The sequence below is a fragment of the Juglans microcarpa x Juglans regia genome, chromosome 6D (assembly GCF_004785595.1).
Source record: "Juglans microcarpa x Juglans regia isolate MS1-56 chromosome 6D, Jm3101_v1.0, whole genome shotgun sequence".
Lineage (NCBI taxonomy): Eukaryota > Viridiplantae > Streptophyta > Magnoliopsida > Fagales > Juglandaceae > Juglans > Juglans microcarpa x Juglans regia.
The window spans coordinates 11,898,342-12,042,520 of NC_054604.1; the positions used below are offsets into that span (position 1 = coordinate 11,898,342).

General features: G+C 37.7%; 4 protein-coding genes across 4 annotated transcripts; 2 read left to right on the forward strand and 2 right to left on the reverse strand.

The window, feature by feature from the left end:
- Window positions 1-21,538: 21,538 nt before the first annotated feature.
- Window positions 21,539-73,140, reverse strand: LOC121234118. Its single transcript, XM_041129938.1, has 17 exons — window positions 72,620-73,140; window positions 60,271-60,469; window positions 52,117-52,410; window positions 51,931-52,020; window positions 49,431-49,913; window positions 49,196-49,303; window positions 45,679-45,809; window positions 45,449-45,581; window positions 44,682-45,045; window positions 44,065-44,585; window positions 43,773-43,952; window positions 43,536-43,694; window positions 43,028-43,102; window positions 38,539-38,722; window positions 35,380-35,531; window positions 22,482-22,697; window positions 21,539-22,266 (listed from the first exon to the last, which is right to left on the reverse strand). The coding sequence occupies exons 1-17, from the start codon at window positions 72,841-72,843 to the stop codon at window positions 21,616-21,618; spliced, it is 4,164 nt and encodes a 1,387-aa protein (XP_040985872.1). The 5' UTR covers window positions 72,844-73,140; the 3' UTR covers window positions 21,539-21,615.
- Window positions 73,141-117,657: 44,517 nt separating this feature from the next.
- Window positions 117,658-120,706, reverse strand: LOC121234033 (transcription factor MYB10). Its single transcript, XM_041129833.1, has 3 exons — window positions 120,449-120,706; window positions 119,152-119,281; window positions 117,658-118,774 (listed from the first exon to the last, which is right to left on the reverse strand). The coding sequence occupies exons 1-3, from the start codon at window positions 120,585-120,587 to the stop codon at window positions 117,868-117,870; spliced, it is 1,176 nt and encodes a 391-aa protein (XP_040985767.1). The 5' UTR covers window positions 120,588-120,706; the 3' UTR covers window positions 117,658-117,867.
- Window positions 120,707-138,510: 17,804 nt separating this feature from the next.
- LOC121235381 lies at window positions 138,511-139,935 on the forward strand. Its single transcript, XM_041131730.1, has 3 exons — window positions 138,511-139,294; window positions 139,401-139,471; window positions 139,678-139,935. Exons 1-3 carry the CDS (start codon window positions 138,511-138,513, stop codon window positions 139,933-139,935), a joined length of 1,113 nt encoding a protein of 370 aa, XP_040987664.1.
- A 3,162-nt stretch (window positions 139,936-143,097) lies between these two features.
- LOC121235382 lies at window positions 143,098-143,749 on the forward strand. Its single transcript, XM_041131731.1, has 2 exons — window positions 143,098-143,381; window positions 143,518-143,749. Exons 1-2 carry the CDS (start codon window positions 143,098-143,100, stop codon window positions 143,747-143,749), a joined length of 516 nt encoding a protein of 171 aa, XP_040987665.1.
- Window positions 143,750-144,179: the final 430 nt, after the last annotated feature.

The following is a 144,179-nucleotide window of genomic DNA, read 5'->3' on the forward strand; positions in this document are numbered from 1 at the left end:
GTTGTAGCTGCTCCCTTAAGTGTTGGGCCTCATGAGAAGGCCTAAAATGTCTGAACAATAGCCATGAACACTATCCAACAACTAAAGTTCGATCCCGTAGGGATTCCTCTACCTCCAATAGGGCAGACTCCATCTCCTCCCTAGACTCTCGCAGTTCCTTATAAGCATACTCCAACTGCTCCTGAACGGCCTCCAACTTCGCTTCTCGAGTAACCAACTCTGTTCGGAAGTTTGGCGAGCCTCTTTACCGACGTCAACTGAAGGATGTCTCGGTCGACATCGCACAATAAACCGTTAAGGGTATTCTTGTTCTCTTTACACCTTGTTGCGACCGCCTCTAGGTGCTGGTTTTGTTCCTTCACATACACTACCTCGTTGATCAGCTCCTTCCGCTCAGTCTTGAGATCCTTTATTCTTCGAGCCACCTGCTTCATCTTGAAATATCCAAAGTGTGACAAGGTCTCAAACTCCTAGTTGGCCTCCTTTAGCTCTCCCCAGTCCCTCACCAATTGTCGTGGCAAACTGGTTTGCGACCTGTAAAAAAATTATATATAAGTAAGAAGCAAAAGGTTGGAGAAGGCTCGGCAGAATACGTCAAATGAAGAAGAGCCGACCTGGATGAAAATGGGTCATAATATCTGGCCCACACCCTCGGTGGTAACAGCACAAGCCTTGTCCAGGGTCGAGGCTAGGGCCTTCGTCCCTTCTGCCCCAGAGGAAGATGAGGGGACAGTGACCACTAGCTAACAAGAAAAATCTGAAAGAGATCCCCAGGTCTCGCTGCATGGCCCGGGCGCCATGGGAGATAAAGCTTCAGAGTCGTCATCATCACTCAGATCTATGACAATGGGAGGATCTTGGAGATCTGGGCCGCGATCGGTCCCGCTCGGCCTGGTAGATGAAGGGGGAACAACCCTTACGATCGGAGAGGTAGGTCTGGCAGCTTCATCCGAGCTCCGGGTTGCAGCAGGAAGAGCTTTGGGTCTCAACCCTTCTCCTTCTCCACCGTCTCCTTCTCCTTCTTCTTCATGTTCTTCTTCCTTGTCTTGGAAGACGAATTATGCCCCCATCCCTTCTTGGCTTTTGGCACAGTAGGGGCTTGGCTTTGCCTCCCACGACCCATGCCCCGGGGCCGTCTCGTCTTCATTGACCTCAACTTCTCCATGGCTTGTGTTGTGGGAAGGAGTTTGCTTTACGTCTCGGATCCCGATCGTTAAACCAACTTGGGGGACCTTGCAGACCATCTCATCCCGAAGCGTATCCTCGAAAGAAGTGAAGGGCTCGAACGAGCTAGGCCCACGAGGCAAGGGTGCGCCAGAGAGTCAAAAAATGCAACAACCGAGAAGGAGATGCTTGCTGTGGTGTTTGCTTGTGACAAATTTCGGTCTTACCTCATTGGTACAAAGGTGATAGTGTTCACTGATCATGCAGCACTTCGTTATTTTTTTGGCAAGAAGGATGCTAGGCCTAGGCTAATTTGTTGGATCCTACTTCTTCAAGAGTTTGATTTGGAGGTTCAAGATAAGAAAAGAAGCGAAAATTCAGTTGTTGATCACCTCTCGTGGTTGGAGCAAGGGGAAGTAAGACCAGATTCAGTGATTCAAGAAGCATTCCCTGATGAGCAGTTATTTGCATGTGAGATCAAACTTCCTTGGTATGTTGATATTGTAAACTACCTAGGTTGTAAAGTATTGCCACCATATCTCACTTACCACCAACATAAGAAGTTTCTGCATGATGTGAAATATTATCTTTGGGATGAGCCCTTACTATTCAAAAGATGCCCTGATCAAATCATCCGAAAATGTGTGCCAAAAGAAAAGATGCAAGCCATTCTCCATCATTGCTATTCCTTATCATATGGAGGACGCTTTGGAGCAATACGAACAACAACTAAGGTACTTTAAAGTGGTTTCTTTTGGCCTTCTATTTTTTGTGATAATTATACTTTGGTGAAAATTTGTGATCGGTGCCAACGTATGAGAAATATTTCAAGGCGTCAAGAGTTACCATTGAAAAACATATTGAAGGTTGAGTTATTTGATGTTTGGAGAATTGATTTTATGGGTCCTTTTCCTCCTTTTGGCTTTGTTTATATCTTGTTAGCAGTTGATTATGTATCAAAATGCATAGAAGCAATTGCTATAACAACAAATGATGCAAAGGTAGTGCTCAAATTTCTACATAAGAATATATTCACATGATTTGGCACTCCACGAGCTATTATTAGAGACGAAGGGACCCACTTTTGCAACAAGTTGTTTGACAATCTTCTTTCTAAATATGGTGTGAAGCACAAGATAGCACTTGCCTACCATCCTCAAACTAATGGCCAATCTAAAATTTCAAATCGAGAAATCAAGAATATCCTTGAGAAGAAGGTCAACACCAATAGAAATGATTGGGCAAAGAAGCTTGATGATGCTTTGTGGGCATTTCATACAGCTTTTAAAACACCTATCGGGATGTCTCCTTACCGATTAGTGTTTGGAAAGGCATGTCATCTCCCTGTTGAGTTGGAGCATAATGATTATTGGGCTGTAAAAAGTTTAATTTTGATTTGAAGGTAGCAGGAGAAAAGTGACTTCTTCAATTGAATGAGATGGATGAATTCCAGAACGATGCTTATGAAAATGCAAAGATCTACAAAGAACAGATGATGAAGTGGCATGGCAAGTAGATTCTCATGCATCAGTTTGCACTAGGACAACAGGTTTGACTCTTCAATTCACGACTCAAACTTTTTCCTGGTAAGTTAAAATCAAGATGGACAGGTCCCTATACAATTGACAAAGTTTCCTCTTTTGGAGCAATAGACTAGAAAGACAAGACAGGGAATATATTCACGGTCAGAGATTGAAGCACTATTATGGAGAGCAAGTGGAGAGGAACTGTGCATTTATTCTTCTTGGAGATCCTAATTGATGAAGATTGAAAAGTTAGGTTGTAAACTTCAAAACAAGCGCTTATAGGAGGCAGCACATATAACTTTCTTTTATTATTTTATTTTTATTTTTTTTAACAATTTAGATTTTGATGCAAGTATATTTAGCATGAATAAAGAGTTGAAAATTATAAATTACGACTGATTCACCATGAAACCAGGGAAGTTCCCTTCATCTCTTCAATCTTTCTCACTTTTGAATTAAAATGAGGAGATTGTTTAGTTTAAGTTTGGGTGTGTAAACTCTTATAGTCATTTTGTCTTATTGTTTGCTATTTATTTTATTTTACTTGTGATTCTAGATGTCTTAAGTTGTTGAATTCTCTGACCAATCATGCATTTGAGTATAATTGAATTCTCTATTACTCTGAAATTTGTGATTGAGGATGGGATTGAGAGAAATTTTCAAAAATTTCTTTTATGTCAAGCTGAGTTTTGTTGGTACTTTGATTTACATCTTTGTCCTTGAACATAATTGAGCACGTAGTCAATTTTTTTTCTATTCCATTTTACTTATGAAGTGAAGAAGTTGAATTAACTGGGCTAGGGATGTTCAATCTTGCTTTGCTCTAGAATCCATTGATGGATCCTTGATGCGAAATCCTAGTTGATACCAAATATTAGAGAAATGATCTAGGCAATTTTGTTTTTTTGTCATAACCAAAGAGCTTTCCCAACCCTCCTGATTATCATGCCATCATTACATGGTGTATTTCCATAGTCAACTCCCTTGAGCCTTATTTTACATAAGCCTTTATTTGTTCTTTTAACTCCATAAATCATTCTCGTTCTAAGTCTGAAAAATCATAATTTACCTTTTACAATTTGAGAAAATACTTTGGTGGAAATCTACATTTAAAGAGAAAGTTAGTTCAAAGGAAATTACCCACATTATGGTTGGTCTGATTGATCAAAGTGTGAAAAGAAAGAAAAAAAAAGGTTGAAGTGGTTGAAGATTTGAAAAGGCTACAAGAATTGAGGTAGCTGAACAATAAACGTGGGACGCTGAAAAAAAGAAGTTTTATTGCTGAGTTTCAGAGGTGATTTATTCATCATGGGATAGAAAAAAGTTCAATAAATAGAGTGCAAATCACTTCAGATTTTGTTGAAGGTGTACTTGGTACTACTTCATTGATTACAACAACAATATTATCACAAGTATGAGCATATAGGCGAGGAAGAGTTATGGTTTGAATCATGTGGATATATATCTTTTATTATCCTTTCAACCAAGTATTTTTTCAGTTTGCTTTGATTTCTCATATTCATTTCTTTCTTAGCCCTCACCCTGTGGCCTGTCATTATAACTTGATTAAAGACCTTTTGATCTCTGATTTTGGTGTTTGATTACATTAGTGGAGATGATTTCTAAAAATTGGACTTGTGGGGTTAAGTTTTGAAAGAATTGTTCTGATTTCAGTTGTTCTACTTTTATCTGAGCTTGCTGGTGGTTTGGAGTTAAATTGACTATTCACACATACTCAAAGTCTTAGCTTTAGGTTGAAGTAACCTCTTAACTCTTGCTTGACAAATTGCTAAATTTTTTTATTGATTTTCCTTCTATCTTTGATGTTAAAAGAGTAAGACACTAGTGATGATATCTAATTCAGATCATGGCTTGGTGAGTGATAAAACTTCTCAATGGGGTCTAGTTGATAGTCTATAGTGGTCTCTTATTTTATTCTCTTTTCTTTTTGTTTGATGACAAACAAAGTTTTAAGTTTGGGGGTGTTTAATGACTTGCATAATTTCTTATTTTTTATCACTTTTTAACTTTAAACTTTAGTCTAATTTTATTTATTTTTGTTGATTTTAAGCTTTATTGTCATCATTTAAATTTATTTCAGATTTGAAGAAAATAAAGACCAAATTTTATAAGTCTATCGTCTAGGAACTCTCTAGTTTAAACGAAGAGTTTGGCACTTTGAAAAATAAAACCCAAAGAGAGTTTTACGTAAAGGCTGGAACAGCTAGAGTTTTTCATGTGTGGGGCTTTTGGTTTTGACTTGGTCGTCACAGAGTTGGACGCGAGACATAGCTGCTTTGAATGGCTATACGAAAACTTGATTTTTTGGCACGCATGAAACGGTTTTGGCAAGCTGACAAAAAGGGAGCAATTGGCATGCGTGGGATAGCTGGACTCTTGGCTTCTGCAAGCACGGGAAAAAAAACTGGAGAGAGACGTCTGTAGAACGAGGTAAAACAAAATGAAAAAAAAAAGGAAAGAAATGTAACAGAGCGAAAAAAGAAAAGAAAAGAAGAAGACGATGAGACTTGGAGAAGAAGACTGCGGACTGAGAGGCTTGGACGACGTGAGTATTTTTTAGTGTTCATTTTCTTCCATTCTTCTCAGAAAAAAATTATGGTGAATTCGTTTATGTTGAATTTAATTTTTAGCACGAACTAAATTCTCTTTATTCTAGGAAAATGATGTAATCTAGTTCTGAACTATTTTCTATGCTAATTTGAAGTAATTCTCTTTCCTATTTGTCTGATTTATTCTAAGCTTATCGCTTCTAATTAACTGGTCATTAATTAGATGATTTTGATCTTATGATTTGCTATCAATAAGAGAGAATTATGGGACAGATCTTGAATATTTCGGCATAGTTAAATATAGAGATCGAAAGACTTGAATAAACCTATGTAGTATTAAAATCATTGGTCTTAATGCTTTCTTGTTTTATTAATTTGCATACTCTTGTGTAAAAAGATGAATAAGAATATTTCCAACTGACTATCGAAAGAGGCATTTGGATGACTTGGAGATTTGTTAACAAATAGAGAGAATTAAATTCAATTAGTTAGATGAGTAAAGATAGTGAGGGATTAGGTGAAATCGATTTCCTAGAAGTTTTCTTTCCCATTGATTTGATCTTTGAACAACATCCTTATTTTCCTTTAAGTATTTTCTTTGAATTAATTTTATTTTAAATTGCAATTACAAAAATCTTAATGACTTTTCTAAATAAAGTCGAGATTAGTATAATTTCAATATTTGTCAAAAGTAAGTTACCAATCCCTAAAAACGATACTCTTCTCATCACTTTACTATAAAACTACGATATTGTGCACTTGCAATTTTGTACTGATTAAGTTTTTGGCATGGTTACCGGAGATTGATTTCTTCTTATTTTTGCCACTATTGATATAAGGAAGTATTTGGAGATGGGTGACCTACCCCCAGCTCGGGAAGGGGCAAGGAAGTTAAAAAGCAAGGCGACTAGGTTTACTATGGTAGACGGGGTGCTTTACAGGCGGGATTCTTCAAACCCATTGTTAAGATGTGTAACAAAGGAAGAGGCATAATATGTAATGAAGGAAATACATGAGGGGATATGCGGGAGTCATTCAGGAGGACGATCACTCGCCGTAAAAATTGTAAGGGTAGGATATTATTGGCCAAACACGCTCAAGGATGCGAAGGAGTTCACAAAAAGGTGTGTCCAATGCCAAATTCATGTGCCAATTCCAAATGTAGCTCCCGAGGAGTTACGATCTATAAACCATCATGGGGATATTGAAAAAGAAGATGGACGGCAGAAAGGGGTTGTGGGCCGATGAGCTCCCAGAGATTCTATGGGCTTATAGAACAACACCAAAAACCTCAATGGGCAAACACCTTTCGCCCTAGCATATGGAAGTGAGGCAATGACACCGGTGGAAGTCGGGTTAACAAGCTACAGGAGAAAAAACTTTGATACAGAAACAAACGTAGCAGGGTAAGAAGAAAGCCTAGGTTTATTGGAAGAGATAAGGACAGATGCAGAAGTAAGAGTTGCAACTTCTATAAAGAAGGCAGAGCAATACTTCAACAAGCGAGTGAGGCCCAAATCTTTCAAAGCAGGTGACATAGTGTTGAAGGAAACCAATGTCACCACGAGAGAAGAAGGGAAGTTAGGCCGTTGATGGGAAGGCCCTTATGTTGTAGTAGCAAGCCACAGACCGAGAGCTTACCACCTCAAAGATGCCGTAGGGCGCGAGCTACCCCACCCATGGAATGCAGAGCATTTACGAAAGTACTATGTCTAAGGGAAATATATGTAGCTTTTTTTTTAAAATTTATTTCTCGGTTTACTTATTGATATCATTTTTCAATAACTACCTACACATTTTTCCACCTTTTCTTTGGTTTTTTGACAAACTCAAAAATATGGCCAAGACCTAAAGAAAAAAGGTGAATTGGTCGAGAGATCTCTTACTAGCCTAATAATTCAAGGTAAAACGGTCGAGAGATCTCCCGTTAATCCATTCTCACCAAAAAGGTGACGTAATCGAGGGATCTCCCGTTAACACATTTTCACCAAAAAGATGAAGTGGTCGAGGGATCTCCCACTAGCCTAATAACTAAAGGTAAAATGGTCGACAGATCTCCCGTTAACCCCTTTCTTGCCAAAAAGGTAACGTGGTCGAGGGATCTCCCACTAGCCTAAAAACTAAAGGTAAAACGGTCAAGGGATCTCCTGTGAACACCTTCTCGCCAAAAGGGTGAAGTGGTTGAGGGATCTCTCACTAGCCTAATAATTAAAGGTAAAACGGTCGAGGGATCTCCCGTTAATACCTTCTTGCCAAAAGGGTAAAGTGGTTGAGGGATCTCACACTAGCCTAATAATTAAAGGTAAAATGGTCGATGTATCTCCCGTTAACACCTTCTCGCCAAAAGGGTGAAGTGGTCGAGGGATCTCACACTAGCCTAATAATTAAAGGTAAAACGGTTGAGGGATCTCTCGTTAACACTTTCTCTCCAAAATGGTAAAGTGGTCGAGGGATCTCCCACTAGCCTAATAATTAAAGGTAAAATGGTCGAAGGATCTCCCGTTAATACATTCTCGCCAAAAGGTGACGTGGTCGAGGAATCTCCCACCAGCCTAATAATTCAACGTAAAATGGTCGAAGGATCTCCCGTTAACAACTTCTAGCCAAAAAAAGGCGACGTGGCCGAGGAACTCACCCACTAGCCTAACACTTAAGGTATGAACAATTTTGCCTAATACTTAAAGTATGAACAACATCATATCTATATCTATGCGCAGATTACCAAGAAACAGCAAAGAGTCCTTATTATCCGATAAACAAAGTCCAAAAGGGAACAAGACATTAATAAAGATGTTTGCAAAGTCTCATTAATAAGGAAGTCTCATCACATGCAAAACTTTACAAAAGTCAAACAAATCCCTTGCAAGGTACAAAACTTTCAAAATAATCAGGTCTTATGAGGGGTGAGGAAAAGCGTCTAGCATTTCAGTGATTCCTCCAAGGCAAGAGTTAGCTCAGATACTTGTTTCTCAAAAATAGAGATATTCCTTTTGGCATAATTGACAACTGCGCTAAGTTGAAGATACTCGTTATCACTATTTTTGAGATTTTTCTTCACCTCAGTCAAAGCTTTTTTAGCCTCTACTTTCACGCCTTCTGCCATACCCAATTTTATAAGTATCTCTCGTCGCCCATCCTCTAGGGAAGCTAAGGGAGAGGCGTAGTCAGACTTGGCCACCTTTGCCTCTTCAAGCTTCGCCTTTATCCGGTCATGGCTCGCAATCAAATCATCTCGCTCTTTCAAAGTAAGCTCCGCCCGAGTGGCCAATTCGTTTCTTTCTTTGTCAAAGGTCTCAACCTGGGCGGCAAGGTCATCCCTCTCCTACACGACCACTTCTGCTTGATGAAGGCGAGTGGCCAAATCATTCCTTTCCTGTGCAACCATCTCAGCCTGGTGAAGACGAGCAGCAAAGTCATCTCGCTCCTGCTCAATGTTCTTTGTTTGGTTTAGGTGGGTAGTAAGATCATCTTGCTCCTTCCCGAGTACAACCACTTCTTGGCGATAGTCGACATCCACAGCAAAACTCGCCAACTCTCCCCGAAGTGACTCAACCTGGACATAGAGAGCAACCAATTCATCGCCAGCCATGTGGGAGTGAGCTTCAGCAGGGCCAACTCATTGGCCATTTGATCATTTTCCTCCTCCAGATGTAATCTTTCTTCCACCAAGTCGGCAGCAAGGTGATCGACCCCCTAAAAGAAAATAAAAAAAATAAAAAAATAAAAAATGTGTGTGTTGAATGTTAATATCTTTTCAAGAAATAACGAGAAAAGCACACAGAAAGGGGGAAGATTACCGGCGCAAAAATACTCCGAAGATGTTGAACGGATGTGTTGAATGCCTCTTCACGATGAGCATGTGAGGAAGGCGAGGAACCCGACAAATGAGAGGTAGAAGGTCTCCTCGGGTTAGAGGCCTGAACAGGGTATTAGCAAAAAGCCCCCAAGGAGAAGCTCCGTCGACCTGACCAGGCGGGAGACTAGCAGGTGCCTCAATATATGGACCCAAACACACTCCAACCTCATCCTGGTGAGATGGTCCCTGAGTAACTCAAAAAATCTTCCTCAGGAACAATCAGGGGCTGCTCACCCTCTCCCCTAAGAGAAACACTAAAGGGGGGAGAAGGGATTGAAACCTTACTCCCACTCTCGAGAGAAAGGGCTAGGAAAACAAAAGTTAAGTTAGGAGTAGCTCCACCAGATATCGTCGAAGCAAGTGGCAAGCCAGAACCTGCTGTTGCTTCCTCAACATATTCCTCCTCAACATGTTCCCCCTCAACATTTTCCTTCTCAACATTTTCCACCTGAGAAGGTTCCATAGGAACATCAAGGGACCAAACAGTGGAAGGCGGAGACAAAGGCGATGCAGGCATAGGAGCCTCGAAGGATTGGAAGTCCATTTGAGTAGATGGAGGCACCAACAAGTCAAAATTTAGAAGGATCATGTCATCCTCCTCCAGAGGGTTATCATTGCCTTTATTTGTAAAAACATCCCCCGATGTGTTTAAGGTCTGAACAGAGGCTGCAGCTTCAGCTTCAGCTTCAGCCATAATAATGGCCTTAAGATCCTCTTCGGCTAGAGACATCACATCATCCAAGGAAAGAGTTGATGGCGCCACAAAAGTAGATAGTTTGCTCAGTTTCTCTCGAGGTGCCACCTTCGTGCTCCCACTCGTCTGGGAGGTCTTTCCAATCGGTTTAGACCAAGGGGGAGACAATTTAATATCACCTCCACTTGCCTAGGGTGTCAATTCGCTTGGTTGCTCCCGAAGAGGAGCCAACTTAGTGCCTTCACTCGACACAAGGGAGAGCAAGGAGTCACGCTTCGATGAGATAGACTCATCTAAATGAGGCAAGATACGATACCTTTTGAGTTTTCTCTTTTTTGATCCATCTGCACCAGGGTGTTTCTTTTTTCTAAAGTCACTCGCCAGCGAGGGGGCACCCAAAAACTCACATCCTAATATATGGACCCGATTGGGAACCATTAGGAACTTCTCAATGTTGCCAGGGGTCAGAAGCACATCCGAAAAACATAAGTTAGGATGATCCTGAGCCCAAGAATCAACCAGCCTCACACAGGCCTCCTCGCGTGGGGAAAGAATAACCTCAAAGTCATCCCCATCGGGAACAGGAGACCAGCATGCCCTAATAGGAAACTCCCAATTAAAAGTTTCATCGGCGGGAAATTCCCAACCGGAGCTAGTAAGCAGGAAAAATTTATTGGTTCAATCTTTTACAAGCAAATACTTATGCTTCAAATCAACCAATGCCCTCTTGGCCGTAAAACTGCAAATATTCCCATCCAAATGCCTAAACCCATAAAGGGACCAAAACTCAAGAGCCATTAAGTTTGGGTACTGATCGCCCAGGGGTTCCAATACCCTTCGCAACAAAGCGCAGCAAGCCATCGAAATTCTCCAAGCGTTAGGCACCAACTGAGCAGGGGTGAGCCCTAGGATGTCTAACACGTTGCGAACTGGTTGCACAAATGGCAATCGAAGCCCCATTGTAAACATAGCAAAGTAAAGGGCAACAGAAACAACTATACATTTGGCGTCGATAGCTTTCTGGTTTGGAGTAGGGGCCCTCAAATTGACAAAGCCGAGAATGTTGAATTTGTTTTTAGCATTCTCCAGTTCGCGAGAAGTGATGGTTGAAGACCAGTGAGAGCCTTCAAATATAGACACCAGAGAGCAACGACAACTTGGGGAGAGCAGTCGGGTGGTGAAGGGTCAGAAGCAGAAACCATACCCTTACCTTTTGAAGAAGAAGAAGCCATGGAGGAATGAAAGAGAGCAAGAACTCAGAAGAAGAGCAAGAACTCGGAAAGAGAGCGAGAACTCATAAAGAGAGCAAGAACTCACAAAGAGAGCAATTTATGAGAGCAAGAAATGCGAAAGAGACAGAAGTTCAAAAGGGGATGGAAAATGAATGTCACTAAATAGGAGTGTACGTGAGATAATGGTTGACATGTCCAAGGAATGGAGATGAAAAGGCACCTTGACACCCCTCGAAAATTGAAACGGCGCTTGGATTCAAGTCCCATCACACCGGGTGTAATGAGACTTCGCGGGATAACTGGAGAGGGCATTCCTCTTGGTTAGTACAATATGGGCATGGGCCTTCGCCTATTCCTAATTTGATTCCCAATACCAAAGATGCCCATTAAATCTGAGAGGGCCCAACCCACTCCCTAAAACCGACTAGATAACCACCCAGCAGCAATACAAGATAAAAGCAGTTACAATAGAGATCCACTAAAGACTGAACCTCATCCCCAAGTTTGAATTTGAATAATAGATATATCTATTATCATTTAAGCAACATAATGGTTCAAAAGCTCTATATAAGAGAAGAATCCAATTATGTAAAAAGGATTCGATTCTTGGAGATTAAAGATTATTCTTGCAGTCAATGACTTAGGTATCGGAGGCTTCCCATCGAACCTCGAAGCCATCTAATCTTTGGTTGCAAGTGATCATGAGGTGGCGGCAGTGAAACGTCCATAATAGGCACGACTCTGAATATAGTTCGTTTGTACTATTATATGTATATGGTTGTAGATTTAATATTAACTGAATTTTAAGATAATTACTCAAAATACTAAGAAAAAATTGAGAAAAAGAACAAATTATGTGATGAAACCATTTAATAAATGCATATAAATAAGGTTAATTATATGGCAGAAAGTAGCCTTCGTTTTTCTTTATGTTTTTTTTTAATTTTTATTTTATCTTGTGTTATTTTTCCTTTTCAATAAGCATTATTATTGTCAAGCACAAGGCAACTAGCTAGGACTCAGATCCTAAGATTTTTCTTTAACACAAATTTGTTGATATGAACTTATATGTTTTATTTGAAAGGTCCAATCAAATCCAAGTTGTCTATTTCAATTGGAAGTAACCTCCTACATCCGAAAGTTTTTAGGCTGTGTTTGGTTGTTGGATTCATCTTAACTCATCTTAACCCAATATTTTTCATGGGACTCACTACTTTTTCAACTTCACATAAAAAAGTTAAACTCATCTCAACCTACTTCATACATTTAAACATATATCTCAACTTATTTACATTCAAACACATCTCAATAGGACCCACAAAACATTACTATTTACAGATCAACTCAGACATGTATAAAAAGTATAGACAGATCTGATCAACTTGTAATTCAACAGGTTTATTGTTTATGCTTTCTTTTTTGTGATATTTTTCCATGAACCCTTATATTATTTTCATTCAAAATAGTGAACATTTTGTTCAATAGGCTACTTGTCTTGTTTGAGGCCAACCTAGTTTTGAAATAAGCACATCAGCAGTTTGTTGGGATAAGAAACAAGTATAGAATTAAATCATGCTTCTTCTCATCTTGTTTTTGCCCTTTATTACTCATTCTTTAATGATATGCTTAATCAAAGTATTCATACGCTTTTAAGAGTTTGCCTCTATTGTTTGGTGTATGTTTGCTTTGTGTTGTTGGTAAGTGGCATCAATGATCCACTAGCCTTAGGCAAATATTACAAACTGTACCACTTGAGGCAAATTCCTTGTCGTTTGTGCCATACTGTAAATATTGTACACCTTGCAAGGCTACTAAAGCCCTTACCCGCGCCTTAATAGATTTGGACAAATTTGTCTATGGATTTTGTAGAAGGCTTGCCTATTTCAAACGGCTACTCAATTATCATGGTGGTTGTGGACAGATTATCGAAATACTTTCACTTTATGGCATTGAAGAACCCTTTTACAACTGCAAAGGTAGCATCTTTATTTTTTGATAACGTGTTCAAATTACATGGTATGCCTCAAAGTATAGTTTTTGATAGAGGCTCTACTTTTACAAGTTTCTTTTGGAAGGAACTATTCAATTTGCAATGAGTCACTATCTCTTACGCATCTACTTATCACCCTCAAAGTGTAGGCAGATTGAGGCTGTTAATAAATGTCTTGAGCATTTTTTTGATAAGTTTTACAAAAGATAAGCCAAAGCAGTGGTTTGAGTGGTTGACATTGGCTGAGTGGTGGTTAAATACCACTTTTCACACTTCTACCAAGATCCTTACGAGGTAGTGTATGACAGACCTCCTACAAGGTTACAACATTGTAAACCTAGGTTGACTTCTAAACAGGCAGCAGAAGAATTGTTGAAGTCCAGGGATCAGATTTTGGCAATATAGAATTGGTCAAATTGCTTATAGACTTGATCTTCCTCAGCACACCTCAATTCACTCTGTATTTCATGTTTTGTGCTTGAAATGAAATTGGGGCAACATGTTTCACCTCTTTCCACATTACCACCAGTTGATCTGCAAGGAGAATTAACACTAGGGTTGTAAAAATAAACTGGAGAAATGGCCCGGAACGGTTGGTTCGGTCTGATTCTGAACCTGTTCGGTCCAGGACTGGTTCCTCCATTTTAAAAACTAATCAAAACCGGTCTGGTCTCGATTTTACATTTTCTGGCACCGAATCGGACCAATTCGCATATATATATTATTAGTTTTTAATAATTTTTTATATTACATATAATTTTTATATATAATATATATAATTATGTATGAAATAATGTTATATTATAATTTATAACATAAAATTTTAATCTTAATCTTAAACATGAACATTTATTTGATCATATGTTTTAAATATAATATATATATATATTAATTACATTTTATGACCTAATACTAATACTATTAGTAATCCACTTTAAGTTTATATATAAATTATTATATAAATCACTATAATATTAATTATACTAATACTATAGTGATACTATAGTGATATAATAATACTAATACTATTAATATTGGTATACTAATAGTCTAATATTATCAGTAACATAGTTATACTAAATCACTATAACTAATGCTAATATATAGCTATACTAATAGTAGTACTATTATATAGTTATACTAATCATTTTCACTAAATCACTATAACTATATATAGTATTAATATCACTATTAATATTATAGTATTAGTAATAATTTAGTATCAATGTATTATTATATTCCTTAATTTATAACATATACTATTAGTATCACTATATCACTATAGTATATATATACTATATATAGTATTAACACTATAATAGTATAATATATAGTACTAGTATATATTAATATATTATAAGAGTTATAGTATAATTCTATATAAATACTATTTATAGTTATGGGGATATTAATACTAACATATTAAGTTAACTATACTATTATAAATATATTATGTTATAACTATATAATTATATACTACTATATATATAATATACTTATATAGTTATAGTTATATATATTTGTTAACTTATATTATAGTTAGATATACAACGATAATATATAATATACTTATATTTATAACTATCATATAATATCCTTATATATAATATAACTTAATATGTTAGTATTACTATCACTATAACTATATAAAGTATTAATATCACTAATGTGTTTTCCAAACTTTCTACATATTATTGCTCACCTTGCTATGGAATAGATGCACTTTGCTTGACCGTTGCCTCATCTTCCATGGCACCTTTTCCAGGTGAAGGGCTTTCCTTACTTTTGCGCAATCCTCACAGTGTCCATGGTGTGGGACCATTTTACCGAAGTGGAGGGTTGTGACCCCAACAACCCTAAAGCTAAGTATAACTATTGTGGTATCATCTATGGTTTTCACCACAAATCACAAGGCACCCGAAATGAAAACTGATGTAGAAGGCAAATAATGTAAAAAGTATGCAAACAATTTTGCCTGACCATTGATAGGTGCAAAGTTTGATCAGTGTCTTGCTACTCGTTTATAGATAGTAATTAGATATTTAAAAAAAAATTAAGTTTTGTCTAACTAACAATCACATAAGTGTGACAATTGGGAAGCTGGTGGAGTCCGAGATATTGGAGTGGGGTATGAAGTGGGTTTTGACAATTATGATGGATAATGCCTCTTCTAATAACACCGCAATTGAGTATATGAGAATGAATGTGAAAGAGGAGAATAAGAAGATATTGGGAGGTAAGTTCTTACATATGCAATATTATATACATATTCTTAATTTTATTGTGAACGACAGTTTAAAAGAAGCTTGTGAGTCAATCACAAAAGTTAAAAATGTGGTGAGATATATGAAGCATTCACTTGCTAGATTTGAGAAGTTCAAAGTTTTCATCGAGAGTAAAGGGGTTGAGAATAAAAAGATGTCAAGATAGAATTCCACTTTTCTGATGTTAGAAATGTTGAAACATTTAGAAAGACGCGCGTTTGACACCATGAAGAGCATATGAAATATGTTCATCATTTCCATGACGAAGACGAGAGTGAGAGAAGACCTTTCAGGCCATTAAGAGTTGAAGACTGGGAAAGTGTATGGTTTTGCTGCATTGTTAAGTATTTCCAACAAGTTTGTCTTTGTCAAGCAAGAATTGGACGATATATGTGTTGATCATACTGTACGTCTCATGATATTGAAACTAAAAAATGAGAACTAATGGAGAGATATGAGTAAGATTCTGCTTAGATTCAAAGATGAGTTGAGATGATTTTATATGAGTTGAATAAAATATGGTTAGAATATTATTTTTAATATTATTATTATTTTGAAAGTTGAAAGAATTGAATTGTTTATTATATTTTGTGTGAAAATTTGAAAAAATTGTAATGATGAGTTGACATGAGTCTCGAATCGAGGTCAAATGTTTTATGTTGCATGAGAAGTATTAAATTGAAAGGATTGGAAGGATCAAGCAGCTAGCGGAAGAGCAAATTAAGGTCACTCTCAACTGGTTGTATAACAAGTATAGTTCATTCCATAGGGTATTATTGGAGATATCGAGGTTCCATCATCTACTCGCACCGCTTCTCCTATTTCTTCTGGAGACACTCCGAATATCTTATCCTTGGAGAGGTAACCTATAGTACTGTGTTCGCCATCCCAATAGCTACAGTAGCCTTTGAGTTCACCTCTACCATTTGTATCCATTCAAAATTTTATTAACTCCCAACGCTTTGTATATTTTGATTTGTACTTAAAATTAGATTAAAGGAAAGCTAATTCACGTTCAAGATGCAATGGACGTTCGAGATGAAAGTGGTAAATGCTTGTGATTAAATATTATAATTTATTTTTTATTTTTTATATATATATATATATTTGTTATCGACATTTATTTTAAGTCAAGTTGCTTTTATCGTGGGGATGTCTTTCAAGAAAAAAGGGTCAACACACATTGAAAGGAATTAATTTGTTAATTCATGTTCTTATATTTTTTTTCTTAATCAAGTTTTTTTTTTTTTTTTTCAAGTTCTTATTTGTGGAGGTGTCGTACTCAAGCCTAGGAGTGATAATTTGTGTTCATAGGTCGTGTTTGTGTAATGTAGAATCATGAGAATTAGACTATATAAGTCAATCCAAACACAATTTATTTAATTAAATGGGTCAAATTCTAAAATTCTAATACGACTCATATAAATAATAGGTGACAAGACATGACCCACTTAATCTATTTAATAGTTAATTTTTTTCTTTTTGGGTTAACTTGGAAATGACCCATTTAACTCGTCCGTTTCAATTCATTTAACTTGCTTTAAATTGTTCCATATAAATGGGTTAAACTGACTAGTGAATTTATTTGTTAACTTAATTAATATAATTTCATATATAATGCAAGGACTACTATATAAATCATTTATAATTACCAGTGGATTCATCATAAAATGTTTTATTATCAATATTCAAACTGGTAATACATGAGAAAGTTATTCTTTTTTAAAAAAAAATTACATATTAACAAAAAAAAAATTGTTTAATATATCAAGAAATCAAATGTTAATATTAATATTACATTCCAGCAATAAAAAAAGGCATATAAAACTAAATATTTATAAAAAAAAAAAATTGCAAATAGAGTTTATTAGTGTTATACGGGTTGACCCACAATTGACCCGTTTATTAATTGTGTCTTATAGGGTTAACCCATTTTGACATAAATCCATTTATATGATTATTTTATTTCGTATTCATGTCGAGATTATGGGTCATATCATATATTGTTACCCATACTCATTGCCCTTGGGACCTAGTTTAAACTTGGAGTTGGTTCTTATATTGAAAGTTTAGGGGAGTAGGTTTTTATATTGAAAAACTTGTGGAGTTGGTTTGAACATTAAAGTTGGAAATTGGAAGGTGGTTTACATTTGATTTTGAAACATTTGGAAGTTGTGAATATTGTTGTTTTCTTATTACTTGATTTTGTTTGATTAACTTGTAATAGTTTTAGTTTAAGACTTTATTTAAATCAAATTATAATAGTTTTGTTTTGATACTTGATTTAGACTAATACGTTTTAGTTGAAACTTTATTTAAGTTAATATTTAATAGTTTTAATTTGAAATTTTATTTATTAGACTAAGTTCCTGAAATTGTGGAACATAAAATGAAAAATGAAAAAAAAATTAACAGTTCAAGACGAGGTGGTTGGACATGTCGAACAGATGGGGCCAGGTTTTGAAGGGGGGGACTGTACGAAATAAGTTATTCAAATTTATGACTTTTATCGTTTTATAATTGAAAAATGCTATTTTATTCGCTTAATTTGTCCTCTCATTTGACACTTCACATATTTTAATTTTTTTTTTCTTAATAGTTAAGAAAGTAATTATTAGTGTATTGAATTTTTTTTATATATATTTTTTAAAAACATTTTAAAATGATAAAAAATATGAATAAAAAATTTAAAAAAAATTAAAAAGATCAATTTGACTTAACCGTCACTTGGAGTGTTACTACTCTGCTATTTATAAATTTGTACTAAAAAACAAGTCATTCAAGTAAATGATTTGAGTCAAATTTAAATTTGACTGAACCGATCTTAAATGGCTTGTCGAGTATATTTTTTCATTTACAACCCTATAAACATTCGTGTAATCTTCCTTCCAAACGTACATGATCTGAAAGGTGCAATAACTAGACTCTTTTGCATGATGGGCAACAGGCCGAATGCATTTTCAGAGGTGGAAAGATGATAATATTGCCCTCATTTCGTGCGATCTTTAGATGTTATAAGACAATTGGACAACCAGTTGGATCAGGCTTCTTTTGAGCGCAGCTTTTCAAGTATAAGGCCCAAGAAAAAAAATAAAAATAAAATTGGAATGCTTTTATTGTCCCAAAATGTTTTATTCTCTTTTATTTTAGGTAGGCACCATGACAATAAACTTCTTGTTCAGATGGTCTTTTTAATGTGACACTATCATATAGTATTGTATGATATATTAAAAAAATATATATATTTAAAACAAAAAGATTTTCAAAAACACGTAAGAGAGAGACTTGAACCTATTTCATCTACTCATTTTGTATTTGTGTTTTCTTTTAATAAACCATGTGGTGTTACGTCAAGAGAGTTATCAGTAGAAGGCTCTTTGCTGCAAATGGTGTATAAAGCCAAATATTTCCTAAAAAGTAATCTGTTTGAGGTTGGTTTGGGAAATAACCCCTCCTATACTTGGAGGGGGATATGGGAAGCTAAGAAATGGCTAAAAGCTGGTTGTAGATAGAGGATCGGTGATGGAAAAACTGTTAAAATCTGGAAGGATCACTGGATACCTGGAAATGAAACTCTGTGTACTGAATTAGTGGAGGTGAGGGAAGAGGAGACAGTGGACCAATTGCTGAATTGTCAAACCAGGAGGTGGGATGTTGAAAAGATCAGAGCTCTATTCAATCCAAAGATAGCAAAGGACATATTGAGGATTGTGGTTTGCCCAGGTGCTCAAGCTGATAAATGGATCTGGTTTCCAGAAAAAAAAGTGGCTCTTTCAGTGTGAAGAGTGCTTACAGGCTAATTAGAGATAGAAATAAAGACAAGTCAGGGGAGTGCTCGAGTATCCCTAGACACAAAACTCTTTAGAAAGATGTATGGAAGATGCCTTTGCCAAATAAAATTAATGTGTTTGCATGGAGAGCATGCAAGGAGGGACTACCTACACAACTTAATCTTGAGAAGAGAAGTGTTAAAATAGAAGGGAGTTGCTGATTCTGCAAGGAAGTGATGGAAGATACCTCCCATGCTCTCTTTTTCTGCCTTGAAATCAGAGACTATTGGAAAAACTATGTTCCAATTGTGCAAACTTTGAATAATAAGATGTCTGTTATGGAAGTGGCAGCTACTATGAAGGAAAAGGGATATGGGGAGGCGTTAAATACTTTGTTTTTACTGGCATGGAGTTTCTGGTATAGGAGGAAGAAGATGGTGATATAAAGGAATTACTTTGATCCTAAGCAAACTATTGATTATGCTTTAATAGTGCAATCTCTGTTCAAGGGGGCCAAGGGATTTCAAAACTCAAAATGCAAGGAGCTTTGCTGCTGGAAACCACCTGTGGTGGGTTTTTTGAAGTTGAATGTTGATGGAGCCATGTTTTTTGATAGACACAAAGCAGGAATTTGGACTGTTTTGAGGGATGATAAGGGTGATGTAGTTTTAGTAGCAAGCAAAATTGAATATGAAGTAAATGAACCAGAAGACATTGAACTCTTGGCAATGTTTAGAGGACTTCAAATTTGTGCAAACATGATAATTCAGAGTTGATCTTGGAGAGTGATGGCCTGCTAATGGTAAATGAAATTAACGCAAGTGAGGCTTCTTTCTCTTTATTAGGAAATCTGATTAGGGAAGTGAAGATGCTCAAGGCTCTATTTGAGGTATGCTTGGTTCAACATGTGGATAGGGCAGGGAATGAGGTGGCACACAAGCTAGCTCGGAATGCTTGGAATGTTAAAAATTTAGATATGTGGTGGAAAAATTTACTTGAATTTGTAACTCAAGCTGTATGACTTGATAAAAACTTGTAATGTTTCCTTTTGATAAATAAAAGCGTTTTTATGATAAAGAAAAAAGAAAAAAAAAAAAAAAAGAGTTATCCGAGCAATAAGCTTCGTATGGCCCGTTAGCATTTTTCTTTATATTTAGGTTCATAAGGACCTTTTTATTGACTTGGACCGATTTGATCTCTATGAAAGGAAAATGGGTGGGAGTAAGCACTAGTGATGGAGCACAAATTGGAGGGGTCAAGGACAAGGGAAAGAGCAATACCTACATTTAACTCAATTAATTTGTCATGTTAGAGAAGAAAAACAACGCCGGAAAAAGCTGGGAATGTAGCACTTTCTGCCCACGTCACAGTATCATTCTCTTTTGAATTGATGTAGTTATCACTACTTGGATGTAGCACTTCATTGCTCGTATTGCTCTTAGACAACATTTACCTCATAATTACCAGATCCATTCTCACTCAGAATACCAAAATCAGACCATTTCTCAACCAAAAAAAATGCTATTCTTCCTTCTTTAATCCTCTGGCATGTACTCCATTCGTATTCGAAGAAGCCGCATATCTCAGGAACTTCAGCTCATACCGTGAAAAAACAATAATACAAGGATGCAAACCAACATAGACTTTTGATCCAAAGTATTTAATCCACAAGGAAGACTAGGAATATATATTTTTTTTTTTTAAAGCTGGACCCTAATCAAATGAATCTTCTTCAATTAGTCAGGAAACCTGTTTTCAAGCCACATATTCTCTTTGGTTTTCCATTAATCTCACCCTGCAAAACAATTCGACTAGTTGGGTTTGGATACACAAAATCTCTCATCTCATCTCATTATTATAACTTTTCCAAACTCCAACACAAAATATAATAAATAATTCAACTTTTTCAAATTTCAAAATAAAAATATTATTAAAAAATTATATTCTAGCAATATTTTATTTAACTTTCAACAAAACATCTCATCTTATCTGAACTGCGTAACCAAACGAGACCTAACACTTCCTGCATAACCTTCTTGTAAACATTTAAGTATAGAGAGTAAGGGAATAGGCGAGCTACTCGACACATGTTTTATGAGCACCCTCCGACCATTTGAGGGAGAACCATACTTCCAGCCAGTTCCCCATTTTAATCACCAAAGAGCAAACAAAGATGCCTTTAATCTACCTATATACAATGGTTCGCCAATAGAAAGGCGTGGTAAATGTACTTATTTAAAAACCATTGGTATTCAAAACATGTTTCCCAGCAGTGGGTGATGCCTTAACATCTTGGCCCCCACTCGCCGTAAAAAAATAAGTAATAATGATGATAAAGAAAAAAACAGAGATATATTTCGCCTTTTTAAGGAATAGCTTCGAGGATCCAAAATCCATTATGCTAAAAGCAAAATAAAAACAAAGAAAGACAGATGGAAGAAAAAATAGCGCAGACAAACAATAGGAAAGTCATTGGGATGCGCAACCGAAAATAAACTACTTGTGGTATCTTCCTGTATCTATACAGATAAACTATATACGGTAGATCACTAACTGTACATTTGGTCAATGAAAACTTGGGAATGCAGTTTCCTGAAAACAGTTTCCACAGAAGAAAAGTCAATGTCAAAACCAAAAGTCCGCCCTCCATACTGCAAATAAAGGAATTCTTTAGGAGATGAGGGCAGGGGTAGAATTCGACAAATCTGTGGCAGATCTGAGATGGGCGGTGAAGGCATATCTTCCTTTTTCATAGAGTAGTAGATATCAGCTAAAAGAAGCCATATAAGATCAGGGTCGATAGATGCAAGTCCAAGAAGGGCATTCACAGATGCATCGTAAAGCCCAGCAACCCCACTACAAGCTATGCCCACAACAATACTGCTAACCTTCTTCAAAACTACTTCCATTGCAGAAGAACTTCTTTTGTTTTTCGACAATTCAGCAATCATGTTGAGCACTGCAACTTGGACTTTCAAATTTGTGACTTCAGCAACTGGGTCATCTCGTGAAATGGAAGTACTTCTGTAGGGAAGTTGTAATGGAGCTCTTTCTTCCTTTAGATTGAGCTTCCTCTGGAAAGGGGATGTTGTTAGGATTTTCCAGATGTGGGGCCCATCAGTATGGAGGCGGCGCGAGAAGAAATCTCCACCACAGATTTGTACCACACTGCTTACTACACCTAAACATCTCCTGACAGCCTGCAGTATAGCAAAGTCATAGTCTTGTAAGAATGATAACATAAAATGGAACTTGACTTGTAATTAGTTCAGAAAAGTTCAAGGTTACTTTAACAGAAGAATTATTTAAAGGAAAATAAGATATCTATGTCATTATCCAAATCCTACTCGGTAAGATTCATTAGGCCACCACTGTGTTACTCTTCCGTGATATGGAAAAATGAAAGACCACTAACCACGGAATGTCTATTTCGGATACAAGAAACCAGGAAGGGCCATAGTTTATTCATTGCTGGAAGCAACCTGTTCTCATCAGCCCCCTCATCAGCAGCATCTAAAGTGTCCTGAATGTGATAGAATGAGCAGCATCGTATCACCTCTTCAATTGCTTCTTTAGTTGCCTTCTCATGTTTATAGGCTGCTTCTACTTTTTCTAGTGTCATAATGCCATCCTTCCAAAAAGTAACGCGTTAATCAGAAATTGACATGCATGGGAGTTCTCACTGATCTTATGATGCAATTAGATAAAAACAAGAACCATCAACATAACTATGGCGAAGAATCATTTCCAGTTTTCAATGAAACACTGGAGCTTCTGTCATTTCACTACATTGAACTATCATTTTGTTCCATTAAAACAGAAAAAAATGTTTTATCATTATGATATTCGAGTCCAGGTTATTAACTCTTTCTATGAGCTCCATACGCCTGCTGAAATACATGAAATTTAAACATATAAGTAGCATCACAACAAAAGTAAGTTCAAAGTAAGATTAGCTGTTTTTCTCCTCTCTCTCTCTCTCTCTCCATATTTTCATGCTTAATGGCTGATTCTTGTGCTTCTCACCAGAATTAACTGTTTCCTATGGTGGGGAGATGGCTGTATTCTTAGTCGATTCGAAGGTTTTTGAGTTTATAAGGGAGGGCAGAGCTACTTTGCGCACTACCATGTCAACGATATATATATGGCAGTAAATATGTATATATGTATAGGAGACCATTTTGTTAGACACTAGGCTGCTGTACAGTTTCCCTATTTAGATTGTTTCCTTACTTAGATTGTTACGTTATTTACATATTATTTGTAGGCTGTAATTAAGGGAATTCTAGGTTTTTTAATAAGAAGGAAACTCTCGATTGAGAGGAATTCAATTTCTGTTGGACAGTTGGTAGATAATAATTATGAAATTCACTTTGATTGTAATGGTTGTTGTGGGTAGGATCAAGCATCGGGGAAAGTGATCGCGAAGAGGCCTAAAGTGGGACGTTTATTTTCTCCAGTTTTCCATTTCTAGTTTTGATTCCTTTGCTTGTACTGCTGTTGCTAATAATAGTAATGTTTGGCATAAGAAATTGGGACATCCTAATTCTACTGTTTTGACTCATCTTATGAAACATAGTTATTTGGGGAATAAAGATTCAGTTTCTAATATGTCTTCTGATTGTAGTTCTAAACGTGGTAAAAGCAAATCTTTACCTTTTCCTTTACATGGCAGTTGGGCTTCCACATGTTTTGAGATTATTCATACTTGTTAGAGGGCATGGTTGTAATTAGTGTAACCTGTGAGGGTATAAATGTCAAATGTAGTATATATATATGATGGTACATCAATGAATAAAGTAAGTATTTGTCCCATGTGTTTCTACATGGTATTAGAGATCCTGTTGTCGGATGGTGGTAAGTGGTGTATGGTGGTTCATGCCGAAACCGAGTTCACTATTGTCTGAACTTGTCGGAGTGTTTTCCGGTGTAGTATCTGACTTTTGTGGCCGGAGTTAAGCTCACCAGTGTTTGCAGCTGCCAAATCCAAGTTTGCTGTCATCTTCCACGCATCCCAGTGGTTTTCTCTTCGTCATTGGTGGCCCGTAGGTGTTTGAAGTTGTTACCAGCGAGTTTCCGATGTCATCTCCGATACTGGGCACAGGGGGTGAACTTGCTGTCATTTTCTGTGATTACTGAGAAGTTTTCCGTTGTCATTGGCAGCAGGAAAGGGTCTCCGTTGCCGGAAACAGTTGAAGCCCCGGAGTGTTTGGTTGCAGGTATAATCTATCCAATCCTCGAGTGTGAATAACCAAAACCTGGAGTAAGAGTTTATTCCTATCCGGAATAACATCTGTTTGGTAATGCAGATAAGGTAATATCCAGCTTGAGGGGGGTGTTAGAGGGCATGGTTGTAATTAGTGTAACCTGTGAGGGTATAAATGTCAATTGTATGTAGTGTATATATATATGATGGTACATCAATGAATAAAGTAAGTATTTGTCCCATGCGTTTCTACAATACTGATGTATGAGGTGAGTCCCGTACTTTCTCATGCTCAGTACAAGTATTTCGTAACCTTCATTGATGACTATAATCGTTTCACTTGGATATATTTCCTTCGATCTAAAGCTGATGTGTTCTCCACTTTTCAGGCTTTTGTTGAGACCCAATTTTCTGCTTATATTAAGACACTACGTTCTGACTTTGGGGGGGTGGGAATATATGTCCAATGAGTTTCAGAATTATCTCAAAACCAAATGTATTCTCTCCCAACGATCCTGTCCTTACGCCCCCAACAAAATGGGATGGCTGAGCATAAGAGTCGTTATCTTTTAGATGTTGTTCGTACTTTGTTGATTGAATCTTCTGTGCCTCCTAGGTTTTGGGTAGAAGCCTTATCTACAGCTGTTTATTTGATTAATTGTCTACCCTCTCAAAGTTTACAATTTGACTCTCTGTATTCTCGTTTGTTTGGTGTTGCTCCTGAGTATAATTCTCTTCATATATTTGGCTATCTATTTTGTTCACTTGCCATCCACTAAATGTCACAAGCTTACTGCTCAGGCTGCTAAGTGTGCCTTCCTCGGGTATAGTAAACACATAAAGGGCTTGTGTTATGATGCGGATGCTAACAAGCTCCATGTCTCTCGAAATGTGGTTTTCTTTGAAAACCAATATTTCTTCCAGTCTTGTGTTCTTAATGATTCTGCTTCTATTAAGCTTCCTACTTTTGATGATGTGCCTTGTACTCTTGAACGCTTTAAGCCAGGGGTTGTGTACCAAAGACGTCGCCCACAGTCTCCACTACCCCTTCCTGACACTAAACCAATGTCTGATCCCATCCCACCTGAACCTCGACAATCATCTCGAATTTCAAATCTCCTAGATAGGTATGGGTTCTCACATACTGCTCATCAGGCTACTCTTGATACTACCTCTGTGCCCAAATCTTACTCTCAGGCTTCTACTCAAGCTTGCTGGTTGCAAGCTATGCAAGAAGAACTTAAGGCTCTTCAAGACAACCACACCTGGGACATCGTCCCATGTCCTGATGGAGTAAAACTCATTGGATGAAAATGGGTATATACTATCAAGCTATGGCCTAATGGCACTATAGAGAGGTATAAAGCCCGTTTGGTGGGCTCTTGGGAATTGTCAGGAGTATGTCCTTGATTATGAGGAGACCTTTACACTCGTGCACAAGATGACTATTGTACGAACTATTATGGGTATCGCTGCTTCTAAAGGATGGTCTCTTCGACAAATGGACGTAAAGAATGCATTTTTACGTAGGGATTTGAAGGAAGAAATATATATGACTCCTCCTGGTATGTTCACTCACTCCTCCATCGAGCTTTGTCGGTTGAAGCGGTCTCTGTATGGATTAAAGCAGGCACTGCGTGCATGGTTTGAGAAGTTTCGTACCACTCTTCTTAATTTTCATTTTACTCCGAGTCAGTTTGATTCTTCTCTCTTTCTTAAGAAAACTGCCACTGGACTTATTGCACTTTTAGTATATGTGGATGATATTGTTATCACAGGGTCTGACCCTCAGTTGATTGAGAAACTGTAAGGGTCCAGAGTATTGGCAACATCGAGGGGTTTGTGTGCAGCAATAGACAAGATTTGTACAGCTTTATAGGATTTATAATTTGAATATTTAGATTGGGTAGATAAGTATGGGAAACATATCTTATCCAAGATTTGAATCCCTTTAAGATAGGAAGTCAGATTTCGAATTTCTGATCTATGTAATCTATTTGTTGCTATTTAATGAATGAGAAGGAACAAGAGGAGATATTCAGCCAAAGAATATTGTTATGCTTATCCCACTATTTTCAATTTAGTGATTTCCCAAGGTAGGGAGTAGGGTTCAATGAAATTAGAGATTTTTTTCTGGTTCGATTCAATGGAAAGAATTATGCTGCGTGGTCTTTTCAGTTTCAACTATTGGTGAAAGGAAAGGAACTTTGGAGTCATATTGCTGGGAGTAGTGTGGCACCCGAGGACAAAGATCAGCAGGCTTCTTGGGAAAGCAAGGATGCCCGAGTCATGTCTTGGATTCTTGGATCTGTTGATCCCCATATTATCTTGAATTTACGCTCATTCAAGAATGCTCGTGATATGTGGAATCATCTCAAGTGGCTGTACACTCAGAATAATGCAGCTAGGAGATTTCAACTCGAACTAGAGATGTCGAATTTCTCTCAAGGAGCTCTCTCTGTGGAGGATTTTTATTCTGGTTTTTGTAACTTGTGGGCTGAGTATACAAATATTGTAAACACTTAAATTCCAGCAACAAGTTTGGCCGATATTCAAGCTGTTCATGAAGCAAGTATGCGAGCATAATTTATTATGAAACTAAGGCCTGAATTTGAATTTATTCGTGCTAATGTAATGAACCAAGATCCTGTGCCTCCACTTGATATGTGTTTGGGAGAGATATTTCGAGAGGAGCAAAGATTGATGACCCAAACAGTCATGGAACAAGCTACTCCAGCTCCTGTGGCATATGCAGCTCAAGGAAAAACCAAAGGGAGGAATTTGATCACTACTCAATGCTATAGTTGCAAAGGTTATGGGCATCTCACTGCAAATTACTCTAAGAAAACTTGAAACTATTGCAAGAAGCAAGGACATATCATCAAGGATTGCCCGATATGTCCTCCACGTCGCCAAGAAACTGCTTATTCAGCTGCTGCCGAGGCTACTAGTGCTGCCAACTCTACAATGGCCACTTCTCATGTTCCAGCTTCCACTTCTCAAAATCCCACCTCTATTACACCAGAAATGGTCCAACAAATGATCATCTCAGCTCTTTCAGCTTTTGGTATTTCAGGTAAAACCAAATCAGCCTCTAAACCTTGGTATTTTGATTCCGGTGCCACCAACCATATGACAAGTGCCTCTCACTCTCTTGTTAATGTCTCACAGTATGTTGGTCCACTTAAAATTCACACGGCAGATGGTAGTTCCCAACCTATCATTGCCGTAGGTGACATTTCTCCTTCCTTAAATAATGTTTTGGTGTCTCCTTCATTAAATACCAATCTGATTTCTATTGGACAATTAGTTGACAGCAATTGTAGAGTGTCATTCACTTCTTCTAGTTGTCTTGTACAGGATCAAGTGACCGGGAAGATGATTGCGAGGGGTCCTAAAGAGGGTCGGCTGTTTCCTTTATGTTTAGATTCAAAATCTGTTGAGTCAAAGTCTTTATCTTCGTTTTCTTGTAGTGTTGGTACTTTGAGTATGAAGGATTGGCATACATGGTTGGGCCATCCCAATTCTCACATACTTCATAAGTTGTCATCTTCCGGTTCAATTGGCAATAAAGATTCCTATTCTCTTGATCAATCAAATTTTGATTGTGATACATGCAAGTTAGCTAAAAGTAAGGTTTTGCCTTTTCCTTCAAAAGGATCTCATGCCACTCGTGCCTTTGTGATGTTATTCATAGTGATGTGTGGGTATTGCCCCGATAGAATCTCATGATCGTTATAAATATGTGTAACGTTTATTGATGATTATACTCGTTTTACGTGGATTTACTTTCTTCGCACTAAGAATAAAGTATTTCCAGTATTCAAGCGTTTCTTGGCTTATCTCACTAATCAATTCTCTGCCTCTGTTAAGGTTCTTCGCTCCGATTCAGGAGGAGAATATATATCTATTGAGTTTCAAATGTTCATTCAAGATCAAGGAATTATTTCTCAACGTTCTTGTCCATATACTCCACAACAAAATGGAGTAATTGAAAGAAAGAATCGTCATCTTCTTGATATGGTCCGGGCTCTCCTAATTGATTCACCCTCTCGTTTTTGGTGTGAAACTTTGTCTACTGCTGTGTATTTAATTAATAGATTACCTACTCCAGTATTAGACAATGTTTCTCCTTATTCTTTGCAATTTGGGCAATCCCCAGACTATTCTCAATTGCACTCATTTGGTTGTGTTTGTTTTGTGTATCTTCCATATCACAAAAGACACAAATTTTTTGCTCAAACAGTCAAATGTGCCATTTTCGGGTATAATTCTTTTCAGAAGGGTTTTATTTGTTATGATCCTCAGGCTAAACACGTTCGAGTTTCTCGCAATGTGGTGTTCTTTGACAAACAACAATTTTTTTCATACTCATCTAGACCCTATTCCTCCTAGTTTTTGTGTTTTGCCAAAATTTTCAGATGAGGATACAACTTCTACAGCAGCTTCCTCTCGGTTTAAACCTGGTTGTGTTTACACCAGGCGTAAACCATCTCATCCAGCAGATCTGACCGCTCTTTCAGCCCCTCCTGAGCATCCGCCTGTGCCTCCTGATCAATCCCTTGACACATCATATGATCCACCATCTCGTCGGCATACTTCTAGAGTCTCCAAACCCCGGATCGGTATAGTTTTTCATCTCATTCTTCTGTGTCTGCTACACTTTCTTCTATTGCTATTCCCTCATCTTATAAGCAGGCTATGGAACATAATTGTTGGAGAAATGCCATGCAAGTAGAAATGGATGCACTAGCAGCCAATGACACTTGGGATATTGTGTCTTGTCCTTCTTCTGTGACACCTATTGGTAGTAAGTGGGTGTATTCTGTGAAGCTTAGCTCAGATGGGTCCCTTGAGAGATATAAAGCTCGTTTGGTAGCTCTGGAAAATAGACAAGAATATGAGATTGATTATGACGAGACATTTGCTCCTGTTGCTAAGATGACAATTGTTCGTCTCCTTGCCATTGCCGCTTCTCAGTCTTGGCGATTGCATCAGATGGATGTGAATAATGCTTTCCTTCATGGTGATTTGAAAGAGGACATTTACATGAAACTTCCTTTTGGTATGCCCCTTTCCTCAGCTAATGACGTTTGTAAGTTGAAAAGGTCATTGTATGGTCTAAAACAAGCTCCCAGAGCTTGGTTTGAGAAGTTCTGCAATACCTTACTTGACTTTCAATTCACTCAGAGTGAGTATGATGCTTATTTGTTCCTTCATAAGAGTGATTCTGGTTTTGTTTTTTTGTTGGTGTATGTGGACGATATCATTATTATTGGATCCGATATTGAGTTTATTCAGAGGGTTCAAATGCATCTTCATAAGGTCTTTCATATGAAAGATTTGGGACTGTTGACTAATTTCTTGGGGCTGAAAGTTCATAATCAGCCACATGGGTTATTTATTAATCAACATAAATACACCCAGGACCTTGTTCAGTTGGTTGGGTTGGGGGAGACTACTTTAGTTGAGACTCCTATGGAAGTCAACGTGAAGTATCGGAAGGATGAGGGTGATTTAATTTCTGATCCTACATCATATAGGAAGCTTGTTGGGAGTCTAATCTACCTCACTATCATACGTCTGGATATCTCATATGCTGTCCATATTGTTAGTAAATTTATGGACACTCCTCGGCACTTGCATTTAGGGGTTGTTCGTCGTATTATCATATTTTTGATTGGGACTCCTAACCGTGGGTTATTTTTTCCTGTTGGCACTTATCTACAACTTATGGCTTATAGTGATGCCAATTGAGCTGGTTGCCTAGATTCTAGGCGTTCTACAACTGGTTGGTGCATCTTTCTTGGAGCTTCACTCATCTTCTGGAAATGCAAGAAGCAAGAGTGTGTTTTTCTAAATCCTATACTGAAGATGAATATAGAGCTATGCCAGCAGCTTGCTCTCGGGTGATGTGGTTGCGGGGCATTCTTCAAGAGCTTGGTTTTTCGCAAGACAAGCCAACTCCTCTTCATGGTGACAACACTAGTGCCATTCAAATTGCTGCCAATCCAGTATTTCACGAGCGTACCAAATATATTGAAGTGGATTGTCACTATATTCATCAAGCCTATGAGGCTATGTCTATTATTCTTCCTCATATCTCTATGGATCTTCAAGTAGCTAATATATTCACAAAAGCGATGACTAGAAAGTGGCATCAATTCCTAGGTAGCAAATTGATGCTAGTAGATACACCAGCATCAATCTGAAGGGGGGGGGGGGTTATTACTGGATTGTATTTATTTGAATTAATTCCTATGTTTTATCTATGTATTTCGGGTATAGACGGATTTGTACAGCTGTATAGGATTTATAATTTGAATATTTAGATTGGGTAGATAAGTATGGGAAACATATCTTATCCAAGATTTGAATCCCTTTAGGATAGGAAGTCAGATTTCGAATTTTTGATCTATGTAATCTATTGGTTGCTATTTAATGAATGAGAAGGAACAAGAGGAGATATTCAGCCAAAGAAAATTGTTATGCTTATCCCACTATTTTCAATTGAGTGATTTCCCAAGGTAGGAAGTAGGGTTTGATGAAAATAGTAGGAGAAAAACAGTTGATCATCATAATCAAATGATTATCAAAAGGAATTTACACTAAAACCTCCATTCCTTAGTTCACTAACTCTAAATTGCACTTAATCTGATCGAGTTCCCATCATTCCTAGTCAATTCTATTTAACTTGACTCAATTCTATTCTTATTTAACCCATAGGGGTTGACTCAAGTGGTAAAGGCCTTGGCCTTAGTGGTATGCTCTCTCCAAGGTCCAAGGTTCGAATCTCATTGGGTGAAAACAATCTCTAGGGGTCATCTGACTGTGGGATTTCCCGCTTGAATTATCCAAGGTGCACTTGTGGAAAATTCCTTGCCAAGGACTTGTGCACCCGAGGACTTGTGCACCCCTGGGATTAATCAAGACGTTGTTCCTGGACACCCAATGCCAATGAAAAAAAATCTATTCTAATTTATTTAGTGGAATATTAACTTCATTAGGAAGCGCATGATTGGGAGGTTGGTGTCTTTACTGAATTTTTTAACTTGCTATACTGCTTTTAAAGCTGGTGATGCAGTGGTGGATAAGATTGGTTGGACTCCTTCCAGTAAAGGAAAACTCTCTGTACACTCTTTCTATGAGGTCCTTACTACTCAAGCTAGCAGCCACTTTCCTTGGAAGAGCATTTGGAGGAGTAAAGCACAAGGTTACCTTTTTTTGTTTGGACTGCATCCTTCAGGAAGTTCCTGAAAATTGAGAACCTAAGGAAACGTGGGTTTAACCGTATAGTATTGTATGAGTAAAAATAGTGGCAAAACAGTGGATAATTTACTTCTACCTTGTGAGTTTGCCAAGGCCTCATTGATTGATTTTCTCAGCAAAGTGGGATTAGCATGGGTTATGCCTAGGTGGGTGGTTGATATGCTAGCTAGTTGGAGAGGGCTTAAGGGGGATACCCCAGATTGAAGTTGTGGAAGATGGCTCCAATTTGTTTGCTTTAGTGCATTTGGAGGGAAAGGAATGACCAAAATTTCGAGAATCGGGAGCACTCCATGGAAGATTTTTTTTTTTTTTTTATAAGTAAAAATATTATATATATATCAAAAGGAGAAACCAAGTACACTGAATGTATACAAGAAAACACATTACCCAAATGACCCAAAAAGCCCCTAAAGACCCAAAAAGCCCATGAAAAACCAACCCAAAATACACCAAACCAGAAAACCCAGTTAGATACTGTGACATCTCCAAAAAGTGTTAACTCTTGCTAATGGTTCTCTTGCTAAAGTTACAAGCATTGGATCCACTAAGCTCACTGACTCTATATCCTTATCATCTGTTCTATATGTTCCTAGTTGTCCCTTTAGTTTGTTGTCCATTAGTAAGATTACTCAAAGTCTTCAATGTTCAATGACCTTTTATCCCTCTTCATGTGTCTTTCAGGATCTCAAGACGGGAAACAAGATTGGTACAAGGCATGAAGCTAGCAATCTGTATTATCTTGATGTTAAACAATCACCCACTCGAGCTCTTACATCCTCCTCATCATCTGCTTATGAATGGCACTGTCGCCTAGGTCACCCCTCTTTCCCTTTTGAAGCGCCAGGTTAGGGATCTAGGAAATGTGTCTCCCTTTTCTTGTGAAGCATGTCAAATTAGTAAACATCATCGTGTGTCTTTTGCACCTCGGGTTGACAAACGAGCATTGAGTCCTTTTGAATTGGTTCACTCTGAAATATGGGGACCAATCAACATTGAATCAAACAAGTATCAGTATTTTGTCACATTTATTGATGACTACTCTCGTGTAACATAGGTGTTTTTGATGAAGGCAAGATCTGAACTTCTTTTCATATTCAAAGTATTTTGGAAAGAAATTAAAACCCAATTTAACAAAAGAGTTCAAGTTTTGCGTTTTGATAATACTAGAGAATATCAATCTAGTGCATTTGCTACTTACTTAAGTGACAAAGAAATTGTTCATCAAACTTCATGTTCTTATACAACCCAACAGAATGGGGTGGCTGAAAGCAAAACTCGTCATTTGTTAGATGTAACCCGAGCACTTTTACTGCACATGCATGTTCCAAAACGATTTTGGAGTGATGGTGTTATGACTGCTTGTTGCCTTATTAACCATATGCCTTCATCAATTCTCGATGGTTCCTCTCCTTTCTCCATCTTGTTTCCTTCATCTCCACTATTTACCCTTCCTCCAAAAATTTTGGGTGTGTTTGTTATGTTTATAACCTTGGCCCAGGTTTTGATAAGCTTGATCCACGTTCTACCAAGTGTTTTTTTGTTGGTTATTCTCGGACTCAAAAAGGATATCGTTGTTATAATCCTGTCCTTAGACACTACTTCACGAGTGCTGATGTTACCTTTTTTGAGTCCATACCTTATTTTTCTAACATAGCTTCGAGTGTTGAGTGTGATCCTCTACCATTATCTACTTTTACACTTTCCCCTCCTGTCGCCGGTCCTCCACCTCCACCTCCACCTCCACCCCCTCCCCCAGTTCCTTTACAGGTTTACTCGCGTCGCTCGCGGCTTCCATGCCTTCACCAACCATGTCTCCATCTTCGGATCCTGAGTTACCTAGTACTTCAGACTCTCCACCTATTGCTCTCCGCAAAGGTACTCGATCATGTGTTACTCAACATCCAATTAGTCAATTTGTCTCATATCATGCCCTATCTCCTTCATTCTCATGTTTTACCTCTCAACTTCCAACATTCTCTGTTTCTAAAATAGTTCAGGATGTTTTATCTGATCCGGGATGGAGGACAACTATGAAAGATGAAATGGATGCCCTTCACCACAATGAGACATGGGATCTTATTCCACTACCACCTAGTAAGCAACCTGTTGGCTGTATATGGGTATATACAATCAAATTTCATCTTGATGGTTTTGTGGAACGTTTGAAAGCCCATTTAGTTGCTAAGGGTTACACTCAAACCTATGGCATTGATTACGAAGAGACTTTCTCCCCGGTTGCCAAAATCTCCTATGTTCGAGTGTTGGTCTCTCTTGCTACTAATTTAGACTGACCCTTGTTTCAGTTAGATGTTAAGAATGCATTTCTGCATGGCGATTTGCATGAAAAAGTTTATATGGAGCAACCACCCGGGTTTGTTGCTCAAGGGGAGTATCGAGGTACTGTATGCAAGTTAAAAAAGACATTATATGGTTTGAAACAATCTCCTTGAGCATGGTTTGGGAAGTTTTCTGATGTTGTATTGGCATTTGGTCTCCATAGATGCCAAACAGATCATTCGGTATTTAACCTACATACTGATGCAAGTCACATTTTGTTGATTGTATTGTGGATGACATTGTACTACAGGGAGTGACTCTACTGGAATTGCTAGGCTGAAACAGTGTTTACATGATCAGTTTCAGACAAAAGACTTGGGCAAGCTTAGATATTTCCTTGGAATTGAAGTCAGTAGATATAAATAGGGTATCAACCTATCTTAAAGGAAATATGTACTTGATCTTTTGGAAGAAACCAGCATGCTGGGTGCACGACCTATTGACACCCCTATGGACCCAAATCGTAAATTCTTGAAAGAGGAAGGGAAGTTGTTTGGAGACCCAGAAAGGTATCAAAGGCTTGTTGGGAAATTGAATCGTCTCACTTTCACTAGACCAGACATCTCCTATGCAGTGAGTGTACTGAGTCAATTTTTATAAACGCCTAGGGTCTCACATAGGAATGCTATAATTCATATTCTTCGTTATCTTAAGCAAGCACTTGGCCTTGGATTACTGTATCGACCAAATGGACATCTTAGGGTTGAAGCCCTTTAAGATGCTGATTGGGAAGGATCCCCTTCAGATAGAAGATCTACTACTGGATATTGTACATTTGTAAGAGGTAACTTGGTTACATGGAAGAGTAAGAAACAAGCAGTAGTAGCTCAGTCTAGTGCAAAAGTTGAATATAGGGCAATGGCTCACACTACCAGTGAGCTGGCATGGTTGAAACACTTCCTTCAAGAGATTGGGTTTTCAGCTCTTACCCCTCTTCAGTTATTTTGTGCTAATCAAGCCGCAATGCATATTGCCTCTAATCCTATGTTCCATGAGGACTAAACATATAGAGATTGATTGTCACTTCATTCAAGATAAGATACTAAGTGGTGACATTGCTACACCATTTGTGAAGTCTGCCGATCAACTCGCAGATGTGTTTACTAAGCCTTTGTGTTGGAGTTGGTTAAAACTTATTTGTTTCAAGCTCGGTTTATATGATATATATGCTCCAGCTTGAGGGGAAGTGTTAGAGGACATGTTTGTAATTAGTATAAGTGTGTGAGGGTATAAGTGTCAATTGTGAAATGTGTAAGATCTTTCTCATGTGTTTCTACAGGGTCCATAAAAGAGCATAAAGGAATTTTCCTAAAGCATCTGCAAAAGTAGCATCAATTAATGATCAAATAGTGCAATAATCAAATTTGACGAGTTCAGAGCGTAAATAATATTCATATAAATACCATAATACGTTGCATGTTCCTACCTCAATAACATGTCATTCATCACCAGATTAGAGGAAAGAAGTTGAAAAAAAGAAAACTAATCAGGCAGAAGATACCTCAACTATATCTAGGGCGATCAAGCAGGCTTCTTGCTTCATCGAAGCTAGTAGAGGAGTTGCAGTAGTTATACACGAACTGACAATAGATCCAATTGTTCTTCTGTATCTTTTGGTTTCATTTAACTTGAACGAAATGCTCTCCCATTGCTCTATGTTCACAATATCACAAACTATGAGCCAAGACCCATAGAAAGAATAAGGAAAAAGAGTGGTAGCTAGAATACGAGTTAGCAGCCTTTCAGAATACCAAGATCTCAAAAGCCAGTCATTTTTCATTTTGTCTATAGAAATAATAAGAAAAATCACACATCACTTCATCCCCCCCCCCCCCCCCCAAAAAAAAAAAAAAAAAAAAAAAAAAAAACCAAGGTTATCACGTAGACTTCAATTTAAAACACAAGTTGCAATTTACACCCTCTTTAGATTTAACTGTTAAGATGGATCAAAAATAGATAATGTGACATGATCTTTAAAGGAGGGGACAAATTGCAAACGGTGTGGTAGTTGGAATTGTAAAGTGACAACTTTGGTGGTCATATTGCAAAAAGAGTGGTAGTTTGAGGGGATCAAATGGAATTTTTCCAAAGAAATATCAAGTCTTTTCCAACACTAAGAACAAATAGAGCATTATACATGGGAGACAAGATATCTTAAAGGCAAAGGTTTCGTATATATAAACATAGATGCATACATACATAATATAGAGTGAGAGATTGTTTAGACATTTATCTATCGATAGAATAATTTGTTGCAGACAAGTACTTCAATAGACACAGAGCCAGCAGTGGCTGGTAAAATCAAAACAAAGAGCAGATACTGAGCCACAACCTACATGGCCAAACCAATGGCTCAAATGAGCTAAAAAGCATTAGGGGAAATTTATATAGCCAACTAGTGGCAAAGCAATGGCCAATGGCTAATAGTGTCTGGAGATCATTCATGCCCACAAAGGGACCTAAGACACAGAAAAAAACCCGAAAGAAGCCCACTATCAAGTGCAAAGGGAGGTAGAAGGCCTAATGGACGCGAACTTTTGTGGTAGGAGAAAACATTGACAGCTAAGGGATACACACACGTGGCATGAAATCAGTAATGGCAACTGATGTGAGCCCCATTTAAACCAAGAAATTAAACAAATAAAAAAGAGAGCTCAATTGAGTTTTAAAAAAAGAGCTAATCAATAGAAGACACTATAAAAAAAACCATGACTGGCTGAGGTTGGTTGGATACTTCATTATTCACTACATAAAAAGAGAGAATTCTAGAAAGGAAAAATTAAATTTTCACTTTCCACATAAAAGAAAAGGTTCCACCAAGTGTAAAAAGGAAAATTGAAGGTCTAACAATAAAAGATCAGAAAAACATGAAAAGGGTACAGAACTAAAAATATAGACCCTGAGTTTATTGAAGTAATGGATGGCAAACAATTGTTCTTTCCTCATGATAAACAGTAAATGGAGGCAACACTATATGCATCACTGAAGTGTTCTGAGAAACACTACAAGTTGCATTAGTTTACAAAAGATAATTTGTTTTTCGTAAGGTCAAATTGATTCTATTGCTTCTTCCTCAATTAAATATGTTTTTTTCCTGAAAGAGAAATTTAATTAATGCTATCGTCAAGTTAACTATGACCAATAACACACCTAATAAACGATATGCAAAGTAGATGAAATTGCAGAAAGTGCCAACAAATAGATAAACCTCAAATACCAGTATCTCTATATGGCCATCATTGAATAGTGAGAAGCATATTATATGATATCTTTAAAAAAAAAAAAAAAAAAAAAAGGAGCAACTCCCCTCCCATTGGGGAGCCTGTATCCTTCAATTTAAAAAAGGGAGCATGCCATGTGCATGTAAAATAAATCCAAAGATTAGAAATGGTGCCGCGCTACCTTCTCTATTGCTCTCAAATGGGTCTACTTCTCTCTCTCTCCTCTTCATTTCCCTCCCTCTTGTGATTTTGAAGACGATAGCAAAGAGAAAAAAATCCTCACCTCTGAGAACCAAAAATTCTTCCCCAATCAGCTATGATGAAAACAAAGCAAAAGACAAATCCCTAATATGAAATTTGAAGAATCTCTGCCATTCATGAGAAACCAATTTATCCCGATTGCTTGAAAATTAATAACTCACAAATCCTAGCTCAAAATGATCCAAAAGTTGGAGGTAATTCTAGCCATAGATCAACGCTTTTTAGTCACACCTGAGCCCTAGATCTTAGGTTGGATTTTTAGAATTTAAGCTGATGGGCCTATAATTCTGGCCCAACCTTAAGATGGGCTACAAGCATAGGGATTGAGTGAAAATTTTGGGTAAATCTCTGTTTTTAGGCCCAATAAAGCCCTAGGATGTGCCCTGGCTGAACCCTAAGTGGACTAGGAATCCAAGTTCAACTAGGATAAGTCCAGAGACTCTAGACCCAGATTTCTGCTAGGACTCCTAAGCTCAATTGGAGTCCAAGATACATCAGGAAACACCTAGAAAAGTGGCTGTTACAGCCAGTAAAAATTCAAAAAAACCCCAATTCATTAGGAATTCTAATCCTAGACAGGTTAGGACCCTATCACCACATGTACAAATCCTAGAAAACGTAGGAGACTACTCAGCCATGGCCAGGATTCCCCACAACTTCTAGGAGTGCAATTCCTGCAAGAAAACAAAATCCCAGAAGCTTAGAACACCCCTCTGCCACCCCTTGTCAATCACAGCAGTCAAGTAACTGACCATGGAGGAGCTAAACTCATTCTCCATGGGCTCCAAGGATGTGAACTGTTCTTGCCATGTCTTTGGATGGATTGTCATCTCCATTGAGCACAAGGGGAGGCTTGTGGCAGCACTGACCACGCCTCCATCTGTGCCTATCGTGCCTTTGAATGTATCATCATCTCCTCCTTGTCAGTTCGATACTTTCAAGACTGGTAGAAAATCATGGTGAGAGAGAGAGAAATGGAGAGGAGATTGAGAGTAGAGACCTATTTGGGAGAGTGACAGAGAAAGTAATGCATTGCGTTTCTAACCTGATTTTTTTTCTAATACACATGGCATCCTCCCTTTTAAATTGGACAATAAAGCAGGCTCTCAAATGGGATGGCAGCCACTACCAAAGAAATACTGCTATGAAATAAAAAGAAAAATGAGTAAAGAAACCACCTAATTCCATGTGAGACATGTCATTATCATCAAAGAAAGATGTATCGGAGCCTTGCTTGGATCCTCTTCTTGCCACGTTCTCAACATCAGACGTCATTGACTTCACATGCAAAAAATAAGACTCAGCCTGAGTGGGCAACGAGCATGCCTCTTGCTTTGATGCCTTGGCAATCTCTGCTACAGCCTGAAAATATTATCAGATACTCCTTACAACATAGCATTTCAGGCTATGCAGATATAACTAAAAGGTGAGATAAGCCCATGACCTACAAGAGCTTCAAGTGCAAAATATAAAAGCAAAAATCACACAATGTAAAATGCCAATAAACATACTTTCACTGCAATTACATTTCCATCATGAGGTCATATAGATTTGGCTTACTATTTTTGTTTTTTTTTTTGTTTTTTTGAGATTTGGCTTACTATAAGGTGTAACTAGTCCACAACTAATAAAGGATTAGACAGCAACTGAAGCATACAAGTTTCACCAATTTCCTATGCTAGCATATGCTTTTTCTAAATACCCAAACAAAGTGAATTTTTTCTTTTATCAGTAAATAAGAATTTTATTAATGTGAGATAGGCATAGCCCAAAGTGAAATGAGAGTTAAACTAAACCAAAATTGTTAAAATTGTACAAGAGGAATGATACAAAAACAAATGCAACTGCTGACAAACAAAGTCAACAAGGTTATGCAGACTTCATAAGGATCTTCATTACAATGATGATGGTGATGATGATGATCATGGTTATAACAATGACAATGATGATGATTATGATGATGATGAGAAAAACTCACAAGAAACTTCTGTTCTATGTTTCTTTTATTTGGAAATCTTCTCTATTTGTTTTCTGAATTCATCTTATGTTACCTAGACACCTGTATTTCTTTCCAGGTATATAACTTCTCCACCCTCAATATTGGGCCATTTTACAATGCTCTCTTATAAAAGAAATTTACTCTAATCTTACGATGGAAATCAGCAATCTTTAATCATGTGCATGTAAATATTAACGTTAAATATAACGAAAATTAAAAAGCATGAATAATAAGTGATTTTGCCATTGACTTTAGTTCGGGTGTTGATCGCCCAGATTAAAGTTTAAGTTGGACACTGTATATAACATCATAGACTAGCATGGAAAAATTCAATTTTTTTTTTTAAAAGTAAAACTTTTTTGATAGGAATAGGCATAGCCCAAGAACACAAGAAATATACATAGAAAAGCATAAGTTCTATTAAGCACTAGTGAGGGATACAAACCAATCATGAAAACTATCCTCATTATAACTAATGACCGAAGCCCAAGAAAATAATGTATTATAAAGAATCTCTTTAGCTCATCCAAGGAATGCTCCCGGTTTTCAAAACACCTCTTATTTCTCTCAATCCACAAACACCACATAATTCAAAGGGGAATCATTTTCCACATAGCGACAATGTGAGCATTTCCCCTAATACCTTTCCAGCACCTAAGAATATCCATAACTCATCCAAGCATAACCCAGTCCGATTAAAGATCTCATTCCACAAGAATTGAGCCACCTCGCAATGTAACAAAAGATGATCCACGGATTTCCTATTTTTCTTACACAAGAAACACCAATCCATAATGATGAGACCACGTTTCCTCAAATTATCAATGGTACAAAAGATGATCCACAAATTCTCTGTTTTTCTTACACAAGAAACACCAATTCATAATGATGAGACCACGTTTTCTCAAATTATCAGTGGTGAGCACTCTCCCGAGAGAAGCAGTCCATACAAAGAAAGCAATCTTAGGACTTAGGAAAGACCTTACACTTCCAAATAGCCTTCCAAAGAAAACAATGATCATTAGAGAATCCCGAGAGAGCCTTGTAATAGGAGCGCACCGAGAACCTATTACTTCCAACAGGAACCCAAATCATCCTATCTTCCATCACATTACCGAATGACATAGCATACAAGGAATCGAAAAGCAAACATTCCAAGTTTCCAATCATGAGCCACCCTCAAAAAACTGAAATTCTAATGGAAAGAACCATTAGAACACACCAACAAATCAGCCACCATAGCCTCTTTATCGCTAGAAATCAGGTAAAGAGAAAAAAAATACTTAAGAGCCCTTGCACCACACCAAACATCATGCAAAAGTAAACACCATGACCATTTCCAACCGCCAACCTGAAAAAGTTGGAGAACCTCTCCCATCCAGAATGAATATATTTCCACAAACCCACACCATATGCCCCCCTAACTTCATTAAAACACCAACTCCCCCCCCCCCCCCCCCCCCCTTTTCAAGCTCCCATATTTTGAATTTTTTTTTTTTTTGATAAGTAAAAGAAATTTTACTAATACAAAGATAGACATAGTCCAAGTACACAGGTGGTACACAAAAGAAAGCACCTAGTTAGGAACTAGAAATAAATACAAGGAAGTCATGGAATCTGAGACCACTAAAATCTATAGCCATGGCCCACACAAATAAAGTCTTGAAAAAGAAACTTTTAAAATCTTTGAAAGAGTGCCCCCAATCCTCAAAATTCCACTCATTCATTTCTCTCCAAATGCACCGTAGGAGACAAATGGGTGCCATCTTCCACATTGCAACAATCTGTGGGATACCCTTAAGACCTCTTTAACTCTCCTGAAGATCAACCACCTTCCCAGGCATAGCTCATGGTAATCCAACCTAGCTAAAGAAATCATTAAATAAGGATCTAGCAATTTCACGGTGGAGTAAGTGATCCACTGTTTCTCTTCCTGCTCGAGTCTTTGGGTGTGTTCGTTCAAGTTCATGGTCTAACTCAGATCAGATAAAATAGATCTTAGAGCTCTTACATGTGCTTTCTTGAGATATTTTTGCTTGAGGCTATAAATGCTATCATCCTCCTTCAAGGATGAAATTGTATATATGGATGAAATTTCTATCAGAATCTTTATTTTCAAACTGTCTTCAATATATATTCCTCAAAGTATACAAGATGCATTCGGTGATGCTTAGTAGAGAGAAGCAATGCTCTTCATAAGACTTACACTAGGGATCTTTTTGAGTTAACTGAAGGGTAAAAAGGAAGTTGAATGAACATGCATGAGATATGAAGCATAATGCCGATGGTTCTCTGGAATGGTACAAAATAAAGTTGGCAGCAAAAGGCTTTACGCAAACCAATGGGATGGACTATGGGGACAAGTTTCCTCCAGGAGAAACAATGAATCCAATTGAAGCTTTCCTCCCTTTGGTAGCAAATCTAGCTTGACCATTTCAGCAATTTGGTTTAAAGAATGCATTTCTTCAGGGACTTAGATGAGAAGTGACATGGAGGTTAGTTCTGGTCTTGAATTTTCTTTGGCCAATGGTAGTGTGTAAGTTGAAGAAGTTATTACATGGACTGAAGCAGTCTCCTAGGGTATGGCTTGAAAGATTTTCCCATGTTAGTAGAGAAAAGTAGTCAGCATGAGATCAAATGTAGAAGAGTTTACAGCCATGGCATATGGAGTTCGTGTGGGATTATGAGAGAAAATATTGTCGAAAGAATATAGATATGACTAAAGATCCCATGAGGTTGTGTTGCGACAAAAAAGTGGCCATAATCCAGTATATAGGTATGGCCATATTTTGCCTATAATCCAGTGTATAGAATCATGAACATGGACATTGATAATCATTATATCAAAGGGAAATTGCATGTTGGCTTAATATGTGCACTTTATGTGAAGATAGAAGAACGACATACAGATCTCTTGACAAAGTGTACAGTAGTATCTTTCACAAAACCTTAAACAAGCTGAGGATGTAAGATATCTTCCCACAGCTCGAGGGAGAGTGTTAATGAGTCATAAAAGTTTCTAAAATTGGTTCTATTGTATTGGAAGCTATTTATATACTTATATTTGTCCTACTTCAGTGTAACTGTGTAAGTAATATGTTGATTAGGAACCCACATTCAGGTCTCTCTCTCTCTCTCTCTCAAAAGCTTCAAAGTTTAAACTATTCTTCCTTTGTTTCTCAATAATCAGGTTAAGTGGTCTATTGACTTATGAGCAGACACATATGATACATAAATAAACACATCACAGAATAGGGATTATAAACCCTGAAATTTTGATTAGATGTGATAGAAACTACAATCAACCGAAAGCATAAATTATTTCATAATCTCAAGTAAAGATAACTGAGACTTCTTAAATACTTGGCAATGTCGAGATAATCTTAACGACGGCTGTGAGTAATTAATTTTTACTCCCATCCATGTCTCGAAGCAACTACATAGTTGATAAGGTATTTAAGGACTGCAGCTCTCACCCACTTGTTCCTGTACTTGCTCTCAATATATTGGACCATGATAGTGTCCAAGTTTAAAGGCGATACAAAGGAGGGGATAAGAGTTCTGCAGCTTTTAATAAAGACTTGAAATAACAACGGAAACAACAGATAACACGAAGCAGAAAAAGTTCCATGCAACACAAAGAAATCATGCACTGTATAACTGTTGACCTTTAAAAAGGGAACTGTCAAATCAGGGTGTTGATGCCTGCCAAGAATCTCAAGTTCCAGTGAAACAGCACGCATCTGTTCAATATTACAGTGTCAGACCAAAAGCATCACTTCCAAAAGCTGCAAGTCTCATTAGAACCAGCTCTTTACTTAATAAATCTACACAAAATGAGGAACAAAACAATATGATTGAGGACAACACATCTGGGAGGAAATAAATTAGGCACAAACCCTGTATCTGCATTGCTAAAAAAGAGAACTTGCTACTTCAGCAAAAATCAAAAGCTTTCACAAATAACATCTTGAATCAAAGCATAAGAACTAACTGGGACAAACTTTGAATTACATTAAAAGACAACATTAATAACTCTCTAAGCAGAACATACTCACTGAAATAAAGAGGAGAATTATAGTAACATACAATCTTCAGGATAAATCAGAAAGATGAGCAAGTTAATTACTCTCAAGTCTCAATATAGCTATCAAAGTCAAGGATATATAGTCATACCGGTTCCTCCAATAGAGGCAGTATTTTGTGAGCTACTCCAATATAAGAAAGCATAGCAGCAAGCACATTAGGGACATGAGGATTAAGATCCAAATGACGTAATTGCCGACAAATTGAATCAATTACATAGTCTGCATTTTCAAGAACTAACTGTCCAACCTACAAGAAATATATTTAATAACAGTCATGCACTAGCAAATACTAAAAAAAGACTATGATTGAGTCATGCCTTCTTACCGTTGGATAGCCAGATGTAGCAGAAAGAACATGTAAAACAGCATCTGCGGCTCTTCTGACCTCAAAATTTGAAGAAACAAGATTCTCAAGCAACATATATAGAGATGAGTGAAGAAATCCACCGGAGGAAAAATCTCTACCAAGGCATATACTAAAAATGCCTATGCCATCAATTATAACCTGTTTGGGGGCAACAAAGCTACAATCAGTACAATGTAAATCTGCAAAGAACATGCTAAACTGATGCAAGATTCAGTGGATTATATATCAGGTGGAGGAAAATGTAAATTTCCTGTTGTAGCATAGCCGTGTCACAAAAGAAGTGTAAACTAATATCTTCAGCTTCATCGTCACGATGTAGAGAAGGTTTATGATCTATTGGAAGAGCCCACAACTCAGGGGATAAATACTCATGTAAGATTCCACCAACACAATCAGTCAAGTGACTCCTTACACCTTTATCCTGAGAAGCCTTCCAGACAGATTCATTAGGCACAGAGCATTTGAGTTTGTAATGCTGACAATTAGCAAGTCCAGCATCAAACTCCTGAACCTCTTCACTTTTTGACCTGGACTTCTGAAACATCCTCGTGCAGATGTCAACAGCTTGATCTGATAAGCCATAAATCATCTCATTTAGGATACACACAGCAGTGCTTGCCTGCCGCAGTAACTGTCCTGAACCAGTTCTATTATACCAAGACTGCCAGGTCTCAGTGCTGTACTCCTTCACACGAATCTCAGAAATCAATTTACGCAAATAAACCAGCGGAATATCAGTGATAATTGATAGATGCCCTTCACTCCTTAAGTCTAGCAACAAGCAAGATCAAAGATACACCGTGTAAGAACAAAACAGAAAAAACATAAGTCTGAACAAAGAAACAGAAGTCCATGAGTTGAAATGACCTGATATTAAAGATAGACCTACAAGCCTAAGAATTCCAGCAAGAGCCTTGTATAGTTTCGGACTACCAACATAAGCAAACCAAGGGGGCATCCGTGGAAGCTCAAAAATTTTCAGTACATTATTCAGTGTGAATTCTATGTCATTTTCCTGAATGCACATGGGCATTGAGTTTTCAGATGGGGCCTCATTCATAATAGTCAGATGATTAGCAGTCAAGTTAGTTCCAGCTTTCAACTCAGCAATAGAGGGAAGGAATCCAACTGAGGATCGCCTTATTGAAATAAGCTTGTCAAGAGAACCAGCAAACAAAGAATTCTGGCTCAGACAGACAGCAAAAACATCCAAGAATCGAGCAGCTGCAACCTAAAGTTCCACACAAAAATAAGATTACTGTCGCACACAAGTAAAAAGAATCTTATCAAAAAGAATAATAGAGGGTCACTTGAGAGAAGGGGGAGAGACTAGAGATGAGAAAGGTGAGAGAAGAGAAATAGAGGGCAGAGAGAAGAGTGAACACTGAAATTGGGAGGGTATAATTGCAAAGAATGCTTTTTATAAATTGAAGATATTGCCGACAGCGTGGTCAAAGCATTGGCGAAGCACGGGTGTTAATATAGAAAAAATAAACTCAGTCCTCAAGTTAGATATAGGCAAAAACAAAATGAGGTGGCTGATATAATTTCCCTTGAAATAATTTTGTGATAAAGCTCACTTGAAAACCAATACAAATGCTTATATGTACAACAAATGAAAATTAACAACATACGGGAGTACGTAGGAGGTGATCCACAACAATCTGAGGACCAGCATAATATATTACTACGAGCAACTGCTGAGCATGTGATATGGCTAGTGATTCTTCTCTCCCAAGCACCAGTTTCGGGAGCTTTTCAATTAGCCTGGTTTTGCAAACAAAATATAACTCTAATGATATGACTTTCAAGAGATGAATCCAATTAAAACAACACTCTGACCAGTATCGGATATAGCACAAACCTGCTAAAAATCTCAGCAACATCATATTCTGAATGAATTTTCCCACCTAACGAGAATAAATAATCAAGGAACTCTTGTGCCACTACGGACACCACCTCAGAATCATCAACAACCAAAACACACAAGCATTCCTGTATAAGTGGAATCAACTAGAGATATTAAATTCAGTATTTAGCAGTAAAAAAGTTAAAAATACAACATCTTTCATATCAACAAAATTTCACTGATAATAAGAAACAAAATCAAAATTATTAATATACCAGAAGATGAAACAGCTAAAAGCAACTCGGCTTCTTATCTTTAGATGGGGACAACAAACAAATAGAATAAGAGAACAACATCAATCTGGAGGCAGTTTAGTCCTCCAGATTGAGAACAACATCAATCTGGTAACAGAATCAACAAGGACTATATGTTGTTATAGTCCTGTTCTTAGACGCTACTTCACGAGTGCTGATGTTACCTTCTTTGAGTCCATATCCCATTTCTCGGATGCAACTTCGAGTATTGAGTGTGATCCTCTACCGTTACCTACTCTTACACTTTCTCCTTCACACTCATCCAACCTTGCCCAACCCTCCTCCATGCCTCCCCCAATTCCTTTACTGGTTTACTCGCATCGCTTGCGGCCGCAGGCTTCCATGCCTTCACCAATCGTGTCTCCATCTTCAGATCCTGAGTTACCCAGTATTTCAGACTCTCCACCTATTGCTCTCTACAAAGATACTCAATCTTGTATTACTCAACATCCGATTAGTCAATTTGTCCCATATCATGCCTTATCTCCTTCATTCTCATGTTTTACTTCTCAACTGTCAAAACTTTCTGTTCCTAAGACAGTTCAAGATGCTTTATCTGATCTGGGATGGAGGACAGCTACGAAAAATGAAATGGATGCCCTTCACCATAATGGGACATGGGATCTTGTTCCACTACCACCTCGTAAGCAACATGTTGGCTATAAATAGGTATATACAATCAAATTTCATCCTGATGGTTCGGTGGAACGTTTGAAAGCCCGCTTGGTTGCTAAGGGTTACACTCAAACATATGGCATTGATTACGAGCAGACTTTCTCCCCCGTTGGCAAAATCTCTTCTGTTTGAGTGTTGATCTCTCTCGCTACTAATCTAGATTGGCCCTTATTTCAGCTTGATGTTAAGAATGCATTTTACATGGCGACTTGCATGAAGAAGTTTATATGGAGCAACCACCTGGGTTTGTTGCTCAGGGGGAGTATCAAGGTACTGTATGCAAGTTAAAAAATATGGTTTGAAATAATCTCCTTGAACATGGTTTAGGAAGTTTTCTGATGTTGTATTGGCATTTGGTCTTCATAGATGCCAAACAAACCATTCGGTATTTCACCTACATAGTGATGCACGTCACATTTTGTTGGTTATATATATGGATGACATTGTAATTACTAGGAGTGACTCTACTGGAATTGCTAGGCTGAAACAGTGTTTACATGATCTATTCAGACAAAGGACTTGGGCAAGCTTAGATATTTCCTTGGAATTGAAGTCAGTAGATCTAAAGAGGGTATCAGCCTATCTCAGAAGAAATATGCACTTGATCTTCTAGAAGAGACCGGCATGTTGGGTGCACGACCTATTGACAGCCCTATGGACCCAAATCGTAAATTCTTGAAAGAGAAAGGGGAGTTGTTTGGAGACCTAGGTAGGTATCAAAGACTTGTTGGGAAGTTGAATTATCTCACTATCACTAGACCGGACATCTCTTATAAAGTGAGTGTATTGAGTCAATTTTTACAAACGCCTAGGGTCTCACATTGGGATGTTGTAATTCATATTCTTCGTTATCTTAAACGAGTTCCTAGCCTTAGATTATTGTATCAATCAAATGGACATCTTAGGGTTGAAGCCTTTTCAGATGCTGATTGGCCTTTAGATAAAAAATCTACTACTAGATATTGTACCTTTGTAGAATGTAACTTGGTTACATGGAAGAGTAAGAAACAAGCAGTAGTAGCTCGGTCTAGCGCATAAACTAAATACAGGGCAATGACTCATACTACTAGTGAGTTGACATGGTTGCAACACTTCTTTAAAGAGATTGGGTTTCCAGCTCCTATCCATCTCCAGTTATTTTGTGATAATCAAACCACAATACATATTGCCTCTAATCCTGTGTTCCATGAGAGGACTAAACATATAGAGATTGATTGTCACTTCATTCGAGATAAGATACTAAGTGGTGACATTTCTACACCTTTTGTGAAGTCTATTGATCAACTTGCAGATATGTTTACTAAGTTTTTGTGTGGGAGTCAATTGAAACTTATTTGTTTCAAGCTGGGTTTATATAATATATATGCTCCAGCTTGAGGGGGAGTGTTAGATGACATGGTTGTAATTAGTGTAACTTGTGAGGGTATAATCGTCAAGTGTATGTAGTATATATGTTGTTGTACATCAATGAATGAAAGTAATAAGAATAGGTTTCCTCCATAATCTTGTACAAATATCATATAAAATAGCCTATGATGAATGCTCATTCAAAATAGTTTTGTTATAAGCAATTTTCTGTCAAATAGATTAACAAAGTTACTTAGCTGTGATTTTTTGTTTGAATTTAATTGAATGTTCGATTATAAATTTTGAAGTCAAAAGAAAACCAAGAGATATAGTAAGCCAACTCATTCAAAATTTTTCAACAAGGTGTAATGAATAAAGCAATCAAAAAGGGTGTTTTCCTTTATTTAACTCCAAAAGGCAAAGATTGTTATGAGATTGACCTACTCCAACATGCTACTACACTCTTAACTACCTTAATATCGGAGTTGTAGAGGATCCAAGACTATACGTGGAAGATAGTAGCAAAAATAGAAACAGATTAAGCATGAGTTGTGTCAATATCTCAAAGACTTGATCTATAAGCCCATCTGGAGATTCCAGATTAAAAACACAAACCTCCAGATATACTAGAGTATAGTGCTGAAAATGAATAAAATTGAAAGAAAAAATATTGCAATATAGGATTTAAGAAATTGATACCTACCCTAGATATGCCAAAATTCTGCAATCAAGGCATATCTAGTCAGGAGTATCTCAATTTATATGAGCCAAGAGGCAAACTCGAATAAGGCATCAGCAGATGGTCAACCTTACAACCCAAGAAATCATTCTAAACCATCCATAAAATCTGCAATAAAGTGAACTTCTAAAATAATTTTGTCTACTGTGAAGTCCCATTCCTAATCCATTATTGTATGAATCTTATTAAACCTGACACCAAGAATCCGATCATATCAAGATATCACAAATGTGACTATTATTCTTCTCTGATGCAATGAATTTTCTTCACGGTCATTTGCTTTTATTTTGTTCTCACAAAAAAATTGCATGCACATCAAGAGCATCATGTAACATATTCCAAATGATAACTTGCATATAAAGTTATTCAATTGTATCTAATTCGGATGAATCAACGTAAGGCAATGTGTTATGAAACCCAGAACATTGGAATATACTAATTCCAATTCTCAGCTCACCAGAAGCATTAGTCTGCTCTCCTTCAGTGTGTGACTGCACTTTGATAACAGACCTTGTATTGCAGCTAGGAGTCCTTGTCTCACCTTTTTGGCTGGATGAACACATATCTGACAAACATATGAAACATTTGGTCAGAAACTAAGGAAATCAATAGTAGTTACTGTATAAGGGCTCCCAAAAATTTGCATTTTAGCCGTTAGGAATAACTACATAAAAACAAGGATAAGAACATACATGCGGAAAAGTGACACATAAAAGCCTATCCACATGTGCTGCAGTTTTCTCAATCCAATCTTTGGTGCGATTCACATGCAAAGATCCAATCCCTTTGCCAGAATCAGTGCTTCTCACCTCTTTGAATCCAGACTCATGAGTAACAATTTTTTTTGCTTTGGCACTGGAATCTTCAGCTACCAGTTTACTTTTCGCTTGGGCTTTATCCGGCAAACTGCGGAGCTCCTCCAGAAAAGATTGTGTAGATTTGTACTTAGTTGAATTAGAGTCAGTAATGATATCCATTGACACATCAAACCTAGATAAATTAGCATCATCCTGAAGGACTATCATAAGATACTCAGCTAAAGCTCGTATTGCTTGGTTAATAGCTTCAATACTTCCAGCAGCTCCACTAATCATTTTTTGCGAGGTATGCAGCACTTTGGCAAATTGACTAACAACACCAGGTAAAAAGAAGGCCAATGCATCTGCAGTACCCACCTGGAAAAAAGAGTGACATCAGATAAAACTAGCCCAGGTTTTCATGCATGAACAAGCGCATTTTTTCAAGAAACTGAAAAAAATAATCTCAGCTCAAGGACGACTAGGTGTGTGCACATGAATAACCACTCCTTTTCCACTAGAACCTATTACTTTGAAACAATTTGACCAATAATTAAGTCTTCATTCTTTTGGATAAGCTAAGTTTTATTAATGATCAATAAAATAAAGATGGGTATAACTGGTTTATACGGAGGTATTCAACATTACAATTAGTGATATAAGGAGAAAGGGGAAAGAAAATTCTGGAAAGTAAAATTAGAGATACATATATTGGCCCCATCTAATGGTATAGAGCATTAAAAACAAAGCCTTCAGGTCTCCGGTGGTCCTTGCTTCAGTCATTCCTACCCTTCATATTCTCCACATCAAACAGATCTGGATAATTTTCCACAATGTCTCACTATGCAACACCTTTCTAGAAATCATCCAACTCAGCTCAAGCCAAATGAACATAGTTTGTCGAAGTGTGCTAGCTACTTCATAATGTAGTAAAAGACGAACGGATTCCCCATTCTTGCACATACAACACCATTAGATCACCGGGATCTAACGCTTTGTTAGGTTGTCTGTGGTGAGAATCTTCCCAAGTGAAACCATTGAAGCAAAGAAAGCAGCTCTTTATGGGGGCCTTACTCCTACAAATGATCTTCCATGTGAAACTTGACCATCATGAGGGATTAGAGCATTACAAAAACACTTGGCTTGAAACACCTCTCTCTTTGATATACTCCATAGCATCTTGTCTTCCCCTCCTCGTCTTAATTGAAGAGGATAGAACCTCACATACATGGTAGAGTCAACCTCCCAATATTGTGCCACCCTAAAAATATCCACTTCCCATTGAGGATAACCATCTGATAACTGTAAGTTGTCCATCATTGATGCATTCTTCTCCCTAGCAATGTTGAATATATATGGGAAAGCCTGTTTAAGAGGCTGATCGCCCACCATATATCATCCTAGAATCGTATCTTAATTCCATTCCTTATGTCAAGTTTGATGTGCTAGGAAAATCCCTACACTCTCATAGGATTTTCTTCTATTATCCCACCATGCATCTCCCATTCACCTCATTGGAACTCCAACCACCCCACTAGCTGACACTTCATTTTTATCACCTCCCTCTAAAATTCTATCTAGCATTAGCATAATGCTAGAGCCACTTTCCTAGCAAATCTCTTTTCAATTTAACCAATCTCCTAATACCCAGGCCGCCTTCATAAATTGGGGAACACACCTAAGGCCTTCAATACATTTCGCAACACCGCCGACACATGCAGGGAGAAGTAACGACAAGTTAGTAGATTTGAGGAGGACTTTAGTCAAGGTTAATTTGCCAACTGTGGATAGGTACAACATCTTCTATCAAACCAAACAATGCTCTAGTTTCTCCAAAATACCATCCTAGATCGCCTTTCCCTAGAAATTAGCTCCCAATGATATGCTTTAGTACAACATTGGCGAAGAAGACACTTAAAAATCCATGATATAAGCCAGGCCGTCAAGATCATCCACATTTCCAACTATTAGCAACACTAACTTGGCCAAGTTAATCTTCTAACATGAAACAACTTCAAAAGAAAGGAACAAGCATCACAAAGAGTACAAGTGTTTGGCATTCTCCTTCCAAAACATTGCTTGGGAATGAGAAGTTCTTACTCTCTATAAAGTTCCAATAGGGCTCCAATTGTATCATTGACTAGTCCTTTTGGAGTATAGGTCATGTGGTTTGGGCCTTCCATTAGAGCGATACAATATCATTAGAGGTTCTCATAAATCTTGACCAAAGATATATATTTTGAATCATTCTCCCTCTCCCTCTCCCTCTCTCTCAGTATAAGCAGTTAATACTAATCAAGGTTATGAGCAGTTTGATTATGAAAGATGGGAAAGCACCACTGCATTCAATAAATATCAGCCCCTAAGTATTACGAACTGAAAGTGACAAAATAACCTTAGCAACAAGCATCCGTAAGGCTATAATGGCTTCAATGCGAATATTTGCACTGCCCCAATGTCCTCGTGCAGCCTCAGTATCTGCAGCCTTTGCATAAACAGTGTTGGAATTAGGGAACCTAAGCCAAAATGAAGTAAAGTACTCCAAACCGAATCAACAGTTGGGAACAAAAAAAAAAGGTACTTTGAGAAGAAGTGATAGCCAATGTCCAACAGCAGCTGAAGCAGTTTCAGACCGAAGAAATGCTAGCAAACATTCTGGTGATTCTGAATGACGCTCCAACTTTTCGATAGATCCACCTTCTAAAAGTGAAGGCAAACCACAAATATGTTCACATGAGCAAGACTTATCTGAGCATGGGACTAAACTTGAAAGCAAAGTCCTAAAACACTTAATTATTCCTTCACGGAACTCTTCCGAAGCCTCTGAGGGACAAAGTACAGCACCATATGTCAATTTTTTTAGCACCACAACCATCTGCAAAAGCACATCATCAAATTTCATATAAGAGGAAAGCAAAAATAACAAAACACTGAATCAGGGGACAAATTTTGCTTAAAAAAATGGGGAAAATTGCTGCAATAAATTTATGTTATCTAAGACTATCGTCACCGTCATCTTAAAAAAGATAAGACATCTAAATGATTATCTATTAACCTGAAAGTACTAGCCACACTTAAGCACAAATGCCGTCCAGAAACTAGGCACAAAGTGCAATGAGCAAGTGTGTGCCAGATAGAAGTCAAGCAAATATTTATAATGAAAAAAATCCATAAATTATAATTAAAAGAAGATTTTAAAAGCAAGATGTAAATATATTTAGCCTATTAACTAAATTTATTAGAGTATTATGGAACATGAAAATCAAGTAGTCAAGTAATTACACGATGTTTTTCAATAAGTGACCAATTAAATAAAATTTAAACATAACATTATCTTGGTGACTTTCTCTGTACAATGGGTATGAATTTTCTCTCTGTACGATTTTCATTCCTCAATACCATTTTTCACGTTCACTAATTTTTTACTGATGTTAGTGAGTTTCTTAGTGTTACTAAGGGGTGTAATCTTTTAAAGATGGGACAACAAAAACTGATCCTCCTAAAATCAAAATTTTTTTAATTATCAATGGAAGGTGGTCAATGGGTGCACATTGTAGAGAGAGACAGAAAGGTGGTGAAGGAAATAGTATTGGGCACATTTACTGTGCAATGGGTAGGGAAGACTCTAGAGGAGTGCTCCCAGTCGTATCGAGAAAGCCACTTCAGAAAATAAAGCGGAGGCTGCTATGGACGTCTTTGATTGGATGGAGACTGGTCATAGTTCAGTATATATGTTAGTGGGCTTGGACCATGCTATGTATGAACGATCTTTTATATTTCATAGGAGATTTTGGTCCTTTATTTATAGTTCTTGCATTAACCGGCCCGGAATTAGGTGTACTATATTACAAGCTCATGTTTCTACGATCTCAATCTGTATTTACTTGAATGATGCTACAAATGTCTTGAAAACCGAAGTATTGATAGGAATACAGAGAGTTTATCAGAACTTCTTGCGACAGCAGTAAACCTTCATAGCACAATGCAACTCCAATGATTACGGCAGATTTTGGCAAGTATAGAGTACGGCGGTGGTGGGAGAAGAGGCATCTTTATCATCCCTGAAGAAGTGGAAGGGAAGGGGAGGAGACAGTTGGCTTTGGAGCTGAGGGAGCTTTGTGACAGAGCACCTAACAATGTAACGAAAATTTCTGGTGTGACAAAAAGAGTAGGAAAAGATGGAAGAGCACTACATATAAGCGAAGGATTTACAAGGCGGAGTTGGAAGGTCCAACAGGGGAGCAATGTCAAAACAGGGGCAGAAATGGAAATATGGGGGAGTGGTTTTGTATCCACTAGAAAAAGCACACAACAAAACCAAAAAGGGGGCATACTTTGAATCATCTATGGTTCAGAAAAAGGGCAACTGCCGACTGTGCAGGTTGCGTGAACAGGGAATTCAACTCTCTAAAAAAGCAACTGTTGGACGTGAGAGATGCAGTGAATCGGCTTATAAGAGAGTGGATGAAGAAATGGGCCCTAGCATGAACATGGGGCAAGAGCACACTAGACTCTTTAAAGATTGGTCTTTCGTGGGCAGAGAAAAGAAAATTGAGTGGGCTGCGCTTTTCGTGGGCCGAGAAAGGGAAATCAAGTAGGCAACGTTTTTTGTGGGCCGAGAAAAAGAAAAAGAAAGCCCCTCAATGCACAAGCAGCCCAATCCGCAGCTGGCAGGTCAAACATGTTCATATCAAAACTAGGTCTTTGTCCGGATTCGTGAACAACTCCTTGACGCTGATGACTCTTAAGGAGGGGATTGCACAAAAACCTTCACCGAAACATGACGATCACTTGGCTGGCATTCTGACAGAGGTTACGACGGCAATAACACCGACGACATCCGTTACGGCTGTAGAACATGCTTCCAACGCAGGAAAAGACACTAGAGCAGTGGAAATTGACGAAAATGACAACGGAAAGACACTCGAGACACCTCTGGAAGCATCAAAACACACAAAAGGAGGGTTGAGTTTGACTAGGGCTCAAGTAGAGGAAAGGCATTGCAAAACACATGTAGTAGGGGCAAAGCATGTACCAGAAATGTTAGGGGCTATGGTCTTGTACAATATTGATGGGATTGTGGGAGAACACTGTCAAGGGCCGAGATACGACATTGACAGTGAAGGAGAAACCTAGGAGGAAATCCCCCATATGAGCTTCATAGACAATGAAGGAGAAACCTAGGAGGAAATCCATCCACTCAATTTTGTGCATCCAAGTAGAAACAACAATATCCATGCATCAGAATGGGTACTAAACATGGTAAAGGAGATCCAATATTGTGTAGGGATCATGAGTAATGGCTTCGAGGACCAATTCATGGCCCTTCTTACAGCCATCAAGGCTGGACAAATAAACTCGGAAAATGAGTTCAATTCAACAAAGAAAAGAGTTAGAGATCTAAAAAGACTCAACTAGACAGTTAATCACGAAGCTAGAGAGAGGTGTTTGTGTCATGCAAGATCAAAGGGAAGGGCAACAGATGTAGCTTTATGAAGCCAGAAATCATTTCGTGGAACATAAAGGGGCTGAATGAGATGGAAAAGCACCTCAAAATCAGAAATCAGCTTCGCAAATGGAAAGTAGACATTGTATGTTTACAAGAAATGAAATTGGAACTCATCACTTTCAACACAGAAGTTTGTGTGGATGTAGTCAAGTGGGGTGGCTTCATTTGCCATCCAATGGACCCTTGGGAGGCATCTTAGTGATGCGGGATCAAAGGGTAGTGGAGAAGATGGAAGATTGTGTGGGGGACTTCATGGTAGCTTGTTCGTTCAAGAATGTTGTGGATGGATTTCAATGGGCCTTTGCAGGTGTTTATGGCCCAAATATAGACCATGCAAGAAAGTGATTATGGGATGAGTTGGCTGGTATAAACAGCATATTCCTACCTTGGTGTATTGGAGGTGACTTCAATGTAACTCACTTTCCGAGTGAGAGATCGGGTGGCTCTAGCTCCAATTCCACAATCATAGAATTCTCAAACTCCATCTTTGAGCAAGACTTACTAGATCTTCCTCTTGCAGGTGGCTTCTACACTTGGTCAAATAACCGAGAACACCCCTCTTGGTCAAGGCTCGATCGATTCTTGGTATCAGCTGGAATCCCTACCCGAATCTTATATAGAAGAGACTATCTAGCCTTTGGTCCGACCATTTTTCCATCCCCCTTGATTGTGGAAGTATTCTTGGAGGCCCAAGGTACTTTAAGTTTGAAAATATGTGGCTGAAATTAGAGGGGTTCATTGAGAGAGTCCGACAGTGGTGGTCTTGATACCACTTTCAAGGACACCCAAGCTATGTCATGGCTAGTAAATTGAAGGCTTTGAAGAAAGATCTGAAGGGTTGGAATGAGCAAGTGTTTGGCAATGTGGAAGGCCAAAAGCATACTCTGTTTGAAGAACTCAAGGGATTGGAGGGCGTGGAGGAGGTTAGGGAAATATCCGAAGAGGAGTAAGATCGTAACGCCCAAGTGTCTACAAAACTTGAAAGAGTTTCATTATTGAAGGAAATATCTTGGAGACAAAAACTGTGAACTTTACAGTTGAAGAAGGGGGACAAATGCACCAAGTTTATCCATCAGGTGGCAAATTCGCATATGAAGAACAATACCATTGAGACATTGTTGGTGGAGGCAGTGGCTACTTCAAACCAACCAATGATCACAAATCATATTGTGAAGTACTATGAGCACTTGCTTTCAGAAGAATTTTCTTGGAGGCCAAAATTAGAAGGACTAACCTTTGATGCTCTTGAGTTGCAAGAAATAGCATGGCTTGAGGGACCCTTCAAAGAGATGGAGATCCAAAAAGTAGTAAAAAGTACGGAGGGAGGTAGGCAGATTCTTGACTCGGTACTTATCGCAAACGAATGTTTGGATAGTAGACTCAAGTTGGGAAAGCTGAGACTTTTGTGCAAACTAGACATAGAAAAGGCTCATGACAAGGTCAATTGGAGCTTTTTGCTTTACATGCTTGAACGGTGTGGCTTTGGTTCGAAATGGTGTTCATGGATTACTCATTGCATCTCAACTACTTGTTTCTCTATCTTGGTGAATGGCACCCCCATGGGATTCTTTAAAAGCTCATGTGGTTTAAGACAAAGTGATCATTTTTCTCCACTACTATTTGTTTTTGTAACGAAAGCCTTTAGCAAGATGATCTTGAAATCAGAATGATATTTCAGTATATTTTTGTACATGCTAATTATCTTTATTTAAGATACAAGAGAAATATCAAAGAAGGAGATAATTTCCTAGAATAAGAGCAAGAAATCTGCCTAACTAATTTACAATAAACCAAAACCTTCCTAAATAGAAACTTCCTAAACAATATCTACCATAAATTACTCCACTAATTACTCCACTAATTACTCCACTAATACCATGTATCGATATCTACCACTAATTACTCCATCTCCATATTTATCGAGATTTCCACAGATCTCAGGAGTTGTGATGGGCAGTTTCCTTTGTAAATTTTCAACGGGGGAGGCAAATATATCTCAAATATTATTTGCCGATGACACTCTAATATTTTGAGGCCAGAACAATCATATTCAAGCTTTGAGGGCACTTCTTCTTTACTTTGAAACTATTTCGAGATTGAAAGTGAACTTGACCAAATCGGAAGTAGTTCTGATGGGAGAGGCCACTAATTTGGAGGGCGTGGTTTCCATCTTGGGCTGCAAGATATCTCATTTGTCGATGAAATATCTTGGCCTCCCCCTTGGATGCACCATTTAAATCGAAATCAATGTGGGATGTTGTATTAGAGAAAATGGAGCAAACACTGGCTAGTCGGAAGAGGATATACCTATCCAAGGGTGGTAGGGCTACTTCAATTAAAAATACTCTATCCAACTTGCCGAGTTATTTCTTATCACTATTCTCGATTCCTACCCAGGTGGCCCAACGTATGGAGAAAATTCAGATAGATTTCTTACAATTTGTTGGGCAAATGGTTGTGGTGATACCATCAAGAATGGGGTACCTTGTAGAGAAATATAGTAGAATCGAAGTACGGTGAAGCATGGGGAGGTTGGTGTTCCAATGAGGTAAGTGGGTCATATGGTGTGGGACTTTAGAAGCACATAAGAAGAGGATGGGATGCATACTTTTGAAATACCCAATTTGAGGTAGGTGACAGACTCAAAATCAAGTTTTGGTATGACATATGGTGTGGTGACAGGACACTCAAGAAAGCTTATCCAAAAGTCTTTGGAATGGCAAAAATGAAAGAAGCCTCAATTGCAGACCTTTTGGTTACATCAAATGGTGCTCCCCAATGGAATGTCACTTTCTTTAGAAATGCATATGATTGGGAAGTCAACACAATATCGGAGTTTTTTAACTCATATATTCCACTCGCATGAGGTGGGAAGTTGATGGCAAGATTTTCTGGCATCACTCCAAGAAAGGGAAATTCACCGTTCACTCCTTCTATCAAGCCATGAACACAAATACAACAAACTCATTCCCATGAAAGAGTATTTGGAAAAAAAAGGCACCATTAAAGGCACTCTTCTTTGTTTGGACAGCTTCTTTCGGAAAGAAACTCACACTTGCCAATTTATGGAAACGTCGATTCATTGTCATGGAGTGGCATTGCAAGTGCAAAAAGAATGGGGAGTCAGTTGATCATTTATTACTTCATTGTGAGATTACCACGACCTTGTGGAATGACTTCTTCAATAGGGTGAGACTCACTTGGGTGATGCCGAGAAGGGTGATCGATCCCTTAGCTTCTTTGAGAGGCCTCCAGGGTAACTCTCATATTGCAGCGATATGGAAGATGGTCTCAATATGCTTATGGTGGTGCATTTGGAGGGAAATGAATGACAGAAGCTTCGAAGATCAAGAGCGATCAATGAAAGAGCTTAGGAAATTGTTTTCCAATATTTACTTCATTGGTCAGTTGTAATTGAGTTCAATGGAATGAGTTTTTTCATGAATTTTTTGTATCACTGAACTAGCACGCTCAGGCGACACTCTTGATATGTCCCATATACCTAGGCTTTTGCCTATTCATATGATCAATAAAATTTTGTTTAATGATAAAAAAACATAACATTATATCTAGTTCTCTTGTAGGTATTGAGTTCTATGCTAACGTAAGCAATCAAATATCAATCCATCTAGAAAGCTAACTCAGACAATTATGTCGAGTTCAAGGCATATAGATCACATTAGACAACATGCGTCATCATGACATGTAAATGATCTTCAATACCAACAATATACATAATAATATTTGCCTTAATCAGTTTTTAAGGCCTGGTTTGTTTTCACAGATGAAATAAGAAGAGTTGAGATAAAAGTTGAAAGTTGAATAAAATATTATTAGAATATATTTTTTTAATATTATTTTTGTTTTAAGATTTGAAAATGTTGAATTGTTATTTTATTTGTATGAAAATTTGAGAAAATTGTGATGATTAGATGAGATGAGATGAGTTGAGAAGTGTTGTGAAAACAAACCAGGCCTAAGTCTTGAACCAATATTTCAAAATATTTTTAAAAACAATAACAAAAGTGCACTTCTTGAACTTTAAGCTTACACAAAAAGTACTAAAAAATGGGCCAAGGTGCGTTTTTGTAGCACGCTTCACCTATGGTAAATGAAGCACTTTGACCTAGGCACTTTTCGCTTATGCGCACTTTTACCAACACTAAGAGGGAGAGTGTATAAAAGGGTAGATACCCATGTTTGGCTGAAAAGAAGAGGGAGGAGATAAGGGATAACGAATCTTCTAGCCCACAAAAACTTGTTCATCCAACATTTGGTTGATTAGGGGAGGGAGATTTCTTTTTTTTTTTATAAGTGGGGGAGGGAGATTTCTTAAGTCTATAAAATTCAATTTACCCTCTTCAAATGATTTAAATGAAGGAATAGTTGCATAATTATATCTTTATGCTCTCATTTTTCTCCTTTCCTTCTACAAAAGCATGCTAAGGAGGGTGAGGTGGAGTCCTCACACCTCCCCCTCCTTTCCCTTCTCCCCTCCCCTTCCCCTCATAGTTTCCATTCTCCGAACAGATAAAACATAAATTTAGTTTTTTTTTTTTTTTTAATAAGTAGATAAAACATAAATTTAGTTTCGTCTATTAAGAAGTAATAAAATAAGAATTATAAATTTGATAAATGACTAATCCATGGGACTCACATACTGTGTCATGAGTGTAATGTGCTACAATGTCCAAAGGGTTCAACTTACTCTAAATACCCGTATATCCAAGTGAAAAAGGAAAATTACAACATGCATATCAAATTAGGAAGTAGCATGTTGAAACCCAATAGTCTCAAAAGGTTACAAATATATTTAAGAACCTAAAACTGTATTCTAGCACATAAACCAAGCCCTCACATCACATATTCTCAGATTGCTCGAAACTATTTGAAAAGAGAAGAAGAGGAAACTAGTCTGTATAACAAAATGTAATGATAGTTGGAAAAGAAGCATAATACTGAGGCTCAAGGTTATGTTCATAGAAAGTCTAAAATTTATGTTGAGAGAGAGACCTATAGAGCTGGAAGGAATATGGAAAACCCATTTTTATCTTAGATTTATTTATTTGCACAATCCTTATTTCAAACTAAGACCATTTCCATCAAATTACAATTTTTTTTTCACAAATGAATAATTAGTTGCCTTGATAAACAGCACACCGAAGATATCAAACTTCTATTGATATTAGACAAGTCCAACTTGTATTGTTTGTAAAATCAGAGCACCTGATTCACAGATCGAAACTGACACTTCTTCAGAAGTTCTTCCAAACATTGAAGCACGCCCTCTGCCACATAATCGCTCACTTTATGAGGCATTCTTTGGACACCAGGAAACACAATTTTTTCTTCAACGTTAACCTTCTGTGGAGATCTGCATTCAATTGCCGCATCCAACAGCAGCAGCAATGGGAACAAGGTGTAGCTGAAAAAGAGAAGTACTGGCGTATCAAGACATCAAGCACAAAATACATGATAGACCCCAAGTATGGAAAATAATCAGAGATCAGAGCCATTTCTAATTTTGCTAATTCCATTAAAGGCAGCATTAGTTGAAGCATATAACTAGCTTGGAAATTACAGTGTTGATAAAAATAAAATAATAAAATAAAAGTTTTAGTCAGCATAGGTAATGTATGTACTCTTCAAAACTAAAGCAGCACATAACTAGCTTTGAAATTACAGTGTTGATAAAAAAATATAATTAAAATTTTTAGTCAACATAGGTAATGTATTTACTCTTCAAACACTATGTAAACATATTTCTCTTCCACTTTCTGCACTGTATTTCTTTTTCCTTCATATAAACTGTTTTCAGTTATCCATACTTTTTTTTCCCGAATAAGATAAATTTACTAATGATGGAAAGGGATGTCAAGGTGTTTCAAATAAAAAGCTTTTAACTCCAACATTGATCTCTGGTGGTCTCAAAGTTACTCTGATTTCTTTCCCTCCATAAGCACCATAGCATGTGCCAAGGAACCATCTTTCACATAGGAACACACTAATGGTTGCTAAATTTCCCTTTTCAACTTGTTAAAAGCTCTACCACCCAAGAAGGCATTACACAATTGATCTCCAAAATATTGAAGATCATGCTCCAAGGATGCTTGTAATCTCACAATATAAAGAGGATGACCCATCGTTACCTCACTTTTCCTACACATGAAACATAGGTTAATCACTATGATGCCACGTCTTCTCATGTTTTCTAAGGTGAGGATTTCCCCTAGTGCAACTATACACATGACAAAAGCCATATTTCTCCAAGTGCCACAGGAAAGGAGCCTTGACGTGATTACATAACCCTTTGTAGTATGACTTCACTTGAAACATGCCTCTCCTATATGGGGTCCAAACCATTTTATCATCACCATCTCGTCCCACTTTGCATGAGTATAGCCTCTCAATGAAGGATGAAAACAAATCTCCCTCCCAATTATTTGTGTCCCTGGTGAAGATGACACCCCTTTGAGTATAATCATGTCGAGGATGATAGTGACCCATTGCATAAGCTTCCTTCATGCAAGCAATTCTAAATAGAATTGAAAATGTACATCTCAAGGATTAATCACCATACCACACATCATGCCAAAAGCATATCTCTAACCCGTCACCCACCATATATCTAGTGAACCAGGAAAAGTCACCCCAACATCTTCTAATGTTCTTCCAAAGACCAACCCCAAAGACCAGTTCACCTCAAGTAAACACCAACCTCCTCCATGCTCCCATATTTTGTGTAGTTGACACACTCAAAAGGCTCTTAGATTCATAGGCATAACACCGAAGCTGTTTCCCCAGAAGGGACCCCCTAGCCCACCTTTTTCTATCAGCGAACACACCTTAGCCCATTTCACAAGATGGAACTTGGTGCCTTCCCCCATCCCTCCCCATAAAAAATTCCATTGTAACTTCTCCAAACAGTTAGCAACTCCGTTAGGATGTGGAAAATGAAACAAAATAGGTGGGCAAGTTGGAAGCATGCCTTTAATCAATGTACTCCTTCCACCCTTCAGTAGATATATCCGCTTCCATCAAACCAGATAAAAAAGTCCACTGCTATTAGCACAACATTGTAGCAAGAATGTTTCGTTTCCTTCTCACGAGTGGTCCACGAAATCTTTAACTTCTGTCATCTGTAAAAGTGCCTACACTGCAAGTATAAGCCACTATATGCTCAGTTTCCCCATAGACAACGACCGACACCCCCCCCCCCTCCCCGGGAGGAACACTCGGTGAGATTTTGTTCTTTTGATATGTAAGAAAGACACTTTTATTCATCAAATGAAATAGACAAAGCCCATGTACACAGGATATATACAAAAGAAAGCACCTAATTACATTCTAAAAGCAGAAAACGGAAACAAAAAATTATTAGCAGACCCTCCATTAAGCACAGTAGCAGAAAATCATTGAAGTAAAGAGAACGCAAAAAATTTCCAGATTTCCTCCAAAGTGAGCTCCTTATTATTGAAGCGCCGCTCATTCATTTCCCACCAAATACACCACATAAGACACAAAGGAACCATCTTCCACGCAGCAGCCACTTGAGGACAACAATAAAGCCCATTCCAACATGCACATAAATCCACTACTTTCATAGGCATCACCCAATCTAGCTCAGCTCTACTAAAAACACCATCCCACAAAGCCGTAACCACCTCGGAGTGCAGAAGTAAATGATACACAGATTTCCTATGTTTCTTACACATTAAGCACCACTCCATAACAACAAAGCCACGCTTCCTTAAATTATCGATTGTCAAAATGTTCCCAAGCGATGCTGTCCATATAAAAATAATAATAAAAAAGAAATAAAAAGACTTTGAAAGGCACATGAGACCTCCAAATACGCTTCCAAGGAAAAGGAGGGCTATGCTGAACAGTAAACACCTTATAATATGACTGAACCGAAAACTTTTTACCACCTGTAGGCTTCCATAACAATCTGTCCCTCTCATTACCTCCAATACCAAGGGAGTATAAGAAGCTGAAAAAATCAGAAACCTCATCAAGTTCCCAATCCTGCACAGCTCTAATAAAACAAACATCCCACTGCAAGGTTCCATTAGAACAGACTAACAAATCTAAAACGGATGCCTGCCGATGAGCTACCATATGAAAAATAGCCGCCAAAACTCTATAAAGGGCCCGCTCACCACACCATACATCAAATTAAAAACGGATCTTTGGACCCTCTCCAACAGCAAATTAACATGTTTAACAAAGCTCTCTCACCCCTTTCTAATAAATTTCTAAAGACACACACCATAAGCCCCCCTGGCCTCCTTAGAACACCAACCCCCCCAATCACTCTCATATTTCCGATCTATAACCTCCCTTCACAACGATTCCCCTTCTAATTGATACCTCCACAGCCACTTACCCAACAAATCCTTGTTGAAACTACTCAGATTGCTAACCCCCAAACCTCCATTTGCAATAGGAGAACAAACCCTATTCCGACTAACAAGATGGAATTTAGTCTCTTCTCCCATTCCACCCCACATAAACAAACGAAATATCTTCTCAATCCGGTTTGCCACTCCTGCAGGCAATGAAAATAAAGAAAGATAATAAGTCGGGAGGTAGGAAAGAGTACTTTTAACAAGAGTACTTCTACCCCCTTTTGATAAGTATGGCCACTTCCAAACTGCCAATCTTTTCTCAATCTTCTCAACCACCCCATCCCAAATATTCTTAGCCTTGAAAGACGACCCTAATAGAAGACCACGATATTTCATAGGTAAAGAAGCAACTTTATAGCCCAAAAGATCCGCCAAACAGTTAATATTCTGCACCTCCCTCACCGTAACCATCTCCGACTTACCCAAATTCACATTAAGTGACATGAATCACTGAACCCCATATCTGTTTCAAAAACAAACTTGGCTTATATGAACAGCCTCCTTGTCACTCACATGTCAAAGACGGGTGCTTTCAGAGCTATTACAAACAACTTCAATTATCATCTTGCATTCAGACTCATGTTTCTGAATATCTATTTCCATCAAATTATGAAAACCCAAATTATCTTCGCTGTTACTTTTTATCGAAAAGAAATAAAAACTTGTTATCGATTTTCAGTTATCAATCCCTTGCTAATGTCTTCTAATGCTTATTTATACTCATTCATTGAAGCCTCCATATACTGTATACTAAGTTTCAATGAAGCAATCAGTCTGCTATTATGTGTAGCAATAAAGGATGCTTTCACAGCTTGAACACAGAATGAAACATCTAGCTGGAACTTCATTATGACATTACTAGATTCCATCAAGTTTCCAAAACAAAAGGGGGACTGGGGACCATGAAATGGATCCTCTTAAAGTAACTCCTGATCAAAAGCTGCAGTTTTTTTGGGTAAATCCTCTTTATTTGACTAAATTCAGTCTGTCTATGTCTTTGATTAGACATTGGACATTCTCCCAAGTTCATTATGTACAAATTATAATTAACAAAAACAGTTCTAGTTAACATTTTATGTTTCAAACCCATGACTATTTGAATTCAACATGTTTTAGGACGTGCCAAACAGCATGTGAAACATTCTTAATCAGTATCATAACCAACATTCCTTTTTATCAGTTGATTAAATTTTACTTCCAGCATAAATAACCCCTAGGGGTTGGCTCAAATGGTAAAGACCTTGGTTTTGGTGGTATGCTCCCTCCAAGGTCTAAGGTTCGAATCCTCTTGGGTGCAAACAATTTCCAGGGCCCCATTGGACTAGGGGATTTTTTCCTTGAATTACCCGATGTGCACTTGCAGAAAACTCCTTGCTGAGAGCCTATGCATCCCCGGGATTAGTCGGGATGCTGTTCTCGAGCACCCGGTGCCAAAAAAAAAAAACACTTCCAGCATAAATCAAGATTTGGCACTACCACTAACTCAAGAGTATCGTAGAACTTTTCTCTTTCTAAATAGTGGATGAACACTAACTTGCTTCTAGATAGAAACACAAGACAGATTACAAAATAATATAGATTATGCAGCATGGTGGCTACAATATAAAAACAGAAAGACAACAAGAGAACACCATATTTTTTTGTAAGTAAAATAAGTATTTATTCATCCAATCAACTGTCAATTACAAAATCAGAATATGCCCTATTTATGTAGGAGCATTAGAAACTAAAAACTCATGAAAATCCATGCCATTAAAGTCCACAGCAATGGCCCAAGTACAAAGAGTCCTAAAAAATAACATTTTTAGCTCCACCATAGATCTCTCTATCTTCAAAAATCCTCTCATTGCGCTCCTGCCACAAGCACCACATAATACAGATAGGAATCATCCTCCAAACTGCTTTGATATGTTGCACACCTCGAATTGAGGTCCAGCAGGCCAAAACATCCAACATGGTTCTCGGCATAACTCACGCTATGTCCATTCTGTTAAACACCTCATCCCATATATTCCTGGCTACCTCGCAATGTAAAAGTAAATGATTCACCGACTCACCCCCTCTTTTACACATGCAACACCAGTCTGCAATGATTGTGCTTCTTTTTCTCAAATTATCCGTAGTGAGAATCTTTTCCAAAGACGCTGTCCACACAAAGAAAGAAGCTTGGGAGGAGCCTTATTGCGCCAAAGCTTTCTCCAGGGAAACTGTATCTCAGGAACTTGTGTGAGTACCTTGTAGAAAGAGCGAACAGTGAACACCCCTTTCCTTACTGGACACCACCACAGGTCATCTACATGCTGGATATTTGGGCGACAAGAATATAAGAGACTATAAAAATCTACAAAACTCCCCATCTCCCAATCCTGTGCCGCCCGATTGAAATTGACATTCCAGTGGATGTTCCTTCCTACGACTTCCATAACCTCCGCCACCATGGCATCTTTGGCATTTGCAATCAAGAAAAATGTAGGAAACAAGTCTTGTAGAGCACTATTGGTACACCAAACATCCTTCCAGAATCTGATCTTGGAACCTATACCCAATTGCAGTCTTGTGTGTCGATGGAAAACCTCCCACCCTCTTCTAATGTGTTTCCATAGCCCCATTCCAATGGACCCTCTAACTTCTCTAGTACACCAACCCTCCCCTAAACCATCATATTTGTTCTCAATCACAGTCTTCCATAAGGCTTATGGTTACTTGATATATCGCCACAACCATTTGCCAAGTAACACCCGATTGAACACCCTCAAATTTCTGATACCTAAACCACCATTAGAGATGGGACGGCACACCATCTCCCACTTGACTAAATGGAATTTAAACTCTTCGCCTAAGCACCCCCACAGAAAGTCTCTCTATAGCTTCTCAAGACGACCCGCCACACTTGCCGGTATAGGGAATAAGGATAAGAAGTAAGTGGGTAGATTAGAAAACATACTTTTAATTAGTGTAATCCAGCCCCCTTTTGACAAATACATTCTCTTCCAACCTGCCAGTCTCCTCTCTACTTTTTCAATCATTGTATTCCAAATAGAGCGCGCCCTTGAGTCTATACCCAGTGGTAATCCCAAATAACTCATGGGGAGAAACGCTATCTTACAACCCATTGTGCTAGCCAACTCCCTCATATTCTGAACTTCTCCAATAGGCACCAACTCAAATTTAACATAATTCACTTTTAAACCAGACACTGCTTCAAAACAAAGCAGCAACGCCTTCACAGCCCTCAACTGATCTGGATTAGCTTCGCACATAATAAGCATATCGTCCGCAAACAGCAAATGCGAAATGGTAGTGATACCCCTACTCGGCAATCCAATCTGGAAACCACTAATAAAACCATTAGTCACTAAAGCCGAGATCATCCTGCTTAGTGCCTCCATAACAAGAACACAAAGTAAAGGAGATAATAGATCCCCTTGTCTCAAACCACGAGAGCTCGGGAAGAAACCCTCTGGACTGCCGTTGATTAACACTGAGAATCTTACCGTGGATATACACCAGCTGATCCAAGACCTCCATCTTTCTCCAAAACCACACCTACCCAGTAGATATAGAAGAAAATCCCAATTAACATGATCATACGCCTTTCCATATCTAACTTACACATAAGCCCTGAGCTACTAGCCTTCAATCTACTGTCCAGACATTCATTAGCAATTAGAGCCACATCAAGGATCTGTCTACCATTCACAAAGGCATTTTGAGGCTTAGTAACAATCTTCCCCAAGACCCCACTTAAACAATTAGCAAGCACTTTTGCAATAATCTTGTATGTCCCATTCACTAGGCTAATAGGCCGAAAATATGTAATCTCAATGGCCCCTACCTTTTTAGGGATTAAAGCAAGAAATGTGGTATTGAGGCTTTTCTCAAAATTTCCTACCGAGAAAAACTCCTGAAACACCTTCAGAAGATCCCCTTTTATCACCTCCCAACAATTTTGGAAAAAACCCATAGAGAACCCATCAGGGCCGGGGGGGCCTTATCTTTTGCCATTTTCCTTACTACATCATAAACCTCTTCCTTTTCGAAAGCCCTCTCCATCCTAGCAACTTCCCCAGGCTCAATAGTATCAAAAACCAATCTATTCAAAGTAGGCCTCCACCCCACCTGCTCAGTGAGGAGCTCTCCAAAGAAATCAACCACTTGATCTTTTATTACCTCTTCTTCTTTGCACTCGACCCCTGCAATTTTCAGCACCTCAATGGTGTTATTTCTTCTATGAGAGTTTGCAATTTTATGGAAAAACTTTGTGCTCTGATCCCCTTCCTTTAGCCAAAGAGCTCTTGATTTCTGACACCATGGCATCTCTTCTTGTAGAATTATTCTCTCAAGATCTGCAACCAGCAAAGTTTTCTGTTCTTGCTCCTCCCCAGTAAGTGGTCTCTCTTCTTGTAGTCTTTCTAAATCTTTGTATTTCCCTCCACTTAGTATTTTTGTTTTCCTCTACATTGCCGAAAGACTGTTGATTCCACTCCTTTAACTCTCTTTTTAAAGCTTTCAGTTTATTTGCAAAAATGAAACTGGGAGTACCTTCGAAATGGTACGAAATCCACCATTGTTTGACCCTTTTCACAAAACCTTCAAACTTCAACCACATATTCTCAAATTTAAAATACCTTCTACCGCTGCAAATACCTCCACAATCAAGCAAAATAGGCCAATGATCCGAGGCTAGGCGTACCTAACGTGTTTGCCAGACGTCCAGAAAATGGTTTTCCAGCTCAGGTGAGATTAAGAAACGATCCAAGTAGGACCAGGTTTGATTATTCGACCATGTAGCTAAACCTCCTGCAAGTGGAAGGTCGATCAAATTCAAGTTAAAAATACACTCTGAGAACTCCAAACTTGCTGGCCTCAATCTTCTACTTTCAAAACATTCACTTTGAAAACGAACTACATTGAAGTTCCCCCTAATACACCAAGGGAGCTCCCACCAACTATGCACCCCTACAAGCTCATCCCACAACAATCTTCTGTCAACATCTTGATTAGGCTCATACACCCCTGCAAATGCCCATAGAAAACCATCTGATACACATTTAAATGAACATGCTATCATATATCTCCTTATGTATTCCTCCACTTTCTCCACCACTCGCCTATCCCACATCACCATAATTCCTCCCGATGCCCCTGAAGAGGCCAAGTATACCCAATCTACATACACACTGCTCCATAAACTCCGCACAATCTTTCTACTGATCATTTTCAGCTTCATCTCCTGTAAGCAACAATGTCCGCTTTCTACTCACGAATTAAATGCCGAATCCAAAGACGTTTCTCTACCTCGTTGAGACCTCGGACATTCCAAGATACAATCTTGGGTTTCATTGGGAAACATTCAACCCCTTCCCCTTTGCCCTATTCCTACTAGAGCTACGCTCCGAGTTCATCGACCACATCAATCTTTTTAATTCCCGACTTTTCTTTGATTCCCCCCTTCTTATTTTGGCGATGTCCAGCTTCCATAGCAATTAACAAAGCTATGAACTGCTCCTCATACCCATCACAAACAATCCCCACCACATGTTGAATTTCCTTTGCTTTATGTATTACCCAATCTAAGGCTTGATCTGGGAAATAATAGTTCAATGGGATAGGATTCCCCATCTTGTTATCCTGAAAACCACCCCCCACCGAATTAAATGCCGAATCCGGAGATGCTTCTCTACCTCGTTGAGACCCCGAATATTCCAAGATACAATTTTGGGTTTCATTGGGAAACATTCAGCCCCTTCCCCTTTGCCCTATTCCTACTAGAGCTACCCTCCAAGTTCATCAACCACATCAATCTTTTTAATTCCCGACTTTTCTTTGATTCCCCCCTTCTTATTTTGGCGATGTCCAGCTTCCATAGCAGTTAACAAAGCTATGAACTACTTCTCATACCCATCACAAACAATCCCCACCACATGTTGAATTTTCTTTGCTTTATGTATTACCCAATCTAAGGCTTGATCTGGGAAATAATAGTTCAATGGGATAGGATTCCCCATCTTGTTATCCTGAAAACCACCCCCCACCAAAAGCTCCTCCAACCCACAAGCCTCGGGGATGAAAAGCTCATCCTCCACTGAGTGCATCAAGTCATCCAAATCCTCCTCTTCCTTAGCCACCTCAAATTCCTCAAAATGTTTCACAGACAAGTCCGCCGAAGCCAAGAACATCCCACCTCCCTTCGTCGGCGAGTTCTGCCCCTCCTTAGGAGGATAAATCCGAGCCTCGAAATCCACCAAAGCCTATTGCGCACAAAACGCCGGCGACACCTCATCGGCGGCCTCCTCTACCACCGTCGGCGCCGTCTGTGCTACCGTCGGCTAACCCATCACTGTCAGTTGGCTGTCCGGCACAAACCCGAGGCTGTGCAGCTCGGGTGGGAAATACTGGCTAAGGCCCTCGACGGGCGTAACAGGCTGGGCTGTCCCATGCTCTTTCCTGCAACTTTGGGCCCTGGGCTAAGACGGCCCAGCCCCATTTGAGTTCTACATATTGGGCCTAGAAGGCCCAGCCCCATCAGACCGAGACAGGCTGAAATTTAAATTTTGTTTATTGGGCCGAGACGGCCCACCCTTCTTTCGCCACACAGCCCATCCCTTGCCCTTTGTAAATTTCTGATGGGCCTCATTCTTGCTAGGCCCATGACCCGTAACTTGAGATTTCCCTTTTAACTCCCCCGTGTCTTCCTTTGCCTTAATAGAACCAACAAAAGCCACTATTACAGCCATATCCCTCTACAAAACACGCAACTGCCCCTGCATTTCCAACAAGCTCCTTTTGACTTCCCACGTCTCCTGACACGCCGCAAAGACTCTGCCATGGGAGTGGCTCGACGCACCATTTGGATTCAATATGCCTTCCCGACACCACTGCCCTTGCCCTCTGTCAGTAGTTCTCACGCCACCATCACACAAGTTTGGCAATGACACAGACAAGGCCTCCTTATACGACCGAGCATGGTGTCTCAGTGCCCCATTACCACGACTCCGATAACCTCCACCAGTCAAACCACCCACCTTAGAGCCAACCTTCCCTTGCTCTAGCAGCACCACCCTTTTCTTCCTCCATCCCCATCCATTCTCTCCTTCAGGAATACATATAATATTCCTCCTCCCCCCAGGTTATACTCTGAAATTTCAAGATATCTCCCTCACCTATTTGCACAGGGTTGAGCAATAATATTGCAGAAACCATCTCGTGTTGTCGAATACACCTCATTCTTCCCCTTGCTTAGACTCTCCTCTAATAGCTTCCCGAGCCACTGTGTTGAAGAGTAACCCAACATCACCGTATGCTCTGTTTTCCAGCATCTCTTTGTGACTCGCAAACCACCAGCCCCAAGTTTTGACAAAATAAAGCATTTGGATTCAATCACCACTTCTACATATTGACCCATCATAATCATCAAAACTTCAAAACCAATCAACGTAACATTGACGAAACGTTACAGGAAGCAACGAGATGCATGTGTATAGAGAGGAAAGATCTCAACAAGAGAACACCTATACATATATAAGATTCCATAGCCTCCTACTCTACCTCTACCACTACTCACCCCCACCTCAACCCCACCCTTCCGCTCCCTAAATATTTATCTTCCTCTTTCTATTCCTTTCATACAATATTTGTATGACGACATTCCATCCACATGTATGTCGATTTAATCTCAAAATCTTGGGAGGCAGAGGGCAAGGATTTAAGGAAAATTACCCATTGGATGTGTGAGTGACCTACCAATCTAAAAATATGCAAGCGCTCAAAACATATTCAACACAAGTGAAGATAAGTTTTTGATAGGTAGCACAAGTGAAGATATGTTACAATAGTTTCATGAATAACATAGTATTCAACACCGAAATAGATCCTCTTAATAACTATTCTTGATACTTCCATTTGAGTAGACCATCTGTTTGGAAGTTTCATTTACTTACTAACTAGAATAGGAGCAAAAATATCGCAGTGAATTCTCTCTTCCTTAAGATTTGTGTCCATGGGTTTCACTCCATCAAAACACCCATAGTCAATATGGGGCTTGTGACCTTTTCTGAAGCCTATTCTTAATCAAACCTTTCAAATTCAAAGCCAGCTTCTTTAGAACTAGATACAAATAACAGTTCGAAGATAATTTCACTTATTCCATTATCTTCAGAACATTGCCACAATTTCATGGACGCTTGTCCAGTGTTTGCCAAAAATACAATCACATGACAGCAAGTAGGTATTATTATAAACCACATCAAGCAACCCCATTACTCCTTTCAACAATTCTTTTTTTATTCTTTTTATTGGTACTCCTATCAACAATTCAAGCCTTCAAAATTTTTGAACAGCTTATATTGCATTCAACAAGTGCCCAACATCAGTTTCTTAAGCATAACTAGAATAGACACGGAAGGAAATTTCTTCATGCAGTATTTAATCCATCCAAAGTTCCAGTAGTTTTGTAGCAAACCATGCAGTGAGCACAAAAACCATAATTACTTTATATGAGTACCTTTATTCAATTAACCTTACCATATCTATGAAATTTCTTATAAAGAGACAACCCCTATTTCCACCAAGAAACCACCTTCGACAGAATAATCATAGCCAAGCTTCCTCTTACACCACTCATCCCATATCAATATGGTGCCAATTAACTTCACGTCATTCAACACCTCATAGGTGCAAACAATCCTTTGAGGCCACACCCTCCAGTGAAAAGCCAGCGACTTAACTAGTTCCATGTAGGAAAACTTCCGAGAGTGTGATGCACGGGACCGGGGTTTAATCTGCAAGGATGGGTCCGAAGGGCCCTGCCTTGGAGAGGTTCCCGACATTAAAAAAAAAAAAAATCACGTCACAAAATTCACACTTATGGCCAAAACTTAAACCTTCAACCAATCAAAACCATTAAATAAGACAAAAAATTTTGTCCAAAAATGTTTCATCAAAATTTTATCACATCACAAATTTTCATTGCCAAGACAACCAAAAAAAAAAAGATTGGAAGTGCAGCTCAAGAATTTCAATTTATTTATGCAAAATAAATAACTTTGTGTTATACACCAATCATCTCAATTCCCAATAGAATTCATAAGTCTATTCTGCAAAAAGTATAATGCATTCGCATATACCCTATATATGTATGTACAAATGTGTGAAAAATTGCATACTCGAAGAAGGGCTGGAGAACAGAGGGCTGAGAAGTGCGAAGGATTTGCAGGATAGCGGGGATTGCGTAGGAATGCTTGTTGGGGTTTTGAACAAGGCCCAGAAGCTCTACGCAGTGGGGTTTTAGCTGTGAAAACATGCTGCTTGTTCTTGCCTCTTCTCCTTCTTGATCTTGAACTTCTTCTTCATCCGTGAATCCGCCGTTAATTCTATCGGTTTCGTCCATTTCGAAGGCTCAGATGAGGAAACTTGAGAATACTCTACTACCCAAACTAGTCCTAATCACGGGGAGAGAGAGAGAGAGAGAGAGAGAGAGGGACAGAGTGAGAGTTATAGAGAGAGAGAGAGTGAGAGGCACAGACGCAGAAAGAGACTCAGGCGGCGAAGGCGTGGCAGTGGGCTGGCGTACGTCGTGGAAGGGGCGGCAGAAAACTCACAGAGAAGAGAGAGAGGCTACGGGGGCGAGGGCGAGGTAACAGGCGAGGGGGTGTTATGAACTCAGAAGGCTTCGACAGAGGAGTAGTTATGTTCCGAACTGAAGTTAGAGGAGCCTTCATCAAACGGGTCTCTTTGGCGTTAAGGTAGGTTTGGGATGGGATGAGACACAAAATTTTCATCTAATCTCATCTCATCTTATTATTATATTTTTTTCAAATCTCCATATAAAATATAATAAACAATTCAATTTTTTTAAATCTCAATTCAACTTTTTCAAATCTCAACATAATAATAATACTTAAACATAATATTTTAAACACTAAAATAAAACACAAAATTCTCATTCCAGCCCCAAACCTATCCAATGTAAAGCAAACGCGGCAGTGGTAACTTGAAGCTGAAGCGCACCTTGAGGTGCACCATTTTAATTACAATCTTAGTGGAACGAGTCGTTTTAATAGTTTTTTTTTATATATATAAGAAAATATTCATATATTGCATCAAGGATTACAAAAGATTCTTATCAGCTCAAATAATTTGGGCAATAGAGATCTGATAGTTGATAATATGGTTGTATAGTGCATGGAGAAACAGGTTGTTTAAGAAAGGAAGGAGAAGAAATAGGAGGGAAAAGATACGAGGTATGGGTGAGGGAGAACCAAAGAGTAGGGAGAAAATATTTCTATAATGATACAAATATAGGGAGTGAAAAACAAAGAGGAAAAATAGAAGGGGGGAAGAAAAAAATGAGAACTTGATACAAATGGACTGGAGAGGAGTTCTGAGATGCAGAGGGATTTGGAGGAAAATGGTTCTAAAGAAAATATGATAGGTAACAGAGAAGAGGAGGACATGGAACCAATGGCAAGTTTGGAGAAAAGAGATACTGTGATAGTTGACAAGGGGCGTGCTATTAGCTTTGAGGGTGGAGAGGAAGGTCCAATGGGAGAGTAGGGCTGGTTATTAAGATGGGGGTGGATAAAAAAAGTAAGATAGAAAATAATTTAGAGAGGAAATGAGTATGGAAAAGAAAAGCTAGAGAAAAGGGAGTGAGGAGGGAAACTGAGGATGTTACTTTGAGTAGTTTAAAAAGAAGTTATGAGCTGATGGAGGGGAAGCAGAAAAGTCAAAGAAGTAAAAAAGCAAGAGAGGATGAATTGGAGATGAAATGAGAGCTTGTAAATGTTGTGGCAGAGGCTGGAAGCCAACCCCGCCAAGCCTTATAAAAATCTTAAGTTGGAACTGTTGAGAGTTGGGGAACCCTCGGACAGTTCAAGACCTCTGCAATATGGCAGAGGTGAAAAAACCCAATGTCATTTTTATTATGGAAACAAAGAGTGGTAGGGATAGTTTTGGGGGATTGAAAAGAAGACTTAAGTGTGAGGACTGTTTTATAGTGAATTCAGTAGGCACTACAAGAAAAAACGTTATTTCCGGCTATATTTATTTCCAGCGATGTAAATATCGCCACTAATATCCTATTTTACTGTTATGGTAAATTCTTTGTGTCCATTAGGAAAATCGCCGGAATACATCATTATTTCTGGCGTCCCAATTTCTACACAATAACGAAAACCTAAATTTACCCCCCACGCCTCATTTCCCTATTATTCCCCCCCACCCCCCCGCGCGAGTTTTGCCCCTCTGTCTCTCTCTCTCTCTGTGTGACTCGAGGCTTCGCATGGTTGTTTTCGGTTGCTGTCGTCGCCTAGCTGACGCCGGTGAGTTTCTCTTTCATTATTTTTGGCTCCACCAATCTCTCTCTCTCTCTCTCTCTCTCTTTCTCTCTGACTCGAGGCTTCGCACGGTTGTTTCCGGTTGCTGTCTTGCCGCCTCGCCGCCTAGCCGACGCCGGTGAGTTTCTCTTTCACTATTTTAGGCTCCACCGATCTCTCTCTCTCTCTCTCTCTCTCTCTCTCTCTCTAACGCTGCCGCTGATCGATTTCCTGGCCGGGTATAATATTGTTTTCATAGAACCGAATGACTACTGCATTTTATAACTTGAAGTACTTACCGGCCAGTCCATAGTCCGAATGACTGCATTTCATATGGAGTCCATGTATATGAAGTTCTTATCTCTGTACTTGAGCCCCAAACAAGAGAGAGAAAAAAAGAAGTCATTAAAATCTCTATCATTGTGTGGCTTTTATTTTCATCACATAAGCCTTTGTTTGACATTAAAACTGCTGTGATATTTGTCATCTGCATGCTCAACCACTACCAGACTTAGATCAGAGAGTTCATCACACTGACAAAAGTTTACTGCAAGTTTATTAATATTGTAGTTGGAGATTATCTTCCATCTAACGCTTTCTAGCTAGATGATCATGATCAGCCATTTTTAATGCAGTGCATGCTTGCCCTCACCATGAAAATATCTTCTATATATTTACCTGGAAGGACTAGTACTCTAGCTATAATATATATATATATATATAAAAATGCAGGTGAGACTCTATTCATATATATATATATATATATATATATATATATATCCTACTAATTAGCACGACTAAGGCTAGCTTGCAACTCAAAGTTCATGCCCGTATCAATCCTCCATGTTACAATTCAAACACACACACACACCCAAATGAATTATTAGATAATTTCAAAGATCAATCGACATGCATGCATGCAGTAAAATTAATATTTATATTAACAATTATATATAATAATGCAACATTTTGTGATAGTACTATGATAACTAGGATGGAAATTAACAAGCTGGCTGTTCAGTTTGCTTGTAGCACACTGAGTGATTTTATTATATTTATTCACTTATATATACGTGTATATTGTAAGTGATTTTATAGGTCAACTAATAATATAAAATGCAGTGCACGCTTGTTCCCACCATGAAAATATCTTCTATATATTTACCTGGAAGGACTAGTACTCTAGCTATATATATATATATATATATTATATATATATAATTGATCATGTCACATATAATTAATGGTGGTCGATCTAGAATCACATGGCAACAGCCTCAACTATTGTTGAGCTTAATCAAGTGGTTCTCATCTCACTCTAGTAATCATTGCCTTTTTTGCCTTAATTTGCACCTTCGCCCTTTGCCTCCAAGGGCCTTCAGTTTCTCCAAATTCCCTCTCCATGCATTTACTTCCTCTCTTCTTCTTCTTCTTCTTCTTCTTAATATGAAGGTTTGTTCTTTCCTCCAATATTAATTTTTCTCAAACTGACCATTTTAGTTTTTGCAATAATATTCCAATACGTACTCGTTTTTATAGTGAACTCCAGCTTTATGCTAATTTATAATTTCATGGAAATGATATATATCAGACCAGTCTTCTTAATTAATTAGTTATTTTAATTTTGAAACCAGACCTACGTACGTATGTACCTTAATTCTCATAAGCATTAAAGGATGAAAATTAATTGAAAAAACATATATATATATATATATATATATGCTATATAACCTACCTAGTAATTAGATAAAACTAAATTTTTTGGGTGGGTTTGAGGCTTATCATGAATTAATGACCTATTTTTCTTTCTATTTGTTAATTATTGATTATTCAGTCATATATATCTAAATGGCTGGAGTTAGCTACAGAAATTAATGTCTTTGATGTTGATGTTGAAACATTATACATATTAATTATATCAGTGATCTAGAATTGTGGGTTCACATGCATGCATGAGAAGATCGATTGAAAAAACGCATGCATTTCTTGTCTTTCACCAGGTAGCTGAGGATGTTCTGCATGAATTGCCAGTTTAATTTCTGCATATATACATAGAAAATGCTATTGAAGTAGCTAGATTATAATGTGGTTGAGAACAAAACATCTTGCCAAAAAAACTGTTTCTAATTCAACTGCACATGGAAGAATAATAGGGGGAAATTAAAAAGGCATTGAAGTTAATTAAAAAGATAAGCGGAAGAAGAAGAAGAAGATTGATAAGTAGCATTACAATAGAAGAATGGATATATATCTGCAGTGCTGGAAACAAAATCATATATATATATATGATTGGAGTTACCAACTTTACTACATACATACATAAATATTTAATAATTAGTCATTTAAATGTTAATGATCCATTCCTCTCCAATACATCATGAGCAGCTTGGATCTAATTGCACCAGTAAAAAGATGAGTTGATCAGTAGTTACAACCATGATCATTAATAATGGATAGCTAAAAGTCCCACAACTTTTATATATGTTAATAATTACCAACTTCATGGACAATTAAAAGTACATGAATTTCATTAGTCGGGTTAATCCTTTTGGTTCCTTTTAATTTTTGACGAAAAAGTACAGAATAAACCTTTTTTCACATTAATCAAGATTATCATGCATGATCAAATAAGTTTGAATCTTTGCCAAAAGCTTCTGATTAAACATTTTTATTGTGAAATCTCATGAATTGCGTGACACTACGAATTAGCCAAAAGCCACTTTTTTTCATGATTCAACAATAACATCTTTGTGATTTTGAAGTTTCCTTATGTTGGTGTTCTATATATTTCGATTGTTTGCAATGATATAATGGGCAAAGGGTTAATGGTAGTTTATTGTTTGGAAATGTTTGGAAGTTGGTTTTTAGTCCAACAAAAATCATCCAAAATGGATACCGGACATAGGCCTACTCGTGCTCTACCTTCTTCGTTCTTGGTAAGGATGGCGATGAAGATCTCCAGAGCAAGGTGGTTCTCTTTCTTAAGAAGAGTATTCCATTACCAGAATGGATCAAGATCTGATCTTAGCTCGAATCCTTTCAATTCAAGCACTTGGATGCTAATGGAATTTATAGTTTTGGTGATTCAAATAAGCATCACAACATTTACTATAGCCATTTCCAAGGAAAAGCCTGTTTGGCCAATGAGAATATGGATTGTTGATTATAATATTGGATGTGTTCTTAGTCTGTTGCTACTCTACGGCCGCTACCGGCATCATCTCAATCATGGAGATGGTTTTGGCCTTTCTGATGTGGAACAGCAGAGGGGCATTGAAGAATCTAGGTATGCTAGCTTTACATACAGTTCGCCCCTTCACCTTCTATGATTCATTTATATTTTTCTCTTAAACAAAATCATTGGTTTCCATGTATTGTACTAATAGTGACAACTCGTCTATTGGGATCATTACAAAGATTTGTGAGCTAGTTATAAAACATCATGCAACTGTTATTGAGGATAAGTATTTGATTTTGTTCTTTGGGTGGAATTATTGAGGAATTATGCAAACAACTTAGTGGTGATGAACCCTTAGTGATATGATAAAAGCCTCAAGTTATAACAAATAACTTCAAATCAATTCGATAATGGTTGGTGGTCACTATATTTTGTACTAAGCCACCTTAGAGTTTTAATCGTATTGGCAGCTATATTTAAATGATGAAAAACAAGATACAAACTCATGAATTGCCTCCTTTTAATTTTTTTCACACACAAACAAGTTTCCATAAATTTAGTGGAAGTGTTACAGAGAGTTTTTGACAACTCAAGAATCTTGATTTTGGGGCTTTTCAATTCTCAATTCGTATTTTGTTAATTACGTTCTAATCTAGTTTAATTCTTAGATTAGTTTTATGAATCTCTTAATTCAATTGCATATTAGATTGATTAAAGTTTAATTAGGTCTTAAATAATTTCAATTTTATTCTTTAATTTTCAGATTAATTAAGATTGTTCAGTTTAGTTGATTCTTTGATTGTTAATTTCAATTTGTTAGTCTTTAACATTTCATTTCGACACTCAAAAAATCCAAAAATATGAATCTAGTCCATTACTAGTGCCATTTTCATTTTTGTTGCACTCTTCCATTCATTGCACATACCATCATTTTTATTTTCTCTTTGTGAATATTTTTACCATTTTAAACCAGTTTGATTTTAAGTAACTTTTCCTGAGAAGAAGATCTAGGAATTTATTCCTAATTATTAAGCGATATTCTCCTGCACTTGGGATAGCCTTTGTGCTACTCATTTTTGAGTAAGTCACATGTCTCAACCCTTTCTTGCTATCCAAAGACATTTGATTTGTTGAATCTATAAATTTTACTTTCCTTGTTTGTAATCCTTTGACATACTTAATACTTTCACGAACTTTTGGATAGCAACATCATTCTCTTTTAACCCATCTTGTACTACCAAATTCAGAATATGAGCACAACAATGAAGATGAAAGAACTCACTATCACAAAGAATAGCTTTCTTAACGTTCAATTTAGTTCTTAACAACTCTATTGAAACATCATTAGAAGAAGCATTGTCTAAAGTCAATGCAAAAATCTTGTGTTAAATTCTCCACTTACATAGCAAATTATAAATTTTTTCAGACAAAGATATGCCATTATGTGGTGATTGCATAAAAGAAAAGTTCAAAACCCTTTTTTGCAGAACCCAATTCTTATCCAGAAAATGTACTGTAATGCACATATAACCATTAGTGGTTATAGAAGTCCACAAGTCCGATGTTAGACTAATTCTACCAGGCGAATCATTTAACATGCATTTAATCCTTTTTTTTTTCTCGATGATACATCTTAACCAAATCAGCCTTGGCAGTATTCCTAGAAATAATTGTAACATTTGGACGCAAATATTATAGTAAAGATCTCACCCCCGAATATTCAACAAATCGAAAAGGCAATTCATGCTTCACAATGACAGCTACCAAAATTTCTCTATATTGTTCAGTATCAAATTTAGGAGTGTTTACTGAAATATTTCCACTATTTTGTGATAACATCATCTGACCAATATCTCGTGAACTTCTCCTAGGGCATGTGTCAATGTGGCCCTTCATATTTCCGGTTCCATATTTGCTTGCTGCCATGTAAGTAACTCCATACATCTTGCACTTGGCTCATGGCTTGCCATCATTGATCTCAGAATCAGGAACCATTTCAAAAAAAGCCCACACGTTTGACCTTTTCCTTCTTTTCGCTTTTAACTCCTTCATTTTGAAAATTTTCTGAGTCAAACGGGTCCAAATCAATCAAATCGTCATTTTCACTTGCTGCCAAACTCATATGACAACAAACAACAAGAACAAATATAAGAGTGACATTATATATAAGAGTAGGACAATGACACTAGTCCATCAAAATGGTCACACTTAGTGTAAAACTTAATCAAAATGTATTAAAATTAAAATTTAAGCACTACAATTTATAGCAAATAATAGAAATGATGAAAGCAAGAACAATATCATTTGAATCTCTTTTTCTTCTTCTTCTTCTTCTTCTTCTTCTTCTAGTGTAAAGCTTAATAAAAATGTATTAAAATTTAAGCATTATCACGTTCAATCAAGCCTGCAATTAAAAAGGGCGATCCAATTGTGGTTGCAATTCAAAAGCTGAATGAGGATGGTTTATAGGTAAGAGTTTTAGATCATGTTCTCAATAAAAAAAGTTTCATTTTCCTTCAACTTTCAACACAATGCATTTTTACACAAAATACTTTTCCATCTATCCAAAAAAAGAAAGAAAATTATCAAACTTCTTAGTTCTTATCAATGGTCCCCACGAGTCTCACAGATAGAAACGCAAAACTGAAATGCAAATCACCACTTTTTCTCCAAATTTGCAAACATGTTCTTAGTTTTTAGGATAATCATCAAACTTCTTATCTATGTTCATCCTAGATTCCTACAGATTTATAACTCAATCAAGTTTTTTTTTTTCAATTTCTTTTTTTCAGACCTTATAGTTATAGCCCCTCTACTGCAATTTAAATGCAAATATATAATAACAAATTAACAAGTTAACAACCTAGATTAACAATACACAAAACTGGAGTCTGGAGTACACCGAGTATTCACTGAGTACAACACAGCAAATATAGAATAATAGAAATGAAAATCAAGCTAATCTTCTTACAGTGGGTGGTGCGGCGTGGGCGACGAGGAGCGGGCGGCGGGCAATGCAAATCTGTGGCTTTAAGTTTGCGTGGGCGACTTGGCGTCACCGTGAAACTAGAGGGGGGGCGGTGTCATCGTGAAGACTTTAGAAAACTTGAGGGTGGTGCCTGGTGGCGACGAGTCATCATTGTGAAGAGGAGTGGAGCCTGGAAAGGGGGAGCGGGGCGGCATGGTCACGGACTCACGATGACTTTCTGAAGAAGAAAATAAACAAAGTCTAAAACGGGGGGAGGGGGGCGGCTGGATAGAATCTGAGTTAGGGTTTTTTTACTTCTTTTTAGTTTTAACCTTTAGGTCATAAGCGTATAAGGGTAATTTTAACTTTTTTAACGGGTCATAATGGGTTGACTCGTTAGTGACCCGTTAAGCAATCGTGTCTTAACGGGTCAACCCGTTTTGACCCGAACCCGTTAACACTCAACCCTAATCCGCTTTTATTGTGTCGTATTCGTATTGGGTTAACGGGTCGTGTCACATATTGCCACCCCTAGGAGCAGACAAAGGAGAAGAGAGGGAGAAAGAGAGATTGAGGAAAAAATAGTGGCTCTCCAACAGCTTCAGGCAGTTGAGAGCAAAAATAATATTAATGAGATAAAGAAAGTGTCAGAGGAGCTCAATTTTTTACTGGAAAAGGAAGATATAAGGTGGAGACAAAGAGCTAAGGCTAATTGTTACAAGCTTCGAGATAAAAACACAAAGTATTTTCATGCTTGTGCCAATCAGAGGAGGAAGAGAAACACAATAAGGGAGGTTATTAATGAGCAGAATAGAAAAGTCAATGGAAATTTGGAGATTGAAAGAACTTTTAGTCATTACTTCGAGAATCTGTTTAGCACTACTGACCCATTCAGTGATGATTTAGAAGAATGCTTAAGGTGCATAGAGCCAAGAGTGACAAGGGAAATGAATGATACCTTGTCTAAGAGTTTCACTAGAATTGAAATTAAGGAGGCTGTGAAACAAATGTCTCCTTTGAAGTCACCTAAACCAGATGGCTTTGGTGCTTGTTTTTACCAAAGTCACTGGAATTTGATTGCAGAGGAGGTTTGTGAGGCTGTTTTATCTGCTCTTAATGGTAACTCTTGGGACTCTTCTCTAAATTACACTTTTTTAGCATTGATACCCAAGATAAAAGAGCCTGAGAAGGTGAGTGATTACAGACCAATTAGTTTGTGCAATGTCTTGTACAAAATAATTACAAAAACCATTACCAACAGATCCAAGAAGGTTTTATCTGTGATTATAGCCCTTACACAGAGTGTATTCTTACCTGGTAGATTGATTTCAGATAACATCATGGTAGGTTTCTGTGATAGGCGGGTTACTCTCATAATGAAATGTATATCCACTGTGACCTATTGAGTGTTGATCAATGGGAAGCCAGGTGAAAACATCTGTCCAACAAGGGGCCTTAGACAGGGAGACCCTTTGTCTCCCTATCTCTTTATTTTGTGTGCCGGGGGGCTGAGCTACTTGCTTAATCAGTCTGAAACAATGGGAAGCACAAGAGGTTTTCAAGTGGCAAGAGGAGGAATTTCCATAAACCATAATTTTATTTGCAGATGACTGCATATTGTTTGGGAGAGCAACATTAGAGGAGTGGAACAAGCTACAAAGGATTCTAAAGAAGTATGAGAGGGCTTCTAGACAGTTTCTCAATAAGGACAAAACTTCGATTTTCTTCAGTAGCAACACTTCAATGAAGGTTAAGAAAAGGATTTTGGAGGCTGGTAATTCAGTAGCATGTGGTAGTTATGAGAAGTATTTAGGTCTACCTACCTTTGTAGGGAGATCTAAATATAACACCTTCAGATTTCTAAAAGAAAAAATATGGAAGAAGATGAATAGCTGGAAGAATAATTTCTTATCACAGGCTTGCAAAGAAGTGTTGATAAAAGCTATGTTGTAGGCCATACCTACTTACACCATGAGTGTGTTTAAGTTGCCTATGAAGCTATGCAGTGATATTAATACCATGTTCTCTAAATTTTGGTGGGGGAAACAACAAAAGGAGGGGGGATCCAATGGAGGAAGTGGGACAAAATGGCTGGGCAGAAAGTGAAGGGTGGGATGAGATTCAGGGATTTGGGTTGTTTTAACTTAGCTCTCCTAGCCAAACAGGGATGGAGATTCATACAATTCCCTAGCTCTCTGGTTGCAAGTGTCTTTAGAGAAAAGTATTTTAAAAATGCTAGCTATATGGATGTGAAGCTAGGGTCCAAACCTTCTATGATATGAAGAAGTTTATTGAGTGCAAGATAAGTGATCAAGGAAGGTGTTAGGTGGAGGGTTGGTGATGGTAAGAAGATCCAGATATGGGGCCATAAGTGGTTGAACACGCCAACCTCTTTCTTAGTGCAATCTCCAATATCAGTACTTAGAGCAGACTCAAAGGTAGCAAATTTGTTGGTAGAAAATAAAAGAGAGTGGAATGAGGTACTAGTAAATGCCATTTTTTAGAAAGAAGAAGTAAGCCAAATTCTGAGCATACCACTCAGTAGAGGATGGAATGAAGACAAGGTAATATGGGGGCTCACAAAGAAAGGGAATTTCTCTGTAAGTAGTGCTTACTGTTTACAGCTCGATATGAAAAGGAGGTGCAAGGGAGAAACATCAGTAGACCAACAGATTGACAATGGATGGAAGAGCATCTGGAGTTTAGAAGTGCCTAATATGGTAAAGTTATTTCTTTGGAAAGTAGCAAATGAGCTTTTACCTATAAAGAAAAATTTGTTTCAGAAAAAGGTTGTTGAGGATCCTTTTTGCCCAATTTGTCTTGCGGAGGAAGAGTCTGTTTTACATGTGCTGTGGGAGTGTCCAACTGCGAATGATGTATGGGCAGATGATTTGAGTGTGTTTCAAAATGAAAAAAGGAAGGTGGGGATTTTCTGGAGTTGTGGGATAAACTTATGGGAGGTATGGAGAAGATTAAACTCGAGGAGCTAGCTGTCCAGCTCAGGAAGGTATGGCTAAGAAGAAATACTTTTGTCTTTGATAAAAGACTCACCTGCCCAAGAATGTTGTTATTAATAGCAAATGAGACACTAGAGGCATTTAAACAAGCAAACAAAGGATTAATCAATGAGGCACAACAGGTTGTAGTCCCTTTGAATAAGAACAGATGGGTTAGACCTACAGAAGGTTTTGTCAAGGTGAATTGGAATGCATCTTTGGACATAAAGAATAGGAGAATGGGGATGAGGATGATTATTAGAGATGCAGAGGGACGGGCCCTGATTGCAGTGTGTGATAGTAGGAGGAATGTTGTGTTACCTAAAGTTGCAGAATGTCAAGCTCTGTGGAAGGCTCTATAGTGGTGCAATGATCTCAACATACAGAATGCTATTTTTGAGGGGATGCAAAGGCTGTCTAATGGCAGTAAAAGGGAATGAAGAAATTTTGTCTTACTTTGGTTCTTTAATTGATGATATTAGGACTGTTTTATTTCATAGGAAGATTTGGTCTTTACAATTCGATTATAGAGAAAAGAATAATGTTGCACACAATTTGGCAAAGGCTGCCTTACACTTAGTTAAGGAAAAAGTTTGGATAGAAACAGTTCTAGGTTTTATTGTAAATAGTTTGGAATTTGATAGAAGATGTATGCAAGAAAGTCATATATGAAATACAAAGGTTTATTAAAAAAAAAATGGGCGATAGAATTAGGTACATAATTTCCCCATACAACTAAATCCTCAACATTCCATGCTAATATAGCAAGTTTGTGAGCAACTCTATTACCCATGCGATTAATAAAATGAAAAGAACAAACATCAAAATAAGACATCAGTCTTTTAACTTCCATAACTAGATTTCAAAGACTTGAAGAAGCAGCTGGTTCTTTTTGTAACTCATCAACTAATATTTTGCAATCTGATTGTATCATTCTAATAATAGATGAGTAATACCTCTTTGAAAGCACAACTATAAACCTTTTAGCATTGCCACCAATTCTATTGTTTTTGGATCTTCAATAAAATGCTCCATCTTACTTGCTGCAAGTATTACATCCCCCTCTCATCCCGAAGTACACAAACTACAATAGCATGTGCGAAATCTTCATTCTTCTGAGTATACAAACTACACTTTGGATCAATATCCACATGTTTCTGAAGCAAATTTGAATAGGTTGGTAAATAATCTCGACATACTCTCAATGCAAAGATCTTTATTTTATGTGGTAACTTCGTCTTTCAAATAGCTTTCCATAGCTTATTAAGGTTACTGCTCACAGAGCTCTCCCCTACCAAATTATCCATGCTATTTTGAGCATTTTGTATGCACTACGAACACTGAATTCACTACGACTTTCTACCAACAAGATCCACTTATCCTCATAACGCACTGGACAGACGACAATATTTAAAATTTCTACAACTATCCTTGGATTGAAGAGAGCCCTTATTTTATGAAAATCCCACCATCTTGTTTCCAAATTGATAAGAGAATCCATAGTTGCTGGTAATTCATTCTGGTTCCACAGCATGATCAAGATGCAAATTTCTGTAACTTGGAACCCATGGATCATGCCAAATATTAATAGTCGTCTCATCCCATACTCTTTTTTTACAATCCTATTTGAGATAAGCTCTTGCTTCTCATATCCCTCTCCAAACATATGAAGGACTATAGCCTAAGTTAGACTTAAAAAAATCTATTTTTGGAAAGTATCTTGCCTTAAAAACCTAATACAACAAAAATTCTTTTTCTTGAACAAGTCTCCACCCTTGTTTAGCATCATGTTAAAAAGCTTTAGATCTTTAAAACCCAACCCTCTTTAAACTTAAAGCAACACATCTTCTTCCAACTCATCCAGTAAGTCTTCTTATTACTCTCAGTTCTACCCCACCAAAATTGAGCCATCAAAATTTTCAACTCTTTACATAAATAATCAGGTAATCTAAAACAACTCATAACATATGTAGAAATCAATAGGGCCACTGCTTTAAGCAAAACCTCCTTTCCTCCTTGTGATAATTGTTTTTCCTTCCAACTTTGTAATTTTCTCCAAACTCTAGCCTTAATTTTAGAAAAAGCAGAAGACTTTTTCTTTCCTACCGTTGGAGGCAATCCTAAATATTTCTCATATTGTTGCACAATACTACCTCCCCACAAGTTCTTTAACTCATCCTGCACGTCTTCACCCACATTTCTACTGAAAACCATACTAGTCTTATCCATATTCAGTTTCTATCTAGAGGCCAACTCATACATTTTTAACAAATTTTGAATCTCAAGGTTTGTGCTCAAATCAGCTTTGCAAAAGATGACACTATCATCAGCAAACAACAAATGGTTTAAAACAGGAGCACCTCTACAAATTCTTATGACAGATACCACTAATTCAACTACTGCTTATTTTAATATATGAATAAGACCCTTCGTACATGGAAGAAGTCGATAAGGAGATAGTGAGTCCCCTTGTGTCAAACCTTTACTTGGTTTAATGCATCCTTTTGGCACCCCATTCAACAACACAGAAAATGAGACTGAAGAAGCGCATAGCATCATCAATTTAGTCCACCTTCTTGAAGCCCCAGTTTTATCTTAATCATTTTCAAAAAATCTCATTCAACCCTATCATAGGCTTTGCTCATATCTAATTTAATAGACATATAGCCTTTCTTTCCTTTTTTTTTTTGTCTTAATAATGTATAATCTCATAAGCAACTAATACATTATCAATGATTAATCTACCTGGCACAAAGGCAGTCTGTGTATCAAAGATAATACTAGGAAGAATAAGCTTCAATCTATTAGCCACCACCTTCAAAATAAGCTTATAAAGAACATTGCGCAAACTGATAGGACAAAAATTTGCCATTTTTAAAGGAGTGTGCTTCTTAGGAATAATGCAAATGAATGTGTGATTTAGGTCCTTAGGAAAGACCCTAGAATTAAGAGCCCCTAAAACTGCCTCAGTAATAGAAGTACCAACAATATTCCAATGCTTTTGATAGAAGATAGGGGACATACTATCAGGTCCTGATGCTTTTGTAGGATGCATTTGTTGAAGCGCAGTGAAAACCTCCTTAGCAGTATAAGGTTTCAACAACTCCTCATTCATTTGAGCAGTCACTTTGGACCCAGCATTTGCAACAAAATTCACACAACCTCTCCTATCAGAACTTGTAAAAAGTTGTTGAAAATACCTCACAATTAGAGCCTCCATATCCTCTCCCTCTTGCCAACAGCCTTGATCATCTTGCAATCTCTTAATAGTGTTCTTTTTCTTTCTGTAAGAAGCCTTAGAATGGAAGTACCTCGAATTTTGGTCTCCTGCCTGAATCCACATTGCTTTAGATCTCTGATGCCACATTACCTCTTCCCTCTCTAGCCACTTGAGCACCTCTTCCCTTGCTTGTAAATTAGCTTGGACATTCATACCTTTGGGATCCCTCTCTTGTAGCACCATTAATCTCTTCTTTACTTCATTAATCTTGAACTTCACATTTTTTAAACTAATTTTATTCCATTTCTTCAGTCTTTCCCCACAACCTTCAATTAGCTCCATAACCTATTGCAAGCCACCATTACCCCCTATTCCTCCAAGTATCTGCAAGTATTCTAGTACAACCTTCCTCCCCCACCCACATGGATTCAGACCTGAAAGGTTTTTGACCCATCCATCCAAAATATAATCCAGCAGTATCCACCCACAAAGGAGTATGATCAGAGTAAGCAATACTACCATGAACTACAATTGCCATAGGATTCTATAAACACCATTTTGCATTTGCAAAAGCCCTGCCTAACCTTTCACTAATGCAAAATGACCATTCCCTTCGATTGGACCAAGTATAAGGTATACCTTGAAAATCTAAGTCCCTTACTTCATAATCATTAATAACTTCTCTAAAATCATTCATCTGCCATTCTGGTCTATCACTGCCACCCCACTTCTCAAATTGAGTGATTATTTCATTAAAATCACCAATTAACAACCATCCTAATTCATTAATGCATTTCAAAGATCTCATCAAAGCCCAAGTATGATGCCTCTTAGTCACCTCAGGATAACATAAACTCCTGTCAAATACCACTGGCTTTCACTCCGATCATTATTCACTACTAAAGCATGAATGTGATTTTTGGAATAATTTAATATAGATAAATTAACATCATGCCTCCAAAATAATTCCAACCCACCACTACGACCCTCACTACTAACAGCCAAACAATTAGAAAAACCAATTCAAAACTTACACTTGTGCATTTCAAAAACTTGTAATCTTGTCTCTTGAATGAATAATATGTCAGGATCTTAAGGGTTCGAATTCCATATGGGTTCCCAAGCCCAAGTGAATTCTAGCTCAAGGTTTTCATTGTTCCCAGCTAGGCTGTGAAACAAACTCCACCGTTAACAAAATGTTTTCTTCCAACGTTTCTGATGAAAGTTTGGTAGTTCTCTTTTGAGCCTTTGCCACTTCTTCTTCATCCTCCAAAACTTTCTAGATCTTCTTTCTCTGCAACTTCCTTCACCCTTTTGTATTTGAACAACCAGAAACTGTCTTCGCACTCCCCTTCTTCCCAATCGGGATGTTGGTACTTCAATTGGAGAAAAGTCTTCCTAAAACAGGCTCAGTTGTGTAATAGATGACGGGCCCATAAGTCCCGGCCCATTAAGAGCCCCTTTTGCTTTTGGCCTCAACACTGAACTCTCATTCCTATCTATGTCAACTGTTACAACAGATTTTTGAATATCCAACACCCCTGATCTCACACAACGATCAAAACCTCCCAATTCTGCACGTTCTGCATTCTCCTCCATTGAAATTGAATGCAAAAATTTATCCACAACGTGATTGGCTCTAATAACTTCCTGATTTTTAGTTACGTCCTGATTCTCCATTACATCCTTATCCGTTGTTACTCCCTGAAACTCCGCTACAACTAATGAATGTGTTTCCTGATTTGATGGACTACTTTTTGGTATTGGCTTTATCGGCGGTGACACTGGTTCAGCCCCTCTCTTCAACTGCTTTTTCTCCCTTCCACGATCAGCAACATAACCACCTCGCAACCAAGAACTATAGGAAAATCCATCAGCTTCGTACACAGATTAATTTTGCTGCCATCGATCACACTCCCGATGTCCATGCCCTAAACGGCCACAACGATAGCAGAAATCTGGTAATTTTTCATATTGAAAACGAATCCAACATAGAAAATCCAATCCCATATTAGTTTTTTTTATGTCATCAATGGCTTCGTCACATTCATACATACACGAACACGCATAAACTCTCCCCATTCTAGCTTAAGTTCCAAATCAACTTCCTCAACTCTATCCAAAGCACTTCCAATCAAATTTCTCACTTATTGATTTCTTGCCATAAGAGGAAGATAAAAAATCCTTACCGAGAAAGAGGCCTCTGTCATACGCACTTGGTGAACCTGTTGATGTCCATCGAATTTTTTAAGTAACACAAGTTGCTTATCAAAAGACCATGGACTCTCCCGCAACACTCTCGCTTTATCTCTATCATGCTCAAATTCCACCAACACCAACACAACATCAAGATCACAAAATTTGATGATTTTACAGGCCTCCAAATCTTACGCAATGTATTCTTGAAAGCCTCCATGTTGTAGTGTGTACTTGTCAAAAGTTTAATGATCAAACATTTGGTACCCTTCTAAAGAACATCCTCGATCAGTCTGGAATCAACCTATAATTCCTCCTCTTCCTTCTCTGTTAATGATAGATGGTCATACAAAGCATTCAATTCAGCATCCATTGTGAAATTTCCCCTCAGAATAGAATCCAAACCTTCATGTAACCAAAGAACAACACCTTGATAAAACCTGTATGAAGACAGGAGTCTAGACCCCTACCTAGAGAAACCTAAGAGGGGAGCTGTTGGAACTTTTTAAATAAATTTAACATTTCGGTGCGACGAATATCTGTTTTAGTAGTATGCAATAGCATTATTTTCCTACAAAACTCTATGCACAGTCATTTTTGCATACTCATTGCGTGCTCCACTGATATAATTGACTACGTTACTTTTTTTTAATATAAACTAACTATTTTGGTCAATCACATCAGTGGAGTACGCAAAAATGATTACATGTAGCAGAACTCATTTTCCTAATTTGTTTTGTGTTATTTTTGGGGTGCCATATTGGTGTATGTTTTTGTAGTGGTTTAGTTAGAGAGGAAATATATGAGTGAAGGCAAGGAAGAAAAAGGGTATGGAACAAGTCTAGAAGAATTTGAGAATCTAGAGGTTGGGAGCCTTGAATCATCCCTCTGTAACTTTTCCTATTATCCAAAAGGGTAGTGCAATTGTGCCAGAAAAATTCTATTTGCAGTCCCCGTTCAGGGACTGCATGAGTACGCCCTACGTGGCATTTTCATTTAAATGAAGTGTAAAAGCCTCTACCTCAAGAGCGACTCTTCTAATTCTTTCATCCTTTCCTCAAAACATCTGTCTCTCTCATTCGCTGTCCCCTTCTCAAATCAAGTCTTTTTCGTTGTCATCATCGTCGTCATTGACGTCCCATTCCTCAAGAGAGGACCCACTATCCCGGAGTTAGATTGAGTTTGTCGTCGCCAAACCCAATCTAACATCTCTGCGCTAGAGTCCATCCTAGAGAGAGAGATTCAGGCTATTAGATCTTTTTGATTCTAAGGACCTCAGAGAGAGATTACTTGAAAACAGTTATGCACCGTATTTATGGGAAATTTATGGTTCACCAACCATTCATCATGAAATCAGTCAACCACATCTTCTTTCATTTTATTTTTGAGACTGAGAAGCATAATGGGGTTGCAGAGTTGCTGAAAGAAGAGTAAAAGCTCTTTCTTGTTCGAGCAGTACTTATTCCTCTTCATAAACCAAAATGCATACCAATGTACCACCAACAATTATCTTACTGCATAACCCAATTTGTGGAGAAAGACTGCAAGCTTGCTGATGCTATTATATGGGGTCTACTAAAGTATTGGACAATTACAAATAGTTCCAAGGAGGTCATGTTCTTAGGTGAGCTGGAGGAAGTTTTGGAAGCATCTCAGCCTGCTATGTTTTCAATACTCAGAATATGCGCATATTCTAGTCATTAAATTTACATATCTTTTGTTTCTTCTGATTAGGACTAAGAATTTGCATTTGATTTTGGTCAAGGTCACCATCCAGTTTTATATAGTGTTTCTCTAAACACTTTAGCTCCACATCTTTGCTTGGACCCATGCTTAGTTAAGAGCCATTTCAACAGCATTTTCATTTAATATGAGCTCTCGAGACTCTTCTTTGGAATTTCTATCAAATGAAATTTATGCATCATATTTCTCATTTGCAGTGGAGGAGGTTGGTGGAGGAGGCCGGAATGGGTAGTGGAGGAGAAGACTCCGTCGATGGTGGAGGATGTTGTCCCGTCGATGGGCACAAAGGGGGGAAAAAATTTCAACCTTAGAAGTCGCGTCTCTCTTCTAGTTTGGTTTTGGAATCGAGGACAATTTAGTCAATTTAACCAAACACACGTGTGACATGTGAAGGATTGCAAAGGAGTCCCAGTTCTGGGATTGTACGTAGCAGCTCTCATTGTGCCACCCTTGTTTGCCCGCTTTGCATGCTCCTAATGCAAATTACACTTATTTTTTGTTTTGTTCTTTAAACATCTTTAAAAGATTTAAAAAAAAAACTAAAAAACTAATAATCAATTCCTTAACCATTAAATAATTTTTTTTTTTAAGAAAGTAAAATAAAATACATGACTGGTCAAATTGAAGGGGTAAATTTATGCATCATATTATCCCTTTACTATCTAAAAAGATAAATATTTTCACTCAGTTTCTATTCCAATTAATCCTTACACTCTATTACCGTTCTATAGCATCATAACAGGGGTGAGAAATGAAATGTTAGTTATCATCCTCACACCACACATTAACATGTGATTTGTCATTTTTATTTTTCTATTTAAACACGTATATTTACAAATCGGTATGCATGTATTTAAATAGAATGAAAAAAATGACAAATCATATGTTGGTGTGTAGTGCAGAAGATAATAAGTAAAATTTTTCTTTTCAAAATGAAATGAAAGGAAACATCTTGGCAGTAAGAGAAAAAATAATAAAATATTAAGATGACTCAACTACATTTGTTCAACATATTATTGAACCACTACTCGATAGTAGTTTGTTGCCTAAATTTTAGTAAAAATATTTAACTTTTGACAAAGAAAAACCCTCTCCAAATATTTGTATGAAATATTTGGGATTTGAACTGTAGCTGCCGGCTTGGGAGTTACTGTTTATCCATAAATCATTTTTTATATTTTATCATATTGCTTTTAAAATTCAAATTTTGAATTTCAAATTTTATAATTTTCACCGTATCAATAATTGACACGTGGAGGAAGTGTAGCAAATCTGGGGTGATGGGAAGCTTCTGGCGGCAGTTTCTGTGGAGCCGTATACTTCCCGAGACCGAAGAAAGCCTCCTAATCCTTTAGTGGAAGGAAAAGGAAAGAAACCTCATACCGTAGCAGCTACGAATCAGCAGAAGCGCCCCACCCTTGCGGAGGGCCTAGCTAGTCTTCATAGGCCTCGTATTCATCGGGAGTCGTATAATCGACTTAGGGTCAACGACTTACCCCAAGTAGCTCAAATGCTCTCTTGTCTAACCAACCTTCTGCTTCATCCAGACCGATGCCCCAATCTTCTAACCCACCTACTAATCAAGAGTCAGCTAGGGTTCTTAGTTTAGAAGAAGAGGAGAAGTTTGAGATGACCTTCTCGGCCTTCCTTGAACCCGCTCCGAGGGGTCCTCGTGAGCCCGTTTTGTCGTTTGATGATGCTTCGGAGGTGGCCACTTCAATAAACGAGAAAGTCGAGGCTCACACCACCACTCCTGAGGTGACTGTAGACCCACCACTATCTCTTGTTAATGAGGCCATTGTGTCCCTTCTCCTCATTCTGCTCACCCTTTCTCGCCTGGTGGCGAGGTGCTGACTTCTTCTTTCTACCCTATAGGGATGTCTTGGGATCACCCATGCTTGTGAACCTCAATGAGGGTAGGGTCTCAATACCTTCTTCGCCCTTTAGTACTTCTCCCGAGCTCGAGGTTTCTTCATCGAAAATTTTGGAAGAGCTTACTCTTTCAACTCCTCCCGTGGGCGGCACAGAGGTGTTAAGGGGGAAACAGACCAAACTCAATGCTGCAATTACCCTAATCAAGCGAGTGGTGGAGCTGGGTATTACAAAGACATCTGGGCAGGAGCTGGTGGCGGATGTCGATGTAGTGGGGACATCCGAACTAGAGCCCACGGCCGATGGGGGCATCATGGAGATGCCTGAGTTGGAACCAGTGGTCAACATAGGTGATATGGGGACGTCTGAACTAGAGTCAGCGGCTGATGTAGGTACCTCGGGGACAAATGTTTGAGAACCAGTGGTCAAGACTGTTGGGGGTACAGCGCAAGTTCTTCTTCTCGGGTTCCTCCCTCCCCTTCTCACAGACCTGCTTTGGTAGCTAAGAGGCTTGAGGGGGCCTCTTGAGTGGGAGAGGAGTGGGAGAGGGCGACACTCTGGGAACTGAGCCTGATTTAGCAGAGCTCGAGTCAAAGCGACTAGTCGGGAAGCCGACAAACTTAGGAACTTCCTTACCTCAACAAGCTTCCATTCTTCTCTCATTTCCTTTTTTTCTTCCCATTTTTTCATTTTCACTTTTCTTCTTCTTTTTTGAAAAGGCCCGTTTGACGTTGTCAGAGAGTCGATCAACTGGCCCCCTGGATCATTGATGAGAGGGGTGATTTGGAAGAGGAGATCCAAGCACTGCACATCCTGGCTCGTATGGAGTTTCATTAAGCGAATAAGGAGAGGGATGAGGTAGAGGAAGCTTTCCTCTATGTGTATTCTTATCTCTGACATAAGAAAAGGATGGTTTCAGCTCTTCGTAAGGAGAGGACTTACCTCCGAGATGACTAATTAAAGTCCCAGGAAGAGGTAGCCCACCACCTCGAGGCTAAGCTGCTAGAGGAGGAAAGGGATACTGGGCAAGATTGCCTATCTCGCTAGGAGGTGGAACTGGAAGAGGTCAGGCAACATTGCCAAGACCATGCTGCTACGGTGGAGAGGGTCGAGAAGGCTTGTAATGACCATAGGAGTGAGAAGGACAAGCTGGTCCAACAACACGAATCGAATGTAAGGTTATACGGCTGGTTGGAAAGGACATATATGGACCTTACCAAATTTTGGAAGCACAAGAAGGAGGAGGTTAGATCATGGGATCAACGAATCAAGGCCCTAGAGTCCGAATTGGCTTCCATGAGAGGGAAGTTGCTTTCTTGGGATCCGCAGATTGAGGCCTTGGAGTCTAGGTTGGCTATTTCCAGGGAGGATTTGACTTCGTGAGACCTGCAGGCAAGGGCCTTACAGTTAGAGCTAGCTAATTCCAAGAAGGCCCTGGCCCTGCTCTCTAGCCAAATGTCGGTTGCCAAGGTAGTCCGCAATAGGGCCTGGGGCTACGGGTACGAGGAAGGCCTGGATAGGTTAAAGGATAAACTAATGGAAAATCGTTGAACCGACCTAAGGGCACTTGACTTAAGCACCCTCCAGCCTGATCTTTGCTCACTCCAGTTTGCTAACTCTTTGGGTAAAGATCTGACGTCCAATTAGGGGTGACAAATCGTGTTAACGGGTCGTATTTATGTTGTGTAAAGGTATGTATATTATACTATATGCGTTAACCTATACATGACCCGTTAAGCTTATCGTGTCAAAATTTCAAACCTTAACATGACCCATTAACATAACGGGTTGACACGACACGAGCCGTTAATAAATACTACGGAATAGGACTACGAAATAGGACGGCACGACCCATTTCAACTCGTTTATGTAAATGGGTTGAATAGACCCGAAATTAATCAGTTTGACCTAATTAAATTTAGCATAATTTTATATAAATGTTAAAATCACAATGTCTATAAAAAAATATAAATTTAACTATATAAGTCCAAAATTACAATCCAAACAATAAAAATACCGAAATTAAAATCTCAACTATACCAAAAATGATAAACATATATATTGTAAACACACAAATCCCAAATATGATAAACACACAAATATAACAAATTTAGAACTTGAAGAAGGAAGTGTAGTGTCATCCTTGCTCTTGTTGTTCTCCAACTCCATTACATCTTCAGTTAACTCGTCCAATTTGATTTATTGTGTTCCTATTAAAAAAATGGCATCAGTAAAGTTTTATGTCAAATAAAATTGTTGTATTGAAAAATTACAGTCAATTATTTAATAAAATAAAAATAATGCTACCTTGCTCACCATATAACCAATCACTTGTGCAGACTAATACTTCAATAATATCTAGTTTTAGTGTACTCCTAAACTGATCAATGATACGTCCACTAACACCAAAAGTAGATTCAAATGCAACTGTAGAAACTGGAACACTCAAAATGTCACGAGCCATACAAGCAAGATCAGGATAAGGAAATTCATTTCCTTTCCAAAAGGAAAGAACATCAAGGTATGTATTTCTATCTGCCCTAGGTTCATCCAAATAAAGCTCCAATTGACTTTTTTGTATATGGGCAACAAGATTATCATTTTCAAATGAATCAAATTCCTATACACTAACAAAAAAATGTTTCAAGGCAATATGTGATATGAAATAATAATATAATATAAATCAATAAACAAAAAATATTATCTGATTTTACTTGCAATACTTGCTATTCTATCTACTAAAAGAAGAGGACTGACTTTTCGCTCTACTAGCATTTCTTTTAGAAGTCGTGGTAGAACTTGTGGGAGCACTAGAACTATAATCCATGAAAAGAGATGCCAATTTGGTACCAACATTCAAATACTCTAAGGAACCCTTTCCATATGCTTCTTATAAGAAAGATCAACAAACTGAATCTTGTATCGGGGATTCAATATAACTACTATAACCAACAACACATTGAGCTCAAACTAATATTTCTCAAACTTAGCAAGCATTTGACAAGGCATGTGCTTCATGTAGTCATCTTCACTCTTAGAGTGCTCCTTTAATGTCAAATAAATTATAAACACTACTAGAAAGTACAAATTGGTTGTAGGATATTTGGTTATAGAACAGTCGCAAGTGATATCATAAAAAACTCCTAAGAAAGTGTTAATCTTATCCACTTTTTCTCACTCAGATGTTGATAGACAAAGCTTAAAATTAGAATTAGTCAACTCCAAATGGCAAAAAACATGATGATAGAAAAGAGCATTCTCAAGCATAAGAAAAGTAGAATTTCATCTAGTGGAGACATACTGTCTCAGTCCTTTCTTACTATCCAAAGACATTTAATTTGTTGAATCTAAAATTTTTTGTTTCCTTGTTTATGATCCTTTGACATACTTGATACTTTCACGAACTTTTTGGATAGCTCAATCAATCTCTTTTAACCCATCTTGTACTACTAAATTGAGAATATGAATACAACAACGAAGATGAAAGAACTCACCATCACAAACAAGGGCTTTCTTAATCTTCAATTGAGTTCTTAACGACTCTATTGAAACGTCATTCAAAGACGCATTCTCTAAAGTCAATGCAAAAATATTGTATTCAATTCCCCACTCACATAATGAAGATAATTTTTTTTAGACAAAGATATGTCATTTTGTGGTGGAGGCCAAAGTTCAAAACTCTTTTTTTTTTAAAGCACATTTATTATCCAGAAAATGTGTTGTAATGCACATATAACCATCAGTGGTTATAGAAATCCACAAGTCAATTGTCAGACTAATTCTACCAGGAGCAACATTTAACATGCATTTAATCATTTTTTTCTTGATGATACATATTAGCCAAATCAGCCTTAACAGTATTTCTAGAAATAATTGGAACATCTGGATGCAAATATTGTAATAAAGATCTCATCCCTGAATATTCAACAAGCAAAGGCAGTTCATGCTTCACAATTGCGCCTACCAAAATTTCTCTAAATTGTTCATAATCAAAATTAGAAGCGATTACCGAAACAAATCCACTATTTTGTGCTAACATCAACCAACCAATATCTCATGAACTTCTTATAGGGTATATTCATTAACTTACCATTGAGATGATTTCCATTTGAAATGAAAACAGAACAAAACAAAAATACCTTGTGTTTGGTACTAACAAAATATAGTTTTGGATTGCAAGTTAAAGAAAATTATTTGTGCTTGGCTAAAGTCGTGGCTAGCAAGAAATCATTCAAGACAATAGTAACTTGGATTGTGTATTATGATGTCTGTACCATATTGTATTTGTCTTGAATATGTGCATAAGTGCTCTTACGTTGATCCCCATTTGATTCACTTCCACTATTATATTCTTATCACTGTAGAAATTATACATGTCGTACGGTTTTGCTCTAATCTTGCAGGGAGCCTGGTCATTTACAAAGGAAACATACAAGTTGAAGGTACAACATTCATTTTGAAATTCTTTATGATATTGAATAACAACCAAGTACTGTACTGGTATAAAATCAAGATTGATTTGCAGTGCAGGAATCATCGATGCACTTTTATTTTTAATAAGATGACCTACAACATCTCTAATCTTACAAAGAAAAATTAAGGAGAAGAGAAGAAGTGAGATTGTGAGAGATGGCCTGGGACGCTTTGAGATGGTTGAGCGGCGAGGTTGCGACTCGTGAGGGAGGTGGCTCAAGTGGCAGCATGGGTTAGGGTTTTTTCAAAATGGGGGGAAGACTAAAGTCTAAAGATGAACATGATATTGTGAGGGAGTCTAAGTTAGAGTACAGCAAGAGTAGTATTTTTTAGTTTTTAGGTATAAGGTTAAAAATGTAAATTTAACTTTTTTAACGGGTTGACCCTTTAGTGACCCGTTAAACAATTGTGTCTTAACGGGTCAACATGTTTTGACCTGAACTCATTAAGGCTAAATCCAAACCCGATTTTATCGTATCTTGTTCGTGTTGGATTAACAGGTTGTGTCACATATTCTCACCCCTATGCCCAATGCCTTTTCGGACGTGTGTTCAAGTCCTTAAATTATAACAAGAAGAATAGTTTTCTTTCTTTCTTTCTTTTTTCTATTTCTTTTTTTTCTTTTCTTTTTTTTTTTTTGTAATCGTGACATCCTCTAATGAATTTGACTTCTTGTCTGCAATGGTTCTATGTTCTCTATGTTTTTGTGCCCTTTCTTTTTACTATTGTGGTTCTTTTGTCCTATTTTGTTTGTGCAAGGACAAAGCAATCAAAGGATTGTCATTGCCCGCTGTTTGTGGCAAGTCAAGGAACTCGGCATTGGCACGAGGGTCGAGCAGTCAATGGATTGTCACTGCCTATGGTTCGCGATGAGTTAAGAGACTCGGCTTTGGCGTGAGGGTCAGGCAGTTAAGGGAAGATCACTACCCCCTGTTTGTGGCAAGTCAAGGACCTCGACTTTGGCGGGACAGTTGAGTAGTCAAGGGACTATCACTGCTTATGGTTTACGACGAGTCAAGGGACTCAACTTTGGCACAAGGGTCGGGCAGTTAAGGGATTTTCGCAGCCCATGGTTCGCGGCGAGTCAAGGGACTGTCGTTGCCGTTGGTTCATGAAGGCTTAAGGGACTCAGCTTTAGCGCAAGGGTTGGGCAGTCAAGGGACTATCGCTGCCCGTGCTTCGTGGCAGGTCGAGGGACTCGACTTTGGATCCAAAGTCAGGCAGTCAAGGGACTGTCCCCACCAATGGTTCACTATGAGTCAAGGGACTCGACTCTGGCATGAGGGTCGGGTAGTTAAGGGACTGTCACTGCCTATGGAATTGGCTTTGAACGTGAGGGTCAAGCAGTCAAGGGACTGTCAACACCTTGTAAGAGAAAACACATAGTTTGGAAAGAAAGACAATTTCATTCATGGTTTCCAGCATTTACCAACACCTTTTCTAATACATTCAAGCAAAATATTTCTTTAGGTCCGTCGTGTTCCAAGGATGTGGTAATTCCTTTCCCAGGGTGTCCTTAAGGCGATAAGACCTTTGTTGTTGGTGATGATGACAAATGATCATTCCTAACGTGGCCCTAGCTTTCATTCCTCTTGTGTGGTCATTCTTGTTTCTCTCAGAGCCAAATCACCCACTTTGAAGGACCTGGGCTTGACCCTCCTATTGAAGTAGCACTCCACCCTTCTCTTGTTGATCGTCGTCTAAATTTCGTCTTCCTCTTTCCTTTCTTCTAGCAAGTCTAATTACTTTTCCAGCTTCTCGTCATTGGAGTTTTGGTCGAAGTACTGGACTCTCTAGGTCGGCATTCCTACTTCCACTGGAACCACCACTTCGCTCCTATAGGTGAGAGCGAAAGGGGTCTCTCTCATCGATGTTTTGACGTTGGTCTAGTATGCCCGCAACACTCCTGGGAGTTCTTTCACCAAACTTCCTATATTGTCTTTTAGCTTCTTCTTTAGCATCCCAAGCAAGGATTTGTTAATTGCCTTGACCTATTCGTTGGCCTGCAAATGACTAGGGGAGGAATATTTAAATTTGATCCCCATTCTGCACACCAATCACAGTAATGGTTTGAATAGAACTGTCATTCGTTGTTCGTGATTATGCTTCAAGGAATGTCAAACCTGCAAACGATAGCCTTTCATAAGAATCTGGTGATTTGTTTGCCATGATGGTTGCTAGAGTTTTTGCCTCCACCCACTTGGTAAAGTAGTCCACGGCGACGACCATGAACCTAACTCTCCCTTACTTGAGGGCAAAGGGTCAACCAGATCGATCCCCCATTACGCTAATGGCCAGGGTGACATGATCAATGTCAGTTCTTTTGGTGGGCATTGTGGTATTGGTGCATACAACTGACATTTTAGGCACTTTTTGACGAATTCTTTCACGCTTTGAAGGTGTGTGGACAATAGTAACATGCTTTCACAACTTTCCTGGCTAAGGCTCTTCTGCCAAGATGACTTTCACACACCCCTTCGTGTATCTTAGCCAGCACATATTGGGCTTCTTCTAATGAAACACACCTCAAGAGTGGTATTGAGAAACCCCACCTGTACAAAACCCCATCTATCAAAGTGAAATGTGTCGTCCTGTTCTCCACCTTCCTAGCCTCCCATTTTTCATCGGGGAACTCCCCGATATCTAGGTATTTTATCACATCCAAGGCCCGTTCTGGGGTCGTTGGCCTTACTTTCAAGACCTACATCGCTACGACGGGGACTTTTATAGTTATGGTGACAATGTGTTTTGGTAGGATGGATTCCTCTATCCATGGTATCTGTTGGATATGGAAATGCCAAAAATGGTTGCGTCTCTCCCACACTAGCTATAATTATTTCTTTTGTTTTTTGCCTTTTGTCGTAAATTCTCCCAAAACTTGGTTGATGACCACCTGGGAATTAGCTTTTACTTTGATCTCTGTAGCCCCTAGTACTTAGGCTACTGCAATTCGGCCAACAACACTTTGTATTATGCTTGGTTGTTTGTAGTTTTGTGCCAAGGCTTTCTTGTGGGCACATTCTTAACTTATTCAGTGACCTCGGCTATGAAGTCAGCAAGGACTTGGCCCTTTACAGCGTTCCAGGGAAGGTGCTCAATGTCGAACTTGATCATCCAATTCATCAAATGGCCTAAGGCATCCGATCTTTGTTTTAGTATTTTCTTCAGAGGAGCTTCTGTCAGGACCTTGATCAGGTGAGCTTCAAAATATGGTCGCAGTCACCTAACTACCGTCACTAGTGCGAAGGCCAACATATCCAACTGGGGATATCTCACCTCTGCTCCCCGAAACACATGACTAGTGTAGTACATAGGTTTCTGGGCATCCTTCGCCTCCCCTACTAAGGTCGCTGAGATTGCGTGAGGGGAGATCGACAGGTACAAGTTCAAGGCTTCCCCTGGCTCTACTTGGTTGAGGAGTAGTGGGTTGGCTAGATACTCTTTGAGCTTCTCGAATGCTAAGTTGCACTCATAATTTTAGGACTATGCTTTCTGCAATACTTTGATGAATGACAGACATTTGTCTGTCGACAGGGAGACGAAGCAGTTAAGTATGGATATCCATCTCGCTAGTCTCTGTACTTTATTTATATTCTGAGGTGGCACCATGTTCATTATGGCTTCAATCTTTTCCAGGTTGGCCGTTATCCCCCCTTCTGAGACCATGAAGCCCATAAACTTATTCGAGTCTATCCCGAACATGCACTTTGCTATATTCAACTTCATCTTATACAAGTGCGACTTCCTATAGGTCATCTAGGTGGGTTTGGGTTCCTTGCTTTTGACAAGCGGATCATCTACATACCTCTATGTCGTGCCCTATCTGGTCTTTAAACATGCAGTTAACCAATTGTTGGTAAGTTTCTCCTACGTTTTTAAGTCTGAAGGACATGGCTCGTAACAATACAACCCTCATCCATTATGAAGGATGTTCTCTCTTCATCGTTAGGGTTAATTCGGATCTGGTTATACCCTGAGTAGGCGTCCATGAAGCTTAGCATGCGATGGCGTCTAGGTGCCTTGCCCTCTTGAAGATGTGTTCTCTTCTTGCCTCCAGTCATGATGCCCCTTTTTAGACTTCTTTGAGGCCTTCGTGCGGCTTGGTCTATTAGAACCCTTCTCTGCTTGTTCTAACTCGACTTTCCTTGGGGCCGTTAAGGCCCTAAGAGAATCATATGCCTTGATGAAGCCATCCACCCTATCCATGAAGTCTTGCAACGTCATCGAGGTCTTTTTTGCCAACTTGGCCATGAATGGATTTCAAGGCCAAATGCCTCTCAAGAGCGTTGCCAGGGTGATTTCTCATCTTGGTTGTCTATTGTCATATGCTCTTGTTAAACTATGTTCGCATAAAATATATATCTGTAAGTGTACAAAATCATAACAAGTTGTAAAATGTTTTAAAGAAAACAGATGCCGAACCCACAGGAAATAATTATGCTATTGAGTATTGAAATTTACTAAATTAATTACTATTCGGGAGGATTTGGTGGTCAACAGATTGATTGCGGAACTTAGAAGGATCCTACTAGGTAGATGCCTGTGTGCGCTAAATATAACAGGTCTCATCGCCTACCGAGAGGAAATACTTTCGACGGGGATGATAAAACCTTCTCGCCAACCTATCGAGCGGTAAAACTGCTCGCCTTTGCTAGTTGTTGCTTACGATGTCATTTAGGTTGGTCGCTTAAGTTGGTAGTTTAGACTAGTCGTCCAATCTAGTCGCCTGAAGCCTTGCACCAAGTCTTCTCGCCCAGAAGGTAAAATATCTTGCTTATCGCCTAACTCTTGTCTCCAATTCTGGTCGCTCCTTCTGGTCACGAGTCTCCTCGCCTAAATCTCCTCGGCTCTGTTCAGAACTCCCTACCTCTCATCGATCTGGATCCATAGTCTCTTTTTTTGTACCAAAATGTTCTCATTTTGCACTAAATCTTCTCATTTCTTTAAATACAAGAAAATAAAGAAAACTATATATAAATAAAATAAAATCAATAGTATTGAAGGAAAAATGACATTTTTCATAAATAAAAGAGTAATAAAAATCACCTAAAATAACATTTATCAAACTACGTTAGGTACGATTTTAGACACTCGTTGTCCTGTTGCTTGATGGTGAGAAGGTATGTTGTAGGCCTCCTCCTCCTTCTGCTCGCCATAAACTGTGTTAAAAATAATTGGGCAAGTTCTCCAAAGCTATTGATCGAGCCCGGTGGTAAAGATCCAAACCATCCTCTCGCTGCACCTTTAAATGTCAATGGGAAAGCTCGATAGACCACTTCTCTATGGAACCCATGAAGAGTCATATGTGCCTTAAAGGTCTCCAGATGCTCGAGGGGGTCTTTGGACCCATTGTACATCTCTATTTGCAGAATTTTGAACTTTGGTGGGAGTGGTGCCGCCATCACCTTGGCAATGTAGGGTAGGTTTGTGCTATTGAGTAGCAGGCCAACCAATGACGACACTCTCATTCTCTTGGCCATCTTCTCATACTTGTCCATGATGCTACGTAGCTCGTGGTGAATCTTCCTTCTTTCTTCTTCATAGGCATCTATCCCTCCGTTACTTTACGACTCGGCACACTCGTTTTGGCTTAGTGGTCCTCTTGAGTTTTCTTGCCTTTTCTCTTTAGGATTTCATTTTCCTATCAAATATTTTCCATTCCACTGCCATCCTCTTCATGCGCTCCTTAATTTCTGCGAACCTTCCTTCCATGTTCCTCCAGGTTGCTTCCTAACTGCAGGTCGTATGAGAGCGTGTTGTAGTCGGTATGCGAAAAACACATTAATATACAAGGATCCCATGGATGGCACCACTGTTGATGACGTGTTTCATACATCGGTCCACGAGCTCAACGATCCTGCACACAAGCAATGTAGGGGCTCGATGGGTGATTAAACACCTTTGATGTCTAAGTTAGTTCTCTAGGTGATATAGAGGGTTTTTCTATATAAGAGTGCATTAGAGTCTGTTTCTGACATGGGTTAAGCTTTTATACTTCCTATCAGGGTGGGCCCCATTTCCTGTGCCAAGGGTGTCCTTCTCCTGTACAGGGTACCATGCCATGACGTTTAATGTGGTGTGGTTCTCCCGGGTCACGTTTAATGTGGCATAGTTCTCCCGAGTCATGTCTCCTGTGGCAGGTGGGTGAGTGTGGCCACTACTTGGGCATTCTATCAGGAATAGTGCCTTCTGCCAGGATCTCCTGTCTGCACTTCGTATATGCACATTTAATGCGGCGTGGCGTCCTTACAAGTCATTCTTTAGATCATGATGTAGCATGGTTGTTTGAAAATGAACAGACTCTTTACAATGAGCAGACTCTTTGAAAATCATAATATATATGCTCTTTAGATCATCTGTACGTAGCATGATTGTTGCTCATGACTTGAGCCCTGATCTGTTTCTCCAAAGTCTATGTAGATGTGAGTTGGAGTATCTTGAGCATGCATCTATTGTACGTAGTGCCTAATTCTTGATAACCAGTTTGAACCCCCAATATGTAGTTCGTGATGTTATATAGTATGTAGGCAGCCAGTATCTCATCTATTCTTAGAAGTGAAATCCTACATGTAGTCGTGGAATACTTCAATGCCTTACAGTCGCTTTGAAAAAGAGTAGGGTTTACTATTAAAAAATTATTATTTTTTCATGTGAGTTCTATATTTATTCATTTTTTTTAAAGTGATTACACGGTATTTATGCATTCACAACTATAATTATCATTTTTCTTCAAAGAATTGAGTCCCCAATAAGTAGTGGGAGCTGAGTTTTTACCTAGTCCAGACTTTGTTTATTCTCACCCGATGACTGCATTCAATAAGAATTTTACAGTCAATGACTTAATTGGTTTAATTTTACTTGATGACTTATGTCTCACTTTCACGCCAGCCACCTGAAAAAGAATGCCCCTCAAGAAGACCATCTACATGAGTTTGGTAAGATTTCCTTCAAATGATTAACTTGGCAGTTGGCACAGTTCATATATATACTTTGTTGAACCTGCTAACGTCACGTCAAGTTCAAGTTAGGGTTTTTGATTGGCTTGACTTTTTCAGGAGCATCAGTATGTCAAATTGGAGGTTGTACGTACTTTCCTTGTATATTATCTTCATTCTTTTAAGGCGCAAGAACATCAAAGAATTGAAAATGTCTCGCCAGATGGTTGAAGTTGAGTATGTCACCTAACCCTCTTTGAAAAGAGTTTGGTAGTCATCAATTGGGATTATGTACGTACAACATCATTCTTGCCACATACACGAAAAAGAACAACAACAACATGCTTCCTTTTTCTTTTTCTTTTTTCTTTTTTGAGTGAAAATGGTAGAAGAGGACAATTAGAGATAAGAGTGACAATATCTGACACGATCCGTTAACCCAATACGAACACGACACGAAATTAGTCAGTTTGGGTTTGACGTTAACGGATTCGGATCAAAACGGATTGATCCGTTAAGATACTATTAATTAACGGGTCACTAACGAGTCAACTTGCTTAACCTGTTAGTGACCCATTTAGACTAGTTAAATTTTTTACTCAAAATTAAAATTATATCATTTTTAACCTAAAAAAAATACCAATGAGTCATGACGACCGCCTCCCACATTTCATTTGAATTGTAATTTTGGACTTATGTAGTTAATTTTATATATTTTGGAGATATTGTGATTTTAACTTTTATATGAAATTATATTAATCAGGTCAAATAGATTATTTGGATCTATTTAACTCATTTACATAAACGGGTTGAAACGAGTCATGTTGTGTCGTGTCAACCTGTTATTTTAATGGGTCGTATTAGGATTTGGAAATCTGACCCATTAATCTTAATCAGTCGTGTTTGGGTTGACCCATATCATATAATACACACGACCTGACACGATATGAAAACGATCTGTTAACACGATTTGTCACCCCTAAAATTTACAAGTGGCTACTCTATCTATTTGGAACTAGACAGGAAAGGCTTAAATAGTAAGAAGCTGCATGTATTAAGGAAAGTGATTCAAAGCTAGATAGCTCACACAGCCAAGATATCCTCTGTAATTAGTGTAGGCTAAAACCTTGCATACGTTATTATTTAAATCTTCTGTAATAGTTAGTATCTCAACTTTAATATATGTATATTGCCTAAAATAGAACAACTGCATTGTAGATATATTTGAGATAAATCAATCAATGTGTGTGGAAAATTTCCATTGAAAACTATAGTGTTTATTCTCTATATGGTATTAGGAGTCCTATCCTCAAATGAGTTTTCAATCCCTACAATGGCTTCCGCAACAAATACCAATGACCAACCCATTTCCTCCACTGAAAATCCCTTTGTCGTCTTCAACATAACTACACAAATCAATGAGAAACTCACACCCTCCACCTTTCCTCAATGGCATACTCAATTTGAGGCACTCCTAATTGGCTATGACTTGATGGACAATGTCACTGGAGACTCTCCATGTAATATCCCGCTCCTTCCTTCTGACGTAAGCAAGTTCCAAGGACGGAAATTATGTAACACTCTGCCCTTTTCTCTAGCGACTGCGAGTCTCGTTATGTGTATCGAATCTCAATGGCGTGTTTTTAAAGATATTATGTGAATTTTAAAGTAAACCTAGTGTTTTAAATGCACTGAAAATATTTATATGATGTATTTCCAGTGTTATTGAACTAAGCTTAATTTTAAATACGACAATTATAATATTTTTGAAGAGCTCCAAAAATATTATATATGTCAAAAATTATTTTTATATTATTATTAAAATGATTTCAGTTATTTAAAATATTATGGAATTTGAATTATGTTGAAAAATCTAATTAATTAAATGGTTTTATTCTTTTAAAGATATTAAATAAGACTTCGTCATTTATTAATAATGAATGAATATTATTTTATAAACTAAAGTTTAGCTTAAATAATATTCTACCTTAATTCTTCTTAGTACTTTTAATTAAGTTAATGTTTACGCATTTTCAAATCAGTGTTTGGATCCTCCATCGTTAGATCATTTTGAAGATCCCAAGATAAAGGGATTAGGATTAAAATCCAGACCCTGTCTCTCTCTCTCTCACTTTTCCCTCCCCTCTCTCTCTCATCCCTCTCCCTTACGTCGTGCGATGCAAGCCTCCTCCCTCTCACCCGATTCTTCCATAGCCTAACCTAGTGTTGCTTGGCCTCGCCGCCACCACCACAGGCGTCCTCTCCTGCCGGCGAGCACCTTCCCTCCACTGGTGAACACCATGCAGCTCCCCCTCTCTTCTCAAGATAAGCTAACCAAAATAGGTAAAACCCATTTCTCTCCCTGTCCGCAGCCGTACGTGGCCACCCACGGCCACCGAGCACCACCATGAGCTTCCCCTTCCCTCCCCCTTCCTCCTCCCCTTAGCTCGAAGCCCATAGCCCCTTCCTCAGCCACACGAAACTCCTCCAATGCACAGGTTCTCCATACCCACGGCCGTGCTCTGCCTCACACGGCCACCGCACCACCACCAAAGGCTTCCCCTCCCACCGGCGACCTCCCCTAGCCACCCCCATGCCTACCCAAGCCTCCCTCCTCCTGCATGCTCTCTCACTCTCTCACTCTCTCACGGGTGTTCATCCACCTCGTAGTTAGATCCGCCACCTCCAGCCACCGTGCCGCCACTCCATCGCCACCATGCCCCTCCATGGCACCTCTTAAGCCCTTCCATGGCCAGCCGTAGTTCCCAGCCGCCTCTAGCTTCACACGAACCCTCACCCTATCGGGTGCACTATACACAACCAGATCCGCCGTGCTCTGCCACCCCAACCACCATGAAGACCACCATTAGCCTCCCTTGGCCTCCCCTAGCCTAGCCCTAAGCCCAAACTGCCACATACGACCATTCCGACATCATCAACCGTGATGGTCAGCGAACAACGCACGAGTCAACCCCAACAATGGTATAACCCTTTATCCCTCATTATTTATGTTAGTTGGTTGGTTATGCTGTGGATTGTGCTGTTAGTATTGTGGAGTTCGCTGTGTAGTATAGAGATGTGATGTGTTATGAAGTGTTGTGGACTGTGCTGTGTAGTGAAGTGTTGTGTAGTGAAGTGTTGGGCATAATTGGGAAGTGTGTTGTGTAGTGTTGTGGACTGTGCTGTGAAATGTGGTTGTGGAGTATGTGTTGTAATGGTGATGTGGTGTTATGTAGATTGGGAAGAGTACACGCAGAGTGTACTCTGTGTGGCGTAGCGTGTGTGAAGAGAGTACACTTGGAGTGTATTCCATGTGATGGAGCGATGAGCCATATGGCGGGTATGCCGTAGTGATGATGTGGTGTAGCATGTGTGAAGGGAGTACACATGGAGTGTACTCCATGAGGTGCAATGACACATCGTGTGGCATGTCACAGAGATAAGGATGATTGTGTGGTTGATGGGTGTAGAGCGTGGTGAGTAGTGTCGGGAACTGTAGAATAGTGTCCCGAAGTAGCTGTGATGTGGCTTGTAGTCTGAGGTGACAAGTTTCACCGTGATTGACTTATGGCTGGGAGTATGTGTGAAGTGACAGAACAAGTGTAAGAGTGCACAGTGAAAGCATGACTGGGGTATGTCACGATGTGACATGGTTAATGGCAGTCGTGCTTGTGATGGATGAGGAGTTAGTATAGGAATGGCGTAGCAGGAACGTGACGAGATGTCACGATGTGACAGGAGTATGTGAGGGACCTTACTCGTGATGAGTTAGGAGTTGGTGTAGAAATGATGTAACGGGATGTCAGGTGACGTGACATGGTCACAGTGTAGCTTGGGAGTAGTCACGAGCTATATGACGTGACGTAAGACGTAGTTGTGAATGAAGTCTTGCCTTGCTAAGTGTTGGGATAAACTGTAAAAAGGGACGGGTAGCATGAAGAGCCATGCTAGCCGGGTTAAGAGAAGGTTGGTATCGGAGTATGGCGCTTGTCCCTATAAGCATGTGATCAATGTGTTATATGTTGGTCTTAGGTGATGAAGGGGTAAGGTATATGTGTAATCTGGTGAGACACATGTACCGGATGGATTCATCATATGTAATGGGTAATCTGTCCTAAGCATGGTTACACAATGCTTAAGCCTTGGAGTCGGCTTAGAGCCATGTGGCGTGTATGGATGGGAATGGGGATTAGTGTGAGCTAAGGTGCACAGAGGTAATGACGGATGTATTGTCTAGGATTGGGATGCGTGATTCCGTCGGTCGGAATCATGCATCAGAATGTGGTCAACAGAAAGAGTAAAACGAAGGTTTTAGTGTCTTAATCCTAAGGTGAATTATGGGTTCACCTTAGGGGATGAGCACTCAAAGTAGAACGTCGAGTTTGGAAGAGGTAGTGACCGTAAGTAGATCCCGAAGGTTTTATTATAGTAAAGGGCACGTAAGAGCACAAGATAGAAGGAAATTGTTCCAAGTGATGTGTAGCTCTATTTCTAGTTTAAGTTGCTTATGCATTAGATAGAGAATGACATTAAGGTTATGTGTATGCATGTAGGTTGCCATCTGACACGCACATGAATGGACTGCATGATATGAAAGAAGCATGGAGTCCAGGTAAGTATTACGTTCATACTCTTCTAGAGTTTTCTAAAATATATGAAAATGAAAATGAAACGTTTTTCCTTTACGATGCTTTACGAAACGAAAGGAAACGATGTTTTATGAAAAACATGCAAAGTGTTTAAATGTATACATATGTAATGACAACCCCTTTTTATGCACCAAATGTATTAATTGTACAATGTGAATGGATGACTATACACTGTATCTATTGTCTGTATTTTTCCATGAAAAGAAACATTGAGGCTAATGCCTGATGCTTTAACTAATGCTTTGAACGATGCGAAGAAAGTATGTTGTTTTAAAAGGTCCCTACGAACGAATGCTTTAAATGATGCCATGAAAGATGATGTTTAAGCCCATGCTTTTAAATGACGTTTTCCATAAACGAACTGTTAAAGGAAAGATAGAGTTGAAATGAACTGAAAAAAAAGACTGAACATTTAATGTATGAAAATACGAAACAGCCACATGAATAAATGAAAAGGGTACCAAATGAATGAGCAGATTACAATGCCGGGTAAATAGTACTGGTAGTGCACCCAATGCTGCCCCCTAATTGAAAAGGGATTCTCAACCCGTAGCGACGGGCGGAGTCCTGGTCTAAAAGAAGACCGCTAACCCCAACACACGGGGCGCAACAGTGTGTACCGGCCAATGAAAGTGATAAGAAAAAATGTATGAATGTATGAACGTATGAATGCATGAATGCATCGCATTCTTTAAGAAATGAAGGCACTGACGGGAGAAACGTTTTACGAAGAGAAAGCCATTTTTTAAAGAAAAACTCCGTCCAATGAAGTTTTCAAACGAGCGCATGCATGCATGTACGTATAGTATGTATAGTATGTATAGTATGATAAATGCATGAATGAAAACTTATGTTATATTTTAACTATATGAAGTAATGTTTACAAGTCATCGACTCATTTTAGTTTTTATGTATGTTCCTCCCCCCACAGGGATTGAATGAGCAACACGCATCAGGACAGACACAGCCCAAGGGAAGAGTACGGAAGTCTAGGCATGAGTGTTTAAATGTATGAGAGGCCTTTTTATTATTAAAATTGATGTTTTTCGTTGTAAACCTCTTTTATTCTCAAAACATATTTTATTTTATAACGTAGAGTTTTGCACCCTGGGTATGGAAGTAAAAAGTTTTAAATCGAAAGGTAATTCTCGTCGTCCTTTTCTAAAATCATTTCATAAAAAGTTCCACCACAAGGACGGGTGTTACACTCCGTGCCCTGTCTTCGATGGAACCCCCCATCACAATAAAAAAGAAATCACTAGATTCGGAAAGATAAGTCATCCTCAGTGCTATTCTTGCCTCTACATCCACCATCATCACTCCTCTCATAGCCACTGCCAAGACATCCCAAGAAGCATGGAAAAAACTGAAAAATATATATGCCAGTAAGTCGCGTACAAGAGTAGTGAAGTTGAAAGAAGAAATGACGTTGATCCAACGAGGGAATCGCACGGTTCCGGACTATCTTTATGTCGTTAAAGCACTAGCTGACGAAATTGCTCTCATAGATCATCCAATTTTAGATGATGATCTTACCCTATATATCCTCAATGGATTGGGTCTGAATTTCAGGGACATCGCTGCTCCTATTCGCACGAGAGAGAAATCCCTAGCTTTTGAAGAGCTCCACGACTTGCTCATTGGACATGAAAGCTACCTGCGTCGCATAGAGGCTGCCGCCAAGCAGCTTGTCACAGCCTCCAACTTCACTTCCATGGAAAAAATTTGGGAAGAGGAGCTCAACGCATGGGTAATGGGCCATCTTGATCTCAAGGCTCTTCTCGCACAGTCAATGGGCAACAGAAAGACCAACATAGCCCAAATAACTCCTCGGGCCGCAACAACTTAGCCCAAAAAGACTACCAGCCCAAGTGTCAATTATGTGACCAATTGGGCCACACAACGAAATCATGTCCCCAGCTCCAGTCCACTGAAATGTCCGTCAATTGTGCTGCTACGTCAAATTTTGTAGAAAACAAATGGTTGTGTAACGCCCCGACCCCGAGGGTCCGGAGAGTTAACTCATATCACCTAAAAATCATTTTCAAATAATACTTTTAAAATAAATCAGAGTCTTTGTAACATATTAACCTATTCGTTCAACACAAATATCCATGTTCCTACATAAGGGCACATCAGTGGTGTCTCATTGATATACATAAACTTTTCCACAAAGACTAGAAATATTCATTACTCAACATACCAAAGTCACATAAAATATCAACACTACCAAAAGACTCTCCAAAAGTCATTGTACCCTAAGGCACTTAGTCTTCTATGATCTACAAAACTTGCAAGTACTCCCTATTCCTGATTCTCAGTTGTTGCGTCAAAATTATCTGAAACACATTATGGAGATAAGGGGTGAGTTATCAATAACTCAGTAAGCAGAGACATATACTAGTATGCAAACATGAGCATTTACAGATTTCAGAATGCAGAACAAAACACTTTATTTTCATAATGCAGAGTCAGAACATGTTATAAAAATATCAGAGCGTAAGTTCAAAAATATTCTTATTCAAATTCTTTTGGCATAGCATAACTGACCACCATCGTTCCAGAGCATCATATCGCATCAGAGGCCATGTTTAACCCCCGTGGTAGGGTTGTGCAAACCTCGGTAGCTAACCGAGCAGAAACAGAATGTGAATCTTCCCCTTATTTATTCTCGGAGCCTCGAGTGTGCACACAGGAAAGACCACCAGAAAACCACTTTGTTTCCAAAGTGGGTGCACCAGAAACAGAACAGTTGGTACCAACCCAAACAGAAGCCACTATTAGCACCCGTGGTAGGTCAAATAGGTCACCATCCACATACCACATCCCGATTCAGAATGTCATGCCAAAAGCTTTTAGAAATTTCATCATATTATAGTACAGAACATTTTCAGAACAAAACAGAGTTTTCAGAAATCATATCATATCAGAGTACAAAACATCTTCAGAATAGAACAAAGTTTTCAGAAATCATATCATATCATTTTATGCACAAACTTTCATATTCGCCTTCTTTTTCGGAGTTTAGAAGCAAAATGCAAAATAGCTCATGTCTACACCAGTCATGCCAGAAAATACTTTATTCTTAAACAGAATCTCATGAGTAATGCAGAACAAATAACTGAGGTAGTTCAAATATATTTTCATAACAAAAGATGTTTATTTTCAAAAAAAAAAACCTCAGTCCATTTTATTTTTATGCAAATCTAGCATAGGAACCCCGCTTACCTGGATTTCTTAGCTTTTGAAAATTTCCTCAACAATGCTGAACAAAAATTAATCGTCACCTATAAGATAATCACGTAAATTTTCATAAATTTCCAATCAATCTTGTATTCCGTTATTCAAGCCTACAACTTCTAAAATAATCCATTTTTAAATTCCTCGAACCCAAAATTCTCATTATTCTTAAAATACTAACATCACTTTCTAAACTCATCAATATCCAACTTCGACTAAAACATTTAATTCTAACTTATTTACGATAGAGATCTTACTACAATTTATAATGCAAAATAACATAACTATAACAAAATCATTATAAGTAGAAACTCATACTTTTATTTAAATAATGATAAAAAAAATATCTTTTTTTTAAAAAGATATTTTAAAAGAAAATTTTTAAAATATTCTTTCAAGTGTTACTCATCAGTCTACTTACTAACCATTCCAATAAAATATTAGCCCCTTGAAAAAATACCCACTTGACAAAATAAATCCACACGTCTCCGCCTAAATAAAACATACTTTACAACCCACACAATATACTCATGATTTCAAATCCAAAGTACATAACATAAACTTAATTAAGCTAACACCCTAAACATAACATAAAAAGGCAATAATATTTCCCACTATTAAGTTAACGTAAGTTACGCATACATTCACATAGATATATATATATATATGTACGCGAGAAAAGAAAAACCCCACACAGTGCTGCCGAAACGCTTACGGAGAGGTGGGGCACGACGACGTGGAGCTGGTGGTTGGCTACGGCGAAAGGGGGGTGGCGCTTGGTCACTGGCTGCGAGAGCATGAGAGGGAGACGAGTGAGAGAGGCACACGGTGAGGGAAAAGTGAGGTAGATACCGAGTGGGAAGAACCAACCAACTAGAAATGGTGAGCTTACCGGGGAGCTGAGGCGGCGTGCGGCGGACTGGGGTGATGGAAGGTCCTCACCGGCAATTTCTGTGTGGGCACAGCGCGATGGAGCTCTCGATGGAGCGTGACTGCAGCAGCTTGGATGCTGCTCTGTTTTAGACAACTAAAACAGAGGATTTCGGGGCTTCTAATGGAGGCAACAGAGGCGTTGGGAGGCGGCTACAAGGCTGAGGTTCCGGGCGTGGATTGAGTTTGGGGAAGTGGCTACACGTTGGTTTGGCTGTGGAAGTGGCGGAGCTGTTGAACGCCACCGAGGCTTGCAGTTTTATGGCCAGTGACGACGGGAAAAGGGAGGGCTGGAGCTTCCATGCGTGGAGTTGCAGTGGCTGGGTTGTGGCTACTTGGAGGTGGTGAAGCGGCTGGAGTGGAGGTCTCAGCTTAAAATGGACGGCTGAGAGTGTGAAGAGAGGGCAGCGGCACATGAACTAGGGTTGAGAATGTTTAACCTATATATAAGAGCTATAAGTGGAAACAGAAAAAAAAAACCTAAAGAAGAGGAAGGGATGGACGTGCATGAAAATGGAAACGGTTTGACACCGTGCAACGTGAAATTGGACAATGCTTCCAAGGGCTGGGCTGGGCTCTTAAGTCTAAAAAAAAAAAAACAATACTTGGCCCATGTATGAGATTATTGCAGGTTTTTACCTTAAGTTTTTGGGTCTTTAATCAACCTAAAAATAAATATAATTATCCCATAAGTTTTTCGATGAACATCCCCTTGATCAATTAAATAATTTAGAACCTAATTATCAAACCTATATAAAAATTATATACTGCCAAAAAATATCTTAGGTTCAAACTCTCTTCTAAAAAAAATTTTACTCGTAATCCCAAACGATTTTTTTTTTTCCGAAATATAACTCAAAAATTTTGTAAAGTGGTTTGGCTGGCCCTGGTGTTACAGGTTGATAGATTCCGTAACCTCTCATAATATCACTGGTGATTTATCAAATCTGTCAATTCATTCTGAATATGATGGAATTGATGAAGTGGATCTAGGTGACGGCACAAGTTTGACTGTTTCACATATTGGTTCTCTAGCCTTATATTCACAAAAAAAAAAAATCTTTCATTTAAATGATACACTTGTGTTCCAAATCTTCACAAGAATTTAATTTTTGTTCATCACTTTACCAAACAAAATAATGTTTTTGTTGAATTTCACCCATTTTATTTTCTTGTGAAGGATCATACCACGAGGGCGATATTACTAAGAGGGGCGTGTGAAAGTGGTGTCTATATGTTTTCGAACTCATTGGTGGCTTCCCAATCCAAAATGGTTGCAAATGTGCATGGACGAACTTCAATTAATGGATGGCATAAGCATCTTGGACATCCAACCATAAAGATTGTTCAAAGTCTTGTTAATTTATTTTCTCTTCCGCTTACCACCAAAAAAAAAAAAAAAAAACACCATCTTCATGCACTTCTTGTTCTATTAATAAAGCACATCAACAACCATTTGGTTCAACTAGTTTTCAAAGTCATCCACCTCTTGAAATTATTTATACTGATATTTAGGGATCTGCCCACTACACTGGCTTGGATGGTTCTCGGTATTATCTCATACTTGTTGACCATTACACAAACTACATGTGGTTTTATCCGATGGTCACTAAGTCCAGTGTATCAACCATCTTTCCACAATTTAAAAATCTTATTGAGATGTGCTTCAATTCAAAAATAAAAAATCATATACTTTGACAATGGAGGAGAATTCATAAGTCTAAATTTTTTTTTTATCTCTCCATGGGATTAGTCATTACACCATGGCTCCATATACATCTCAACAAAATGGTGTTTCTGAACAACATCATCGTCACCTTGTGGAAACGGGTCTCACATTACTTCATGATGCATCGTTATCTCTTTCATATTGGTCACATGCTTTTCAAACAGCTACTTATCTCATAAATCGCCAACCCACGCCACTTCTCCAAAACAAATCCCCTTCTGAGGCACTATTTGGTCAAATGCCAAATTATCACAAATTAAAAAAATTCAGATGCCTTTGTTATCCTCTTCTCAAGCCATATAACACTAATAAAATGGAGCCCAAATCATCTCCTTGCATATTTCTTGGTTATACTCATAATCAAAATGAATATATATGCATGGACCCATTGACCAAGAGAATGTACATTTCAAGACATGTTACTTTTGATTAAATGCAAAGTCATTTCTCACGATCTAAGACTGAAGGCCCAATACTTTCCTCAAGTCCATCCGTGTCTCAAAAGCCCTCAAACCCATATGAGTCTTTTCTCACTTTACCTCATACGACTTCATCTTCCCATCTTCCCTAAATCGAAAATCAAGCTCTAGTGCCTCAATCTTCAATCGGCCTCTCATCTCAGCCATCGTCGCCACCAAAGAGCTTGAAAGCTGCAGTCGCTGCTACTGCCGCACCTCTAGGTAATATTTGCTCTCTCCCTCCTCATGTTTGTTCTCATACACATGAAACCCTAGATGAAATGCACTCAAATTCTCACATCCTAACATCACATCCTCATTTATTTGTTCCCTCAATGCATTCATCACCATTGCCTTCGCATGACTCCGCTCAAATAATTGAGTTCACTCAAACACCTCAATCCATCAGCCCATCAACCCAAACCCATTCAATGACCACACGGTCAATGAATAGCATCTATAAACCCAAACAGCTTCATACTATCACCAAACACTCGTTACCATCATCGATTGAACCTACATGTGTCAGTTAAGCCGTGTCTCACCCAAAGTGGCGTGAGGCTATGTCTAGTGAGCTTACTGCTCTTATGAGACATGGTACATGGGATCTGGTACCACCACAAAAAAATTGTCACCCAATGGGCTATAAATGGGTTTTTAGGGTAAAAAGGAAAGTTGATGGCTCAGTTGATAGATTTAAAGTCAGACTTGTGGCCAAGGGCTACAACCAACGTCCAGGAATTGACTATAAGGAGACCCTTAGTTCTATTGTCAAACCTGCAAAAACCAGGTCTGTGTTAGCAATTGTGGTATTGAAGGGTTGGGACTTGAGACAACTGGATGTCAATAATGCTTTCTTACAAGGTAAATTGACATAAATTGTTTATATGAAGCAGCCCCAGGCTTGAAGGACAAGTCAAAACCTGAGCATGTTTGTAGACTAAGAAAGGCTATCTATGGGCTTAAACAAGCTCCAAGAGCATGGTACTCAGCACTTAAAAATGCCATTACTCTGCTTGGGTTCAAAATTCTCATACTGATTCATCACTATTTGTCTATTCTCATGCATCCATTACCTGCTACTTACATGTGTATGTTGATGATTTGGCCATTACGGGAAATGATAAAAATTTTGTATCATTTGTTATTCACAAGCTTGGTGCTCAGTTCTCATTAAAACAAATGGGTTCTTTACATTACTTTCTTGGAGTAGAATTATTCCTACACGTGCTGATTTATTTTTATCACAACATAAATATGTCCGCGATATTCTGGAAAGCACAAACATGCTGGGTGCAAAAGATGTCTCCACTCCACTTTCAACAAGTACGTCTCTTCAACTATTGGATGGCACTGCAGCAATGGACAACACTGAATATAGGCGAATAATTGGAAGTCTGCAATATCTATCACTCACGAGTCCCGACATCTCCTTTGCCATCAACAAGCTATCACAATTCATGCATAAGCCTATAGTTACCCATTGGACAACAACAAAGAGATTACTCCAATATATACCATATTTCATGGATTTCAAATCAAGAAGTCAACAACACCTCACCTAACAACCTATAATGATACTAATTGGGCAGAGAATCATGATGACAAAAAATCAACTTCAGCCTACATCACTTTTCTTGGCTCCAATCCAATTTCATAGAGTTCCAAGAAACAACGTGCAGTTGCAAGATCATCAACAGAGACCGAATATGGAGCATTAGCAAATGCAGCAGCTGAAACCATGTGGTTATTATCTTTGTTCAAGGAACTTGGTTTCTCCATCAAAGCTCCACCATCTCTCCTTTGTGACAATCTTAGAGCCACTCACTTAAGTTTCAACCCAGTGCAACACTCCAGAATGAAATATATACAAATTGACGTTCATTTTGTGCGGGATTTAGTTCAAAGAAATCTGCTTAAAGTTTTTCATGTGCATACTCAAGATCAGTTGGTAGATTTAATGACAAAAGCACTATCAAAGCAAAGAACAGAAACCTTGAAGAACAAGATCAGTCTTGCCGATGGAAGCCCCATCTTGCAGGGGCGTATTAAGGAAAGTGATTCAAAGCTGGACAGCTCACACAGCCAAGACATCCTCTGTAATTAGTGTATGGTAAATAAAATCTTGCATACGTTATTATTTGATTCTTCTGTAACAGTTAGTATCTCATCTTTAATGTCTGTATATTGCCTAAAATAGAACAGCTGCATTGCATATATATTTATGAGATAAATCAATCAATGTGTGTGGAAAATATCCATTGAAAACTGCAGTGTTTATTCTCTATATATACTAGGCACTCATTCAAGTCGAAATTAAACGCTAACTGCATGATGTTTCTGGTTCGGTCCACAGTTGATAAAAAAAAAAAAAAAATACAATTTTTGGAGAAGTACGTTCATCATACATCATGACCAAGCAGACAAAGTCATAAAGTTAGGGATCCTATTATTTATATATATGTAAGTCAATTTTGATGTTCTCTTAGAAACACGGAATTTGATTCCAATTAGATAGCAGAACTCTGAGGCAAAGTGGGCCAAGTTTCAAAATAAGCCATGTCTGGATTGATTTCTGCCTTCGAATATATCTGACACTGAAAATTCTGATCTGGGGCTTGTTCTTCTGCTTCTGCTTCTGCTGCATACTGATCTATTAAAATGCTCTTGTTGTCTTCCTCGGTAGCATCTACTAATCCGAGTTCATTTTCTAAGTAACGAAACCACTTCTTGTTCTCAACTTCTTTGCCATGATATTCATCACCAACATTCGAGCTTTGGCAAGCCTTCACCTCTGTACGACATGATTGGATTTCATTCGACAAGGTTGAATCTATATTCTCTAACATGTTCCAAAAGTCTGCATCGGCCTCAAATGGGATTTCTAGGCACAGGTTGTCCTCGACAGTATCTGGTTTGTTCACCTCCTGTAATATGTTATTAAAATCATAAGGCCCTCCATAATCGATCAGATCAGGGTTATCGATTTGCAGTACTTCTTCCCTCGACGCATCAAATAATACTGGACTTGAGTTTGAGATATTTGAATGATCATGAGAAGAAACAGAAGTATAACTAGTTTGTTCTATCCGGTAGTTGGCTCGGCTAAGTTGATTTGAAATAAGTACTTCTTTTTGTGAGTCTTGATCAACTTTCTCAATATGTGTCAAGCTGCGTGCTTCATGATCATTCGATTGATACTCATGAAGTACTTCCATTCCCATACTTTCATGTTTCCCAGATGACGTAAGTGAGCTAGACGAAGATGAAGATGAGGAGGTTATGGAGGATTGTTCATGTTCTCCATCGTGAGTGTTAGCATCTTTGCAAGCCATTTTTTTCTTCAAATGAGTATTCCACACATTCTTAATCTCATTATCCGTTCTTCCAGGCAAATATGATGCGATTTTGGACCACCTGCGAAATAATTTGATATTTTAAGCATCTCGATCGAGAGTAATATAATATGCCAAAATACAAAAACATAGCATCATCCACATTAATAAGGTAAGAATAATTCTATGTTAAGATTTCTACAGTACTATATACCATTCACATGACATAATTTGATTTGAAAGATCATAAATTTTAAAATTTAAATCTTACAAATCAAATTATATCATGTGGATGGTACGGATGTGATATAAAAGCTTTAGAATAGCAGTACTCGATTTAACTTAATTTACAAGAGAAATTTAAAATTAAATCTTTTGCAAATTAATGATCAAGTCCTACAAGAAAATAATGAAATAAAAAATAACTTAATTAATTAGCAATATGTCAAAAGTTCTTACTTGTTCCCCCAAGCCTTGTGTAACTTTATTACGGTATTCTCTTCCTCTTTGGTAAAGTTCCCTCGCTTCACGTCAGGGCGGAGGTAATTAATCCATCTCAAACGGCAACTTTTTCCACATCGCAACAACCCTATTATATATATATATATATATATATATATATATATATAAGATGAACAATTAATTAAATTAGGTATTAATGAATATAATTTTCTTACTTTAGTAGCCAATTAGTGGAAAAGTGTGAAATTTGAATAAGTATATATGTTCGGGTAGCTGTTGTTGTCAATTCCTAACTGGGCCTTTTTTTAGGTGGAACTTCCTAACTTGTCATGATATTTTGCCATATTCTTAATTATAAATTAATTTGGACTTTTTAATTTGTAATATATTGGTTACTATATATATATATATATATATATATATATAATATTCTAAACTGGAAGGCACGAATTAAAATAAGGTTAAAATGGTTAAATTTCCATTGAGACGTGCACATATTTCAAAAGTCACACTTAATTTGGTGGAAACAGACGGCCCAGAAAAACTAGGAATTAAGAAAGACGTTTCAAAGTTGTCTTGCTAGCTAGAGCAGTAACGTACTAGCAAATATGCAAGTACCAATTAGTTCAACGCACAATCATATCCTACAGTGGAGCCCAGATTTGATGAACTCGGTCGTACGTACTGGTTGTGATTCAAAGCTATCAACACATGCAAACAAAACCAGTACTAGTTTATATTCACTGTCATTGAAAATAAAACTCTCTTTACTTTTGCATTCAGATCAAAATAAGATCAGTCATTGTGAAAAGTACGTACGTACGTACTTACTATATATTTTCCAGGATTAATTATTCTGCATTATTCTTGATCTATCTGTAAGTGCAGCTTGTTATCAATATATATATATATATATACACACACACATATGGATCGAAGTAATTAAGAAACGAACAAGGAGATAGCTGTGGGAATATATCGGCTATGAAAGTTTATTATCATGCATGTAGAATTCAAAAATGCCACTGTTGTAAAGGGATACGTATACATATATATATATTCATGTTTTGAACTATATATATTAATCCAACTTCACTGATATGACATAAATATATATCCATGGAATTGATCAGTTTTTTGATCCAGAAAATTCAAGAGCATGAATGTAGTACTAACTTCCAGTGTCAAAGAAAAATGAATTAATCCTGCAAGAAGTATTCTCAAGCATGCATGAAAACCATTGTCATGTGTACTCACAGAGAGAGAGAGAGAGAGATGAATATTCTGTATATACCAGCTTGTTTGGGAAGGGCTCTCCAGTTATCATGGCCATGCTTCTGAATGAAAGTAATGAGCCTCAAGTCCTCTGCTGGACTCCAAGGACCCCTCTTCACTTTACTCTTATCACAACAAGGTGCTCTTCCTTTCCCCATGATACATATACGGCCACTTTCTCAAAGACAAGACCGACTGTTAATGGAATAATATCGCATCAAAGTTTTCTGCATATATGTATTGATCAGGCGCAGACACAGACACAGAGAGAGAGAGAGAGAGAGAGAGAGAGAGAGAGAGAGAGAGAAGAAAGCCAGGGCTTAATTTCCCAAATGGGGCCACAAGGGTCATGCCATGAAATAGGATACGAATGGATGCAATAAATAGGAGGAAATCCTCCAAGATTATTCAAAATCTATAATTATTTATTTGTCCTTTAATGGTATATACAGTCTCCCCCAGACTTCAGTCAGCTCGAGCTCTCCTGTAGTTATCCAATTTAGAATGTGAATTTATATTGTAATCAGCCTCTCTTCTCCCCTACGCCTGGTCCTATGATAATCCACATAAAACCAAAACGATCTCAGCCACCCAATTAATTAGACTAATTAATTATTTGCAAAACTGCTTTGCTTATTTTGTTTTTAAAGTTTCCTAGCAGCTTTTTCCATTAATCTCATTAATTAACGTGCCATTTCAATTCTTTTACAGTTTCATACACAGAAAAAGTATTTGTAATTATAAATTGTATAACTATTATATAATCGTCTTGAAAAATATGAATAAAATATAAAATTTATATAAAAAAATTAATCTTTTAATAATAGATCTTATTTTTTTAAAATAATTATATGATATTTACGTACTTCACAATTATATATAGAATTATTTATATTATATACATAATACAGGAATTTACCAAATCAACCCCGTCGAGATTATCGCTAAAACGGGGATTCTGCATTTACACTGATCTAGTACCCCGCAACCATCTGTATTCACTCTACCCTGCACCAATTCCACTTTGTTTGCATATGGTGATTATATATATATATAAATTGTACTTTTTTTTGAAAATGGGTGGAGTTTATTATTAAATTATTTATTTTTTTTATATGAATCTCATATATTTACTGATCTTTTTCTTAAAAGAAGCACACGATATTTATATACACTCGATCTATAACTACAAATATAATTTCTTTTATATATATATATGTATATATATGATCAGGAAATTAATGTGATCAATTATCATTTTATTCAATCAAGTGAAGTGGGATTACCAGCTCTTAACACGTACATACAAAATTTCTTATGTTTATTTAGGAAGATAAAAACGCTGCATTTACGTACTTTAATGTTTGTATATATGTTTTTCCTTTTTTTTTTTTTTTTCTTTTTTTATCTATCTCGGCACCTTAATTTCCATTTTTAAGATATTTAACACATTAGAAAGTTTCGTTTATTTATTTAGAAGAATTCTATTCATCATCTCCACACACCACACTTTTTATTTTTTTTTTCTCTTACCAAATGTGTGATATATGTATAATGAGTAGAAAAATTTAATTATTTTAAGAAGAAATTTTCTAATTAGAAGAATGAAAATTTACTAATTCTTTTTTCTTTCTTATTTTTTACTCATTTTATCAATTCATTAGCGACTAATTATTTTAGTGTAAGTATTTGGCCCCTCCAAACTTATAATCCTAACTTCGTGCCTAATGTAGTTTATAAATTCATGTAGGTAGTTGAATGTAATATATCAGATCTATTTTATAATAAAAAAATTACAATATAGTGTATCATATTAAATCACGTCAATTTGTAAATTGATTTTCTGTCTAGACCAATTATTCTAGAGTTTTGCTTCTTATCATCCCTACACACCACAAACTACATTTTTTTAAATATTTGTTTAATATTTTTATTTTATTCTTCTTAAACTAATTGAATTCTTCTACTCATCATCTATATACTACACATTTTGTAAGGAAAAAAAAAAGTATAGAGAGTGGAGATGATTAAAAGAATTTTTCATTATTCTATCATTTATTTTTTTCAATCTATCCTTGGGCCGGCCCTATTTAGGATTTTGAAGAATTATTTTAATACATTTCTATATTTTAGATTGTTTTATAAATTGAAAAAAATAATGGCTAAAGAAGGAAAAATTAGAACCTTGAGTACAAGCTGTTTTATATGAATAGAAATACTACATTTTATATTGTATGGATTTGCATTGTATTCACATACTTATCCAAAACAAAAAGATGCTATATATGTACTGTACTACTCTCTAATTCCATGCACTCCTATTCTATTGTGTTAATATGAGGTTATTCATTAACTCTTGAATTTGTTAATTAAAAAATAAGAGCTAATCTAACAGTTGATTGATAATACCACATACTTACATATATAGATCAATTAATGTGATGAGACTAATGGGAGCTCGGAAAGTGTAGTAAACAGCACAACTAATTGAAAATTATTTAAATTTGGATAATGTTTAATCTAATAGTACTTAATTTAGCAAATTGTCATGAAATTTTCCTAAGGATTTTTTTAATATATATGTATAATTAAATTTGACGCGTTATTCTTTCATTATATATATATATATATGCAGTACTACTTGGAAATTATATAAGCTTTGGATATTACTTTTCGAGTTCTTTATGAGATTAATAGCTTTTATTTATTGAATATATAAATATTTTCCAACTAATACATACATGCATATATATATATATATATATATATATATATACACATAATCGATTTCTTTTAATTTTTACATATGAACTAATTAAACTCTAAATTCTAAATTAATCTTGATATATATATTTGAACGCTTTTGTACGTGAACTTCAACATTAAATGTGCCACATCATACTCAATGAGATGAAAATAAAATTGTAGTATAGTGTATAGAATTTTCATATTATAATATGATCCGACCCTCTTAAATAAAAAATATTGTCTAAACAGTCCTAATTATTACGCCTTTATCCAATGAAAATACACTCAACACATACACATGCATACACTACAAGAAAAACGGACTTTTGTGACTAATTTATTGCCATTAAAAGACTATTCGTAATTAATTTTAGTTATAAATAGTCATTTTGTTAGAATTAACTGATCGTAAATAAACAATTTTCTTATATTGACAGTAGACCCAGAGATCAGGAAGGCCGGCGCCCGTGCTTGCTAGCTGCAAAAGCGCCAAGAAACACATGATGATTTGCAGTTCCTTTTCTATTATTTCTCAAAGTTACGTACGTTGCAACAATCAGTGATGATGAAGATGCATGAAAAAAAAAGGTACAAAAACAAATATTTCAAGCCCACTTGATCAGGATGTTCTCATAAAGTACAAACTACCAAAACCGACATAAGGTAGAAAAGTATGAAGGAATATTGAATATGAAAGGAAGAGTTGGGAACTAGTTTCACTACTACTTTTCTTTCATGCATGTTTTCAACGATTTTTTGTGCGGAAATGGTACTTCGAACCTAATTTGATCATGCAATGCATGCATATTCTAGTTGGTGTTTGAATAAAACACCAACTAGAATATATCTTTCTGTACGTGATTGAAACATTCCACCCTATGCTATCTAGACTAGCTAATACCTAATAAATATTAATGCACGGTCAAAATTACTATATATGCATGCATGCATGCATGCGCACGGAGCCTTGATACTGTATATATTGGACATCACAGTTATAAAAACACCTTATAAAAATAAATTTATAAATTAATATAATTTTACATGATATGCTAGATCTATTTTATAATAAAAGTAGATTTACAATTTAACGTATCATATTAAGATCATATATCAATTTGTAAGTTTATTTTTATAGAATTTATTTATGACTAAAGCATTAGCCGAGAAAAAGAAAAAATGTAGGCACACATTTAAACGTCCATAACTCCAACTTAATTAATGGTTTTAAAATCAAAATGATCATTTAATTAATTAGAGTTAGTCTATATACAATCCTCATTTGAGACTGCTCATGCAAGCTCATACAGTTATGTTTAAAAAAAATTTAAAATTACAATAATATTATTTTTAAAATGATATTTTTTTTCTCCTTTTACCTTCATTTATCAATAAGATTGCACGTGCAATTCCTCACTCAAGATTGCAAATAGAATTTCTCAATTAATTATGAAGTGCTCATTCATAATAAAACTAACAGGTCTGGTCCCCCTAAAAAAAAACCACTTGAAATTTGACTGTACTCATGACTTGTCGACCATGTTAAGGTTAATTACTTTAATAGAGAACAAATTAAACATCCCTCAAAATTATAGGCCAACAATATTGAGGCAGGCGGGGCTATGAAACAATATTGTACGTCCAACGACAACCACAGGAGATCTTGTTCCTTAATTGATTAATTACTCATACACCGAACGTTATTTTTTTATAATGACAAGTGGAATAATATAATATGTCAAGGTGATCAGAACCATGGCTGCATGCATGCATGCATGTCTGTGACTGTGTCAACACAAGATATTAATTGTTGGTATATAAAGCTGCCACAAGTCTTATGATTTAGGTCACCAGCCCCGGCCCGCCCATATTAGTGCCTTTTGAATTAAATGACATGTACATATATATAATTGACACTTTCAATAAATTAATAAAATAAAATAGTTTAATTAATTTAAATATATATATATGTGCCAAACCCTGCTCCATGCAATACACTTGTCTTAGTCTGATAAGTACTCTAACCCATTTTGAAAATGACAAAAATAAATATAAAAAAACATTAATATAAGAAGTTTCCCACCTCCAAGTCTTCAGTTAGGAAAACTAACATTACAAGGCTTTTACCATTTGGGCACCTAATCTCTTGACAATCGATCGATCATTGTTCTGATCGATGGGTTAGTACAGATTTCACTAACCATATCAAAGACTTTTTATGACTACCAAACAAACTAGACATGAAGTCCAAGGAAACAGACTGATCATCAAAACGAATTAAGAAATTAATATATATATATATATAAATATTAATTAATATAAAACATGATAATATTTATAGCATCTGCATGACGAGAAGCTTATGTGTGTGGAGCGTGTGGTGTCACGTGGATGGCGTTTAGGAAGGAAATTAGGAGCCTATCTATGTGTGTCTGTCCCTGTACACGTGTAGGTACACGTGTGTGCTTTGACTTTCTTAATTTCTCATTTTAGGAGTTTTGAGTTTGACAAGTTGGTACCCTCCTATACTATTATCACCCTTTGAGCTAGCCCTGGCCTACTACTTTAATTGGCTGCTCAGACTTATGCCGACCTATTCAATTCCATGCCTCCTTTTCTTTGTGTGATGGTTGGTTCCAGACATATTTTTCAACATCTTGGAGAATTCTCTCTTAGGATCATTTGTTTTAATTTTTGTTTTAATTCTAATTAGATAATCTAGACCTTTGTAAGCATCGAACATACGAGATGTGTAAATCTCTCTCTCTCTCTCTCTCTCTCTCTATATATATATATAAATATATATATTAAATAAAAAATAAATACTCTATTTATGTAAGTGGATGACATAACTTCATATATAGAACCAAAATTGCATGTTTTTAGTGACCTAATTCTACCTTTGAGCATCTAACAATTTGCATTAAAAAACTAGAAGATTTAGCATACGATGTAGGAAAATGATTTGAGTTCATGACCTCTAATCAACAAATATAAATTGTTAGAATAATTGGCGAGTTTTAATATTAGTCGTTTCTTGACCTAGCTAGTTTAGATTCCTGGTTTGTTTTTACAAATGAAATGAGATGGAATGAGATTAGTAGAGATTAAAGTTGAAAATTGAATAAAATATTATTAAAATATTTTTTTAATATTTTTTTGCTTTGAAATTTGAAAAAATTAAATTGTTTATTTTATTTTGTGTACTGAGAATTGAAAAAATTGTAATGATTAAATGAGATGAAATGAGATGAGAAGTGTTATGAAAATAAACGAGACTAATTGAGCTCACTTATTGAGAAAAAAATATGTTGGAATATTAACTAAATAATTAAACACGTCTCTACCCATTAGCTTCAACTCTTGATAGAATTGTCGTTACAAGAAAAATAAGCATTTATGACAGATTATTTATAACGATATTGACTATTTATAACGAAAACAGACTACTTTTGATATGAAATAGTTGTTTTCACATGAAATAACTGGTCACAAATAAATAATTTTTTTATAGTGAATTGATTTAACGAAAATAAAGATATTAGAGGCCTAAGGCTAATTACATGAAAGAACATTACAAGATAACATATGCGAGGTATATTCTTCACTGTGCTACTTAGCTCTTACGTTGGGCGTACGTGCACCCTAGTGCAATTGTATTTCTTTTTCAAATATTTCTTAAACATCTTTAAAAATTTTATTAAAAAAATACACAAATACACTAGTAATAATCTTTTTAAACATTTAAAAAATATTAAAATATATGAGCGGTCAAATCCAGGAGCAAAATCAGGGGTAAACTAGCATTTTCCATTTTTATTAAGATAAGATTAGATTGATATACCAATTATCTTAATTTTTATTAATAAATGAGTTATTTTATTTTTAAGTCGGTGTGTAGAATACATCATTTAAATAGTAATATTTGATTTGTAAAATTTAAAATTTAATATTTATCTTTCAAATTAAATTATGTCACTAAACAGTGTGTGATGTCACTAGGCAGTGTGTGACTTTAGTCATAAAATAACAATACTCTTATTAAATATTCATCAATGCTAAAAATAAATATATTAGAGATAACTAACTATCTTAATCTTCATTTGAATAGGAAATGTTGTTCCTGTGTCCCTTAGATCATCAAGATCAAGCAGAAATAATAATATTAATAATAATAATAATAATAATATCAAATCATTCACACAAGGTATACCGGTATTTTTAAACCAAATTATTTAAGTTTTGAAGCGTAATACCTACATGATCCACTGATAAATAAAAAAGGAATTCACAATAAGAAAAGATGGAAAGAGATTCCTTCAAGTTTATATACGCCTCAAATATGAGAGATAAATAAATAGGCCTTAAGAGATTTATTGCTCACTTTATAATATGGCCCGAAATATTTATACGGTAAACAATAAATGTTGTATGGCTTAATATTTAATGTGTCTATCTAATTTGTTCCACTTGAGGTCCTAACCGCAATATATCTAAATATTAAACACTCACAAAAGGGAGTTCTCAATACAATTAAAACAGATTAGGGCTGACTTGGATAGTGAGATATTTGAGTTGAAATGAGATGGGTTAGAAATTATTTGAGTTAAAATATTATATGGGATTTTGAGAAAGGATAGAGAAAACAGCTGAATAAAAAATATTATAAAGTTAAAATATTGTTAGAATATAATTTATAATATTATTTTGAAATTTGAAAAAGTTGAATTATTTTTATGTTTTATTTGGAAGTTTGAGAAAATTGTATGATTATATGAAAAAGTTAAAGATTTGAAATTGAAAAGTGTCTGTGTTTATAGTGTTTGGATATTGAGATGAGATAAAATAAGACGATATGAGATAATGGGTTTTCATTATCCAACCAGGCAAATACAATCTTCTAAAATACATGACAAATAAAAAACCTAGAGCCCATCCTCTCCAATGTGCACAAACTCTATTTGGCAGCCACCATACGAACATTCTCTACCTTAATTGCTTGAATTCCATCAAGCCTAACAACTAGATCATGTTTAATTTATCACTCAAATTCATGTTTTACCCCTAACGACTTGAAAATTAAGCAATGTTCATGCTTAAACGAAAGCATATATTTTACATGATAACATTGATAAGTAATAGGTCGGATTAATGGTCCTCTAATAACATAGCAATATTTATTGTGACAATATTTTTTAGATGTGGCAAATCATTATTGACAATTGGCGTGCATGGCATGAAACCTGCCATCACTTTTTGTTGGACTTTTTATGGGAAATTTGATAGTGGACTATATAATTTAACAAAGAATTAAAACCCAAGTTCTGATTTCACGAAAAAACGTCATGATATAATTTGGCAAATTAACAACTAAAACTCATGGTTACATGCATGAGTTTGTTTTCTTATTATTTTTAACTTTGTTATGAGAATTGGTTTGAGTACGTACGTATATAGTTAGAATCAAAACTGAGAGGGAATCGTCTTCATCTTTAATCCTTATGCATATGAGTCTATTTCATGAAAATATATACACATAAATACATTTTATGCACGCGTGCGCACATGACTTTTATATATTCGTTATAAAAGTCATTACAAGAAATCAAGCATTTTTCAGCAATTTTAAAATCGTCGCAATATAACTCACCGCAAATAGGGATTATTTCCGGCGATTTCCAAGTCACCGCTTAATTTCTAGTGCGAAGTTGGGAAATCACAAAGGAAAATTTACAATTCACTTTTTGCGGCGACATTTGTACCTTTTGCAGCAAGTTTTGTTGTCACAAAAAAGTATTATTAACTATAGCGGCATTAAAATTCCGTCGATTAAATAAAATCGCCGCAACAAATACTATTTACGGCAAACATTGTCGCTGTAAAACATTTGCGCCCATTAAAACTTATTAGCGGTGAATCAAAATTGCCAGAAAAGCTAATAAAATTTAAAACCCCCGCTTTATATTTTCCCCTCAAATCGTTCCCTCCAGCCGTCTCCCCCCCCCCCCCCCCCCCCCCTCTTCTCTTTTCCTAGTCCCTCTTCTCCCTCAAGCCTCCATCGTACACAGCCTGTCGCCAACGGCCCCAGAACGCCACCGAGACCTCACCTTGACGGCCACTCCCTCCTTCTCCCCCAGCCCCCACGTCAATCTCTTTCTGGCCTCACCTCTCTCTCTCTCTCTCTCTTGGATTTCTCTATACTGCCGTCGCTAGGGGCGTCGTTCACCACCACCCACACCTCAATGCCATCGCCAGTCCTCCGTCGGAGCCCCTCCTCCTCTATGCCTAGCCCAGCAGCCCGAGGCCCTCCTTCTCTCCCTTGCTATGTTTGCAACCCATTGCCACCAAATGAGGAGGAGGCGCAGGGAGTAGGGGAGATGAGGCATCCGAGGCTAGCCAATTTGATTGGGTATTTCTGTGATGGAGATGAGAGGTTGCTGGTTGCTGAGTACATGCCTAGTGATACTCTTGCGGAGCATTTGTTTCACTGTATATACAGTTTCTAGCATGGTTTCTTCTTTTTTTAATTCTTGATTTATTGTTTTAGCTATGGCCTGTGTATCCAAGAAGAAATTCATATTAGTTCTTAGGTTGCTCTTATTCATATGGTGTCCTTTGTGTTTTAAGATTTTCTTTGAATATTGGAATAACTGGCACTGACTCGAAAGTTGACATTTGATCTGCGTTTATAAGGTGGGATAGTTATTATTTGATAAATGTTAATGAGTTATTTGCGGCGATTTATTGCCGGAAATAACTTTTTTCAACGATTTTAATGGTAAATGGGAATGCCATTTTCGTCGATTTTTGGGACATTTGTGACAGACTAAAATTGTCGGAAATAGTAGTTTTTTGTGACGATTTTTGCCTATCGTTGAAATTGATAAAAAATGACTTTAAGATTTTGTCGAACCTGCAACAGTTTATAAATCGCCAAAAATGATCAAATTCAACGATTATTATGGGTATTTGCGACGATTTTGAGCGCTGAAAAAAATCTAATTTCTCGTAGTGTATATAAAAGTACTATCACAATAAGAAAACTGCTTACTTGTAGTTAATTATTTATTGCAAAAATGAATATTTACTACAAAAATGACTATTTCCTGCTAAAATAAGTATGTTTTCATCACAAATAATCATTATCGTCAAATACTCACTTTTGAGTTAAAATAAGATGAGATGGTTTGTAAAATATGTTTCGATAGTGAGATGATATGAGATATTTTGTCAAAAAATGGTGTTTGGATAGTGAGATGAGATGAAATAGTTTTAAGTTTTTGGGGATTTGATAAAGTAGTGGGTCCCACCAATTATTGAAAATTATTTTTAATTGTTGGGTGGAAATATTATGAATATATTAAAAATAAGTAATATCTATTATTAATTTAAAAACTCATAAATATTTTGACTTTCCTAAAATATATTTTTTGTAGTTGGCCGTGATTATTTCAATATTCCCAAATATGAACGCATTTCTTTGTTAAACAAAATTATTCTAATTATGACCTATTTATTATACTATATTTTCTAAAATTCGAAATATACTTTTCTAATTATATATTATAATAAAATAAAAAATTCTAATAGATAATTATATATATTAAAAATGTGGTAGTTAGCGTTACTGTAACATTATTGTAGTAGTACAACAATACTGTAGAGGTAGATGAAACTTTATAGCAGATCAACTGTAGCGGTACCATATTGTTACTGTAATAATGGTTGAAAAATCATAAATGAGATAAAATTTTGTATTTTGCCATTTGGTTAGGTAGATGAAAGATGAAGTACAACTCAGATGAGATAGTTTGTATCTCATATGGGCATCCAAATCTGACCTTAATTTTTATTAAAAATCGAGGATGAAGATGAGTACCGTGTTTAGAAATTTGAGAATTGATGATTGAACGACCGAAAATGTGATGATTTTGATTGATTTTGCTTCTGTTAAATCGACTGAGACGGAATAAATGTGGGGAATATGGGATGTTTGGAAATATTTTTCATCCTATCCCATCCCATCACATCTCATTCCATCTCATTTCCTTCCCAAACATTATTTAAACACAAATACTTTCAATTTAATCATTACAATTTTTTCAAATTAATCATTACAACTTTTTCAACTTTTCAAATAAAAAAAATATATAATTCAACTTTTTCAAATCTAAAAAAAAATTATATTTTAACAATATTTTAACTTTATCATATTTTTTATTTAATTTTTATTTTCTTTCATTTCTCAAAACCCAATACATACTTATCTCAAATTATCTCACTACTACTTACAAACCATCTTACTACTATCCATAAAATTTTCATCCCATCTCATTTCTCAAGCATCCAGGCAGGCTTGGGGCCTTAAATGAGACACAAAATTATCATTTGATATCGTTACTAGGTGTATTTGCGGCGATTTTGAGCACTGAAAAATATCTGATTTCTTGTATTGTATAAAAATTTCAAACTAATCATTACTATTTTTTCAAATTTTAAAATAAAAAATAAGAAACAATTCTAACTTTTTCAAGTTACCAAATAAAAATAATATTATAAAACTATATTATTATAATATTTTAACTTTATAATATTTTTTATTCAATTTTCTCTCTCCTTTCTCAAAACTCAAAAGATATTCAACTCAAACTATCTCACTACTATTCTCAAACTATTTTAGTACTATTTACAAAATTTTCATCTCATCTTATTTCCAAACAAGTAGAAGTAGAAAGATCACGGTGAAAAGCTGATAAGAAATAATAAAGTAACACATAAATAAAAGAAAAGAACAATAACTTAAAGTAGACGTGTCTAGGGATTGTTGAAATAAAAAGGCAATTAAATTAAAAGGAGAATAATGCTAGAGACACTAAAAATTATTCTATATAAGATTTATAAATTGATATATCACAAATCAAAAGGCAAGTCAAGCTTATTATATCTATTATATTTAGTAGTGTGATTCTAATCACTTAAATAACAGACATTTAGTACAACTTTTATAGTAAAACTTGTAGTTTGTTTAGTGTATGTCTCACCAAGCCTAACAAATCATTGACAAGGATACTCTCCCATGTAAGCATAGGGCACTTCCCGAAGTAAGGACGATTGAAATTAACTAAAATGATGAAAGTCATGCAACCATTTATGATGGAATACTGCCAGAAAAGCGTTTATATGCAGCCAGTTAGTTGTTACAAAAATAATCATTTTTACTAAAATGAGTTAATTCTCGTCACAAATAATTCGTAAAAAATACTCATTTTTTTTTCATATAGTGGAATGAACAACTACATCCACATATTCCTTTGTATCAACTATTATTGTAACCTATTTGTAAGAACCATCTTAAATTCCTTTTATTAATAATTTGAAATTTAAGATTTTGAGTGAATAAAATCCTCAATATTGGATTTGATCCAACTTCAAATCCAATCTTCATAGCTTACATCTCAAACTGCAAATTTGAATTTTTATAGCTCAAATTTAAATACTCCCTTCTAAATCCATCCATCCGAACGTACCAAAAGAATTTACTACAAATTATTGTCTAATTAAATCAAATGCTATGAACTTAACAATAATTAAATAACTAAATATTCCCTACAAGAAATAAGGCCTATTGTGGCCATTTTTTTTTATTGTTGGAAATAAAATCGCCGCAACAAGTATTTAATTCCAACAATTTATATGTTGTCGTGGAGTTCTAACATCAACTTTTCCGACTATCCTTCTGCAGCGATTTTAACTCATATTGCGACCAAAAAATTCGCCGCAAAAGGGAAAAACTTGTTGCGACGTAATGGCCTGCAGATGGGGCGCCAAAACGCATGAAAACACCATTTATTTGTGTATTTGACGGTCTTTTGCGATTTCTAATTAAAAAATCTAGACTTTTGACATTTCCTAAGCCGCTATTTCGACATCAAGCAAGACCCTTTTCCTGTTGGCAAAGGGTTTTCAAACTCGCCTCCTCCCCATCTTCTCCTCCACTCGGTTGTTGCCGGTCAACATTGGTAAGATACTCTATTGTTTTTTTCTTCTTAATAAATCCGTTTAGGTCAAGTAGAAATTAGTATGTATTTTTAAAATTTTACTCAAGTTGTTTGGCTAAAGTACTTAACCAATATTGTTGTGGAAACAGGGGTGGGTTTCTCTTTCAATTTTTTGATAAATTGTTATTTTATGCCATGTTTACACAAAAATGAGGTTTCTTTTCATTTTTTCTTCAACACTAGTATATATGTAGTTGGGATCATGGTTTGAAGGGAGTCATAAAGCAGGAATATAACCAACGAGACATCTCATGACGTTGTCATAAGATATAACTAGCTTCCACTTAATTTGTGAGGCATCATTGTCTTTGTTGTGGAGCATATACAGCGTCATTAACTTTCATTTGTTTTTTGTTTCCCAACTAGTTAACTGGTGACATCTTACTCATATATTAAGATCGATCTACAATCACATGATCTTCAACTTTATTTTATTTTTGAGCTGTAAGAAAAGTATTGCCTGAATCAAAACCCAAGCTCAAAGGATTCTAGTATTCTTTTTTCACCTGTTTAGATAATTTATCATAAACATAAAAGTTTTGTTTTATTGAAAATAATACTTATAAGTTGCTATAAAGGCCACCCTTCATGTTACATTGACTTGTAAGTAAAATGACTCTAATATTTATCATATTATTATATACAAACCGATAAGAACATACTAATAAAAGCTTAAACTCATGTTGAATGCTTCCAAATATATGTCCAAATCCGACATCCCTTTCTTTGGTAGTCCTGCTTATATTTGAGGTGGAGACTCATTTGTTCATAAAATGGATCAATCCAAATTACACCCAGTGGATATTTCACGGGGAGGAAGAAACAGTTAATGTTAATGATGACAATTACTATCACGAGGTTAGGAACGAAGAAGAATACATCGATGACATGAACCAAATGTTGGACGACATCCGGATATGCACATTCGTTGATGTTCCCCAAGATAGCACTCCAATGCCAACTCGACCATTGATACTTGAAGCTTTACCAGTGTCATCTTTTGACCAGCTATTGAAGGATGCCCGACGTCCTCTTTTCGAGGGTTGTACAAGATTTTCAAAACTGTCATTCGTTGTCAAGTTGTTACACATTAAAACACTCGATGGATGGTCAATAAAGTCATTCGATATGCTCCTTGACTTGTTGTCCGCCTTTCCTGATGTTGAATTGCCATAATCATATGAGACAAGGTCATTGGAGCAAGGTTTGGGCTTCAGTTACCACAAAATTCATGCATGTTCCAACGATTGCATTTTATTCTGGAAGAAAATTGTGTTGTCTTGAATGAATGCCCTATATGTAAGACTTCGAGGTGGATGTCAAATACACATGGGACACGAGTGATCCCTCAAAAGGTGTTGCGGCATTTTTCGTTGAATCTAAGATTGTAGCAGCTGTTTGTCTCAACAAAGATAGCAGGTGATATGAGATGACATAAAGAGCAACAGAGATAGATGAGACTAATATGAGGCATCTTGCCGACTCTGAGATCTAGAAGACATTTAATGAAGACCACAGTTGGTTCCCTAAGGATGCTCACAATATTAGGCTCAGTTTGGCAAGTGACGGCTTCAATCCCTTTAACAATATGGCTAAATCTTATAACATTTGGCCGGTGATCCTTGTCCTGTATAATTTGCCCTCGTAGTTATGCATAAAAGACTAATTTTTCATGACATCCCTCATCATTCCTGGTCCTAAATCACTATGGAATGACATTGATATTTACTTGCAATCGTTGCTTGAACTTTGGGAACATGGGGTACATACATATGATGCCTCCACTAAAGAAAACTTCATGTTGCATGTTGTTTTATTGTGAACAATTAATGACTTTCCTGCCTATGAGAATCTTTCTGGCTGGTCAACAAAAGGAAGATTGACATGTCCATCTTGCAATGCTGGTACAGAGTCAAATTGGTTGAAGTATGGCTGAAATATCATTATATGGGATATTGACGTTTCTTACTGCAAGAACACGGGGAGAACGAGAAAATAGTTGTTCAACAGTAAAGAAGAGCACTGCTTGCCATCAAGGCTGTTAGCAAGTGCATATATTTTAACTCAACTACAAATGCTTAGGGATGTGCAATTTGGTAAATCTCGTAAGAAGAGAAAACACACTGCTGAAGACTGGACAAAGAATAACATCTTCTTTAGGTTACCTTATTGGTCTACAATGAGGTTTCATCATAATCTAGATGCTATGCATATTGAGAAGAACATTTCTGATAGCATCTTCGTCACTTTAATGAACATTCCTGGAAAAAACAAAGGATAATATCAATTCATAGCGTGACCTAGAGATTTTGGAATTCAGAAAAGAATTACATTTGAAGCGTGAAGGTGAATGTCTTACAATGTCACATGCATTGTACACATTACATGGAGATGAAAGGAGCAAATTTTGGGATAATATCAATTCACAATGTGACCTAGAGATTTTGGGATTCAAAAAATAATTACATTTGAAGCGTAAATGTGAACGTCTTACATTGTCACATGTATTGTACACATTACATGGAGATGAAAGGAGCATATTTTGTGAGTGGCTGGCCGATGTGAAATTTCTAGATGGGTTCACTGCCAATATCTCGGGATGTGTTTCTGTACGTGTTTGCAAAATCTCAGGGTTAAAAAACCATGACTGCCATATTTTCTTGCAAAGACTACTTCCTATTGCTGTTGGAGGGTACTTAAGAAGTGATATTGTGTTGGTGTTGACTGAACTTAGTAGTTTCTTCAAAGAGTTGTGCATCCAAATGCTGGATATTAATCGGCTATTCCAGCTTGAAAGTGATATCATCACCATTCTATGCAAATTGGGGATGATATTCCCTCCATCATTTTTTGATGTCATGGTCCACCTAGCTGTCCATTTACCCCATGATGCCAAACTTAGGGGTTCAGTGCAATATAGGTGGATGTATCTATTTGAAAAGTATCTCGGCAAATTTAAGCGGTATGTTAAGAATGAAGCACATCCAGAAGATTTAATAGTGGAAGCCTACATTCACATCGAATACTTGACATTTTGCTCAATGTATCTAAAAGATGTTGAGACGAAGTTTAATTGACTGGACCGCAACATTGATGGTGGAGAAGATGAGACTATAGATGGATTAAAAATTTTCAACCAGCAACTTCGTCCCTTGGGTATAGCTTCTAATGTGCAATTAGAAGATAAACTCCTTAACTCAGCCATCTGGTACGTGCTTAACAACTGTGTTGAGATTGGACCCTATCTAGAGTAAGCATCCATGATATCTCAAATAGTTTCTTACTTCCTTACTTTTTTAAGGGACAACCTACCATGTTTCTGGGCCCTTACATAACTTACTTATATGGCTTATCCTATTGTGTCCTCCAAATGCAGGGAGCACTTTGAGAAATGTAAGCTGCATCACCCAAATTCTACCGATCGCACACATCAAATTGAGTTTCCAACTTGGTTCAAGAAACATGTAAGTTAGCTTATTCCTTGTCTACTTAGGATAAACTCAACCCTAATATGGCTAAGTTGGCAAAACTATAAGTGATAAATTTCCAAAAATATTCTTGTAGGTTCAAGACCAGTGTACCACCAACCCACTTGATGTGTTTGCTGATCTATATGCGTTAGCTTGTGGTCCTGACCGTTGAATTGCATCATATGCTGCTTGCATTATAAATAAAAAAGGTTCCATACTAAGCAATGTGAACTTTGGCGGCGTACACAAAATTCAGGGGTATTGGTAACTGGTGACCATCAGTCTAATAATGTAGACTTCTATGGTGTTATCAATGATGTCGTGGAGTTACACTACATGGGATGACTTCGGGTGTACTTGTTCAACTGTAATTAGTTTGACATTGGTGATCGGAAATGAGGGGTACAAGTGGATGACCATATGACTAGTTTCAACATGGACATGACTTGTTATAAGGATGAACCATTTGTGTTGGCATGCTAGGCTTCCCAGTGTTTTTACATTAGAGATATAAGGATGAAAGGAAGTTGGTATGTTGTGCAAAAGTACACAAATAAGAATCTATACGACATTCCTCTAGTGCCAAGGGCATTAGTAGATATTGATGGCAAATCAAGTGATGATGATACCTATCAAGATAATGAATCATCATATGATTATGCACCTTTGCAGTGCGATGCATGTCCAGTGTCAACTCCACTAAGTAAGACTGACATAGAACCTAGACATATTGCGCTTATATTCATCACTGTCGGAATTGGGTTCAAGCTTTCCCCAGCCCCTTCTCATCAATGGACTTCTGACGTATACGAAGGAGTGCGGTTCGTTCGATAAATTTCTACCTCTCTATCTATCTCTGAGATGTTTGGATTTTTCAAAACTCCATGGACATGTAGAAGAGAAATTCTATACCTACTCGGACCAAGACATAACTTTTACTTGTTCAAATAAAATTAAGGTGAAGCAAGGTCAGGAACAGCGAATCTCTTTATGATAAACAGATTCATTTTGCAAGTTCGTTATTACGGGTAGTTCCTACAAAGGATCGGACTAATGACGTATACAATACTTGAATTCTCGATGTAGATGCTACATAGTTGGTTCTCATCCTTTAGAGACTACGAGTGTAATAGGAGCATCCGTCGACAAAAGGATCACCCTAAGATGATCATCCCATGGCTATTAAGAACGAATCAAGTCATGGAGACAGGTAGTTAAGGCAGAAATCTAGTAGGCTTTATTGACGACACCATGGTTGCATCTAGTTCAGGCAATGCTTATGGTCATGGGGAATATTCAGATGAGGAAGACCTATCTACCGATGAAGAGTCTGTGTCAGAATAGACAAATTGCCAAGAAACTGATAATGGGTAAAATACCATAACGTTTAACTAACCGTTAGGAATGTACACTTAGTTGGGATTCTTGGAAATGTATTTTTTTTTCTTGTACATTACGTTGAAAATAAATACTATAACATGTGTATTCTTGTTTGTACACTTAGTTGGGAATGTATCTTCACACTTGTGAAGAGTATAAGTGCTTTGAGGATAACTTCATAAATTATTCTATACAAAAGAGTGGGGTGTAGAGAGTGATAAGCATCTAGTGAAGACAAGAGAAGTCAGTAAGGGTGGCAGATTTGGATTTCAACTTTGCCACCATTTGCTCCCACTAGATAAGGAACTAAAATGGTAGAGGTATTTTAACAACAAATCACTGACTATTGGGTCTCTGGCTAGAGTTTTTTTCTCTGGATAGAGTTTAGTCCCTTAGTTGGTTTTGGTTGATCTGAAGAGGGGATAATGGAGGATGATCTAGCTAAACAATGGGAAGGGCTCAGTCTCACTGAGAAGGAAACAGAGGAAGTAATCCTGAATATAAACTCGTCTGAAGCAACTGAACAATATGGCAAGTTTTGCCTGCTGGGTATGATCATTGCTGAGAAACCAGTAAATCGAGAAGCTTTCAAGTCCACAATGGCCAAGATATGGAGATGTGAGAGCTGGTTCAAGTTCTCAGAAGTAGGTACGAACAAGTTCCTAGTTGAGTTCAATAAAGAGGAAGACCTGCAGAAAGTTATCAAGGGTAGACCCTGGTCCTTCGACAGATGGCTACTATGCTTGCAGGTATTTGAAGGGAATAGGTTCATAAATGAACTCCTTTTCAATAAAGAGGAATTCTGGGTGCATGCATACAATATGCCATTCTCAAGCATGACCTACGAAGTTGGAGTTCAGATTGGTGGTTGTATTGGTCGAGTGATAACTATCCAAGTGGATGATAGAGGGATTGGTTGGGGGAAATTCTTGAGAATAAGGGTGGAAGTCAACATATCAGAAGCGTTGCTTAGGGGGGTGTTCTTATCATTTGCAGGCAAAAAGACTTGGGTTCCTCTCAAGTACGAGCGCCTTCCTACCTTTTGCTTTAAGTGTGGGGTTATCAAGCATGCCAAATCAGGCTGCTCGGTAAGTTCACTTGGAGACAGCAAGTTGCAGTATGGAGCATGGCTGCGAGCCCCAGCAACAAAGGACAGCGAGGACCTTCACAAAACCTATGGCAATGTAGACACTCAGCATTATGCAGAAGGTCAGTCATGGAGGAAGGAAAGGGAGGTCAGGGATGATGGTAAAAAAAAAGCCCAAATCAACTGCAGAAATCCTAGAAACATGCATGACTGACGTTGACAACACAGGCAACGAAAAGGCTACTGAAAAGCTGCTTTCTCCTAGGCTGGCTACAGAAACACTCCAGAAGCCTATTAAGGTAAGCCCCTGTGCACTTAACTTGGAAAGCTCAGGGCTGACTTCTCTCGATGAGGATGCTTGTTTCATGCAAGGCATCGAGGGTGCACCAAGCGTGCAGTAGAAAATTCAGGGAAGGACAATACCCAACAGGCAGGCCTGGGCCTTGAGGGTTGTCTGGACCTGAGAGCCCAAGCCTCATCCTTGGCCCATTTTGTCTCGGGCCAGGTCCAAGAATTGGAGAAGATAAAAACAAGAGCTAGCTGGAAAAGGAAAGCTAGGAACAAGCGCTTTGAAAGCCTTGTAGCTGGTCTTGAGGAGAACAAAGCAAAAAGCCCATTTGGTAACAAGAGAGTTATTACTAGATTGATAGCAGAAGGGGCAGTACATGCTTTGAAGAAAGCAAAACATGGGGCTTCTCCTGTGAATTATCCTGGCAGAATTGATATGGTGGAGGTTGTGGATCAGCCCCACCATTTACCATGAGTTGCCTAAGTTGGAACTGTCGAGGGCTTGGGAACCCTCGGACAGTGAATAATTTGCATCTCATGGTGCAAAATAAGTCCCCAAACTTTGTTTTGTTAATGGAAACAAAGTGTAACAGACTAAAGATTGAAACAGTCAAAAGACAACTGAATTTTGAAAACAGTTTTGTGGTGAACTCAAAAGGCTCATGTGGAGGCTTGACCTTCCTGTGGAAAGAAGAAACAGATGTTGAAGTCTTGTCATAGACACATAACCATATTTCATTGATGGTAAAGGAAGGGAGAGCTAGTGGTCACTAGGTTCTCACATGTTTTTATGGCAGCCCAATCACTTCTAAGAGACATGAAAGCTGGCAAATATTGCAGGCTCTAACACCTACAAGCACAACAGGTTGGCTTTGTGTAGGTGATTTTAATGAAATCTTAAGGTATGATGAAAAGTGGGGAGGCCCATTGAGACCTTACAATCAAATGGAGGCTTTTAGAGAGGTAGTGGGAAGGTGTGGGCTCAATGACATGGGATTTTATGGAAGGAAATTTACCTGGTCAAATGGGAGGCATGGCAAGGCTTTCACCAAAGAAAGGCTGGATAGAGCCTTCTGCAATAATGCTTGGGCAGGGCTATTTGCTGACTCGAGAGTCTATACTCTTCCAGCCCTCAATTCAGACCACAGGCCCTTGTGGATTGTGATGGACCTGGTGCACCCTTACTCTGTCAGACATCAGAGGCCTTTCAAATATGAGGCATGTTGGACCCTGAAGGAGAGTTGCTTGAATGCAGTGGAGGAAGCATGGAGAATACCTAGGGTAGCATCAAACAAAATGCAACTCATTGTTGAGGGGCTCAAGTCTTGCCAGCAGAAACTGTCTCAGTGGAGTAAGCAGCATCTAGGCATCTTTAAGAGAGAAATCAAACAACAATTGGATATTCTCTCAAACCTACAAGACAGGAACACGGGCCTATTAAATGAAGAGATCAAACAAGCACAACAAAGGGTGGACACACTGTTGGAAGCTGAAAACCTCAAGTGGAAACAAAGAGCTAAACAGAAATGGTTGAAGGAAGGTGATAGAAACACAAAATTCTTTCACCAGTGTGCATCACAAAGGAGGAAAACAAATGAGATCAAAAAGCTTCTGGATAGCAATCATGAAGAAATCACCTCAAAGGAGGGTATTAACACCCTTTTCCAGGCTTATTTCACAGATATCTTCACAACTTCCAACCCCAGCAACCCATTAACAAGCATTGCATCATTGGAATCCAAAGTGAGTGAAGCACAAAATGAGTTGCTAACCAGGCCATACTCATCTCAGGAGGTAGAAGATGCTTTATTTCACATGAATGGTTTAAGCTCCCCAGACCCAGATGGTTTTCCTGCCCTTTTCTATCAACAACACTGGCCAGTAGTGGGACCTCAAGTGTGTGATGCAGTGCTGAATGTACTTAACTCAAATGGCAGCTTGGACAGCATCAACAACACCTTCATAGCACTTATTCCAAAGAAAAAATCTCCAATGAAAGTCACAGACTTCAGGCCAATATCTCTTTGTAATGTCCTCTACAAACTCATTTCCAAAGTCATAGCAAATAGATTAAAAAAGGTGTTCCATAGCATTATTTCTCCCTCACAATCTGCCTTTGTTCCAAACAGACTAATTACTGATAATGTTGTTGTAGCTTTCGAGACTTTACACACCATGAAATGTAAAATGACAGGTAAGGCTACATGGCTTTAAAATTAGACATGAGAAAGGCATACGATAGAGTGGAATGGAGCTTCCTAAGGGCAGTCCTCTATAAGTTGGGATTTTGCAGCCAATGGGTGGAATTGGTGATGAAGTGCATTGAAACTGTTTCCTATGCTCTCATGGTGAATGGTGTCCCTCAAACTGAATTATACCCCACAAGAGGACTAAGACAAGGTGACTCATTATCACCTTATTTATTTATCCCATGTGATGAGGCATTGAGCAACTTAATATACAAAGCTGAAGAAACAGGTTGCTACATGGGGTTCCTGTTGCAAGAGAGCAGCTTAGAATATCTCATCTTTTCTTTGCAGATGATAGCCTTATGTTTTGCAAGGCCAATGCTGTTGAATGGGGAAGGCTGGTTAATTTGCTTAGAACCTATGAGATGGCATCTAGACAAAGACTCAACCTAGAGAAAACTTCTATCATGTTCAGTAAAAACACAACAAAGTCTCCTCAAGACTATATTCTGTCAATAGCTGGAATGAGGTCAGCTATGCCTTATGAAAAGTACTTAGGCTTGCCCTTTGTAGTGGGGAAACATAGACTGAGATCCTTTAAAGGCATTCTGGACAACATCAGATCGAGACTCAGCAACTTCAAAGTTCGAACATTATCACAGGCTGGGAAAGAAATCTTTATAAAAGCAGTCATACAATCCCTCCGTACCTATACCATGAGTGTATTCAAGCTGCCAAAAACTCTACTTCAAGCCATAAACAGTGTTATACAAAACTTCTGGTGGGGCCAACAAGATAAGGAGCACAAAATCCACTGGATTTCATGGAAGAGAATGGGACAAGCTAAATCAGAAGGGGGCTTGGGATTTAGGGACCTGGAATGTTTCAACATTGCAATGCTTTCTAAGCAATGTTGGAGACTAATCCAAGATCCCAACACCCTAGTTGCTAGAGTGCTAAAAGCCAAATACTTCCCCTTTTTGACTCTTCAGACAGCAAAGGTTGGATTTAAACCCTCCTTTGTATGGAGGAGTCTGATGGCTGCAAGGCATGTCCTCGAGGCTGGATCATTTTGGAGGGTAGGCACTGGGTCAGATATCAGTATATGGGGAGACAAATGGCTGGACCTAACTAATCCAAGGAAGGTCACCAGTCCAGTTAAGAACCTAGATGGGAATGCTAAAGTTGCTGCCTTAATTGATCCTGAGATAAAGAGGTGGAAGCAAGACCTGATTCAAGCCACTTTTGAGGAGAGGGAAGCTTAGTTGATCTTGAAGACCCCTATCAGTGCTATGACTACTAGGGATAGAATCATTTGGCATGGTACAAAGGATGGCTCATTCTCAGTGAGGAGTGCTCATCACATGGAAAAGGCTAGGGAGGTGGCTGCTCATGGTCAAGCATAAACCAGCAATGGTCTCAATGAGGTTTTGAAAAAAATCTGGCAGATGGAAGTTACTCCAGGAGACAAAACCTTCCTATGGAGAGCCTATCAGGAGGCACTTCCCACTCAGTCCAACTTGTTTAAGAAGAAAATTGTGAGTGATCCTATATGCTCAATTTGCAATAGAGAAGAGGAAAGCGTGCAACATGTTCTGTGGAGCTGTGAAGTAGCTAAGGATGTGTGGAGTCAATGCTCCAAAAAGCTACAGAAATGCTCCATTTCTAGCTACTCTATGATACAACTATTTGATACATTGACTAAGGCATTGAATCCAGAGGAACTTCAAGAGTTTGTGATTACAACAAGGAAGATCTGGTGGAGAAGGAACTCTTTCATTTTCAAGAAAGGGTTCTCACATCCGAACCTTATTGTGAGAGAGGCAAGAGCAGTCCTAAACTTGATGGTAGAAAAGAACTTAGATTAGTGCAATAACCAAGCCTCCCCCAGTGGTCTCTTGGCAAGCACCTCCAGTGGACTGGTTCAAGATTAATTGGGATGGGGCAGCAGACAAAGCCAAGGGACTGATTGGTATAGGAGTGGTTATAAGGGACAGTTCTGGGCAGGTTATTACAACAATGAGGCAGAGGATAAAGCTCTACCCTAACCCCTTATTAGCTGAATCATATGGGGCTCTACAAGCTGTTAAAGTGGCATGAGAGATTGGTTTGCATCAGATTATACTCGAAGGTGATCCCCTGCAAGTCATAAAGGCCTTGGTTGTAGACAGTGAAGCACTGAGTAGCTCTAGTATGTTCTGGAGTGAGGCTAGATTTTATCTTAAGTTGTTTGCAAAATGGGATGTTTTTCATGTTAGGAGAAACGACAATCACATAGCCCATTTACTTGCAAAAGATGCCCTTTCCATTTCTGATCAAATTGTAACTATGGAGGATTCTCCTTCTTATATTGGTGGCTTTCTTTAATGGAATGGGAATGGATTAAGGGTTTTACTTCAAAAAAAAAAAAAAAAGATAAGGAACTAAAATATGCTCGATTTATATTTATGTGTCCTTTCTTAGAACTCTATTTTCTATGCATGGGGTGAAGAATTAACACTAGAGTCGTAGTGGGGTGGTACACGGTAGT

What these genes read in the sequence shown, in the direction of transcription:
- LOC121234118 (XM_041129938.1), bottom strand. Translation starts at nt 72,843, where the DNA reads ATGGACGAAACCGATAGAATTAACGGCGGATTCACGGATGAAGAAGAA. An exon ending in TATGTGTCACTTTTCCGCAT is followed by an intron (nt 49,304 to 49,430) that starts GTATGTTCTTAT and finishes TATGTTTGTCAG; the next exon opens with ATATGTGTTCATCCAGCCAA. An exon ending in CTACATCTGGCTATCCAACG is followed by an intron (nt 43,695 to 43,772) that starts GTAAGAAGGCAT and finishes TATTTCTTGTAG; the next exon opens with GTTGGACAGTTAGTTCTTGA.
- LOC121234033 (XM_041129833.1), bottom strand. Translation starts at nt 120,587, where the DNA reads ATGGGGAAAGGAAGAGCACCTTGTTGTGATAAGAGTAAAGTGAAGAGG. An exon ending in AGCCCTTCCCAAACAAGCTG is followed by an intron (nt 119,282 to 120,448) that starts GTATATACAGAA and finishes TATATATAATAG; the next exon opens with GGTTGTTGCGATGTGGAAAA. An exon ending in CACAAGGCTTGGGGGAACAA is followed by an intron (nt 118,775 to 119,151) that starts GTAAGAACTTTT and finishes ATTATTTCGCAG; the next exon opens with GTGGTCCAAAATCGCATCAT.
- LOC121235381 (XM_041131730.1), top strand. Translation starts at nt 138,511, where the DNA reads ATGGAGGATGATCTAGCTAAACAATGGGAAGGGCTCAGTCTCACTGAG. An exon ending in CACTCAGCATTATGCAGAAG is followed by an intron (nt 139,295 to 139,400) that starts GTCAGTCATGGA and finishes TTGACAACACAG; the next exon opens with GCAACGAAAAGGCTACTGAA. An exon ending in CACTCCAGAAGCCTATTAAG is followed by an intron (nt 139,472 to 139,677) that starts GTAAGCCCCTGT and finishes GTCTCGGGCCAG; the next exon opens with GTCCAAGAATTGGAGAAGAT.
- LOC121235382 (XM_041131731.1), top strand. Translation starts at nt 143,098, where the DNA reads ATGGAAGTTACTCCAGGAGACAAAACCTTCCTATGGAGAGCCTATCAG. An exon ending in AATCCAGAGGAACTTCAAGA is followed by an intron (nt 143,382 to 143,517) that starts GTTTGTGATTAC and finishes AACTTAGATTAG; the next exon opens with TGCAATAACCAAGCCTCCCC.